This window comes from Adiantum capillus-veneris, chromosome 15, assembly GCF_014529385.1.
Source record: "Adiantum capillus-veneris isolate H3 chromosome 15, ASM1452938v2, whole genome shotgun sequence".
NCBI lineage: Eukaryota > Viridiplantae > Streptophyta > Polypodiopsida > Polypodiales > Pteridaceae > Adiantum > Adiantum capillus-veneris.
In genome coordinates, this window is record NC_140945.1 from 150215965 (window position 1) to 150360143 (window position 144179).

The 144179-nt window shown below is 43.6% G+C and overlaps 1 protein-coding gene across 2 annotated transcripts; it reads right to left on the bottom strand.

Moving 5' to 3' along the window:
* Positions 1-22960: 22960 nt before the first annotated feature.
* Positions 22961-89598, bottom strand: LOC147441667 (uncharacterized). Of its 2 annotated transcripts, none has more exons than XM_086483225.1 (8): positions 89511-89598; positions 89130-89198; positions 88200-88424; positions 87750-87891; positions 23793-23881; positions 23657-23711; positions 23476-23561; positions 22961-23297 (listed from the first exon to the last, which is right to left on the bottom strand). In XM_086483225.1, exons 2-8 carry the CDS (start codon positions 89169-89171, stop codon positions 23151-23153), a joined length of 786 nt encoding a protein of 261 aa, XP_086339351.1. In that variant the 5' UTR covers positions 89172-89198; positions 89511-89598; the 3' UTR covers positions 22961-23150. The 2 variants fall into 2 exon arrangements, with proteins under 2 accessions (XP_086339351.1, XP_086339352.1); XM_086483226.1 differs by lacking the exon at positions 89511-89598 and adding an exon at positions 89342-89417.
* Between the last annotated feature and the right edge of the window lie 54581 nt (positions 89599-144179).

Sequence of the window (144179 nt, forward strand, 5' to 3'; positions counted from 1 at the left end):
ATTTGGTGGGGGGGCACCTTGTGTGAACATCACCCTAACGGGCTTGCCAGAACCGTCAAGAAGTGCCACCACACCACCAACGACCGACAACAACTAGCGCGCCGCCACGACATCGCCAACGCATACCTACCAGCAGCACACACCTGCGAGGAGGGGGGAGGGGAGCCATTGGATCTCCTCTCTCTCTCTCTCTCTCTCTCTCTCTCTCTCTCTCTCTCACACACACACACACACACACACACACACACACAAATGGCTATGCTTCCTCCCAATATATATACACTTCATTCCCAAGCTTGCATTTCCCGAGCTAACATCCTGCCACATGGCGCTTCCTTGTTCAACTTCCCCTCAAGGCCTCCAAAAAGTTGATAAAAATCATCCCAAAGAATCTCTTTAAGTGCCACATTTGAACCCCTTACACCACCCTAACCGGCTTTCGAGATTCGTTATGAAGCACCACCACACCACCAACGATCGACAACAACTAGCAAGCCGCCACGGCATCACTGACGCATACTCGCCAGTAGCGTGCACCTGCAAGGAGGGGGGGAGGGGAGCCATTGGAGCTCTCTCTCTCTCTCTCTCTCTCTCTCTCTCTCTCTCTCTCTCTCTCTCACACACACACACACACACACACACACACATACAAATGGCTATGCTTCCTCCCAATATATATACACTTCATTCCCAAGCTTGCATTTCCCATGTGGGGCTAACGTCTTGCCACGTGGTGCTTCCTTGTTCAATTGCCCCTCAAGGCCTCCAAAAAGTTGATGAAAAATCATCCAATAAAAATCTCTTTAAGTGCCACATTTGAACCCCTTTTTCTTCGTGCTCACGAATCCAAACAGTGATTGGCAAAGCCAAGGTGGATCTCCATGTTGCTGACTCCAAAAATTCATAACCTTGTCGCACTTTGAATTCTTCTTGACCTCAAACAACGAGCCCAAAAATGGCAAAAAATCACTAGATTCACATCGCCTTTGCTAACCGCCAAATTCAATTGAGCATATATCCGCGCTCCCATCTCCAATTGACACTCCGTCAATTCTTGCTAGCTCCATGTGCTACATACTATCACTACAAACTTGGTGAGCTCAAGAAAACCTCTGATGGAACTCCTTCCAAGGCGACCAAAGTAGCCAAGAGTTGGCCCCCGACAAAAATTCAACTATCCACAACTTAGCCGTTCGAACTCTGATTGACAAACCGTAAAGACATACATGGAGAGCATGTCAAGCTCTACAATTTGGGCCTATTAAACCGCATTTTGACAGCATCACTACATCTTGGCTTGCATGCATCAAATCTCATTTAATGACCCCAGGACCCATATTTAGCCGCTACATTCAAGTCATTATAGAATCTTTCATAGGTCATAAGATCGTCTAAACTCAAAAATACATGTAGATCTTTGTCTTTCATCCCATGCGTGCAAAGCGGCACGACATCCACCCCCTCTAAATCTGCATGACATCCACTCCCTCTAAACCTGCACATCCTCCGGTATGTGCCAACCATTATTCCAAACTGCAAGCAAAAACATGTAAACGCATAATCACTACCCCACTGTAAGCATACCATCTACAATCTCCCAATTTGTGGCTTCATGCAAGTATGCCCTCCTCCAGGATCATAGGGGAAACACAAAAATTTCATATCAATAGAGCATAAGCATCCATTATTCCATAAACCATCATGAGCACCACCTAAATCATATGGCATATAAGTCAACCGCCCTAGACCATGCACATATCAATCTCCACCCGGATCAATTGGCATATATCATAAGCACCGCAGTATCCTCTCAGATCAAAACATAGTACCAATTCCCCTACAGTATCCAGTAGCATCAAATCCCATATATCATCAGGTAACATTAGATACTGCCATACCCCTTGTGCAACTTTCTCAATCGGTTGTTGATCATCTATCATTGGTAGGAACATTGGTAATGCAGCTTCACCCCCTATAGCATTGGAATTTTGGTCATGCATACTTAATTACATTAGTTCCCTGGAAAAACTCTTCTCATTTGTCTCCCAAGATGTATCAAAAAAAAATCCCTATTTTGCACATGCTCAAAATCTAGTAGAGAATCATCGAGCAATTGCACGAGGTCAACATCAACCGCATCTAGATAAAATTTATCATACAGGAATTTAGATTGCTCGGTACCCTGAGCATCCATATTCAAGAATCCTTCCAGATATTTTTCCAATAAGCACATAAGCTCTAGGTCTACCACTTCAAAACATTTTTCTATCATGCACAACTCAAGCTGCAAACTAGGCTTTCCACATATGACATGCATACTAGCCACATATGTCATAGACCACTCTTCAATTTTCTCTACCTCACCCAAATATCTCTGAACATTTATAGCACAAACTTCAGCATGCATATTGAAAATTGCACCTACTTCCCTGTCTATATCATCGACACAATGAACCCAATCATATGCAACACCAAGAGATTGCACATATCATGCACCCCCTCTGAATATGCATCATCAAGTTCAAGATCATTTTGCCACATTGCGAGCTTTGTATCACAAATTCTTGCTAAAGAAGGAGTCGGCATCCCTTCTAACTCATCACCTTGAAGATCTTCAATCACCTTCTCTTGCACATCCAAGCCGTATAAATCTGGTATACCCAAGCCCTATAAATACTCATGTACATCCACACGCTGTGAATCCTCATGCATATACAGACCCTAGTAATTTCCGTAATCGGCGTGTTGCATGAATTCTACTCCATTCAGTTGCAGCTCGTCTCCAGCCCACCGGGTTTCTCCCGTGGTAGAGAGCTTCTTCAGGATAAGTTGTACAGGGAGAGGAGGAAGGTCCTCCACTCGCTTCCCAAAACAGCGAGAGCAGTGACCGAACCACTCTTCTCCAGGACATGGGAATCTTCTTACCACTTCTTCTTCTGGATTGTCGAAGTGGATTGGTAGCACTCGCATGCGTCGTGCAAATCGATAGGCGACCTTCTGCCACTTAGCTTCGGATGACTTCTTCCTTGACAAAGTGGGTACAACCCGGCTTTCTGAGCTTGAAGCACTTGCTTGGCCAGATGCTTCTCCCTTCGGGGTCATGTGTTTCTAGACTGGCTTATCTTCTCCTTGCCTTTGGCTCGAGCAGCCCCTTTAGGCCACTTTGTAAGTCTTCAATTTCAGATGTTAGCAAGGAATCTACAATTCCAAGCTTTTCATAGACAACTCAACAACTTCTTCTTCATCTTTATCCTGTAATAGCCTATCATTCTCAAGCAAGCACTCATTGATAGCACTTTCAAGCTTAGCCCACATTTTCTTGTAAACCTCCGCATAGGTAGACACATTAACACAATCCTCATCATCTTTATACATACTCAGATCTCAACGTTCTCAAATAACTACAGCTTTAAACATGCTCCAGCTATGCATATTTTGTTGATTGTCAAACTCTAGAATCTTTTGTTATTTTGGTACTCCATGCAGCTCCAACTCCTCTTCGTAGCACTCCAAGTAACCTGTTGGTGGATCATAGCCATCAAAAATCCTTCACTTATCAAAATCTAAGCATTTGGCATTCTCAAGAGCCAATTGCTGCAACATCTCTCGCTTCCAACCTTCTCGCTCTTCAGATCTACTCTTTCCCATTGTTGACTCTGATACTTGAAAAAAAAATTTGTGTTTTTCAGCTCTTCAAATCCACCTAGTTCACCTTTTGTAGGCTGCTGCAATTCCCAATCCTCAATTTTCAAATCGGTATCCGAATTTTGTCTTATTACCTGCGCTTGATTTGTATATTGTTCCTACAAAATACCCGCATTTAGCCCCATAATCTATTGCACCTCTTTCTCTACCGTCATGGCTGACTCTATCCACCCCGGTCAAGTTCACATCGGGTTCACCAAATTTGTTGGAATGCACGTGTTAACCCTCACAGCTCACGGACACCCCATCACCTACGACGGACGTGTATTATGTATTTGGTAGAGTCAGGTACCGGGCTTGTCGGACCAATAGGAAAAGGGGTGGAGTGATCGCCGATGAGAGGCGCACTCTAACTGGGACATTCAAGGGATTAGTTGGCTAAGCATGGGCGCCCAAGTGTGAATGGGGTGAGCTCATATAAAAGCCAACTAAACCTAAAATTCACTTATTCTCTCATTTGTGCAATAGAAGAGTGCTCTTGCTCCATCTCCATCTCCATCTTCTTCTTCTTCACCTCCTCGTGTGTGTGTGTGTATGTGTGAGAGAGAGAGAGGGAGAGTGTGTGTGCGATCGAGCATTACGAAGGCACGACGGCGGCGAAGCGGTTGAGCGCGGCACGACTGCAGCTTCTTCTTCATCGCGACGAGGAATCCACCACGAAGGCGAGCGTAGAGCGGTGAGTGACACACCCTTTGCTCTCTTGAGCTTGCTAGATTAGTCTTGTTGTGTGCTTGGAGCCATTTGTGGCTTGCACACGGTGTATCGGCAAGTCCCTTGCTTCGACAGTGCGGCAAGGAGCGCACATTTTTGGCGCCGCTGCCGGGGAATCGCCCTGCACTAAGCCCAAGAGGCACTTTGTGCTTCTCCTATGAGTTGTTTGTAGTAGGAAAGAAGAGGAAGAGGAAGAGGAATGAGTTGTTTTTCTGTAAGTTGTTAATTTCTGTGTTGTCTGCAAGTTCTGTGATTTCTGCATAATGTTGTGTTTTCTGTTTGCACACAGTCTTTGCACAATTAGTAGTCGTTAGCTTGTTTGCAGTGAATGAATAAGCAGGAAGGCAGTTAGCAATTTCTGTTTGCACACAGTCTATACACAGTTTTCTGTCAAGGTTTGGTTGCACACAGTCTTTGCACAGCAAGGTAGTGAGTCAGGAAGTAGGTGGACAGTTAGCTCACTGTCAGTAAGCAGTTAATAGATTAGTCAGTGGTTAGCAACAATATTAGTAAGTAGATAAGGTAGTGAGCTGTCTGTGAGATGTTGACTGGGAGGTTAGGTAGGTGACAGTGTGTGTGGCCAAGAAAGGGTCACCTAAACCGTAAGCAGTCATCGCCAAAAAAAAAAAAAAAAAAAAAAAAGTAAAAAAACCGAAAATATTTAAGCGTGAGTGACTGGGGGGCTTTTTTTTAAAAAAAATTAAAAAAAACCAAAAATATTTAAGCGTGAGTGACTGGGGGGCTACACTAAAATTTTGATCGGGATCGGGATCATTTTCCCAAGCCCAAGCCCAAGCCCAGGCCCAAGCCTCAGTCCTCAGTCCTATGATCTATACTAGACTCACTCTTATATATATACCCTACCCCCTCAAGAGGGAATGAGAGCATGTGGGGCAAGTCCTCCACTCTCCTCCCTTCTCTTCCCACTTGCACCCTTAGACTTTCTAATTTGGGCCTAGTTCCCTACTAGAAATTGACGGTTTTAGGGATTCCGAGGGCATAAAGTGACCAAACGGAGGGCTGTAAAGCACGGCATGTCCCTCTAACCGAGACGCTCGTTTTGAGCTATCATACGTTCTATTCTATAGCTGGGTTAGAAAAAAAAGGACCAAAAAATCAAAAAATAAATAAATAAGAAAAGACTTGGGTTGCAAAACACCCAAAATTACTAGGTGAGCAACCTTCACGGGCCCTCACTGACACTTCTAGGGGATGCAAGTCATATGAACCTACGCTCTGGACGAGTGTTAGAGCACGAGCATATTGGTAGTGCCTCCATTTACGCGGGCACCCATTATTCCTCCACCCTAGGTTCTGGACCTTCGGTCGGGACTCAAGGTAGCGCGACCCAAGATCCTCATATTGCGTCTAGTGATTCTTCCTCTGACTACGAAGTCATGGAGGGGTATCCTACACCAAACCCTGATAGTTCAAGTCAAGACATGCATGCCATGGGCCCACGGCCCGGGTCCAGCGTGTTTAGCCGCTTAAAAGAGACCCTTAGTAGAGCTACTCGCTCCGAACATGTGGTTAATGAAATAAATGAAGGGAGTGGGGAAGTAAATTCGTCATTCATGCCTAAAATGGACCCTATGCTTCTTGAGAGTGTGCATGTGAATGTTCCATCCACTGCACCTCGTGATCCTTTAGGACTATCTCCCTCTGAGGTTTTACTACCCGATGGTAGGAGTCTTGCCGAAGTACAAGAGATCGAACGCTATATGCAAGCAACAAGGGAGAGGGAAATTGAGAACCTACGAAGGCTAGAACAAAGTCGAGCCCTGAAAGCAAAGGCTCCTATGACAACAATCATGCCAGCCGAGCAATCGAGTGCTCCCAAGGTAGCAGTCACGGAGGGGCAAGCTATGGGGAGCAATAATGCTTCCACTTCAAGGGAAACCTCCAGCACGCCAGGCCTAGATGGGATATTCCTAAACGAAAATTGGGAGTATGACCTACAAGCAGAAGCTTTAACTGATCGGTACACAGGACACACCTATCATGTGGGTTGGTTAGATGTTCTACAATCCACATCAGGTGCTACTAGCATAGATGAGCAACAACAGAAAGTCTGTGATGTCCTCCATAGGATTGTCGAGTTAGAAAGACAGAACACAGGGATCAACATGCCTTCAACAGGCCTAATGAGATTCTTTGATACGGGAAAGGCCAACCAACCAACCCTGTCACAAATGGAGACTCCCTCAGTGAGCCCCATTGATCCTCCATATGTTGTTTCGCCAAGAGCCTCAGTACAATCTGAGCCCACAAGTGGCAGACTTACCTTCCCAGATCTAGCTCATCTTTCTCTTAATGACACTACGGCTACCATGCATATCCCAATGGTGAGCATGACAAGAAGTACACCATGGAGTTCATTTGTTAATACTGCGCCGATGCCTAGTAGCACAGTGCCCCCAACTATACCTACATGTATGTATCAATCATGTGCACCTATCGTACCTCAGCCTCATGTAGCTCCTACACCTCCGATTATTCCAAGAGCTTACAATCCACAATGGAATTATCCAAGCTCTTATACAAGTGGAGCCATGCCATTTAATAATAACATGCCATATCAGGCACCCCCTATGCCTAGGGCCACGCCTGTAAACTTTGGACCACCGTCTGGTACACCACCATACAAACTTTGGGACCCAAGAGCCGCACGTATGCCAAGGCCAAGGCCAACTCCCATCTCACATGTGGTTCCAAGAGCACATACACCCATTATACCTGCTCAAATAGGAGATTTGGCAGCATTTTCTCAAAGTATCGGTCGCTCTATTGCGGAAAACATGCGTAGTGCACCTGATAGAGAGCCTAGGAGCAAGGCAGTTCAAGTAGCTAAGCTCACACAGAAATTCAGTGGAGACGGAGATGCTAGAAAGCATATGGAAGTCTTTGAACATGTGTGCGATTCCTTGGAAGAGCACAATGAGCTACATAAGTGTAAGGCTTTGAGTTTGACCCTAAGCGAAAAGGCTGGAGATTGGTATAGAACCTTAAGAGTAGAAGAGAAAACGATCTACTCTACTCTTAGGAGACTGTTCTTAAAAGAATACATACGAGAGGGAGTACTTTGGGGTGTAGCCTCTGAGCTCCAGAAATCCCAACGAGAAGAAGGTGAATCCGTGAGAGACTTCATTAGTCGCCTAAAGAATTTGAATTCTCGATGCAATCCAAATGAGCGATTCAACAACAACCAATTGCTCGATAGATTCATTAGGGGACTACGACATGAAAGTATCTATAATGGCCTAGTCATTAGAGGTATCACTACTTGGGAAGCAATCACCATGAATGCAATCCAATTGGAGGATAATTTAATGATTGCAGGAGAAAGAGTGTCTGCCGAGCCGAAGTCAAGTAGCTCGCAAGCATCAGGGCATGAGCCAATGAAGATAAAGCCAATCGTGAAAGAGCAAACGATATCTGAGATGACTTTGGCAGATCTCACCAAGGCCATCCAAGAAAGCCTTAGGGGTAATCGTGCTCCACAAAACACTCACATGTATCCAAGAAGGGAGCAACAATGGTGCTCAATTTTCTTGGGCCCACATACTACGAGTGAATGCCCTACTTTCATAGTAAAGTTTAACAGGACTTGTAACGCGTGTGGTAGGTATGGCCATCAAGCGAAGGATTGCCTAATGCTTAAACGCATCATGGAAAATAGACCGCCTATAGCTTGGGCAGACTCACCTCGAGTTCTTGCATTGATGCCTACCCCACCCATGGAGCAATAATTGCCATTACAGCACATGGTCCCTAGAACCCAAAATGTGGTCCAAACCACACCGTTGCCACCTCCAGTGCTAGGACCACAACCCCCTCATCCAAGAGTTACACCTATGAACCAAATAGGTTGCGAGTCATCTAGCACTTATGTAGATTGCGAAGGGGACATAGACCCTAGTATCACCTATGGAGTCGACATGCTTTAGGAGTGTCCCATGTACTATATGGAAGACCATTGGGGACAAATCAAACCGGTATATCAAGCTACTGCGCTAGCAGCAAGAGGCCAAAACATTAATAGTTTTGCCAGGAGACCACCTCTTCAGTGCTACGAATGTGGTGGACCACATCGAGTAGCTGAGTGCCCCATTAGAATGCAAAAGAATGCTGCACTAATGCAAACAAGTCAAGGGAGTGCATTGGCAATGCCAATACTCATTTTTAATCGTTGTGGCATAGATCATTTGATCGCACAGTGTCCTAACAATCCAAATGCACCGAAAATCACACCATTGAACTTAATAGAGATTGTTGATGGGACACCACCAACTATAAACATAGCACCAGTGAATGCACTCACACGGTCGATGCTCCAAAAGCAAAATTACATCCTCGAAGAGAGAGATGCTGCATCCATTGGCCGAGCGAGAAAGAAGAAAACACGAAGAAAGAAATCCCTTAATGCTTCTAGCTCAAAACCTAGTTCAAAGACTAACATAGGGACAGGAGAGGATCCCGTGTATATGAATGACCCTGAGAATGACTCAGATTCGATAGAGACCATGGAGACCAAAACTATTACTACAAAGGAAAAAGCCAATGAGGAGGATCACGAGAGGGAATTACGACGAACACCAAAAGAGTATTCAAAGTTAAACCACCCAGTTGCGAACCCACAAGATAAGCCACGAGAGACGAAAAATGAGGATTGCAAGAGAAAGATTGGAACCTATCCAAACCCAACAGTGGAAATTGAACGAGTCCAACAACTGAGGGGTTTGGTGGAAGAAACTCAACGAACATTACAACCTGAACCCAAACATATCCAGATGTCGGACACAGTGTTTCCCACACAAGTTCAACCTCACAAGAACTACAGGCCGTTAGCTATACCCAGTATCATTCGGGAAGAGAGTGAGGGTAGGACATCTGAAAGTGGACACACACCTTTCCTACTAGAGAGAATGTTTGGTGAGGGAATGCCCGACCCCCTTGAGGAAGTGGAGATTCCATCTTCACCATTCTCTTGTCAGGGTCCTACATCCCACAAGATGCCATTAAATGTTGCCAAATTGATGGATTTCATGTCTTCAGAAGTTAGAACCACCATCATGTCCAAACTATATAAAGACCCCGAGCTAGTCTCAGCTCTTCGAGCCTTCCTCAATGGAGAATTACAGGCCGGATTACCACAGTTTGCACATATGAACAAACTTGGCTCGGTAATGAATGATGAGGAACATTTAGCACCACCATCTGACCTAGCGGGACATGAATCTGTAATTGAAGTACCCGTTAACAAGTTGGGGCAATACTTTGAAGGTGATGAATCTAATGCTACTCTGCCAATCACTACTAAAGGATTAACTGTAAAGGGAGTCCTTGACGGTGGTGCGGGAGTCAGCATGGTGACAAAGAGTTGTTGGGAGTCTATGGGGCGACCTCACCTTGAAGCCACAAGCGTAGTGGTAAAAATGGCTAATGGATCTATTGTTACGCCTATTGGAATGCTTAAGGATCTCAGGATCAAGGTCTTGGGACACAAGGTAAGGCAGACTTTCATTGTTATGGATTTTTCCAAGCATCCTATGTCATTTGAGATGATCTTAGGGTGTCCATTCATGAGGGAAGCAAAAATGGTGCATGACTGGTCCAGAAACCACGTCTACTTACAGTTCCAAGACTCTGTCATTCGAGTTGATCTTTTAAGTGGTCGAACGCATCCTCTAGGAAATAAATTCATCATTGATAATCAATCGGACACAACAATTCACTCAGCTCCATTACAGTATTGTTACAAGTGTAACGAAGACACGGATATTGGGGAGAACTCTCCTTATATGGATATCCTACCCGGAATGGCTGAGTCAGACAATGTCGATTGGGTACACCTAGTGGCAACTATAGATACATGGGGAGCTAGAGGAACAACCTGGGTAACACCAGATGGGGAAGAGATACCACACATTGCACCAGTAAACATGTTAGGTGTAGCGCATGTAACATCCGATGATAAGAAAGAGGCACACCTACCTAAGAGTGAAACCGATGATTCCTCAAAGTCTTCAGGCCAATACACATTAGAAACGGAATCTCAGGGAGAAATGGATTCAGAACCTGAGGAAACATCGAGTGAGCCAAGTATAGAAACTGAACACTCAAGGTCTAGTACGACCATCTATGGTAATTTATATAAGAGTGAAGAAGATACAAGCGAAGACCTATCAAGCGAGTCGAGTTCAAACATTTACCAAAATCAAAACCTTAACAAGAAACAAAGGTCATATAAGAGACGACGATATCGAGCAAATGTGAGAGCTAGGATAAGCAAGGAAAGAACTGCAGAATGGCTTAGCTATCTAGGGTCATGTGATGCTCATCGAAAGCTAGTAGACAATTGGGGTGAACATCTCCAGAGTGTCATGTGGTGCAGCCCGCGACCCATTGACCTCGCTCAATTGGAGGTTACAAAGCCGAAATTGAGTCGAACTATAAGAAGACGTCAAAACCGAGAGTTAGCACAACAACAAAAGGAGGCAGAACTAAAAGAAAGGTCTCCGTCAGGACAAGAGTCTGTTGACTTACATACGGCTCCTGAACATTTTAAATCTTATACCACGGGGGAGCGAAAGGTTGTGTATGCCAAAGCCCAACGAATACCTACCAATGGAAGCAGTGGAGTCTATGATGGTCCAGCGGTAGTTAAAGAGATAGAATTAGCAGAACCACGTGAGGAGTCTAAACCAGTCTTTATTGCTCAAGACCTTACCGAAACTGAAGAGGCTGTACTTAAGGAGCTCCTCAAGGAATACAAGGATATCTTTGCTTGGACATATCATGACATGAAGGGCGTTCCACCTTCTGTGGTGCAACATACAATTCCCATGATCAACACTGCTAAACCCGTCCAGCAACGACCCTATCCAATGAATCCTAAGTACGCCAAAATTGTACAAGAGGAGATTGAAAAACTTATCCAATGTGGATTCATATACCCTATTGAGCACTCAGAATGGGTTTCTCCAATAGTCATTGTGCCAAAAAAGAATGGGAAACTAAGAGTGTGCGTGGACCTCAAGAAAGTTAATGCAGCCACTAGGAGAGATCATTATCCCTTGCCATATTCAGAACATGTGCTTGAAAGAGTTGCGGGCAAGGAGGCTTATAGCTTTTTCGGTACTCTGGTTACAATCAAATCACAATTGCATTAGAGGACCAAGCTAAAACTGCTTTTATCACAGAGTTTGGAGTGTTTGCATTTCGTGTTATGGCTTTTGGCTTAACGAATGCCCCTGCTACATTCCAACGATTAATAAACACTGCGTTTAAAGAATTTCTAAGGGAGTTTTGCGAAGCTTTCCTAGACGACCTTTGTGTTTATTCTTCTTGGGAGAAGCATTTGTTATATCTACGAAAAATATTTGAAAGGTGCAGATTTTATCGTATCTCATTGAACCCTTTCAAATGCCAATTTTGGGTTAAGCATGGAGTCATTCTAGGGCATATAGTGTCCAAGAACGGGATATCCACAGATGAGAGTAAGATTAAAGCCATTGCTGATTTGCCACCACCTACTAACTATAAAGGAGTTCAAAGATTTATGGGCCATGTTGGTTATTATCGAAGGTTTATTTTAAACTTTGCCGAGATAGCGCGTCCATTGTACAAGCTTCTTATCGAGTTTCATTGGACGAAAGAATGTCATCAATCTTATGAGTTATTAAAGAAGGCCCTAACAAGTGCTCCAATCCTGCGAACACCTGATTGGAATGTACCTTTTCATGTGCATATTGATGCATCAAATTTTGCTATTGGGTGTGTTCTAACTCAACCAGGAGAACATAAATTGGACTACCCTATTAGCTTTGCAAGTCGCCAATTAAATGATGCCGAGATGAACTACACTACTACAGAGCGCGAAGGTCTAGCTATGATTTACGCAGTAAAGAAATTTCGCTATTACCTTCTTGCTACCAAGTTTGTGTTTTATGTTGATCATCAAGCATTGCTATATTTGGTAAACAAGCCGTGTTCCACAGGTCGAATTACACAATGGTTGTTAATTCTTCTTGAGTTTGACTTCACCGTTGTTGTGAGGCCTGGGAGGAAACATGTCATGGCGGATCATTTATCTCATATCCCTAATGGCGAAGCTCCTACGGGGGTTGATGATGAATTGCCTGATACTCCTTTGTTCATTGCTGAGACAATGCCTGAATGGAGTGAAAAGATTGTTAACTTCTTAGTTAATGGTTTTCCACCCAAAGAACTGCGAAAAGATATAGCTCGAAAATTAATCAAGGAATGCGAACCCTATTGCTTACTGGCTGGAACTCTCTATAAGAGAGGAAAAGATGATGTTCTTAGACGCTATGCCCGCGAGGATGAGTATTTATATATTCTACAAGAGGCACACATGGGCGTAGCTTGTGGTCACTTTTCAGGAAAGTTGACTGCCCGAAAGATCTTACAATCAGGCTATTGGTGGCCCACTCTGTTTAAGGATGCATCACTTTTTGCAAAGGGATGTGATGAATGCCAACGCTTCAACAAGCCACAAAGAAGGGATAGGATGCCTCTACATCCCATCAAGGTAACCCAACCATTTGAAAAGTGGGGCTTAGACTTTGTAGGACCGATTAGTCCGGCTGCACGTAACACGCAATCACGATATATCATTGTCTCTACCGACTATGTAACCAAATGGGCTGAAGCAAAAGCAACACGAAAGGCGGATGCAAAAACAACAGCTAAGTTCCTCTTTGAGAACATTATCACACGTTTTGGATGCCCCTTTGAACTTGTGAGTGACAATGGAACTCATTTTATAAATGAAGTAATAAAAGAACTCACATCAAACTTCATGATATCTCACCACAAGTCTACACCCTATTATCCCCAAGCAAATGGCCAAGCTGAGAGTACCAACAAAACTCTCATCTCCATTTTGACAAAGACAGTCGATGCTCATCGCACTGATTGGGACCTAAAGCTTACATCAGCTTTATGGGCTTAGTATAAAGTTGCTATTAATTGCACACCGTTTAAGATGGTGTATGGCCAAGAAGCAGTTATGCCATGGGAGTTTGTCATTCCTAGTCTTCGAGTAGCTTCTCAAGAAGGTTGGAATGGTAACCCCTTAGTGGAGCGATTATATATCCTGGAAAGGCTAGATGAAGAAAGGCAATTAGCTGTGCGAAATGCTCTAGTGGAGAAGGATAGGAGAAAGAAGTGGTTTGATAGCCATTTAAAGGATAAAGACATCAAGGTTGGTGATAAAGTTCTTATGTACGGGGTACGTAATGAAAAGAAGAAATTGAAATACGTTGGTAAGGGACCATATCGAGTGTGTGAAATTACTCCGCAAGGTACCATTCGTGTGGAGACTCTAGATGGAGTTGAAACCATTGGATTCCTTAATGGGAGTAAATTCAAAAGATATTATGATCCTCTAAGCCAGGAAGAGTTGCAAGCCATCCATCAAAAGAAGGCTGCCAAGGAACAAGCAGAGCTTAAAAAAAATCGAAGCAAGAGTTGAGGCTCGAGAACGACAACAACATCTTAGACGCCAACGAGAGGCTAATCTGGGAATCATGCAAGCATTTTTCGACGACACAGATGACGACTCATTAGAATCTGAGCCACCCCTACGATACCCAGTTGAGCTAAATAGCCCCTATGGGAAAGTACTATACAATGCCTTATTAGATACGGGAGCTAAATACAATTTGTTATCCTATGGAGTTTGGTGTCAATTAGGGAAACCGACCCTATCCCCGAGTACGATGCAAGTCAAGGGCATTAATAAAAAGAAAACTGCTATTCTTGGAGTCCTTCAGACCCCTGTTGTCTATGACAATGGAAGCATAGTGCAGAGGTTTCTAGTCATGCCCGCAGGAGCTATGGAAGGCAACGTAAACCTGGGACGCACGTGGATGTTGGCAACCAAATGCACTATTAATTGGGATACTGGTAGTGTCATGACGCGACCACCAACTCTTACCCCTATCATTCAAGCAAAGTCACCTTGCAAACTCTAGCAAAGTTGAAGGATAGCCAATACTCGCAAGCCAAGGTGGTTAACTCGTCTTTGCCGGCTACCCATGAATCTAGCACTTCAACACTTGTAGTTGCAGCAAGCAGTAATATTGCAAGTACTCAACCTGCACGACCTAAGAGTACATATCAATGGGTCCCCAAGGCCTTACTTCCAACTACCTCAACCCTCCCATCCATTCCAAGAAAAAATTTCCCGGGAAAACCAAGAGCGCGCCCTAGGAGATTCAAGACCAAATCACGATGGATTCCAAAACAACTATTAGAAGCCCAAGGCTACTATGATGAAAATGAGCAAATTTGGGTACCTAAACGTAAAATGTGTCCTTCCCTATCGACAACAAACCCATATGAGTCAAACAGTGTAACGCTAAAGCTAATGGCAGACCGTGGGAAGGGAAAGATCACAGAATGCTACACACCTAGTTTAGAGCTAGTTTGGGCTCCAAGGCAAAATCAATTTATTCACCTAGCTCAGGAAGGGGGGAGTGCCATGAAGCTTCTAGCTCCTCATGTAATGCATCCATAGAGGTAAAAGCTTCTACACAGCCTCCATCTATAGTAGTGGACCTCCATGAAGCTACAAAAGAATCCACACCCCCCAGTGTTCAAGAATCACCTGATGCACCACTTCAAGTTCGATCCTGGGAGAGTACCTTACCACCCTTGCAACTTAACGAGGCACCTAGGGTAATAGAAAACTACTGGCAAAAATCCTCACCTATTACCAACTGGAACAATTGGTTTCAAAGGGTGACGACATCATTTCAAACGATATGATCTACCCAAGGAAGAGGGGAGTGTTTGTGGACATCCATCATTCACTTGCTTCCCTCTCAACCTTTCTCCCTGACCTCTTAATTTCCAATCTTAGGGAATGTATATATAAAGCCTTATACTCACAAAAACAAGATAAAAAAGTAAAAGAGCAAGAGCCATAACACAAATCATAAAAACAAATTATGCACAAGAATACGACCCTTGTAATATTTGCACTCTAACCATCATCTATTTGCGTGTACAGATATGGCTAGTACGCTAGAGTCATCCACTCCTGCCTTGGGTGAGACGTACCCTCATTACTTTTCACAAATATTTCACATGGTCTTTCCAGTGCTTGCATGTGAATGGGATTTGATAGGTACGCTAGCATGTGAGAGGAATTTTGAGGAGTTAGAATGGCTGATACGTCTCTTGACCACGTCTGATCCATACTTAGTAGAGAGCGTTTCTCCCATTGCACAAGCCTACCCTTTTGACCAAGATGACTATAGGCGTCTAGTGACCTTCTTAGTAAACATGGGCACCTATGATGAAGAAGAAAATTTACACGACTACATGGATGGCACATATGGTCTCATGGATGATGACTTTGTTTATCTCGACGACGAGGATAGGGGTTTAGCCTTAGAGTTTTCCCCCAACCTCTACAATATCCTATTCCCTTGACTCTTTAGGGGGAGTGCAAATAATTAGGTTAGGGTTCCTTATGTTTTTTGTTGTGTTCAATAAGTGTTAGTACCTTTTTCCACTAATGTGCCTCCTGGAGGTATTCCTTTTGTTTCCTAGTGTGTACAGGAGCGTGTTGCTATTGGTAGGATTTGGACCTTTATGGAATCTTTATCTCGACTCACTCTTCAAATCAAGCGCGACCATCGACACAAACAGGTGTTTCTTGTCCATTAGCATTGCCCCTTATCTTTTTTGCATCTATGATTGTCAGCTTTAATTGTGATTGGTAGCCTAATATTCACCGCATTTGCTTAGTATCAAACATTTAATTCAATGTAATTTTTTGTCATAATCACTTGTCTAGGTTTAAAAATCAAGCAGTCCGACTAAGCTAGTTTGACCAAGTTAGGTGTTAGAAATCTTCTCTTAATACCATGGGAAATGCCTTCCTAATAATCAATGGTTACTTAGGTTCTTAATTCGATTTAGGCAGCATTGTGTGAAATGTACTAGGGCTTTCTAGTGGGCTTGACCCTATTGACCTTTAGCTTAAGTATTATAAAGGGAGTTAACTAGTGTGATGAGCTTGGGGAGGTGTATCAGTGTTATATGACCCCCCAAAGTTACAAAATTCAAATGCTGAAAATGAACAAACAAAAAATCAAAGTGCCACACTGTAAAATCTTAAGCTGGAAGAGAAATCTCAGCTTGATTTGGTACTTCACTCACATGTATTGCCTATGGTACTAGAGCCCTAGAGGTTCCCAGTGTGGGCGCTTTTCCTTGAAAAGCAAAAAACCCAAGGCATACAAAATAAGCACACACATCAAATTGAATCAATGTGAAAAGACTTTGGGGGGTCAAAGAAAAAGTAATCAGTCGGGCGATGATTTCATGAGAAATTCTTTTTATGGTAGCTTAACTACAAGGTTTTCTAGATATAGCCTCTAGTCAGCCCTCGAACATGAATACTTGGCTCTCGCGATTAAACAACTTAATTGACCACAAAAAATTAAGAAGCTTACCCATGGTATTAATATTCGATCTCTAGTGCCTTTCGACCGTCAAATTAGCGACCCCAGACTTGTTTAATTTTTTACCTTTACATCTGTTTATACATTTGATTACATTGCAATTTAATGTTCATTGCTGATAAATTGTTTGAAATTCTTTTACCAATCAATTTGTCTACCTAAAACTGCATATGCTTTTTAATCACTTATGAGAATGCAATTACTGTGCCAATGTTGTTTGATTTTGCAGTGACTGAAGAAGGCTAAGGACATTCATCTCAAATGCTCTTCCACCTCGACAAACGAGCTTCAACTCAATAGCTTCCGAGGACGAAATCTACATCAGGAAGGGAGGCATGTTAACCCTCACGGCTCACGGACACCCCATCACCTACGACGGACGTGTATTATGTATTTGGTAGAGTCAGGTACCGGGCTTGTCGGACCAATAGGAAAAGGGTAAGAGTGATCGCCGATGAGAGGCGCACTCTAACTGGGACATTCAAGGGATTAGTTGGCTAAGCATGGGCGCCCAAGTGTGAATGGGGTGAGCTCATATAAAAGCCAACTAAACCTAAAATTCACTTATTCTCTCATTTGTGCAATAGAAGAGTGCTCTTGCTCCATCTCCATCTCCATCTTCTTCTTCTTCATCTCCTCGTGTATGTGTGTATGTGAGAGAGAGAGAGAGAGAGAGAGAGAGAGAGAGAGAGAGGGAGAGTGTGTGTGCGATCGAGCATTACGAAGGCACGACGGTGGCGAAGCGGTTGAGCGTGACACGACTACAGCTTCTTCTTCATCACGGCAAAGAATCCACCACGAAGGCGAGCGTAGAACGGTGAGTGACACACCCTTTGCTCTCTTGAGCTTGCTAGATTAATCTTGTTGTGTGCTTGGAGCCATTTGTGGCTCGCACACGGTGTATCGGCAAGTCCCTTGCTTCGACAGTGCGGCAAGGAGCGCACAGCGCGATTCTCCGGGGTCGATCGAGAAAGCACAAAGCTTTTGGCTATAGATGGAATCTAGAGTAGAATTGTGTTAAGTAAACCCTAGCTTCGTCCATGTATCCTCTCTTGTGTGTGCAACCCCTCTTACAACTTGACAACCATGTGTAAGCATAGCGTTAACCCTCATGGATGTAATGACACCTAGAACCCCATGTGTTAGCCTGTGTGTCAAGAAGCTACATCTCCCTCTTTGCCTATACAAGAGGCTCTTTGTACATGAATTTCTAGCTAGTAATATTAAGCATCCTTTTCATTGTGAATGTGTCACTTGTATATCCGCCATAGCCTTTCAAGTGGTATCAAAGCTTGAACTAGGTTAATATTTTCTAATCTAGCTTAGATTTTAGGCATCTTAGTTTCTTTATATGCTAGATCAAGTGAGTTCACTCTCCTTGCATTAGGCATATAGATTGCCCTTAGCTAGCATTAATGTACTATTAAACATCTTTAATGATTGGGCATGTGCATCCAAAGTGCCACTACCCTTCATGATGGAAAGGTTTATTTAAGTCTGATTTGTAAACTCAGTGTTTGTGACCGAGCATGTTGTGCAGTGGTGAACCCCTTGCTTATTTAGGGTCAGTGAACTAATTCCTAAAGTTCTAAGACAGTTTGCAGATCAGTGATCGAACAGAAGAAGAAGAGATTGCAGATTCGAGGAGATGAGCAAGCTCACTATGTCTCAGCATTGCTAGAATCCGCGCCTTGATCTCTGACCTGTGAAAAGCGCTAAATTGGTGAATTGGATGGCCTTCTATGATTCGTCATCTCCTTAGCAACACTATCACAGTGAGCTTCAACTCGATTCCTTCAGCAGTACATGCAATAGAGGGTAACAGTTTGCCAACACATTCCACAATCAGCCTCACCTCCTAGCACACGCGACGCACTGCCCGCTATTCAGCATCGCGCGCACACACGTGCTCTACTCGGGTTGCTCGGTTTGTACCAGCCCCCTCGGCGGTCACTCACTCTCCAAGCGGCTCCAGAACCTATAGGGTCCTATTTCCGTTACTCCCTACAGTTCCTCAAGCGTCATTCCTGGCAGCTTGGGCTCTTGCTAGACGAAGATTTTGAGAACTTATTGATGTCAATTGCCAAGGGCCAACTTAGCCGAGTAGGGACATCAAGTCTTCATTAAGACCACACAAGTTGGATCTTCAACGCCCTCGGGCTCCACGACAAGGAGAGGAGAAGAGGAGATGCTTGTATCTTTCAAATTTCAAGACTATGTCATCAACGAAACACCACCACCAAGATGTCATGAAAGGGCAACATCGATATGTCTGCACACATTTTTATATCATGGATCAAATTTTCTTGCACACAAAATCATAATGTCCAAATTATGACATGGATACTATGTTTCTTTGCACGTGTTTAAGCACTACTGCACGGTAAGACCTACCCTAAAACCTATGCATGGATGTATCCAAGTGTGAACCCAAGTGTGATGCATCTAATTAGAACCACGTCTTGATGAATCCAAATGTGACCTCATGCCTATTCCTAATGATATTGTTGTGAACCGTGTGCTAATGAATCCATAGAAAACTAGCCATGATGTATCCTGGCATACCTAGGATGAATCAAGGTTAAGGGGGGATTGTTAGGTAAAACCTAGCTTCACTCATGTATCCTCTCTTGTGTGTGCAACCCCTCTTACAGCTTGACAATCATGTGTAAGCAAAGCCTTAAGGCTCGTGCATGTAATGACACCTAGAAGTTCATGTATTAGCATGTGTGTCAAGAAGCTACCTCTCCCTCTATGCCTATATAAGAGGCTCTTTGTACATTAATTCTATCTAGTAATTTTAAGCATCCTTTAAATTATGAATGCATCACTTGTATATCCACCATAGCCTTTCAATTTGAATCAAGGGAAACGAGTGCATATAAGGTCAGATTTAGGGTCAATAGGAGCATATGGTGTTTCTTAGAGAGAAATTATAGGATAGATATGAATTAGAACACTTTTAAGATTAAGAGCAATCAGAAGTTGATGAACGACACAAAATTGGTGTTGAACTCCAACAAAATTTCAATAATGATCCTTGTTAACCCTCGTACAAACTGATTGCATATGTCGTCACCAGTATGTATGCCTTTCAATTTGCAACCCTTTATCCTCAAGGTCGAAGCAATTTGTGAATATCAACTCAAACCAAGAATCCTAGTTCAACTCGATGAATATCACAAACTTCTGCTCTTTACGCAATTCCCAGGGAAAAGAGAAAGCGATTCCCTTCTTCCTCCCTCTCCTCTATTGAATTCTTGACAGCAATGGTGAAAAACTTTTAAAACATTTCCCTTGTCTTGGCTTTCCTACAGATTACTAGGCCGCAAAAGCTCACCGTTGGTTCGCAAAAAAAAAACCTTTTCAAAATGAACAAAAAGCCTCTTATAGGGGTAGAGGAAGGGTATTTACATTTTTAACACCTTTACTCCCCTTTGGACACCTGTCCAACTGCATGCTTGCATTAGAACTCCAACTTCTAGCCGACATTTCCCACTTATCACCAATGTGGGAAGACTCTCCTTTTAGCGCAGTAGTGCTCGACATGATTGGGCCCAAGTCCAAGCACTTGGTTACCTTCAATAAAAAATGAGGGGGGACGTGGACACCCCGTGTGAACACCGCCCAAACAGGCTTGCCAGAGCCGCCAAGAAGCGCTACCACACGCCCAATGACCAACAACAACCAACGCTCTACCATTCCAATAGTGCCCACAACGTGCACCCGCGAGGAGGGGGAGGAGAGGAGCCATTGAAGCTCCTCTCTTTCTCTCCCTATCGGATACAAATGGCTATGCTTCCTCCTAATATATAAACACTCCGTTCTCGAGCTTGCATTCCCCATGTGGGGCTAACGCCCTACCACGTAGCACTTCCTCATTCAACTGCCCCTCGAGGCCTCCAAAAAGTTGATAAAAATCGCCAAAAAAATCATCTTCAAGTGCCACCTTTCTCTTCCTACGCACTATTCGAAACAGTGAACTTCAAAGCCAAAGGTGGATCTCTATGTTGCCAACTTCGAAACTTCATAATCTTGCCACTCTTCGACTTCTTCTCAACGTCAACAAACAACCAAAATGGTAAAAATCACCAGATTCCCCGCCACCTCTGCTAACCACCAACTTCAACTGAGCATATCTCCATGCTCACTGCTCTAATTGACACTCTGTCACTTCCTGCTAGCTCCGTACGTTGCATACTATCATTGCTAACCTTGGCAAGCTCAAGAAAACCCCTCTTGACACACCTACTAAGGCAACGAAACTGACCCATAAAATGGCCCCCAACAAAACTTCAACTTCCACAACTTGGCCGCTCAGACTCAAATTGATGAACCACAAAGACAAAGCATGCAAAGCATGTTGAGCACTACAATTATGGCCTATTTAACCACATTTTGTCAACATCATCACATCTTGGCTTGCAGGCATCAAATCTCATTGAATGGCCCCAAGACCCAAAAAGTTAGCATACATTCCAACCATTACAAAATATGGCATAGGTCATAAGATTGCCGATACACATCCATATCCTAGCCTTTCATCCCGTGCCCACAAAGTAACACATCTTCTTCGATGTTTCGTGCAACCACCCAAATGCGAGTCAAAGTGAGCAAGCATGAGGAACCATCCTTTCTTCATTTAATCGGTAATTTTAGACATTACTTAATGGGGTCTCTTATTTCTTTTCAAGATTTGTGAGCAGTAAAAAAGCTCTCGAATGCTGATGCCAGAAATGAAGATCACACAAATGGAACTTTACAACCTCACAATCAAGGAAGGAGAGAAGTTGAAAAGCCTAATCGGTTTGTCTGGTCAAAGGTCGATGGGACAGATGACACAGGCAATGCACAACTCGACGTTGTTGGACGAGCAAATCACTCTTTCACGATCCAAATGATGGTCTTGACCATCACATTGCAAGGCCCTAGAAATAAGTGAAGAGCAAGAGAGCACATCTCTATTTGACATAGGTTTGGGTGCCTTATGATTAGATCTCCCTCATCGTGAACGAGGCTACAAACCCTCACCAATTCCCTCTGACTGCTACATCATCCTTTTCACCGTCACATTCCGAAGACGTGTCTATCACACTAGTTACTAACTACTCAACTTACTGACTCTACTCGATTTTTTGCTCAAGCTACCACCAAATAAATGTATACGTTTCAAGCCAGATTGGTCCTCAAGAACAAACTTATAAAACTGTACACTTGCAAATGCAATTTATCTACTTTTGTACAAGTGATATCAAAGAACGCTATGCCTCAAGTTTATTCCTTGATCCTACTGTCTCCCTTTTTGCTGACTGTATCACTCAATTGACATTTACCAAAATCCATTAAGATTGTGTTAAATGAGCAATCACTCGTGGAAGCCTAGTTCACATTTGAAGCATTAAACAACGCTGACAGCCTAAAGGAGTTTCATATCAAAACAAAATAAAACCATAGCTCGCGATACATTAATTATAGAAAGCCAAAGCCCTGCACAGAACAAAAGATGTCCAGGCCACAGCTATGCAATCCACAATGGCAGAGTGGCGTGAACACGTGACAGAGAGTCGTCCTTCCAACATGGGGAAAATCCCAAGTGGTATCCCCCTTCAAATCATAATCTCTGCTCTTTCAAAATGATACAACACATAATGTTGTATTGACTTACGTGGTAAACGATGAGAAGTGTGTCAACAAAAGGTCTTATAATTTTTCTGGCCTTCAACAAACCGCCTGGCCCTGATTGCGAGCTAGGATAAACTCACAGAAAAGATACAAAGAAATGAAGAAGCTACCGTCTCAGAGTAGACCTGTACGACTAACCAAAGACCTCTTTAATTCAGTTCCACTCCGGGTATCGAGCCATAAGAGGCACAGAGAGTAGGACAGCATAAATTTGCTTTGATTATAATGTAGCCAACCACTAACTTATGGAGTTCCAAGAAACATTGTACATGGCAGCACACGTGTGTGTGTGTGTGTGTGTGTGTGTGTGTGTGTGTGTGTGTGTGTGAGAGAGAGAGAGAGAGAGAGAGAGAGAGAGAGAAGCACAATGCATTTCCTTAAGCTCCTGAGCTTTGTCAATAAGGACTACAAAATCATCTTATTCCTGGACAGAAAACCCCTGCAATAACTCAACGTGACCTATTGTTGAAGCCGTAAGGCTCTCCTGGCATCCCATGCCCAATGAGGATGCCATACTGAGCCCTAAAGTGTTAAGCAGCATAGAGACGTTTACTCAAGCACACCCGAATCAGAAATCACTACATTCTTTCTTGGTCGGTCTGAGCGGTCAGTCTCCTGTGACTCAATCTTCTTGACAATATCCATGCCTTCCAAAACTTGCCCGAACACCACATGCCGATTGTCTAACCAGCTTGTCTGCAACAGCAAACCACCTCATGAGCAAAACTAGATACATTTTTCTATACGGTGCACATATGTAAGGTAAGGGTGTTCCATTTAAAATTTCCCTGGATATCATTGAATGCGCTAAATCCTGCAAACACTACACCGCAAAATGCCTTGGAACTTCAAACATTAGAATTCATATGAGTACCTTCACAGTACAGATAAAAAACTGACTTCCATTGGTATTCGGGCCAGCATTAGCCATGCTGAGTATTCCAGGCCCTGTATGGACCACTGCAGAAGGCAAGAAAACATCAGATATTTGAGCTGACCCAGAGTAAAAATCAGTCGCAGCTTGAGACAAGTAGCAGAGTTTCCTGGAATCTCACACTTGAAATTTTCATCTTTGAACTTTGAGCCATACACACTGTATCCACCCCTTCCCTAAATGTAGAAAGAGACAGTTATGAGGCTCTTTTATGGCAGTAACTTAAAAAGAGCAGAAATCAAAGACAATATACATACATCACCACGTTCGAAATCACCTCCTTGAATCATAAATTCCTTGATAACTCGATGGAAGACAGACCCTTTATAACCAAAACCTTTTTCACCTGCATAAAGGAGTTGTGTGAGAAACACAAACCACGTATAGAAGGTAAATCCTGTTTAATCTACGAGTTACATGCAGTCCAAATTAAGTTTCAAAAGTTCAGGAAAATAAACGTTCAGTGTAACTTCGCTCTTAATTCCCAGACTTACACCTTCGTTTTAAGTTTCCAATTAACAATGAGAAAGTCACATGTTCAATGCCTGTTAAGGTGGAGAGGTTCGTAGGTTCAGTTCCGAAGGTACGTAGTACTGAATGGTTGGTAGTGTTCAGTTCCTAAGGTTCGTAGTGTTCAGTTCCTAAGGTACGTAGTACTGAATGGTTCAATTTATTAGGTACGTAAAATTTGCAGGTTTTACCCCCTAAAGCCAGCAATCTAGAATACTTTAGGAGATTTGTGGTAGATTCATGAGTATCACTTCACAAATGTTAAAACTCCAAACCTAGACTGCCATAAAATATAGCGTAAGACCACTTGAGACATCCAACACTAAACGATTAGAATTGAACAACAGATACATAGCTTCAATTGACCCTAAATATTACATAATACAACAACAAACTCCAAAAACTTTAGATTACACAATGGATGTTAGACGAGACTCAATACCATCATTTTCAAACTACGAAAAACAGTGATTACTAAAATAAATCATGAACAGTGAAAAGTACCTCATATGACATGAGAGATAAATCATAGTCTCATCAACATGACAAAATCCATTAAAACATGATGCATCCAATGATCACAAATAACATCATACAAGATAACAAACCACAAATTATATCTTGATGTGAAGTTCTTACTCAAGAGTCAATTGACAGTCTCCTATATATACAAGTCTACTAGGTCTAATCTATAAAACCTTCCCTGACGGTCGTTTTCAATGATCAAATACATGTATAATCTGGTTAAGTTATTTTTTAACGCACCCACATACGGTCACAAGGTAAGTGTAAGCTACAGGGAGCACAACCAAATCGACAAAACAAGCCATGACCAGTCTAGATCCCGAGTGTTAATGTCTAGTGCACATAACATGTCAGCTAGCATGCTGCATCCACGCCATAGGACAAGGTATCTACGCTAAAGACAAGACAAAGATGAGTGTTCAAATGTAAGGTGCACCAAAAGGGTTCAAGGATTTTCACTCCGATCTAGTACTTCGCACAAACACAAGGTTACTTTACTTCACTTGAGAGAGAGAGAGAGAGAGGGAGATGATACCGCATGTCAGGTCCCAACCACCCTAAAGGGCCCCCTTGCTCTGTTGCCACAGCAAGTACTCGCTTTAGATTACTTGCACAATGCTGATGCAAAATTGCTAAGGCTGATCTATTGCTCTAGGTGCTGAAAATATTGGTGTTGAATGCTGAAAACGCTGCGTTGAATACTCAGTATTGAAAGTTCTTAGGGACAAAAGTCTTCAAGACTGATGGTACCAGATGTTAACATGTTATGGCTAAGGTGCTATGGGCGTTGGATGCCCCTACGGGTATTGGGTTCTCACGATCCTAAAAACCGAAGGCCAAGTGACTCTTTTATACGTTTTCTAGCCATTGCCCTACCTACTTTTTATTAGTGTCATGTCAAAGTCATTTATTATTAAAGGACTTAAGTGACTATCCTTATGCCTATATGCTTAAGTGATTGTACGGTGCAAGTGAGGGTATGCAACTATGACATGCCTCATCATGCACGTCCTTCTAGAGACTCACAAAATTGCCTCGTTAGATTCTATGCTAACGGAGACTCATACTAACCTGAGGCAGTAGATTGTCCACATGGCTCAAGAGCAATGCACACGTGACATCCCCTTGTTAAAGGTGAGACACAATTGCCGAACTTCTTCCTGTGGATACTTTCTATACTGATGTCGAATGCTTCTATAAACTAATGAAAACTCCTCCAAGCATACGGATACTGCAGATGTATGTATTGTTGCAATGTAAACACCGACTACACAAGTAACTAGGTAGCCAGAATATTAGCTTTGATGTATACTCTACCTTGTAAGTACTACCACACGAATAGTCTTTTGTGAAAACATTGCGGGTGAAGATGGAAGGTGAGAATGCTCAGAGGTATTTCCAATGGTCCCATGTCAATGGAGTTGAATGCACACTACATGCGAATGTAGAAGAGGGTTAGGGATCCTTTCCTTAACTCCTTCCTTATCCGCATACATGTAATGTGCAACGGAAGTGTTTATGGATTTAGCTCGGATCAGGTACTCCGCATACAAACACAAGGGACACTTCACTTCACTTGAAAGAACTGAATTGAAAGAGAGAGAGAGAGACAGAGACGACGCGGTATGTCAGGTCCCAACCCTCAAGGGCCCCCTTCCTCTGTTTCAAGAGCAAGTACTTTCTTTATTCTTGCACAAATGCTCATACAATGACTGAATGTTGGAGATGCTGATGCTGATGGTTTTAATGTTGGGTACTACTGATTCTACGTCGAAGACAGTGATGCCGACATCGGTGGTGACGACGATGATGATGGTGTCGACGCTGACACGTGTCGACGTTGACGATAGTGTCGAGGCTGAAATCTGAAAAAGCTAGATACTTCTGCTAGAGGTCTGCAATTTGCGACGGAACTGCGGCAAGGATCTGCAACCGCCAATGCATGCGGAGGTGCAATGCAAAAACGCTAACTAATCTAGGCTGAATCTACAAAGCCCAGGCTGCTTTGGCTACTGATGGTCGATGCAACGAGAATCTGCAACCGGGAAGGGTGCGATACGACGAGGTTCAGGGCTGATCTGAAAACGCTGGTTTTATGGGCTGAAAACGCTGGTCTTCTAATGCTGAAAACGCTGGGCTGATCCTAGAGAAAACCCTAGAGCTCTTGAGGTGCTACCCGTCAGGTGCCTACCTCCTTGTGTCTCTGCATTCATCTGCCTCTATTGAGCGTCCCATGCTTCATTTTATAGTTCCTTTAGCCATTTGCCCTACCTACATTCCAACAAGGGTAAATGAAAAGTCAATTATTAATAAATGACCTATAAGAGGCGGTTCACTAGGTAAAAGCATGAATGATGAAACATTGTCTTGTGCAAGAGAGGGTATGCAAGTGTGACCGGCTTGAGCATGCACGTCCTACAAGAGGCTCACAAAGGTGCAAGGCTCAGTTCTAAGCTATTGGATCATGCTACACTGTGGCAGAACATGTCCACATAGCGTAGGTGAAGTGCACACGTGACAATACAAGGCAAGCAGATCTTGAGATCTTGGATAGCATCAAGATTTGGATCTTCATGTATCCGATGCCAATCTTCGTTCATGTTGATGAGATTATGTCTTCACGGTATCTAACACATAGCGATGAAGACGGGTGCACGCCCGATGCACAATGGACTAAGGGTGGGAGTGGCTAATAAGTCCAAATCAAGGCCAGAAACTTCTTTGAGGTTTTTTTTTCTTTTAAACTGAAAGAGATTCCTTGTGTTCTTTGTTCTTCTTGGATTCTCGATTCTTCCCTTGAGAGCGAGAAGCCGAAGCACGTCCAGAGCTCTAATACCAATGTTAGGTGCAACGGAAGGGTTCAAGGATTTTAACTCAGATCTAGTACTTTGCGCAAACACAAGGTTTACTTTGCTTGAGAGAAACTGAATTGAACACAATGAGAGAGAGAGAGAGAGAGACCACACCGCATGTCGGGTCCCAGCCACCCTCAAGGGTCCCCCTTGCTCTGTTGCTAGAGCAAGTACTTGCTTTAGATTACTTGCACAATGCTGATACAATGGCTCATTGCTGAATACTGAGTGATATGGTGATGCTAATGCAAAATCACTAGGGCTCATCAATCGTTGAAGGCTGAAAATGCTGGTGCTGAATATGAAAATGCTAGGCTGAATATTGAGTAGTGAAGGTTCCTCACGACAAAAGCCTTCAAAACTGATAGTACTAGGTGCTAGATGTTGAAACGCTAGGTGTTGAGTTGTTGTGGGCGTTGGATGTCCCGGTGGACTCTGGGTTCTGATGATCCTAAAAACTGAAGGCCAATTAACTCTTTTATAGATTATTTAGCCATTTGCCCTACCCCACCTACCTTTTATAAATGTCATGTCAAAGTGTCACAAACTGCTAATGTGTCAATTCAATAAAGAGCAAAGCCAACTTTCAGATCACTTCCGAGGGGCCTAAACCCTAAGAAAAACAAGTAAGAGAAGAAGAAGTCCTACCAACTTATGGGGACCCCGTCCGATGGGGCCCCAGTCACCAGTGACATAAAGGAATTAAAATAAAGCAAGACCCCCCCCCCCCCCAACACACAAACACACCAAGACTTACGTAAAAATTGATGACGTGGCAACTATACGGACGCTTCGCGTTTTGCGTTCCCTGTTGACGTGGCAATTGTACGGAATTCCGTGATTTACGCTGACAGCTTTTTGGCATTACTTTTGGACCATAAGCTTTTGAGTTTTGAAGGCTTTTCATGTAAACTGCTTTTGGGCCTAGGGCCTTTAAATCATGGGCTCATTCTCTGGCATGCTTCTTGGAAAAGGTGCAAAGTCTGGAGTACCGGCTTGTACTGTGTTGATGCAATATAAAGAAATACCGAAAGGGGCGCCAAGAAAATACTCCCTGGGGTGGAATTCCACCACTCCGTGTCGTGTGTCGTCTCTCTCTCTCTCTCTCTCTCAGTTCAATAGTTATTGAAGTACTAAAAGTCTGTTCAGTCTGTTCTTTTCTATTGGCACGTGGTGCCCGTCTTGTGACACAAAGTCAATTATTAATAAATGACTTAAGTAAATGTTCATATGTCTATATGCTTGAGTGACTAAACTCTGCAAGTAAGGGTATACGACTATAAGCTACCTAATCATGCACGTCCTTCTAGAGGCTCATAAAATTGCCAGGCTAGATCTTTGGCACAAATACTCTTAAGTTTGATGATGTTGTGGGTGTTCTCCTAAGCGAGGAAATGCGAAGGAGAAGCACAGGAGAATCATCAAGTGCTGCACTATCAGTGAAAACAAGAGGAAGGCCTAAGGAGAGGTTCAAAAACCAAAAGGGTCGTGATCGCTCAAGGCGGAGCAAGTCACGCACAAAGTCAGTTCTTGAATGTTGGAACTGCGGCAAGAAGAGCCACGTCAAGAAGGATTGCTGGTCCAAGAAGAAGAAGGTGACAGAGTCTCAAGACAACAAGCGAACATCGGAGGCCAATGTGGCAGGTAAAGTAGAGCAAGATGCTCTAATTCTCTCATTAGACAATGTGTCTAATTCCTGGATAGTAGATTCCGGGGCTTCATTCCATCCGACACCACACAAGCAACATTTCCAAGACTACACCAAAGGTAATTTTGGGTATGTATACTTGGGAGATGATGAAGCTTGTGAGATTGTCGGCAAAGGTACAGTTTCTGTCGAAACTGCTAACGGAAATGAATGGAAGCATAAAGATGTTAGACATGTTCCTTCTCTTCGCAAAAATTTGATCTCTACAAGACAATTGGACGATGAAGGTCACAACATTGTATTCAGAAACAAACGATGGAAGATCTCAAAGGGATCTTTGGTGGTTGCCAAGGGTGAAAAAGTCGGTACACTTTACTTGTGTACTGTTAGCACGCAACCTTCAGCTTGTGCAACAACTACAGAAGTTGACAGTGCGGTGTGGCACTACCGACTTGGGCATATGAGTGCCAAAGGAATGCAAATCATTCAAACAAAGAAGCTTCTACCAGGTTTGAAAGAAGTGGACTTAGAGTTCTGTGAAGATTGTGTTTATGGTAAACAAAAGAGGGTAAAATTTCAAAAATCAAGAAATGAAAGAAAAAATAAAAAACTTGAGTTGGTTCATTCTGATGTTTGGGGTCTTGCAAGTACACCATCACTTGGTGGCTCATTGTACTATGTAACATTCATAGACGATGCGACTAGAAAAACATGGGTTTATGTCATGAAGAATAAATCCGATGTATTTTCCATATTTCAGAGGTGGAAAGCCTTTGTGGAGAATGAAACAGGTACCAAGGTTAAATGCCTCAGATCCGACAATGGAGGTGAATATTGCAGCCAAGCTTTTGAAGGCTTTTGTGCTAGCAATGGCATTCGGAGGCAAAGGACAACCCCAAGGACACCTCAACAAAATGGGATTTCGGAAAGGATGAACAGGACAATCATGGAACGAGCACGAAGCATGCGGCTACATGCAGGCCTACCGCTTGAGCTTTGGGCGGAAGCTGTAAGTACGTCTGTGTACTTAATCAATCGGTCACCCTCAACGGCATTGGATGGGGGAGTTCCAGAAGAGGCATGGACAGGTAAACCAGTGAATTATGCATTTCTCAAAGTGTTCGGGTGTGAGGCTTTCATGCACATAGATAGAAGCCTAAGATCAAAGTTAGATGCAAAGTCCAAAAAGTGTTTCTTCATTGGCTATGGAGAAGGAGACTTTGGGTATCGCCTATGGAATCCTGAAGATGGTAAAATCTTAAGGAGTAGGGGTGTAATTTTTAATGAACAAAATATGTACAAAGATTACTTGGAAAGAAAACAAACAAAAGAAACAAGTGATGAGTACATAGAGCTTGAGGACGGTGAAGACTCAAGGACTGCAAACGGTGACAATGTGCAACAACGTCAACCAAATGAGGAGCCTCAACCTATTCCCCGAAGATCTACAAGAGCAAGTAGACCTCCAGAAAGGTTTGTTCTTTCCTTCAACCATCTCTTGATCTCAGATTCTGGAGAGCCGAAATCATATGAAGAAGCTATGCAACATGAATCCAAAGAAGAATGGACGAAGAGCATGCAAGTGGAGATGGACTCACTACATCGCAACGAAACATGGGAGTTGGTTGAGTTGCCTAAAGGTAAGCGGGCACTTCAAAACAAATGGGTGTACAAGCTAAAGGAAGAAGAAGGTGGGAAGAAAAGGTACAAGTTTAGGCTTGTGGTAAAAGGTTTTTCTCAAAAGAAAGGTATTGACTTCAATGAAATATTTTCTCCTGTTGTAAAAATGAACTCAATTAGGCTTGTCTTAAGCCTTGTGGCTGCTCATGATCTAAATCTCGAGCAAATGGATGTAAATACGGCATTCCCTCACGGTGACTTAGAGGAGGAAATCTACATGCTTCAACCAAAGGGGTATGAAGTAAAAGGTAAGGTTGGTTTGCAGATTAAAGAAGAGCTTGTATGGTTTAAAGCAAGCATCAAGATTTGATCGATGGATGTTGGATCATGGATTCACAAGATGCAACTCGGATCACTGCGTCTACACGGAGAATTTGGGAGATGGAAAATTCATCATCCTAATATTGTATGTTGATGACATGTTGATTGCAAGTGCTAACATGCAGGACATCAAAGACCTAAAAGAGGAGCTGTCCAAATCTTTTTCAATGAAAGATTTAGGTGCTGCAAAGAGGATACTTGGTATGAAAATATCAAGGGACGGGACGAAGAAGACAATAAAGCTATCTCAAGAAGATTACATCAAGAAGGTACTAGAAAGGTTTGCAATGCAAAATGCAAAACCAGTTTCTACACCTTTGGCTGGTCATTTTAAACTAACGAAGGATATGTGTCCCAAGACACAAGAGGAGATAGCCTATATGTCTAAAGTTCCATATGCTGCAGCGGTAGGTTCTCTAATGTATGCTATGGTCTGGACAAGGCCAGACATTGCACATGCAGTGGGAGTTGTGAGTAGCTTCATGGACAACCCAGGTAAAGAGCATTGGCAAGCTGTGAAGTGGATACTTAGGTATCTAAAAGGGACAACAACAAATGCTTTGTATTTTGGAGGAACTGATATTTTTCTAGCAGGGTATGCTGATGCAGATATGGCAGGTGACAAAGATACTCGAAGGAGCACTACTGGCTATGTGTTCACGGTTGGAGGCATAGCAGTAAGCTGGGCTTCAAAGCTGCAGAAAGTGGTTTCACTTTCTACCACGGAAGCAGAGTATGTAGCAATGACGGAGGCAAGCAAAGAAATTATGTGGCTTCACACATCCTTAGAAGAGCTTGGATTCAAACAAGACAATTGTGTCTTGTACAGTGATAGCCAAAGCGCTATCCCTCTTGCGAAGAACTCAGCCTTTCATTCAAGGACAAAGCACATTGAGGTGAGATAGCACTTTATACGCACTCTTTTGGAAGAGGGACAACTAAAGCTAGAAAAGGTGCATACAAGTGAAAATCCTGTAGACATGTTTACAAAGGTGGTCAACAAGGAGAAGTTGAGCTTTTGCTCATCTTCAATCGGCATTCAAAGATAAGAAGCCAGAATGGAAAGCAGTCACAGGTTTGGTTTGGAGATCAGTCTCCAAGTGGAAGATTGTTAAGTATGGAGCCTGATTTACCCTTGTAATTTTCTGTGGTAAAAGCGCACATTTGTAAGGCCCCCATTATGAGGAGAAGCCATCGTGCGTGAAGGAAAATCACTCTTTTTCGCCGGAATATTATGGCCGGATGGCGGCCAGAAAGTGGTCGGACCACAACCGGTCGGTTGGCCGGTGGCCAGTAGTCAATGGCCGATGGCCGGTGGTCGGAAGTCAATGGCCGGTGACCGGTGGTCGGAAGTCAATGGCCGGTGGCCGGTGGCCGAATTCATAAGCGGACTTGTCTTCTCAAGGACGGCCACACATGGGCGGATTGGAGTGTCCGATTTGGACTTATATCTCGTGTATATAAATCTGTCTCTCTCCATTAAGTAATCTACTCAATTATCTATTTAGCTACGTCTTATTTCCTAACAGCGCACACCGCCGTGCGCTCATCAACTGGTATCAGAGCCCGATTAGGGTTTGCCCACAAACCTGCAAACGCTGAATTTCAGCCAAGAAGGTCAACTTTCACACGAGATTTTGCAATTTCGTCGCCAAAGGACTCGTCCCCGACACTAGAGAGCTCCAAACAACCAAAATTGACCTAAAATAGACTAAAATTAGGTCAAAAACAAGAAATTACAAGTTATGACAGCAAAATATAGGTTTTGCAAATGATGTATTAAAGTTTGGGAATACTTTTGCTAAGTCCCCACTACCCGAAAACACTGAAATTGCCGAAAAACAAGCCCTAACAGGTGTTCAAGCAACCAAAATTGACCTAAAATAGACTAAAATTAGGTCAAAAACAAGAAATTACAAGTTATGACAGCAAAATATAGGTTTTGCAAATGATGTATTAAAGTTTGGGAATACTTTTGCTAAGTCCCCACTACCCGAAAACACTGAAATTGCCGAAAAACAAGCCCTAACAGGTGTTTTAAGCAAATTTCATATTTACGCAGATTTATGCAAGTGTTTTTATGGTGCGATTACATTGGGGAAAGTGCAAATTGATGCAATCTATGCACATTTGACAAATTTCGTCGATGTATGACCATTTGTGGCTCAATTTCATGCAATTTTGATACTACAAATTGTGGCATTTATGCTTACATGCTTCTAAAGCCTGTGTATTAGCCTTATGTATGTCTTCTGAGACTAAAAACAACTAAATTTGTTGTTTTCGAGCACAAATTCGCTCGCTGAAATTTCCTACGCATAAATTTCAAAAATTGAATTTTGTACCCAAATCGACCTATTTTGCCCCAAATTGCTCCTGTGACCATTTGGAGCTGTAGTGCACATCTCGTGAGGCTATACTCCGATTTTTGCGTATTTTGCCCAAAAATTCAGCGTATTATCCCTCTTATTTCGTGCAACTATGGCCTCATCTTCTTCGGATGTGAAGAATCTCTTCGAGATTTAGGAGGTTCGATGGTACAGGTTTTGATCTTTGAAAAGATAGGATTCAAGGATTCAAGGAATCCTATTTCTTAAAGATTACGAAGAGGCACTTGAACAGGTGAAGCCACAAAATATGACGGATGAGGCATGGGTTAGCATAAACAGGAAGGTCGTTACATACATTAAAATGGCCATGACCGATGAGACCGTCATTGATGTGAAAGGTCTCACGACTGCTTTTGATATGTGGGAGAAATTAGAGTGAATGTATAAAAATACAACGCCTGTCAACCAGGTACACTTGATGCGAAAACTTGTTGGCATGCAACTAGATGAGTCCAAGAGCGCGGCAGAGCACTTGTTATTGTTCGCAGGTACTTTGTCGCAGTTACAGGATTCTGGCTTGCCCCATTTTGATGATAAGCTGAAAGCTATCTTCTTGCTTATGACCTTACCTGAGTCATGGGAAACTTTGGTGGTTTCATTGTCCAATAACCCCAATTTGACCTTTGATGGTGTTAGGGGTTCTATCTTGAATGAAGAAATCAAGAGGAAAGCAAGTGGAGAGGGAGGCAGCTCTACCAACATGGTTAGAGGCATGACAGAAAAGAAGAATGCTTATGCACAAAGGAGTAAGAGTAAGAGTAAAGAAAGGGGAAATGCCAGCAAAGGCAAGGGTGATGTGACTTGCTATCAATGTGGCAAGAAAGGTCACAAGAAACCCGATTGCAGGTACTATAAAGCTAAGTTAGAACGAAAAAAGAATGGCGGAGACAAAAAGAAAGAGAAGAAGGAAGTCAAGACAAATGCACAGGATAGCTCAAAGGACAAAGAGAAGGCCAATGTGGCTTCTAGTGTCGTGATTGAGGAGCTATCAGATGTAGAGGACATCTTGTGTGCCACTTTGTCAGATGATGATGCTTATGACTTTGATGCCTCTTTAAATGTTCATTCACAGGACATGCAGATCACCAAGGGTGATCTTATTGATACTTTGTTGACTGTCAATGATGCATTATCCCGGACTTGGATTGTTGATTCCGGTGCTTCATTTTATGTGACTCCCATCAAGGAGTGTTTCTCTACTTTTGATGCAGGCAATCGTAGCCATGTATACCTTGGAAACAATCATGCATCTTCCATTGAGGGTATTGGCACTGTGCATCTCTCCATAGATCGCACAAATGAGCTTGTCTTGCATGATGTTAGATATGTGCCGAGAATCAAGAAGAGTCTACTTTCTGTTGGTCAGATGGATATGCATGGTTACACCATCTTGTTTGAGAGAGGGTCATGGAAAATGACTAAAGGCTCAAGGCTGATTGTAAAGGGCACAAAGAAAGGGACACTTTACTGCATGCATCGAAAGGCCGTGTTGGGCAAGTTTATTGCATTAGCTGAAATTAACTCTCACATGGAGTTGTGGCACAAGAGGCTTGGCCATATGAGCCAAAAGGGCCTTTCTAAGCTTTGTACTTTGAACAAGCTTGATGCTAAAGGCACAAAGCTTGACTTTCCTAATGAATGTCAATATGGCAAGCAAGTAAAGCGTTCTTATTACTCTGGTGTCTCTCGTAAATCTTGTGTGCTTGATCTTGTACATTCCGATGTATGTAGCATGCCTATTAAGTCTATGGGTGGTGCATGTTATTTTGTCTCCTTTGTTGATGATCATTCTAGGAAAATTTGGGTTTACTTGCTTAAGTCTAAGGATAAAGCCTTTGCTGCATTTAAGAGATTTCATGCATTTGTGACCACCCAAACAGGTAGAAAGCTAAAATGCTTGCGTACAGACAATGGGGGGGAGTACACAAGTGCTGAATTTAACAAGTTTTGTGAAAATTTGGGCATTAAGAGGGAGCTTATTGTGCCATACAGCCCCTCTTCTAATGGTGTGGCTGAAAGATTCAATAGGACACTTTGTGAGAGGGTGAGATGCATGATGTCCACAGCTAATCTCTCTCATGGATTTTGGGGAGAAGCTTTGAAAACTGCAGTGCATATATGCAATCGATCCCCTCACATGTCTTTGAAAGTTGACATCCTTGACGAGGTTTGGTCTGGCAAGCCTGCTTCATATGATCACTTACGCTTTTTTGGTTGTGAAGCTTTTGTGCATATTAGACCTGAGTTGAGGAGTAAACTAGATGCAAAGTCCATTAAAGGCCTCTTCATGGGATATGGTGAAGAAGGCGAAATGGGTTACAAGATTTGGTTACCTCAGCTCAAAAGGGTTGTACGCAGCCGGATGTTGTTTTTAATGAGGCAAGGCTGCTTCAAAACAATTGTGCCTCAAAGCATGACCATAAAAAGGTGAAATTTCAGCGTGAACAACCACCTGTTAGGCCTATTTTGGACCCTCAGGATGCATCACAAATGGCTGAAAATGTAGATGATCCAGTGGTGTTTGAGCCAGATGATGCTGGACAGCAAATTGAGGCTCTTGAAGGGCATTTGCAGCCAAGAAACAATGCTGAAAATGATGTACAGCAGCCCATTGTTGATGATTTTGTAGTGCCACCTGATGTAAACCCATTGCCGGATAATGTGGATCATTGGGTGAGGCGGTCTACTCGTCAAAGACGGCCTGTGAGTCGATATGACCCCTCTTTGCGTTACATTATGTTGACGGATGAGGGAGAGCCTCTTACGTATAGAGAGGCAAAGACATGTGAGCACAGCGACAAGTGGGAGCTTGCTATGCAAGAAGAGATTAAAGCTTTGCTTGCTAATCATACTTGGGATTTGGTTGAATTGCCCAAAAGGAAGGAAGGCTATTCCTAACAAATGGGTGTATAAAATCAAGATTGTTGATGCAAAACCCAAGTATAAGGCAAGGCTTGTTGCAAAGGGATATGTTCAAACCAAGGGCATAGACTTTCAGGAAGTGTTCTCTCCTGTTGTGAAGATGACCACTTTGCGTGTATTGTTTGCCATTGTGGCTGCTCTTGATTTGGAAATGGACCAAATGGATGTACATACCGCTTTCTTGCATGGTGATGTGGAAGAAGAGCTTTACATGAAGCAACCCGAGGGTTTTGTCATCCCTGGCAAGGAACATTTGGTATGTATGCTCAATAGAAGCTTGTATGGGCTGAAACAATCATGTAGACAGTGGTACAAGAAGTTTGATCGCCTCATGCTTAAACATGGTTACAAAAGAAGCCATGCAGACCATTGTTTGTATACCAAACGTGATGAGGATGGCAGCCCTATCATTCTTGTGCTCTATGTAGACGATATGTTGATAGCTGCAAAGAAAAGAAGCACTGTTGATGCTCTTAAAGGGCAGCTGAAATCTGCGTTTTCAATGAAAGACCTTGGGGCAGCTGAACATATACTTGGAGTTCGTGTTACACGGCAAAGAGACAAGCGCCTATTGTATTTGTCGCAAGAAAAGTACATTGAAAAGGTGCTGGACAGATTTAACATGGCTGAAGCAAAGCCTCTTGGTCTGCCATTACAGCCATATGTCAAAATCTCCAAGGCTGATTGTCCCAAGTCAAAGGAAGAAGCCAATGAGATGCAAAGTGTGCCTTATGCTTCAGCTTGTGGTGCACTTATGTATGCTATGGTTGCTACTAGGCCTGACATAGCCCATGCAGTGGGAGTTGTGAGCCGGTTTATGTCTAATCCATGCAGGTTGCATTGGGATGCAGTAAAGTCCATTATGAGGTACTTGAAAGGGACTAAAAACAAATGCCTCTGCTATGGTAAAGGACCAATGGAATTGAAAGGATTTTGTGACTCTGACATGGCTGGTGATGTGGATACACGGAAATCCACAAGTGGCTATGTATTTACTCTTGCGGGAGGTGCTGTTTCATGGTGTTCTAGATTGCAAAAGATTGTTGCATTGTCTACGACAAAGGCTGAATATATTTCAGCCACTGAGGCTTCCAAAGAAGCTATTTGGTTAGCACGCCTATGCAGTGAGTTTGGCTTGCCTGCCAAGGCAACTATGCTTGGTTGTGATAGCCAGAGTGCTATATGTCTGGCAAAGAACGCCATGTTTCATGCACGCACAAAGCATATTGATGTGCGGTATCACTTCATACGAGAAGTTCTTGAGGATGGCCTTATTACATTGGTTAAGGTCCATACATCACAAAATCCAGCCGATGCTCTCACTAAGTGCTTACCCAAAGCACAACATCATCTATGCATAGAGATGGTGGGAGTCACGTAGCTTAAAGGCACCATTTATGCCTTTAAGTGGGAGGTTCTTGGGTTAAAGGCCTAAATAACCCCTTTTTGTACATTTTTATACTTTGTCCATGTTGATATTGAACCTGGACACATTTTTTAAAGGTCACTTATAATAAAAGTGGGGAAACCCAAAACTCACTTATTGAGTTTTCCCCAAAAACGTGAGCCCTCTCTCTTCTGCTAGCGCTTCCTCTCCTGCTGGCCTTCGCCTCTCCTCTCTGCACACACACTGCACTTCCTGGCGTGCTGTTTCACCTGCATACACCGCCGCGCGCTCATCAGGCTCAAGTGCAATGCAAACTTCAAGATTTAAGCGAAATTCTCGAGAGTCCATCCTCACAACTAAATGTTCCACAAAACAGAGTTCTCTCGAGCAAAGACATTAGCCAATGTTGTTGGGTGCAATGGAAGTGGTTTATAGATTTAGCTCAGATCTAGTACTCCGCACAAACACAAGGGACACTTTATGAAACCGGCCCGTAGGGCGGTAGGCGTTGGCTTTCACCCGAAATTCTTTACTTTATACACACACACAGAGCACTTTGCAAAGGGAACCTGTAATGGGAATTAACACTTAATCACACACACAGCTCGGAAGCTAGAATGCTCCGAGCAGACGCCGACAACCTGTAGGCCCCAAAATTGGCGCCCCTTTCGGTATTTCTTTATTCTTTAGGAGGGTAAATTACAAGGTAAGGTCCTAGGAATCCTTCACGTGTATCCACCTAGATACCATTTGATTTGGCCAAATTTCGGCAACATAACAGCCCCAAAACTTGCGCAAAACCCATTCCCCTGCTGGAACTCGCTTGCACTGACGTATACCCTCTGATTCCTGTCCAAAAACAGTAAATTCAGCACGCTGTATTTACTGGTTTTTGCCCTGTTTTCAGCCCCAAACAGTCCCCTAACTGTCCTTTGCCAGTGGGGCACGATTCCCAATGATCCTGGCGTCCGTATGGCTGAAAAACAGTGAATTTACAACGCATACACAACGCTGATTTTGCACCTGTACGGTGAGGTTATGACCCTCACCAGTGCCTGCTTTGGAGCAGCAGTTAGCTACCCCTGTTCCTGCTCAAGGAGGCTCTTGCCTCAGCACAAAAGCATGAACCCACACAACTGTACATCAGTCAAATGAGTAGCCCTCTTGTGGGGCATCACATAACTGCACGTAGGGGAGAGAGAGAGAGCAGTGTGTAGTGTGCAGGGCATCACTCCTAGCACCACACTGTACATGAGAGGGAAAGAACGCACTCCATAGCTCTTAACCTGTGACAGGTTGCAAATGAGGCCTCTCCCAGCATAAAAATCAGCGCCCATTTTTTTGCAAGAGGAAAGTTCACCAAAATGTGACACTTGGCGCATTTTCAAGCATTTTCCCGTTTCGGGTTCGCCGCTTAAAAATATCCCAACCGACGCGTCAGTTGACTTCGCGGCAGAGTTATAAAGTGTTCCCCTAGTCATACCGAAGGTAATGACGCGAACACATTTCACGGCCCAAAATAGCAGTTCCCTAAATTTTAGGACATGCTTCCGTTGGGCTCCCACTGGTCTTCTGACCATCTATCCTCATTGGGACCGCATCCAAAAATGCAATGTGGCCCAACTGTCGGATACTTTTTGTTGGAAGTCCCACCTTGACTTTACGCCTTAATTGAGTTCACTTCCTAGTATCCACCAACTTGCTAAGTGCGACGGGGGGACCTATATGATCTTGCTCTGAGCCTAGACATCCTCTTACCATACGAATTCCAATGCCGACCACTTTCCGTCTGCGGGTGAATCTACCGTTCACATTGGCCATACAATGTCCGACCGTTTGCTACTTCAAGAAGAGGGTCTTAAACAAATAAAATAAACCCCATTGGAAAGAAACTAACAACCAAGGTTAGCAGTTGCCACATCTCTGTGACATGGTTAATAACTGCCACGTCCTCGTGACATACCCCCCTCTTGAAATCGCAAACGTCCTCGATTGCATACCATAAATACACGCCACTGATGATCTTGTGCTATTAACACTCTTTTATCATCGCATGTATCCACAAGAAAGGTCGTAACATACATAGATACAAATGACTTAATGAGGCCTTCATACTTTTGCCATTTCCATCTATGGCACTGAATTCATATGTACATTTGATGTACTAGCTCTATCATTACCCCTCCTTTGCACACGTTGGGCTGGGGCATAAGTAGGCTGTAACCCAAAGGCTTCAAGGTAAAGCTGCAATACATTTGGTGACTCTGACAGTTCATGCTCTTCCATCCACTTTGCATCCATAGGCGGATAGTTCTTGAACTTCACCAAATAGCGTCTTGCAACTTGTCCTTTAACTTTTCTGTCCTTATGTGCCAAAACTTGCTCAGGTACCAGGATCTCATCAAGTTCCTCAACTTCTGGCTGATCCTCAACTGGCATATCTTCTGGCACATCACCCACGAAGGGTCTTAGAAGACTCACATGAAACGCATTATGAATCTTCCATGCATCAGGCAATTTCAGCCTGTAAGCCACATCGTTGATCTTGTCAAGCACTTGAAAAGGCCCATAGTAACGCATGCTGAGCTTAGGAAACAGCCGTTCCTTGCCCTTCATCTTCTTTAACCTTGCCTTTTCGAACCTTAAAAGAACCCAATCACCAGGTGATAGTAGCAATTCACGACGGTGACGATCAGCAGCCTTTTTCTGTTTTGCCTGAGTCTTCTCCAAGGCAACTTTAATCTTCTTATACATCTCATCCATGTTCTCAACATATCGATCTGCCTCAAAGATCTTGTCCTTTGTGTGCAAAATGGGAGGAACCTTTTTGCCGCCTTCAACAATTTCAAAAGGTGCTTTGCCAGTAGACGAATGCACCGTATTATTATACGCATACTCAAGCATAGGCAAATACTGTTCCCACTTGCTCTTATTATCTGACACATAGCATTTCAGCAGATCTAAGACAGTAGAATTGGCCTCTTCTGACTGTCCATCAGTTTGTGGATGAAACGAAGACGAGAACTTGAGCGTAGTACCCATGTTCTCAAACAATCCTCTCCAGAACAAACTGGTCATGCGAGGATCACGATCACTGATAATCGATTGTGGCATACCATAGTACTTAAATACATTGTGCATGAACAAGCGTGCCATCTGATCAGATTTTATCTTCTTCCTGACAGGGATAAAATGGGCCTGCTTGCTGAACCTGCAGATAATGGTCCATATACCATCATTCCCTGTTGGCGTTCTTGGAAGATCAAAGATAAAGTCCATAGCAATGCTTTCTCATGGCTTATCCGGAATCGGCAGTGGTTGTAACAACCCTGGTGCCTTTTGCCTGTCAAACTTGACCTTTTGGCAAACTATGCATGCTCGCACAAAGACATCCACATCTCTCCTCAAGGTAGGCCAATAGAAGAACGTCTCTACCGCTTTAACTATTGCATCCATGCCACGATGCCCTGCATACGGTGGGACACGACTCTCTTCCATGACCTTACGTCGCAATGGCCTAGTGACACAAAGTCTGCCATGCATCATCATAAAACCATCTCTGAGGAGGTAGTGCTCGTGATGTTGCCCCTCTTGTAACTGTTCAAAGATCCTTGCAAAATCTTCATCAGCAATATACTATTCCTTCATGTCATCTAACTCATGATGATAAGGAATTGACACAGCTGAAATTTGTGGCTTTCTTGATAACGCATCAGCCACAACATTCTTCTTGCCTTCCACATGCATAATCTGGAAGTGGAACATGGAAAGAATGTTTGCCCATCGCATATGCTTTTCGGATAACTTTGACTGTGTCAAGAAGTATCGCAAGGTCTGATGATCTGTTTGGACAACAAAATCAGCACCTAAGAGGTAGTGCTTCCAGCTAGAAAGCGCATGAATCACGGCCAAGAGCCCTTTCTCAAAGACTTGCATAGTCCTCTCTGGCCCTTGCAAAATTTGGCTTTCATAGGCTACTACCCGTCCATCTTGCATTAGCACTGCTCCGATGCTACTGCCACACGCGTCACACTGGACCACAAATGACTTCCTGAGATCTGGCAAAACAATAACTGGATCTGAAGTCAACTTTTCCTTTAAGAGACTAAAAGCTGAAATCTCTTTTTGGGTCCATCTGAAAGTGACCTCTTTCTTTTGCAATGCGTGAAGAGGCGATGCTATCTCTGCAAAATTTCTGATAAACCTTCTATAGTAGGAACACAATCCCAAGAAGCTTCTGACATCGTGCACAGTCTTCAAGTCTGGCCATGTCTTGATAGCTTCGACCTTTGCGGGATCCATTCTAACACCATCCTTTGAGACTATGTGGCCCAGAAAGTGGATCTCTTCAAGGAAGAATTCACTTTTCTTAGGATTGACAAGTAACCTGTGACTGCGCAGCTCTTCGAACACAATGGTCAAGTGACGCCTATGCTCCTCTTCATTCTTCGAATACACAATCATGTCATCGAAGAATGTTCCAACAAACTGTTGATGCGAGCGGAAAATCCGGTCCATCATTCTGTTGAACGTGGCTGGAGCATTTGTTAGCCCAAACGGCATCACTAGAAACTCATAAAGACCAAATGTCGTTCTAAACGCAGTCTTGTGCACATCCTCTGGGCTTATACGAATCTGATGGTACCCACTCTTCAGGTCTATCCTGCTGAAAATTGCAGCACCCTCTAAACGATCGAGAATATCATCAATGCGAGGAATAGGAAACCTATTCTTGATGGTATTCTTATTCAACGCACGGTAATCAATACACATGCGCCATGAGCCATCCTTCTTCTGCACTAGGAGCATTGGGGAGCAAAAGGGTGAAGAACTAGGCTGAATCAGCCCCTTCTCTAATAACTCCTCAACCTGGCCCATAATCTCTTTCTGCTGCGCCGCACTAACCCTGTAGGGAGGTCTATTTGGTGGGCTACACCCTGGCACCAAATCTATCCGATGGTCCTCAGGTCTCTCTGGCGGCAATTGCGACGGTAATGAATCAGAAAAACAGTCACTAAACTTTTGCAAAAATGCTGACCTTTCTTTATCTAACACAGATAAATTTGACTGATCACTATCTGAGACATCACGTGCAAAAATCAAGTACACAGAAAGATGATTCTTTATTACAGAAGTGATAGCAGAAGCAGATACAATAGGGACTGACTCTCCTTTAAGCTTTACATCCAAGATGTGAGTTTTGCCCCTATGCTGTACAGTGATCTTTTTGTTGTAGGCATCCAAGACTCCATGCACTCGGAACATCCACGGGATCCCCAACAAGGCGTCACAACCTTCCAGCGGCATGATGTAAAACTCTTCAGTGTCCACATACGACTGAATATGCAGACGCAGTTTTCCAATGATGGGAGTAACACACTCTGAGTGGCCAGGACATGCCAACCCTGCCTCTGCTGTGTACCCCATCTCTTCAGCTTTGATGCCGAGCTTCATAGCTAACTCTGGTGAGATAAAGTTGGCTTTGGCACCTGGATCAAAGAAGATGAGTGCCGTCTGATCTCTAACTTTACCCCATGCCCTGCATAACTCACTGGCATCTGTGTTGGGCCTGTCACCCACCATGTCTGGCACTAAACCTGCCGTGGGTTTTGGCTTCTTGCCTTTCTGGTCTTCTTTATCCTCTGAGTCAGCTGGCCATTTCCTTTGTGGACAATTGATAGAAAAGTGACCAGGCTGCTCGCATATAAAGCATTTGTTCTCAGCCATTAGGACCTTCTTTTCCTCGAGCGACTTGCGCACAAAAGGCTTCCTTTTCTGTTTCTTTGCTTGCGCTCCAGAAGTCCCAGCTGAATCCTTGTCTTTGGTGGCCTGTTCAGACCCCTGTGACGCATTAGGAGCCGTCTTCACAAAGGGCTTCTTCGCTGAATTTTTCTTTTGCTGCCCTCCTTTATCACTGCTCGGAAATCCACTGTCCTCTCCTTTCAACAGGGCAAGACCAGTGTTCGCAACTTCCATAAGCTGAGTAAGGGTAGCCACTCTATTCTTTGTACAGTAATCGCGAAGCCCTTTAGGCAGCCCACAACAATACTTCTCTATCTGCTCTGTCAGTGGCACAAATCTGTAGGAGGTCACTGAGAGTAACGCTTTACAAAACCTCCTATTGTACTCCAGCAAGCTCTTGCACGAAGCTGCCGTAAGCTGGTGCCAATCTGTCAGGACATCGGCTTCAAATTCATTTGATAGCCTGAATTTGAAGCCAAGCAGATGCAAACATTTGCTTGAAGTAAACCCAAGTGGCGGGTGCCTGTCCTTGCATTAACAATGTCGTCCACCATGTAAGCGCATTGTCCTCTAAGAAAGTGGCAGCTTTCCTGACCTTCGAGGCCTCTGTAAAATTCCCTCCCGCATAAGCTGTATCAAACTGCTGGAGGAAAGTGAGTGCCTTTGTCTTGTCCTCGAAACCACTGAAGGTACTGAACTTTACTGCTGCACCACCTTCTTTGTAAGCCTTTGGCTTCTCTAGTGCCCCCAAGTTGTCATACGGAATGGTCTGCAACATGGGCACTGTACTAGGCATGATCGGCACGTGTTGGCCATTCACATTTTGCGTCAGAGGTGCGATATCTGGCTGCTGTCCAGAAAAACCAGCCATGCCAAAATGACCATGTGGCACCCCAAACTGGCCCTAGTTGCCGTGGAAACCTTGCTGCATGCCGATAGTACCATACATGGGGTTTGGCATGATGCCTTGCATACCCCCAAACACTGTTCCTGGCATGTACGGCTGACTTCCAGACGCATAACCAGCCATACTTTGGAACACTGATCCACCCCCGAAATACCCAGGATGTACCGTGGGTGGTGGAAAAACTGAGTGCATAGCCTGGTATCCAGCTCCCTGCCCATTCAAGACAGCATGCTGGCTCTGAAAGGTGGCGGGCTGAACTGGCATAACCTGTGGAATAGGCGTTCTAGCCACCTGTTCAAGCACGGGAGGAACCTGCTTTGGAGCCCCCGACTCCGCAACATGCGAGTGTTCCCTTTCCTCCTGCGCCTCATGAAGTACCTGGGCTTGAGCTTCAACAAGCTCCGTACGCGGCGTAGGTTGCCTATTTTGCTGTTGCACTGGTGGCGCTTGCAAGAATTCCATAAACCTCGGATTCTGCACCAGCTGCGAAAAGACATTCACCGCGGCAACTAACTGAGTCTTAAACGCATCATCCTCAAGTTGCCCTGTCATAAAGCCCTGTACTACTGGAGGGACATTCACGTTAACAGTAGGTACAGACTGACGTGGCCGTGAGCTCTCGCCAATCTCAAAAACCATAGGAATCTCCTGCCTGTCCTTTGGAGAGGAACCCTCTTCCATAATTCCCTTCCCCTTGTCGGCCATAGTGTAATCCCCGCGTTCTTGCACTGTGTGTCTTTACCCTAAACAATCCAGGCTCACTCTTTGAGGAAAAAGTGATTGATATCCCGGCAATGGAACCATGAAACCGGCCCGTAGGGCGGTAGGCGTTGGCTTTCACCCGAAATTCTTTACTTTATACACACACACAGAGCACTTTGCAAAGGGAACCTGTAATGGGAATTAACACTTAATCACACACACAGCTCGGAAGCTAGAATGCTCCGAGCAGACGCCGACAACCTGTAGGCCCCAAAATTGGCGCCCCTTTCGGTATTTCTTTATTCTTTAGGAGGGTAAATTACAAGGTAAGGTCCTGGGAATCCTTCACGTGTATCCACCTAGATACCATTTGATTTGGCCAAATTTCGGCAGCATAACAACCCCAAAACTTGCGCGAAACCCATTCCCCTGCTGGAACTCGCTTGCACTGACGTATACCCTCTGATTCCTGTCCAAAAACAGTAAATTCAGCACGCTGTATTTACTGGTTTTTGCCCTGTTTTCAGCCCCAAACAGTCCCCTAACTGTCCTTTGCCAGTGGGGCACGATTCCCAATGATCCTGGCGTCCGTATGGCTGAAAAACAGTGAATTTACAGCGCATACACAGCGCTGATTTTACACCTGTACGGTGAGGTTATGACCCTCACCAGTGCCTGCTTTGGAGCAGCAGTTAGCTACCCCTGTTCCTGCTCAAGGAGGCTCTTGCCTCAGCACAAAAGCATGAACCCACACAACTGTACATCAGTCAAATGAGTAGCCCTCTTGTGGGGCATCACATAACTGCACGTAGGGGAGAGAGAGAGAGAGCAGTGTGTAGTGTGCAGGGCATCACTCCTAGCACCACACTGTACATGAGAGGGAAAGAAAGCACTCCATAGCTCTTAACCTGTGACAGGTTGCAAATGAGGCCTCTCCCAGCATAAAAATCAGCGCCCATTTTTCTGCAAGAGGAAAGTTCACCAAAATGTGACACTTGGCGCATTTTCAAGCATTTTCCCGTTTCGGGTTCGCCGCTTAAAAATATCCCAACCGACGCGTCAGTTGACTTCGCGGCAGAGTTATAAAGTGTTCCCCTAGTCATACCGAAGGTAATGACGCGAACACATTTCACGGCCCAAAATAGCAGTTCCCTAAATTTTAGGAGATGCTTCCGTTGGGCTTCCACTTGTCTTCTGACCATCTATCCTCATTGGGACCGCATCCAAAAATGCAATGTGGCCCAACTGTCGGATACTTTTTGTTGGAAGTCCCACCTTGACTTTACGCCTTAATTGAGTTCACTTCCTAGTATCCACCAACTTGCTAAGTGCGACGGGGGGACCTATATGATCTTGCTATGAGCCTAGACATCCTCTTACCATACGAATTCCAATGCCGACCACTTTCTGTCTGCGGGTGAATCTACCGTTCACATTGGCCATACAATGTCCGACCGTTTGCTACTTCAAGAAGAGGGTCTTAAACAAATAAAATAAACCCCATTGGAAAGAAACCAACAACCAAGGTTAGCAGTTGCCACATCTCTGTGACATGGTTAATAACTGCCACGTCCTCGTGACACTTTACTTCACTTGAAAGAACTGAACTGAAAGAAAGAGAGACAAGAGAGAGAAAAGAGACGACACGGGCATGTCACTTGCTCTGTTGCCAGAGCAAGTACTTCCTTTATTCTTGCACAAATGCTCATACAATGACTGGATAATGAGATGGTGATGCTAATGGGTATTGATGCTATGGTACTTCATGACCACAATGTCGACGACGATGATGTCAACGACAACGGTGATGACAATAGTGTCAAGGCTGAAATCTGAAAACGCTAGGTACTTCTGCTGTGAATTTGCAATCTGCGACAATATTGCGGCGAGGATCTACAACCGCCAATGCATGCAAAGCTAAAATGCACAAACGCTAGCTGATCTAGGCTAAATCTACAAAGCGTTGGCTGCTTTGAGCTGAAACCAAAAACGCTAGGCTGATTTAAGTGTTGATGGTCTTCTGATGCTAAAAACGTTGGGCTGAATCTGAGAAGAACGCTAGAGCTCTTGAGGTGTTGCCGATCAAGTGCCTGCCTCCTTGTGTCTCTACATTCATCTACCTCTATTGAGAGCCCAATGGGTTTCTTTCATAGTTCCTTTAGCCATTTGCTCTACTTACATTCCAACAAGGTGGTCACGTGGTAAAATGTCTGCATGATGAAAAATGACCTATCAGAGGTGGTCACGTGGTAAAATGTTTGCATGATGAAATGTTGTCCTTTGCAAAAGAGGGTATGCAAGTGTGACCGGCCTAGACATGCACGTCCTGCTAGAGGCTCGCAAAGGTGCCAGGCTAGGTCCTGCGCTAAGACTCATGCTAGACTGTAGCAGAACATGTCCACGTAGCCCAAGTGAAGTGCGCACGTGACAAATGTGCTTCCCCACCTAAGACACAAAGCCTATTTTCATGAAGTCCTATACCCTAATCTAAACCTGGAGAGCGTTCAAACCTCAAGTTTCAAAAATTATGCCTCATACTAAGAGGCTTGTCACAAGTGTTAGATTTACACTACTCTGCTGCTTCACACAAGTCTAGGGCATACATGTACTACTAGTGTGCATCCGGGCTGGCCACCCTTTACATATGCATTTAGACTGCATTGTCCGGCCACCCACTTCGGGCTGGCCGTCCATCTTGTATCAGGCACCATCTATATCCTTTTTTTAATGTTGCGTCGTGGAGCACTTTCTCGCACTGCTCGACCCCCTCCTTGGGCCAGTGTAACAGGGAACGGGCGAAACACAACCCAAACGTTCCGAAATGGCATTCCCGATGAGTCACGTTGCCGAAACGGAGTCGGGAACGGAACATCGTTCTAGAACAGGGTGTAACCGGAACGATGTTCCGAAACGAGGGGGAACGGGGCAGAATGGACAAAAGTAGGCATGTGGGGGTAAAAAAGTAGGCATTTGGGGGCACATTTGGGGCTATTTGGGAGAGATATTTCGGGCAGATTTGGAGACAGTTTTGGAGTTGTTTAGGAGTTAATTTGGGACTAAGCTGAGTGGAGGTAATTCAAGCCTTACTTTAGTCGACCCCCCTCCTCTCCCCGTTCCCGTCCCGTTCCGGACTCTCTCTCTCTCTCTCTCTCTCTCTCTCTCTCTCTCTCTCTCTCTCTCTCTCTCTCTCTCTCTCTCTCATCAAGTACTCCTCCCAAGAAGAAAATCAGCCAACGATGCAGTAAACCAAGGCCAGCGCTAGTGTTTCGGTGAAGTTTCGTCGCGGTAAAAGTGCAGAAGAGCAAAGCGTTTCCTGCATTGCCTAGCTTTTCTAAAAAACCATCAATGTTTTTGCAGATTAGCGAAGCGTTTTTGGCATCAAGCTGGCGTTTTGCAGATGCAAGCATTGCTCTACATCTCTCACTACAAGCGCTCACTTCTCTACACCAAATCGCACCAAAAACGCACTAGAACTGCCTAGCATTTTCTGCACCAAATCTGCGTTTTTGGGACAGCTTGCGTTTTTACAACTTGCTGCGTTTTTTGTTTGCTGCTGCATTTCTACGGGTGTACGATCCTTGGGAGATCCATTCATTCCAGCCTTCATTCGACGGTTGCGCACCCCAGAGGGAGTGGTGACTCGAGGTTTGCTATGGACACACCTATGCACTCATTAGAAGAGTTCACACGAGATATGGCCATGCTCATGGCATATGGGATCACGACATTCCCAGATAAGACACCCACCATCTTGGGTGGACAGACACTTACCTTGACACGTCAGATCACTTGCTTACACAGGAGCATCTACATGGACTTAAAGAGACAATCTTGGATCTCTTCTTGGATAGATTCATTGCTTCGATTTCCAGACTGGAGTGGAACTCCAGTGCTTTGGACTCTCTTGGAGAGTTCACCCGCGACATGCGAGAGATCAGGCATCACGCAACTACATCCAGAGTCACTCGAAGCTTGGCTTGGATGGTAGTGCAGTTGCTCTTCTATACTCCTGATCATTTAGATTGCTACCTTCAGAATTGCTTACACTCACCCTCGGCAACCTTACAGCAAACTTATCCCCCGACCTGGGTAGCAAGCCACTCCTAACTCATTCACATTGGGAACCACACCGAGTTGCGGCTTGGTGGCGTTGTTGGCGCGGATTCTATTCTGGTTGTTACCGGAGGAATGGAGGTAGGAGATACAGGCAAGACGCCGCACACATTGGTCTAGCCTTTCCTCTTCTCAAAGGATCTTCACAGCGCAGACTTCCAAGTCCGGCTTCCCTACTTCTACCGGATGATTACAGTGCAGACAGCTTGGTCAGACCACACCTCTTCTCAGAGGCCCTTCACAGAGCAGATTGTTGAGTCTGGCTTTCCCCTCATCTTGGATTACCCAACCTACTAACAGGACACCATCCGATGGTCCGTGCGGTCTATCGATGGCAACTACAGCTTACTGTAGCTTCTACAATGCAGACTGTTTGTCACGTGACACATCCAACCCTATGTGTCCGTGGATAAGCTACAGCATGACCAAGGTTCAATTCAATCAAGTCAGTCTAGAATAAGAGGTGATCTGGCACTTTTGTGAGTCTGTTCGCAGACCGTGCGTGTCCGGACACTTAGATTAGATGCATATCCTCTGGTTGCACACAGCATGACCATCAGATTCCAGTCAGATCCCATCAGTAGCATTTTTACAGTGCATAGATCTATTTTCCCTATTTTTGATATTTTTCGCTTATTATTTTTAAGTGACTTTTGTTGGAAAGTAGGTAGGGCAATTTTGCTAAGTTTGTATAAATAAAAACCTAGCGTTAGCACTTTCTGCAAGAAGCAGCAGCAAGAGCACCTTGCTCAACAGGTAACTTCTCAGCAAGACCAACCCCACGACAACTCTGGCGTTTTCTCTCAACAGAAGGCCTAGCGTTTTTGCACCAGATCAGCCAGCGTTTTTGCACTTGCAGATTCCCAGCGACAGTAGACAACAGATCAGCCCTAGCGTTAGCAACTTCCCAAAACAACACATCAGATTTCCTAGCGTTAGCAAATTTCCCCGCAAGGTCAGTTTTCAGCCGTAGCGTTTTTGGTTTGCAGATCATCCTCAGCTTTTTTGCAGATCTTTGCAACAGATTCAGCCCTAGAACCAGCGTTTTCAGTTTTCAGCAGTCAGATATAGCAAAAGAAGTCCCGAACCTCGCAGATCTCACCTTACCGCAACAGATCCTCGTCACACGGTCAGATCCAGCGAAGTTTGCAGTTTCAGCCCGGAAAATGCAGATTTCAGCATCTGCATTTTCGGCGCGTCGTCGTCGTACCGTCGTCATCGCCATCGTCACCGACATAGAGTCAAAATTCAGCAGATAAAGATTTGCAGATTTCAGCCCTTAGCGTTTCCAGTTTTCAGCCCGTCTCGTCGTCGTCCTCATCGTCGGCAAGTCCAAAGCATTGTAGAGATTTGTGGAATCAACAATAGACCACTCTCGCCATCGAGAGTGGGGCCTCAGAGGAGGGTTTTACAACGTCTTTGGTGTCGTATTCTTTTCTCTATCTCTCAGTCTTATGCACGTCAATTCACAATGTCCATTCACTTTGTTTGTGTCCATTGCACTCTCTCGATAAAGGGACGGAAGGCTCTCCCTTCCATAAGTAAAAGGAACCTTGAGCACAGTTCGGAGCACTCATCTTGAGCGAAGTTCAACATTCACTTCCGTTGCATCTAACATTGGTATCAGAGCTTTCCAATGTTCTGTATCACTCAAGGAAAGAACCACAAGAACCACATAATTTTTTTTGCTTGTTGCGGTCGCACGTAACCCAAGACCCCTTGGACGTGTCGATTCTTAATTGTGTTTTGAAGAGTGACAGGAAACCCAAGAAAGAAGGCCTTGTCCAACCTCCCCTTGTGCCTCTTTTCACTCATTGAGAGCGGACCGTGCACTTAGCGGCAAGCCGATCGACGTGAGGTGGGAAAAAGCAACCTTGGTGTGAGCGCAAGGCCGCCAAGGGGTGCGCCTGTAGGAAAGAGAAGGAACTCGGGTGAAGAGAAGATTCTTCTCTAACACAGATTGCAAGCTAAAGAAGAACCTCAAGAACCCAAGAACCTCAAGACCCCCAAGAACCCAAGTTCCTCGTGAACTTAAGAACCCAAGACCACAAGAACCCACAACTTCAGTGGATGGTCATCACTCGAAGCGGAATGGATACTTCGCTTAGAGGTGATGAGCATGAGAGAGGCGAAGAAGAATTTTCCTCACCAGGAGGTTTTTCCGACCCTTCTCCATTTACGCCAAAGATTGCACCAGATCCTATGGAGCTTTTCGACAAGATGGTGATGGACATGAAGTTAGAATGCGAAGCACGAAAAGCCGAAAGACAGGCAGAACACAAAGAAAGAATGACAGCCATAAAGCGTGAGCACAAGCAAGCACGCTTGGAAGCCGAAGAAAGAAAAGCAGAATTTGATCGCGAGAACAAAGCAAGGAAAGAAATGAACGACCGACACATGAAAGAGATGTTGCTACTTTTTTCTCAAGTGCAGGCACAGATGCAAGAGATTCGAGAAAAGGAGACTCTCTCAGTCTCTTCTTCTCCAAAGCATGACACACAGGATTTGCATGATGATAAGCATGATGAATTGCATGATAATGATAAGAATGGTCATTTGCATGATCAAGATGTGATTTCTCACAAGCATGATGTTTTACACGATAAAGATGATGTGATTGTTCACAAGGATGATGTGTTAGTTGATACTTTCTCTAGTGAAGCTAACCTCGTTGCAGATTTGATCAATCACGAAGAACCGATCTTGGCTCTCGAGTCGCGGTCCACAGAACCCCCACAGGAAGATTCGATCAAACAAGAAGAATTGATCTTGACTCTCGAGCCTAGGTCCAAAGAACCCCCCTAGGAAGTATTATGTGTCAGCATGATTAGTCAGTACGCATTGATCGAGTGTTTCATTCGTGATCGTTTCCTGTATTTTACTTTTCCTAGGCATGACATATTGTACGTTGAGCACGTTTCACTCATCAATGAGCACGGATGTATGCGGATTCTTCATGAAAAGCTGAAAAGTATGCATTCAAGGAAGTCACATTCCATGTCTCTTCCTTGGCACGACACGATTGTAGAAAGAGCACAAGAAAGTATGAGCACCAAGCATGGGCATTTCCGTTGTGAATTGCCAAAGTTGATTGATTTAGATCAACAAGACAAGATTCAATCTCATTGTTTGAGTGTGTGTGGTTAACGGTTTGGCACTCCGTCTCTTTGTTCATCTACATTGCATGCACAATCTTTTAGGAAGACGAGATTTTTTCCAGTCACTTTACATGGAATAAGTATGTTCGTGTTTTTGTGTTGGAAGTGGTTTCAGGAATTTTCAATCTCGGAGATTCTTGAAGAAGGTAGACACATGACTATAGACAAAGTGGAAGCATTGAAGATAACTTTGTGTCGCTTTCGACCCGGCCCAAAGAAGAAGACTTTGCAGACCTTTATGAAGTTCAAGCACCAGACGACCCACACATCCGAGTGGGCCGACGAAGAGTCCTTTCCAAGATTCCGGATATTGTTGGCGATCTCCCTCGACGCCATACAGTTCGGTACCAGTACCTCACTTTGAAAAGGAGGGGATGTCACGTGACACATCCAACCTGTGTCCGTGGACAAGCTACAGCATGACCAGGGTTCAGTTCAGTCAAGTCAGTCTAGAATAGGGAGTGATCTGGCACTTTTGTGAGTCTGTTCGCAGACCGTGCGTGTCCAGACACTTAGATTAGATGCATATCCTCTGGTTGCACACAGCATGACCATCAGATTCCAGTCAGATCCCATCAATAGCATTTTTACAGTGCATAGACCTATTTTCCCTATTTTTGACATTTTTCACTTATTATTTTTAAATGACTTTTGTTGAAAATTAGGTAGGGCAATTTTGCTAAGTTTATATAAATAAAAACCTAGCGCTAGCACTTTCTGGCAGAAGAGGCAGCAGGAGCACCTTGCTCAACAGGCAACTTCTCAGCAAGACCAGTCCCCCGCAACAACTCTCGCGTTTTCTCTCAACAGAAGGCCTAGCGTTTTTGCACCAGATCAGCCAATGTTTTTGCACTTGCAATTCCTGGCGACAGTAGACAGCAGATCAGCCCTAGCGTTAGCAAATTCCCACAGCAACACAACAGATTTCCTAGCGTTAGCAGATTTCCCCGCAAGGTCAGTTTTCAGCACTGGCGTTTTGGTTTGCAGATCAACCTCAGCGTTTTTACAAATCTTCACAACAGATTCAGCCCTAGAACCAGCGTTTTCAGTTTTCAGCAGTCAGACAGCACAGAAGAAGTCCCGAACCTCGCAGATCTCACCTTCCCGCAGCAAATCCTCGCCGCACGGTCAAATCTAGCGAAGTTTGCAGTTTCAGCCCGGAAAACGCAGATTTCAGCATCTGCGTTTTCAGCGCGTCGTCGTTGTACCATCGTCATCGCCATCGTCACCGACATAGAGTCAGAATTCAGCAGAAAAAGATTTGCAGATTTCAGCCCTTAGCGTTCCCAGTTTTCAGCCCGTCTCATTGTCGTCGACATCATCGGCAAGTCCAAAGCATTGTAGAGATTTGTGCAATCAATAGTAGACCACTCTCGCCATCGAGAGTGGGGACTTCGGAGGAGGGTTTTACGTCGTCTCTGGTGTCGTATTCTCTTCTCTATCTCTCAATCTTATGCACGTCCATTCACGGTGTCCATTCATTTGTGTCCATTGCACTCTCTCAATAAAGGAACGGAAGGCTCTCCCTTCCATAAGTAAAAGGAACCTTGAGCACAGTTCGGAGCACTCATCTTGAGCATAGTTGAACATTCACTACCGCTCCACCTAACATTGTTTACTCTGGTTTTCCTTCATTCGGAGAACGTTTATGGCGCAGATTGCTGCATCTGGCCTTCCTGGAATTTTACACAGCTTAGCCACCTCACCACGTTGGGTTGCAGGCTCATGCGTTGGCAGGCTTCTGATCATACTGATGACGGTTCTTGGGCTTCCCTATTTTCTCCAGACGGTTTGACTACAGACACCACAGATCCTATTGGGCACCACACTTGCAAGTCTATTGGCACTTCTTTTACGACAAGGAGTTGTTTTCACACTCAGTTCGGGACCTTCACGCAATATCTTCACCCTGTATCAGCTAAGTACACCAGTTTGCTACACTGCTCGTGACGGCACTTTACCATGGAGATCTCTCGACGGTTGTGACACCTCAGACTGCTGCTACACTCGCGGATTTCGTCGGAGTATTGTCCTTCAATGGACATTGCAACAGAAATTTTCATCATTTGCCTCACATCTTCGACTTCACGCCGTTTGTTCAACATCAGGTGCTGAGAGGGGGTGTTAGATTTACACATCTCTGCTGCTTCACACACGTCTAGGGCATACATGTACGACTAGTGTGCCTCCGAGCTCGCCACGCTTTGCATATGCATTTAGACTGTGTTGTCCGACCCCCCATCGTATATCGAGCGCCCTCTATATCCTTTTTTTTATGCTAGGTCGTGGAGCACTTTCAAGCACTGCTCGACCCCCTCCTTGGACATCTATATATGGAGCCAAGGGGGGTACCCACATATTATCTGTACACAACCATTCATTGGCGTTTTTGTTCTTCCACACATAGCGTGTCTCTCTCTCTCTCTCTCTCTCTCTCTCTCTCTCTCTCTCTCTCTCTCTCTCTCTCTCTCTCTCTCTCTCTCTCACACACACACACACACACACACACAAGGACTTTCAAATGCTAACCTTAGTTGTTGATTTCTTTCCCATGATTTTTGTTTAATTTTTGGGACCGTCTTTTTGAAGTTGCAAATGGACGGATATTGTATGGCCAGTGTGAAACAGTCGACGACCGAGAGTTTCACCCGGATAGAAGGCCTTGTTGACACGAGCTGGTCGAGCCAATCGGCACTAAAATCCGAGCAGTAAAAGGGTGTCTAGGCTCAATTCAAAGTCATTTAGGTCCCCTCGCGACACTTAAAAGTTGGTGGGTACTAGGAAATTAACTCAAAAGAGGCAAACTAGACACGTGGTGGTCTGTAAGCTATTTGCCAAGTCCAACATGAAGAGGAGACGCCCATTTTGAAAGAGGAGGCTGAATTTTGCTCATTAAGTGACTACATATTGTGGGTGAGTAGTGGGCACAAGTTTCACAGCTTTAACAAAAATCTTGCCTTCTCCCTTGTCTTATGTAGCGTGATGATTCCGCTCTCGTGCACCTCTCTCCCCCTTTGAATATAGAAACGTGATGCCCCGCTTGAGGGCTTTTCATCTTTATGTAGGTTGTGCGGGTACATGCACGATTACTGAGGTGTTAATCCCCCGCAGGTAAAGGTGAATTCGGAGAGATTTCACGCAAGAAATCTCGTCCGATTCATTGGGCAAGTAGCACCATGGGTCGAGGACTTGCTACGGATGTGACCAATTTGCAAAACGGAGCCCAAAACAAGGAAATATAGCTTGTTGTGTATTTCTGCATGTTTAGGGTTTCAGCCCTAAACGGTTCCCTGATACCCTCAAGAGGTCCCTAAACGTTTAGGGTTTCAGCCCTAAAAGGTCCCTAATACCCTCAGGAGGTCCGGGGATGCGAGTCGACCATTGTGCAAGTGATGTGCCGCATTTTCAAGGCAGAAAACAGAGAACTCAACGTGCTGCTGATTCTCGCCAAGCTTTGTAAAGTGCCCGCATGCGTCGGGAAAGTCACTTATTGCATGGGTGTTTGAAGTGTTAATTCCAACAACGGGTTTTTATTTGCAAAGTTTCTTTGTGTCCTAAAGTCTAGAGTAAAGTTTCCGGTGAAAACCAAAGTCAACCACCCTACGGGCCAGATTCAAGATCACCTTATCTAAGACAATTTATATTTCGTTTCGTACATGAGGATTATGCCCTATCCAAGGTAAAAACGACTATCTAAAGAAATACAAATGAAGCAAAGAGGTAAAATTTGTAAAATGAAGAACAATCACTACAACATTGCTTTGCACCAACATGCAGCTCTAGCGTAAAATCGCAAGATCAACCCAACTCGTGCAAACTGCAACAGATTAGTCCAATGTTTTCTAATTTAAGCCGGTGTACAATCCATTTACGCAATCAAAAGCAAATAACACATCGGCAACAGCGTGTGGGCCCCTTAAGAGGGTTAGTTGGGACCCCATCCGCTCTCTCTCTCTCTCTCTCTCTCTCTCTCTCTCTCTCTCTCTCTCTCTCTCTCTCTCTCTCTTCAGAGAAAAGTAAAAGGAACCATCATTTAAGCTAAAAGCAATCACTAACGCAAGGAAAAGAAGTAAAATATTTGTGGAAGTGTAAAACCTAGATCTTCACCATTTCAATTCCGCTACACCTGACAACATGAGATTGCATCCACGGACGCTTGGGTTATGAGAGTGTAAGCATTACTTTCTTATAAGATTTTTTTGAGTATTTTAGCACGTTCATACCATTTTTTTTGAAGTGGTCAGCCGCCCATTGGCAACCACCAGTTAAAAAAGGCACAAAAACCCAACGCCCCATCCTCTCTCTCTCTCTCTCTCTCTCTCTCTCTCTCTCTCTCTCTCTGTGTGTGTGTGTGTGTGTGTGTGTGTGTGTGTGTCCTATTCTTGCTGTCACGAGGACGTGGCAACTGTTAACTATGTCACGAGGATGTTGGGTTCAAGGCCCTAAATGACCTCTATTGTAAATTTTTATACTTTGTCCAAGCTCACATTGAACCTATTTTGTAAAGTCGCTTATAATAAAAGTTGGAAAGCCCAAAAACTCACTTGATTGAGTTTTCCCCAAATCGTACGAGCGCTCTCTCTCCCCTTGCTTCGATCTCTAGCGCTAGCTCTCTGTGCACTTTTGCCTGCTGCTTCTTGCCCCAATCCTGCACTACATCGCGACGCGCACCTACCGGTACCCTCTGCTTCGCGCGTCCAATTGGTATCAGAGCACTAGGGTTTCAAAACAGCCCTGCACAATCTGTTGGACAACAAGTTAAACTTGCTCTTCCACGATCAATTTCGCTTCCATCGCGAAGCTCCTTGTTTCCGAGGTCAAAAAGGTCAACAAAACTGCCAAAACAATCCAAAGCAAACAGTTTTTAGGTCACAATACACAGCTGCACCAAAGTTGTGGGATCACATGTATTGATGTTTGTCTCGACAAATTGAGTAAAAAGCTGAGTACAAGTGCTTGAAATTGCACATTTCAACTAAGTTTCAGATTTGGATTGTTTCATGTAAAGAAACTGTGGCTCTTTGTATGAAAAGTCTTGTGGATGCTACTATTTGCTGAAATTTTCAGCCTATTGCATCTCTCTTGTATACACACTTGTGGTTGAATTAAGATGGCTTCTCCCTCTTTCGCATCTGACACTAAAAGTTTGATGGAAATCAAACGGTTCGATGGTCAAGGCTTAGATCTTTGGCAAGAACACGTGCAAGGTATCCTTTTCTTCAAGGATTGTGAAGATGCATTGGAACAGAATAAGCCACCAGGTTTGTCTGACGAAGAGTAGGCCAGGTTAAGTAAGAAGACTATAGCCTACATCAAAATGGCTATCAATGATGACATTTTGACGGACATCAAGCGTTTGGAATCTGCTTATGCAATATGGCAAAAGCTAAAGTCCAATTATGAGAACACCACGCCTGTGAACCCGGTGCATTTGATGCGGAAGTTGGTGAATATGCAGCTTGATGATTCGAAGTCATCTTTTGAGCATTTGAGTGCTTTTACAAGTGTGTTGAGTCAGTTGCAGAACAGTGGGCTTCAGCAATTCGATGATAAGCTGAAAGTTATTTTCTTGCTTATGACATTGCCAGATACTTGGAAAACCTTGGATGTCTCCTTGAGCAACAGTCCCACCCTCACGTATGACGGTGTGAGAGGGTCTATTCTCAATGAAGAGATTAGACGCAAGTCTAGTGGGAAAGGTGACAGTTCTGCCTACAATGCAAGAGATAGAAATCAAAAGTGTGATGCGGGCAACATGACTCAAAATACAAGTAAGAGCAAGACAAAGGATAAGGATGTCACTTGTTATCAATGTGGCAGAAAGGATCACGAAAAACCCGATTGCAGATATTTCAAGAAAGTGCAAGAAAGGAAGAAGGAAATGCAAGATAAGAAGAAGAAAGATGAGAAGAAAGGGAAAAAATCAGTATGTAATTTCTCCAGGGATGTTGAGAATGCAAATGTATCCTCTAGTATGGTCATTGAGGAGTTGTCAGACGTTGAGGAAATTTTGGTTGCGGCTTCATGCCCCTGGGATTGCAAAAGACATGCTTATCTCGAAGAAAGATGTCATTGCTGCATTGCTTAGTGCTAATGATGGTCTATCCCAGTCATGGATAGTGGATTCTGGTGCTTCATTCCATGTGACTCCATCTTTGGAGTGTTTTGCTACATATGCTGCAGGCAATTATGGAAAGGTGTACCTTGGTGATAATTTTGCTTGCAATATTGAGCGAATGGGTACTAGGCGTTTGGCTCTTAACAATGGTCAAGAGCTTGTGTTGAATGATGTCAGGTTTGTACCAAGCATTAAGAAAATTTTGCTATCTGTTGGCCAATTAAATGCACATGGTTATACTACCATCTTTGCTAGGGGTTCATGGAAGTTGCTTAAGGGCCTTATGCTTGTTGCAAAAGGGTCTAAAAGAGCTACTTTGTACTATCTTCAATGCAAAGCTATGCCTGGCAAGTTTCTTGTTGTTGCTGAAGTTGCTTCACACGCGGAATTGTGGCATAAGAGACTTGGCCATATGAGCCAAAAGGGTATTGATGTGCTTTCCTCTCTGAAAAGGTTTCATGTAAAAGGTAAAAACTTGGATTTTTGTAACGATTGTCTTTATGGAAACCAAAAGAAATCTTCTTATTACTCTGGTGTCTCTCGTAAAGCTAATCCTCTTGATCTTATTCACGCCGATGTATGCACTATGCATGTTAAGTCTTTTGGTGGTGCATTGTATTTTGTTATATTCATTGATGACTGTACTAGGAAAGGATGGGTGCATTTGTTGAAAAGTAAGAGTGAGACTATTAATGCTTTTAAGAAGTTTCATGCTTTTGTCACTACACAAAAGAATACTAAGCTTAAATATCTCAGATCTAATAATGGAGGAGAGTATGTATCTGCTGAATTTCAAAGTTTTTGTGATGAAAATGGAATTAAACAGAGTTGACAGCCCCTTATAATCCATCTTCTAATGTTGTGGCTGAAAGGTATAATCGTACTTTATGCGAGAGAGTGCATTGCATGTTTTCCACCGCTAATCTTTCCCAAGAGTTTTGGGGGGAGGCATTGAAAATTGCAGTTCATATTTGCAATCGCTCTCCTAATAGTACGCCGAAAAGTGACATCCCAGAGGTGGTTTGGTCGGGCAAACAAGCCTCTTATGATAATTTGAGAGTATTTGGCTACGAAGCTTTCATTCATGTATACAATGACTTGAGAACAAAGCTTGATATGAAGTCCATTAAGAGAGTCTTCCTAGGTTATGGGGAAAAAGGTAAAATAGGCTATAGAGTGTGGTTATTACAGTTTAGAAAGGCAATACACAACCAAGATGTAGTGTTCAATGAGGCAAAATTGCTTAAGAATGCTACAAAATCTGATGCTAACAAAAAAACAGTCAGATTTCAACCTTCCGTGCCACCCATTGATGTTGAAAAAGAGCCTCATGATGTATTACCGCAAGCTGAAATTGATAATCAACCGGTTAACCTTGAGCCAGAAGAGGTAAGACATGATATTGATGCTCCTAATGAGGATAAGCAGCCACCTGAGTTGGCTGAAATTGATTTTCAGCAGCATGATAAAGCTGAAAATGAGTTGCCTTATGATGTAGAATCGTTGTCTGAGAATGTAGATCATTGGGTACGCAAATCAACTCATTTGAGAAGGCAACCGTAGAGATTTAACCCCTCTTTGGATCATGTAATGTTAACAAATGAGGGTGAACCTCTTACATATAAAGAGGCAAAATCATGTAAGTCAAGCAGTAAGTGGAACCTTGTAATGCAAGAGGAAATGAAATCCTTGTATGCAAATGATACTTGGGATCTTGTGCCATTGCCTAAAGGGAGAAAGGCTCTTCCTAACAAATGGTACAAGATTAAGGTTCTGGATGAAAAACCCAAGTACAAGGCAAAATTGGTTGCAAAAGGATATGCACAGAAAGAAGGAATTGATTTTCAAGAAATCTTTTCCCTTGTTGTAAAGCTTACAACTTTACGTGTCCTTTTTGCTCTCGTTGCGGTGCCTGATTTGGAATTGAATCAAATGGATGTAAAGACAGCGTTTTTGCATGGTGACATTGAAGAGGACATATACATGGAACAACTTGAAGGTTTTGTAGTTCCTACACGCGAGGAACTTGTATGCAAACTGAAAAGGGCTTTGTATGGTTTGAGACAATCATCACGGTAGTGGTATAAGAAGTTTAACACTCTTATGCTATCTCAAGGCTTTAAACACAGCCATGCAAATCATTGTGTGTATACGAAAAGGGATGAAGATGGTAGTCCCATCATACTTGTTCTCTATGTTGATAACATACTGCTTGCCGGGAAACATAAGACTAGTCTTGATACTCTGAAACGTAGGCTAAATTCAGTATTTGCTATGAAGGATTTGGGTGATGCAGAGCATATTTTGGGCATGCGTATTAAAAGAAATAGAAAGTTGAAATTGTTGTTTTTATCTCAAGAAAGGTACATTGCAAAAGTACTTAACAGATTTAATATGGCTGATGCTAAGCCTCTTGGAGTACCTTTACCTCCATACACTAAGCTTAGCAAAGCAGATTGCCCAAAGGATGAGGTGGCATTGAAAGCAATGAAGGGAATCCCTTATGCATCAGCTTGTGGTTCTCTTAGACCGCTTTGGTTGCCACTCGTCCCGACATTGCTTATGCAGTGGGAGTTGTTAGTCGATACATATCGAATCCTGGCAAAGCGCATTGGGAGCTGTCAAATGCATTCTGAGATATTTGAAAGGTACACAATCAGAGTGTATTTGTTATGGTTCTCAGTTTGTGGTTCTCTAATGTACGCTTTGGTTGCCACTCGTCCCGACATTGCTTGTGCAATGGGAGTTGTTAGTCGATACATGTCGAATCCTGGCAAAGCACATTGGAAAGCTGTCAAATGCATTCTAAGATATTTGAAAGATACACAATCGAAGTGTATTTGTTATGGCAAAATTGACTTAAAGTTGCAGGGAGATTGTGATGCAGACATGGCAGGTGACATGGATACTAGGAAACCTACCAGAGAATATGTATTTGCCATTGCTGGTGGTGCAGTCTCTTGGTGTTCTAGGTTGCAGAAAATTGTGGCATTGAGTACTATTGAGGCTAAATATACTTCAGCCACAGAGGCTTCAAAGGAGGCCATTTGGTTGGGCAGACTTGCAAAAGAACTTTGCATGCCTGCTCATACACCCGTGTTGGGTTGTGATAGCCAGTGTGTTGTCTACTTAGCCAAAAATGCCATGTTTCATGCGCGTACCAAACACATAGATGTGCAGTACCACTTCATACGTCAGGTATTGGAGGATGGTCTAGTCACCTTGACTAAGATCCATACACAAGATAACCCTGCAGATGTTCTCACCAAGAGTCTTGCTAAGGCTCAACATCAACATTGCATACAGCTGGTGGGAGTTGGTTAACTTAAAGGCATCATTTATGCCTTTAAGTTGTTGGGTTAAAGGCCCTAATGACCTCTATTGTATATTTTTATACTTTGTCTAGGCTCACATTGAACCTCGACACATTTTTTCAAGTCACTTATAATAAGAGTTGGAAAGCCCAAAAACTCACTTAATTTGAGTTTTCCCCAAATCGTACGAGCTCTCTCGCTCTCTCCCTGCTTCGATCTCTAGTGCTAGCTCTCTGTGCACTCTTGCCTCCTGCTTCTTGCCCCAATCCTGCACTACATCGCGACACGCGCCTACCGGTACCCTCTGCTTCGCACTTTCAGAGGACGTGGCAACTACTTACTGATATTTGTTTTATTTTTGAGACCCTCTTTTGAAGTTGCAAATGGTCGGACATTGTCTGGCCGATGTGAACGGTAGTTTCACCCGCAGACGAGAAGTGGGTCCGCATTGGAATACGTATAGTAAGAGGATGTCTAGACTCAGTTCAAGATTATGTAGGTCCCCCCGTCGCACTTAGCAAGTTGGTGAATACTAGGAAGTGAACTCAAGGTGGGATCACCGAAAGAAAATGTCCGGGTTAGTCAAAGGCTGTTGAAAAAGGCTATCGTGCCTCGCTACTGCTGCTGCCTCCCCCCCCGCTGCGCCATCGCTGACCCCGCCCCCGCTGCCCCTGCACTACCTCCTCTCTCGCCTACCCCAACGCGCTGCCCCCCCATTCCCGCCACTCTTGTGCGTTGCCCCACAGCCACCCGCTGCCCCCCTCTTGGTATCGCGCTGCCCCGCGGGCCGCCTGCTGCCTGCCTGCGCGTTGACATACTCCCCCCCCCCCCCCCCCCATCCCGCTTGCACTCCCACACAGTATCCAGCTACTCCACCCTCCCCCCCTCTTTTTTTCCTGCATATTGGCTCGTGTAGCATTTGTCCTTTTGAGCAAGTGTTGGGCGCTCGTCTGCAGACCTTCTCCATTGCTCGTTCGTTTCGCCACAGCAGTAGACACAGATGGAGGCTCCAGCTCCGCCCCATACGGACTCGCCTGAAGCCCCCTCGCCCGACCCCGTTGAGCCCACCATTCCACTTGCTCTTTCGCCGACAAAGCAAGCGAGCCTTGCCACAGATGTAGAGCGATTGCAGGTGACTTCTGTCATCTGCAAGATTCTCGGCACCCGGCCAAAGCCAACTTCATTTCCCCAGAATTGGCTTCAAAGTTGGGAATCAGACCTGAAGAGATGGGGTATACAGCAAAGGCAGGTTTGGCATGTCCTGGCCATACAGAGGCTGTCACACCCATCATTGGAAAATTGCGTCTACATATCCAGTCCTATGTAGATGCTGAAGAATTTTACATCATGCCACTGGACGGATGTGATGTGTTGTTAGGTATTCCTTGGTTGTTTCGTGTACAGGGAATCATGGATGCCTACAACAAAAAGATCACTGTACAGAGCAGGGGAAAGACTCACATTCTGGATGTAAAGCTTAAAGGGGAGTCTATTCCTACTGTATCAGCTTCTGCTATTACTTCTGTAATGAAAAAGCATCTTTCTGCGTACTTGGTTTTTGCACGTGAAGTGTCAGATTGTGATGAATCAAATTTATCTGTGCTAGATAAAGAAAGGTCAATGTTTTTACAACAGTATAGTGACTGTTTTTTCGATTCATTACCGTCTCAATTACCGCCAGAGAGACCCGAGGACCATGCAATAGATTTGGTGCCAGGCAATAGCCCACCAAATAAGCCTCCGTACAGGGTTAGTGCGGAAAGTTGAAGCGATCAAGTCATGGCCAAATTTGAAGACGGTGCATGATGTCCGAAGCTTTTTGGGACTATGCTCCTATTACAGAAGGTTTATCCGAAATTTCGTTGAGATTGCTTCACCTTTACATGCTCTTCAAAAGAAGGCAGTCACCTTTAGATGGACACAAAAAAAGATTTCAGCTTTTAATCTCTTAAAGGAAAAGATGACTTCGGATCCAGTCATTGTGTTGCCAGATCTTAGGAAGTCATTTGTGGTCCAGTGTGACACCTGTGGTAGTAGCATTGGTGCAGTGCTAATGCAAGATGGCAGGGTAGTAGCCTATGAGAGCAGAATTTTGCAAGGGCCAGAGATGACCATGCAGGTCTATGAGAAAGAGTTACTGGCTGTGATTCATGCGCTCTTAAGTTGGAAACACTACCTGCTAGGTGCAGATTTCGTTGTCCAAACGGATCATCAAACCTTGCGATACTTCTTGACACAAACAAAGTTATCTGAGAAGCATATGCGATGGGCAAATATCTTGTCCATGTTTCATTTTTAGATTGTGCATGTGGAAGGCAAGAAGAACGTTGTGGCTGATGCCTTGTCAAGGAAGCCACAAATTTCAGCTGTGTCGATTCCTTATCCTCATGAACTTGATGATATGAGAGAACAGTATGCAAATGATGAAGATTTTGCAATGGGTCTTCGAGCAACTAATGGATGGACAACGTCATGAACACTATCTTCTTAAAGACGGGTTCATGATGATGCATGGCAGATTGTGTGTCACAAAGCCATTGCGACGCAAAGTTATGGAAGAGAGTCATGTCCCACCGTATGCAGGGCATCGTGGTATCGATGCTACAGTTAAAGCGGTTGAGACATTCTTCTACTGGCCTACATTGAGAAGAGATGTGGATGCCTTTGTGCGAGAATGCCTAATATGCCAAAAGGTCAAGTTTGACAGGCAAAAGGCACCAGGGTTATTGCAACCACTACCTATTCCAGATAAACCATGGGAAAGTATTGCTATGGATTTTATCTTTGATCTTCCGAGAACGCAGACAGGAAACGATGGTATTTGGACCATTATTTGCAGATTCAGCAAACAGACTCATTTTATTCCTGTCAGGAAGAAGATAAAGCCAGATCAGATGGCACGCTTGTTTATGAGCAATATTTTCAAGTATCATGGCATGCCACAGTCGATTGTTAGCGACCGTGATCCACGCATGACAAGTTTGTTCTGGAGAGGCTTGTTTGAGAATATGGGCACCACGCTCAAATTCTCTTCGTCATTTCATCCTCAAACAGATGGGCAGTCAGAAGAGGCAAATTCTACTGTCCTAGATCTGCTATGTGTCAGAGCATAAAGAAAAGTGCTATGTGTCAGAGCATAAAGAAAAGTGGGAGCAGTATTTGCCATTGGTGGAGTATGCATACAATAATACAGTGCATTCATCAATTGGCAAGGCACCCTTTGAGATAGTTGAAGGTGGCAAGAAAGTTCCTCCAAGGACAAGATATTTGAAGCAGATAAGTATGTTCAGGACATGGATGAAATATACAAGAAGGTCAAAGTGGCCTTAGAAAGGACTCAGGCAAAGCAAAAGAAAGCAGCTGATCGTCACCGTCGTGAAGTGGTATATTCACTTGGTGATTGGGTGCTTTTACGCTTTGAAAAGGCAAGGTTAAAGAAGATGAAGGGCGAGGAAAGACTGTTTCCAAAGCTCAGCATGCGTTACTATGGGCCTTTTCAAGTGTGCGACATAATCAGTGATGTTGCATATAGGCTGAAATTGCTTGACAGTTGGAAGATTCACAAAGCGTTTCATGTGAGTCTTCTCAGACCCTATGTGGGTGATGTGCCAGAAGATATGCCAGCTGAAGATCAGCCGGAAGTCGAGGAACTTGACGAGATCTTGGTCCCTGAACAGATTTTGAAGGGGATCGGGGAGCACCACAGACAGAGAGTGAGAGAGAGAGAGAGAGAAGGAGACACACAACACAGATATGGGTGGGGAGACTCAGAAGAGTGAGCAGCCCCCTATACACTTATGCTATGTATAAGGTATACAAGTCAGTGGGCGCCCAGACTCTGGGCGGCCGGGCAAGGCACAGACGCCTATACCCCAACAACCTCCCACTTAAAGGCGACTGTGCCTTTAAGCAAGGGAACCTAGTCTAAAGACTACAAAAGGTGAGAGAAAACCGCTCTCAACCAATGCCCACTGGCTGGCTGTGATCGTGTGCATCCGGCTCTACTGATAGACAAACATCCCGCTGCGGAAGCCACACAGAGCTAGCTCCAAGCTCTGCAAATGGTCTATAAGAGCTCATGCACTATTGCAAGTATCGATCCAATACCTGCAAACCTCCCCTATGCTCTATGCCGAGATCAGTCATCGAACGACTGATCAACCCTGCTGCAAATGCTCCCACTGCAGCTGCTATGTCGGGCCTCGAGATCAACATCTCGTACATAAGGACACCGAACGTTGATGCAACCCTGGCAACCTCTGCCACCTCCAACTCAGAACTCAACTCATGGCAATCCTGTCCCCTATCATAGAGACCATGGCACTCTGACTCCGAGCTCTGGAGTGACTCCTCGTGCCCACCACATATCACATGTGTACCAAGTGTATCCATATGTCCTGAATCTGCATCAAGCTCTGGCATAAGCATATCAAGAAATGACTCCACAATAGTCGACATCTCAACATCCATGTGAGTCATCTCTGTCATCACCTCTGATGACTCATCCTGCTGTGACTCACTAGAGCTGTCCCGCTCTACCTGTGCATCCGTAGACGCAACCTGCACAACAAGGTCACTGCTCTGCACTCCATGCAAAGCATCCTGCAACCCACAAGCAAAAGAGACTCGCCTGCTCTCTCGCTCTCTACCTGGCTGCATGATCACAGAGACAACACCGTCTCTCGCGTGATCCACATGCAATGGGTAACCTGTACCACTCCTGGCACCTCTCGCAATCACTAGCGAACCCAAATGCAACGCAAAAGATTGCTCAAGCAGCGATACCCGACATCCACTATCCCGTAACTGTCTGACTGAGATCAAATCCCATCTCAAATCTGGCACATAACGCACATGACGCAGGGTAAATCTCATACCAATGGGCAAGGACAAACATACGTCTCCTGCACCCTCAATGTCATACACAACACCATCAGCCATGTGCACACAACCAAGTCTCCCACTAGAAAACGTGCTAAACCACTCACGATGCGACGTGACATGGAATGTAGCATCTGAATCTAGTAACCAATGTGAAGACAATGTGCAATCCAATATGCAATCCGTGTCGGCGTGCTCGTGAATGTACATGTCTCACACGAGTCCGTGATGACTCAGATCTATCATACATATCATGTAATATGCGCCAAAGTGCTCTCGAAGTAGTCTCATACATAACAAGAGCATATACAGATTCCGCAAGGTGCAAAGAGAGCGTAGATAGTGCCATCTCCTCTAGCTCTTGCCACTGATCGTCAGACATGTTTGAAGGTCTACCTGCATCACCACTCAATGGTCGATGCAACCCTCGCTGTGTCAATGCATCAAGCATACACTCTCTCCATGCCGCAAAGTCTGACCCATCAAACATGCGCATCTGTGAGAGGTCACAATCTGATCGATCACCTGTCTCTGTCATGAGCACGACGTAGCAAACTAGAAAGCAAAACCACCTACAGAGAACACCGCACACAAATGTTGAGTGCAACCCGCAATCTCTACCTAGATCACAAAAATGATGCGCATAAAACTCCTGGGAAAATTTCGCCAGAGTTTTGTCAGTAAAACGGCCACAAAACTAGTAACCAAACTGACTGCACGCTCAAAACCATGAGTAACCAAAGCGCGTCAAATCACACTCCAAATGCATGCACCAATCTCCACACTTTGCATACATCATTGCAAACACCTGCAAATCTAGTACACAAATATCTGCTCTACCCGTGACTGCCAAAAAACATGCTCGAGGCATACATTGCCGAGCTCAAAATGCAATCACATTAGTCTCCCTGAGCATCACAGACAGAGAGTGAGAGAGAGAGAGAGAAGGAGACACACAACACAGATATGGGTGGGGAGACTCAGAAGAGTGGATCGGGGAGCACCACAGACAGAGAGTGAGAGAGAGAGAGAGAAGGAGACACACAACACAGATATGGGTGGGGAGACTCAGAAGAGTGAGCAGCCCTCTATACACTTATGCTATGTATAAGGTATACAAGTCAGTGGGCGCCCAGACTCTGGGCGGCCGGGCAAGGCACAGACGCCTATACCCCAACAGATTTTGGCACACAAAGAAAGGAAAGTGAAAGGCAAGGTTGCTAGGCGTTACTTGGTAAAGTTCAGAAACTATCCACCCATGGATGCTAAGTGGATGGAAGAAGGTGAACTTGCAGAGTCACCAACTGTGTTATCACTTTACCTGGAAGCCTTCGATTTGCAACCTACCTTGACCCCTTGTGTTTCAAAGCTAAATGGATTGTCAGTGTGACAATGGCTTCTAAAACAAATGATGTACATGGTATTTAAAGTGAGCTCAAATCAAATACCTGTTACATGAATGTTAGAGCTGTACAGATTGTCAGTTTGGCAATTGCTCTTATGGAATGTCCAAAAGTTTGGTTAGTGCTATAGAAGTGAGTATTTCTTGTCAGTTTGTCAAGGATACAGTGATTACTTCTATTAAAGAGTACATGTGTAACTGCATTCTTAAACTGTCGGTTTGGGTATGCTCGAAAGTGTTACGGGATCCAACGTGTACTATAAGACAGTGGCAAAATGTGCAGCCACCATTTTGCCATTGGAAAGTTAGTGACTCAAAGCAATGGCAGAGTGCGAAGCTACCACTATGTCATTGGGACAGGGTTCACACGCAGGCAGTACATGAGTCAACGAGGTGTTGAATACACCAGGGTTGACAATGAGCATGTATGTGTCGTATATGTGTCGACAGGTGTTGAATACATCAGTGTTGACAGTAAGCATGTACGACATAGATGCAAACGAGGACGTTTGAGATTTCAAGAGGGGGGTATGTCACCAGCGTGTGACTACTATCTATCCTTTTTGTTGATTTCTTTCTTATTATCTATTTACTTTCACTTTTTGGAAACACCCCTCGGGAAATCTAACTGCCCTGCATTGCATAGCTAGTGTGGAATTGTCCAGAGGGAGCCCAGGCTTGAGGGCAAGAGAGCACTAAGGTTGGACAAAGACTATGGTTAGCCAAAGTGGGGTCATTGACTAGCCAAAGTGGAATCCTTTGCTACAGAGGCTACATTTCAATTCTGGGTGTGGCCACAGTGTACAAAGAGGGTCGGATGACCTAGAAAGATACAATGGCAGCATCTCCTAAAATTTAGGGAACTGCTATTTTGGGACCTGAAAATGTGTTGACGTCATTACCTCCGGAATGACAAAGGGAACATTTTCTTACTCTGTCGTGAAGTCAACTGGGCAACCGGTTGGGATATTTTTAGACGGCAACCCCGAAATGGGAAAATGCTTATAAATGTGCCAAGTGGCACATTCTGGTGCAGTTTCTAATGCAAGAGAGAGTTGGCGCTGAATTTTAAGCTGGGAGAGGCTCATTTGCAGCTTTTGTCAGAGGTTAAGAGCTATGGAGTGCTTGCTTTCCCTCTTATGCACAGTGCGGTGCCAAGAGTGATGCCCTGCACGCTACGCACTGCCCTCTCTCTCCCCTTTGGCAGTATGTTATGCCCCACTAGTGGGCTCTTCATTTGACCAATGTAGAGCTGTGTGGGTTCATGCGCGATTGCCGAGGCAAGAGCCTCTTGCACAGGTACTGGATTAGCTAGCGGCTAATCCCCCCGCAGGTACAGGTGAATTCGGAGAGGTTTCACGCCAAAAATTTCATCCGATTCAAAGGGCAAGTAGCCCTACAGGTGCGGGAGCTCGAGGACTTGCTACGGATGCGACCGGCACACAAAACGGAGCCCGAAACAGTGAATTACAGCCTGCTGTGTATTTTTGCAGGTTTAGGGTTTTGGCCCTAAACGGACCCTAATACCCCCAGGAGGTTCGGGGACGCAAGGGGACCGCTATACATGTGATCTGGCGCATTTTCAGGGCTGAAAACAGAGAATTCAGCGTGCTGCAGATTCTCGCCAGGTTTTGCAAAGTGCCCGTATGCGTCGGGAAAGTCATTTAATGCGTGGGAATACTGACCGTGAAGGGTTCTAGTACAGTTATGCTGCCGAAATCGGGCTAGAACAGAAGAAATTCAGCCGAGTTTGTGCGGGGCAGCTTTTAGGGAACCACAGCGTTTATTCCCTCTTTTGAACAATAAAGAAATACCGAAAGGGGCGCCTAAGTTAGGGGCCAATCTGGTGTCTGTCTACTCATACAGGTGCAATCTAGCAACCTGTATCCCTCTCCCCTTTGTTGTGTATTGAAAGTACAGGTAAAATAGACGACTAATAATGGGTGAAAGCTAAATCAAGGTTTGAAGTAAAGTCTACCGCCCTTTTTGGATTGAACAGGCCGGTTTCATAGGGCCCTCCCCCGTGGTAGCTGTCGACGTGAGGATGGGTTGACTCCCAGCTTTTTCTTGGAAGTATTGGGTCCTGCTTGGCCCAGATCTCTGTAGTGCTTTTCACTACATTTTGCACACAGAGGTGATGCCTGACAGCATGAGTGAGGGCCTGATCTACCTCATTCCCAAGGAGGGTGGCTCCTTGGATGAGATTCGACAATGGCGCCCTATCACCATCCTCAACTCAGCCTACAAAATTCTTGCCAAGGCTCTGAGTTTGAGGATTCAACCACTTTTAGAGAGCCTTATACATGGGACTCAAATCGGTTTTGTCAAGGAACGCAGTATCCTTGACAACATCTTTACTTTTTGGGAGCCTTCTGCCCTCGCACGGCTCCGTGGTGAGGACCTCGTGATTGTTCTTCTCGATTTTGAGAAGGCATACGACAGAGTTGACTGGGACTTTCTAGAGGGCACTCTACGCAGGATGGGCTTCTCAAATGCTTGGATCAGAGGGGTGTCAGCCTTGAACAGACAGGCTCACAGTCAGGCACTTTTTGCAGGGGGTAGAGGTGAGCGCTTCATGCTTACACGCTCGGTCAAACAGGGCTGTCCTCTTGCCCCCTTCCTCTTTCTATTCTATGCGGAGGCGATTATCAGGTTTTTGGTGTCACAACAGGTTGGTCTACGGGGCTTGGCACTCCCTATTCGGAGAGATGAGCTACTGGACGCTGAGTTTGCCGACGACTCAACATTGTACTTAGATGGCCAGGAGGCCAACCTTCACAGATGTGAGCAGGCTTTGGAGACCTTCTGTTGTGCATCGGACGCACTGATCAATTAGAGAAAGACAGTGGCTTTCTCGGTTGGTAGTGCTCCTGTGCCAGATTGGATGCCAGGAGAGGGTTTCAGTTGGATTCCCCCAGGGACTGCAGTTCGATACTTGGGTTGTCAGGTTGGTTTGGACTTGACTCCCGAGCAGCAGATTGCTCCCCTTCTCCTGTCTATGAGGAGAAAGTTGTTACATTGGAGCTCAACACGACTTTCTCTGGCTGGCAGAGTAGCAGTTGCCAACCAGGTGTTGTTGGCGACTATGTGGTACATCACTTCTTGCTGGATCTTCTCGAGTTCTTGTATCAGCCAGGTAGAGAGGCTAATCGGGAACTTCCTTTGGTCAGGACGTGACACTCAGATAGCCCGAGCCAAGGTGGCTTGGCAGGTCATCACGCTTCCTTGTTCTCAGGGAGGGCTGGGATCATTGATCCAGCACAGCAAAGCAGAGCCCTTCTTGGGAAGTTCATCGTCAAAGGACTTCTTCCAAGTGAGGAGCCCTGGAAGGAGTTCTTGCTACAGCGGCTTCGTGCCAGGGTGCCTCAATCAGGAGGCCCTTGGCAACCTTCGACCAGATGGATCTTTGCAGAGATGCGCAGAGTTGGTTTGAGCAGGAGACTAGAGGACCGCTTCGCTGTGAGTTTGCTCCGATCTTGGGAGCTCTTACGGCATGGCCTAGAGCAAAGACAGCCGACGTGCACGGAGGAGCGCCTACGGCAGCCCCTCGTCTGGAACCCCATGGTTAGCACTCAGAGAGGCCACTTGGTTGGTAGTCGGCCTCATGTTTCCTGGGGTCCCATGGCAGCAGGTCCAGCGCGCTCTCTAGGTGAATGGCTAGAGTTCACAAGTTTGTCAGAGGAGGTGGAGGAGCTCCAACTACAAGGCATGAGAGGGGTGCAGAGCATGTGTCAGGACATCTCAGAGTCAGTTCCTGTTGAGTGGCTCACGCCTCTCGAGCCAGTAGCACCCCGGTGGATGGGAGCCTTCACACGACTGGAGGTTCTCATCTTAATCAGGGCCTGCTCAAAGACTATCCCAGCCCTGTTCTTCGAGCTTCAGGGTGGGGGACGACTACAACGTGTTGCAGTAGAGGCCCCGCAGGTAGCAAAGTGCTGTTTTCAGAGGATCCGAGTAGTGGACATCTGTGGGAGGACTTGCGTCATAGACCCTGACCCAGCGGCTCTTGAGACTGGACACTGGAAGCTGTGGGCTTGGGAGTGTTGTTCACTGGCACGAGTACAGTGGGATCCTGGTGAGTGGCTATGGAGGGACCCCTTCCCTTCTGCAGACCACCCAAGAGTCCTGTTCTTTCAGTACACTGTTCGACTGGGACGTCATATACTAGCAGCACAGTGAGAGGCCCGCCCCGCTGCAGTACGTCATTGGCAAGAGGAGGGTCTCACAGTCGAGTTCTTGGCAGCCTTTTGGGAGAGGTTGTGGAACTCCAGACAGCCGAGGCGAGTCACCTTGTTTCAGTGGTTGGTCGCACACAAAGCTACAACAGTAGGGAGCTGGCTAGTGCATAGTGGTTTCTCGGCCGCATGTGCACCTTGTGACCATTTGGTGGAGAGTCAACGTCATTGTCTTCGGGACTGTCCCTCAGCCCAGCAGGTATGGCTACAAGTTCTTTGGCTGATGCCTGCTCTCCCCACGGCTCGACAGTACACTTGGGGGGCAGCGGCTTGGTCTACCCTCACGGGCCCGACACTTCAGTTTGAGCTATCTTCCACTAGCAGGATGATAGTAATGCAGGAGGGGAGACCTAAACTCCAGCCTGCTACAGAGCTTACTCCACAGAAGTGGTGCAGTGAGAGAGGAGTGTTGGGAGCTCATCAGTGGCCTGACACTTTGGTTCATCTAGCAGGCCCGCTGTTTTCGAATCTTTGAGGCTCGCCCTGTGCCACCAGCAGAGATTGTTTGTGACTTTTGGCTAGAGCTGATCCATACTCTAGGAAGAGAGCTTGAGGGACTGAAACCGGCCTGTTCAATCCAAAAAGGGCGGTAGACTTTACTTTAAACCTTGATTTAGCTTTCACCCATTATTAGTCGTCTATTTTACCTGTACTTTCAAGACACAACAAAGGGGAGAGGGATACAGGCTGCTAGATTGCACCTGTATGAGTGGACAGACACCAGATTGGCCCCTAACTTAGGCGCCCCTTTCGGTATTTCTTTATTGTTCAAAAGAGGGAATAAACGCTGTGGTTCCTACAAGCTGCCCCGCACAAACTCGGCTGAATTTCCACTGTTCCAGCCCGATTTCGGCAGCATAACTGTACTAGAACCCTTCACGGTCAGTATTCCCACGCATTGACTAACTTTCCCGACGCATACGGGCACTTTCCAAAACCTGGCGAGAATCTGCAGCACGCTGAATTCTCTGTTTTCAGCCCTGAAAATGCTCCAGATCGCCTGTACAGCGGTCCCCTTGCGTCCCCGAACCTCCTGGGGGTATTAGGGTCCGTTTAGGGCCAAAACCCTAAACCTGCAAAAATACACAGCAGGCTGTAATTCACTGTTTCGGGCTCCGTTTCGCGTGCCGGTCGCATCCCTAGCAAGTCCTCGAGCTCCCGCACCTGTAGGGCTACTTGCCCTTTGAATCGGACGAGATTTCTGGCGTGAAACCTCTCCGAATTCACCTGTACCTGCGGGGGGATTAGCCGCTAGCTAATCCAGTACCTGTGCAAGAGGCTCTTGCCTCGGCAATCGCGCATGAACCCACACAACTGTACATTGGTCAAATGAAGAGCCCACTAGAGGGGCATAACATACTGCCAAAGGGGAGAGAGAGGGCAGTGCGTAGCGTGCAGGGCATCACTCCTGGCACCGCACTGTGCATAAGAGGGAAAGCAAGCACTCCATAGCTCTTAACCTGTGACAGAGACTTGCAAAATGAGCCTCCCAGCTATAAATCACGTTTTTGCCTTCTCTATAAGTAGTAAACTGGCCTCAGAGTGCCAAGTGTCACTCATTTGTGCATTTTCCCGCTTTAGACCCTCGGGTCTAAAAATATCTCACCTGCAGCCTCTGTTGACTTGGCCACAGAGTAACAAAATGAGCCCCATGTCAAACTGCACGTAATGACGCGAAGACATTTTCAGGTCCCAAAATAGCAGTTCCCTAAATTTTAGGAGATGCTGCCATTATATCTTTCTAGGTCATCCGACCCTCTTTGTACACTGTGGCCACATCCAAAACTGAAATGTAGCCTCTGTAGCAAAGGATTCCACTTTGGCTAGTCAATGACCCCACTTGGCTAACCATAGTCCTTGTCCAACCTTAGTGCTCTCTTGCCCTCAGGCCTGGACTCCCTCTGGACAGTTCCACACTAGCTATGCAATGCAGGGCAGTTAGATTTCCCGAGGGGTGTTTTCAAAAAGTGAAAGTAAATAGATAATAAGAAAGAAATCAACAAAAAGGATAGATAGTAGTCACACGCTGGTGACATACCCCCCTCTTGAAATCTCAAACGTCCTCGTTTGCATCTATGTCGTACATGCTTACTGTCAACACTGATGTATTCAACACCTGTCGACACATATACGACACATACATGCTCATTGTCAACCCTGGTGTATTCAACACCTCGTCGACTCATGTATTGCCTGCGTGTGAACCCTGTCCCAATGACATAGTGGTAGCTTCGCACTCTGCCATTGCTTTGAGTCACTAACTTTCCAATGACAAAATGGTAGCTGCACATTTTGCCACTGTCTTATAGTACACGTTGGATCCCGTAACACTTTCGAGCATATCCAAACCGACAGTTTAAGAATGCAGTTACACATGTACTCTTCAATAGAAGCAATCACTGTATCCTTGACAGACTGACAAGAAATACTCACTTCTATAGCACTAACCAAACTTTTGGACATTCCATAAGAGCAATTGCCAAACTGACAATCTGTACAGCTCTAACATTCATGTAACAGGTATTTCATTTGAGCTCACTTTAAATACCATGTACATCATTTGTTTCAGAAGCCATTGTCACACTGACAATCCATGTAGCTTTGAAACTCAAGGGGTCAAGGTAGGTTGCAAATCGAAGGCTTCCAGGTAAAGTGATAACACAGTTGGTGACTCTGCAAGTTCACCTTCTTCCATCCACTTAGCATCCATTGGTGGATAGTTTCTGAACTTTACCAAGTAACGCCTAGCAACCTTGCCTTTCACTTTCCTTTCTTTGTGTGCCAAAATCTGTTCAGGGACCAAGATCTCGTCAAGTTCCTCGACTTCCGGCTGATCTTCAGCTGGCATATCTTCTGGCACATCACCCACATAGGGTCTGAGAAGACTCACATGAAACGCATTGTGAATCTTCCAACTGTCAGGCAATTTCAGCCTATATGCAACATCACTGATTATGTCGCACACTTGAAAAGGCCCATAGTAACGCATGCTGAGCTTTGGAAAGAGTCTTTCCTTGCCCTTCATCTTCTTTAACCTTGCCTTTTCAAACCGTAGAAGCACCCAATCACCAAGTGAATATACCACTTCACGACGGTGACGATCAGCTGCTTTCTTTTGCTTTGCCTGAGTCCTTTCTAAGGCCACTTTGACCTTCTTGTACATTTCATCCATGTCTTGAACATACTTATCTGCTTCAAATATCTTATCCTTTGTATGCAGTATGGGAGGAACTTTCTTGCCACCTTCAACTATCTCAAAAGGTGCCTTGCCAGTTGATGAATGCACTGTATTATTGTATGCATACTCCACCAATGGCAAATACTGCTCCCACTTTCCTTTATGCTCTGACACATAGCACTTGAGCAGATCTAGGACAGTAGAATTTGCCTCTTCCGACTGCCCATCTGTTTGAGGATGAAATGACGAAGAGAATTTGAGCGTGGTACCCATATTCTCAAACAAGCCTCTCCAGAACAAACTAGTCATGCGTGGATCACGGTCGCTAATAATCGACTGTGGCATGCCATGATACTTGAAAATATTGCTCATAAACAAGCGTGCCATCTGATCTGGCTTTATCTTCTTCCTGACAGGAATAAAATGAGCCTGTTTGCTGAATCTGCAAATAATGGTCCAAATACCATCATTTCCTGTCTGCGTTCTTGGAAGATCAAAGATAAAATCCATAGCAATACTTTCCCATGGTTTATCTGGAATAGGTAGTGGTTGCAATAACCCTGGTGCCTTTTGCCTGTCAAACTTGACCTTTTGGCATATTAGGCATTCTCGCACAAAGGCATCCACATCCCTTCTCAATGTAGGCCAATAGAAGAATGTCTCAACCGCTTTAACTGTAGCATCGATACCACGATGCCCTGCATACGGTGGGACATGACTCTCTTCCATAACTTTGCGTCGCAATGGCTTTGTGACACACAATCTGCCATGCATCATCATGAACCCGTCTTTAAGAAGATAGTGTTCATGACGTTGTCTATCCATAAGCTGCTCGAAGACCCTTGCAAAATCTTCATCATTTGCATACTGTTCTCTCATATCATCAAGTTCATGATGATAAGGAATCGACACAGCTGAAATTTGTGGCTTCCTTGACAAGGCATCAGCCACAACGTTCTTCTTGCCTTCCACATGCACAATCTGAAAATGGAACATGGACAAGATATTTGCCCATCGCATATGCTTTTCAGATAACTTTGTCTGTGTCAAGAAGTATCGCAAGGTCTGATGGTCCGTTTGGACAACGAAATCTGCACCTATCAGGTAGTGTTTCCAACTTAAGAGCGCATGAATCACAGCCAGTAACTCTTTCTCATAGACCTGCATGGTCATCTCTGGCCCTTGCAAAATTCTGCTCTCATAGGCTACTACCCTGCCATCTTGCATTAGCACAGCACCAATGCTACTACCGCAGGCATCACACTGGACCACAAATGACTTCCTAAGATCTGGCAACACAATGACTGGATCCGAAGTCATCTTTTCCTTTAAGAGATTAAAAGCTGAAATCTCTTTTTGTGTCCATCTAAAGGTGACTGCCTTCTTTTGAAGAGCATGTAAAGGTGAAGCAATCTCAGCGAAATTTCGGATAAACCTTCTGTAATAGGAGCATAGTCCCAAGAAGCTTCGGACATCATGCACCGTCTTCAAATTTGGCCATGACTTGATCGCTTCAACTTTTGCAGGATCCATTCTGACACCATCCTTTGAGACAATGTGTCCCAGAAAGTGAATCTCTTCCAGAAAAAACTCACTTTTCTTTGCATTGATGAGCAACCTATGACTGCGTAGCTCTTTGAACACAATGGCCAAGTGATGCTTGTGCTCCTCTTCATTCTTTGAGTAGACTATCATGTCATCAAAGAATATACCAACAAACTGCTGGTGTGGACGGAAAATTCTGTCCATCATCCTATTGAACGTAGCAGGAGCATTTGTGAGACCAAAGGGCATCACTAAAAATTCGTAAAGGCCAAACGTTGTTCTAAAAGCAGTCTTGTGCACATCCTCTGATCTAATGCGGATCTGATGATACCCACTCTTTAGATCTATCCTGCTAAACATAGCTGCTCCTTCTAATTTGTCCATAATATCATCAATTCTAGGTATAGGGAACCTATTCTTGATGGTATTCTTGTTCAGTGCACGGTAGTCGATGCACATACGCCATGAGCCATCCTTTTTCTGCACCAACAACACTGGAGAACAGAATGGAGATGAACTGGGCTGAATCAGCCCCTTTTCTAACAACTCCTGTACTTGGCCCATTATCTCTTTCTGCTGAGCCGCACTAACCCTGTACGGAGGCTTAGTTGGTGGGCTACAGCCTAGCACCAAATCTATCGCATGGTCCTCGGGTCTCTCTGGCGGTAATTGAGACGGTAATGAATCGGAAAAACAGTCACTATACTGTTGTAAAAACATTGACCTTTCTTTATCTAGCACAGATAAATTTGATTCATCACAATCTGACACTTCACGTGCAAAAACCAAGTACGCAGAAAGATGCTTTTTCGTTACAGAAGTAATAGCAGAAGCTGATACAGTAGGAATAGACTCCCCTTTAAGCTTTACATCCAGAATATGAGTCTTTCCCCTGCTCTGTACAGTGATCTTTTTGTTGTAGGCATCCAGGATTCCCTGTACACGAAACAACCAAGGAATACCTAACAACACATCACATCCGTCCAGTGGCATGATGTAAAATTCTTCAGCATCTACATAGGACTGGATATGTAGACGCAACTTTCCAATGATGGGTGTCACAGCCTCTGTATGGCCAGGACATGCCAAACCTGCCTCTGCTGTATACCCCATCTCTTCAGGTCTGATTCCCAACTTTGAAGCCAATTCTGGGGAAATGAAGTTGGCTTTGGCACCTGGATCAAAGAAGATAAGCACTGTTTGATCCCTAACCTTTCCCCATGCTCTGCAAAGCTCACTTGCATCTGAATTTGGCTTGTCGCCCACCATATCTGGCACTAGACCAGCCATGGGCTTCTTTCCCTTCCTGTCCTCCTTGTCTTCAGAATCAGCTGGCCTTTTCTTTGTAGGACAGTTGTAAGCAATGTGGCCAGGCTGCTCACATATAAAGCATTTGTTCTCTGTCCTCAGGACCTTCTTTTGCTCTTCTGACTTGCGAGGAAAACGTCTTTTCCATTTCTTTGCTGGTCCTTTTTCTGATTCAGCCGTAGCTTTGTCTTTCCCTGCGTTGGCTGACTCCTGAGTCCCTTTAGGAGCCTCATTGGGAACGTGCTTCTTGGGAACGTGCTTCTTGGCTGAATTTTTCTTGCCTGATCTTGCCTTGACGCCACTGTTAAATTCACAATCTTCTCCCTTGAGCAAACCATTGCCAGTGTTTGCTACCTCGATGAGCTGCGTCAAAGTAGTGACTTTTGTCTTCGTACAGTACTTTCTCAATCCTTTGGGTAGGCCACAACAGTATTTTTCAATCTGTTCTGTCAATGGCACAAACCTATAGGAAGTTACTGGAAGTAGAGCTTTCCAAAACTTCCGATTGTAATCATCCAGATTTCTGCAAGTGGCAGCATTTAGCTGGTGCCATTCTGTCATGACATCTGCTTCGAAATCATCAGATAACCATGCTGCTGCAAAAATCTGCTTGAAGTAAATCCATGTGGACGGAGCTTGCCCTTGAAGCAATAAAGTTGTCCACCATTGTCCCGCATTCCCTGTCAAGAAAGTGGCTGCCTTGCGGACCTTTGAAGCCTCTGTAAAGTTTCCCCCTGCATAGGCCTTATCAAACTGCTGGAGGAATGAAAGAGCCTTCTTCCTGTCATCAAACCCTGTAAAGGTCGTGAATGACACTCCTTTGCCACCTTCTTTGTACGGAGTTGGCCTCTCCAGCGGCGTTAAATTGTCATATGGAAGTGACTGAAACATGGGAACACTATTAAGGTTCATCTGTGTTCCTTGGCCGCTATTAACTTGACCTGGAAATGCCATATTTGGCTGCTGATTTGTAATTCCAGCCATACCAAAATTTGCTTGTGGCATCCCAAATTGTCCCTGAGTGCTTTGAAACCCTGGTTGCATACCTGTGACACCATACATGGGGTTAGGCATCATCGTTTGAGCACCCCCAAACACTGTTCCTGGCGTATAAAACTGATTTCCAGGTGCATGACCAGCCATGCTCTGAAATACCGATCCACCTCCAAAATAGCCAGGGTGTACTGAAGGTGGTGGGAAGACCTGTTGCATAGCCTGTAAGTTGCTTCCCTGCCCATTAGAACCAGCTATAGGCTGCTGAAAGGTGGCGGACTGAATTGGTACAGCTTGAAAAACTGGCATCTCAGCCACCTGTTCTTGCACCTTAGGTATACGTTGTGGAGACTGCATGTTCTCCGTCAAGTGTACAGGTGTTTCCATTGACTGTGCGGTATGAATCACCTGTGTTCGAGCCTTAACAGGCTTTTGAATATGATCCAGTGACCCAACTTGCTGAGACGGAACAGGAGGTTGCAGAAAGGCTAAAAACCTCGGATTCTGCATTACTTGTGTGAACATAGCCACAGCAGTAACCAACTGGGTCCTGAATATATCATCATCAGTCTGTGGTGGTCTTGAGGACTCACCCACTTCATGTGTCTGTTGACCCTGTGAAGAGGAAACCTCTTCAATCACATCATCTGGTCTGTCAGCCATAATTGCAATTCCCTGTGTCTGGTCTATGATCCCTGTGTCTTCAAGCCCAAAACTGACCAAGGCTCACTTCTATGGGAAAAAGTGATTTAATCCCGTCGATGGAACCATGTAACCGGCCTGTTCAATCCAAAAAGGGCGGTAGACTTTACTTTAAACCTTGATTTAGCTTTCACCCATTATTAGTCGTCTATTTTACCTGTACTTTCAAGACACAACAAAGGGGAGAGGGATACAGGCTGCTAGATTGCACCTGTATGAGTGGACAGACACCAGATTGGCCCCTAACTTAGGCGCCCCTTTCGGTATTTCTTTATTGTTCAAAAGAGGGAATAAACGCTGTGGTTCCTACAAGCTGCCCCGCACAAACTCGGCTGAATTTCCACTGTTCCAGCCCGATTTCGGCAGCATAACTGTACTAGAACCCTTCACGGTCAGTATTCCCACGCATTGACTAACTTTCCCGACGCATACGGGCACTTTCCAAAACCTGGCGAGAATCTGCAGCACGCTGAATTCTCTGTTTTCAGCCCTGAAAATGCTCCAGATCGCCTGTACAGCGGTCCCCTTGCGTCCCCGAACCTCCTGGGGGTATTAGGGTCCGTTTAGGGCCAAAACCCTAAACCTGCAAAAATACACAGCAGGCTGTAATTCACTGTTTCGGGCTCCGTTTCGCGTGCCGGTCGCATCCCTAGCAAGTCCTCGAGCTCCCGCACCTGTAGGGCTACTTGCCCTTTGAATCGGACGAGATTTCTGGCGTGAAACCTCTCCGAATTCACCTGTACCTGCGGGGGGATTAGCCGCTAGCTAATCCAGTACCTGTGCAAGAGGCTCTTGCCTCGGCAATCGCGCATGAACCCACACAACTGTACATTGGTCAAATGAAGAGCCCACTAGAGGGGCATAACATACTGCCAAAGGGGAGAGAGAGGGCAGTGCGTAGCGTGCAGGGCATCACTCCTGGCACCGCACTGTGCATAAGAGGGAAAGCAAGCACTCCATAGCTCTTAACCTGTGACAGAGACTTGCAAAATGAGCCTCCCAGCTATAAATCACGTTTTTGCCTTCTCTATAAGTAGTAAACTGGCCTCAGAGTGCCAAGTGTCACTCATTTGTGCATTTTCCCGCTTTAGACCCTCGGGTCTAAAAATATCTCACCTGCAGCCTCTGTTGACTTGGCCACAGAGTAACAAAATGAGCCCCATGTCAAACTGCACGTAATGACGCGAAGACATTTTCAGGTCCCAAAATAGCAGTTCCCTAAATTTTAGGAGATGCTGCCATTATATCTTTCTAGGTCATCCGACCCTCTTTGTACACTGTGGCCACATCCAAAACTGAAATGTAGCCTCTGTAGCAAAGGATTCCACTTTGGCTAGTCAATGACCCCACTTGGCTAACCATAGTCCTTGTCCAACCTTAGTGCTCTCTTGCCCTCAGGCCTGGACTCCCTCTGGACAGTTCCACACTAGCTATGCAATGCAGGGCAGTTAGATTTCCCGAGGGGTGTTTTCAAAAAGTGAAAGTAAATAGATAATAAGAAAGAAATCAACAAAAAGGATAGATAGTAGTCACACGCTGGTGACAGGGACTACAGGGCAGCTCCGACCGCATGCGGGAGCGCCGCGAGGCTTTCCTTCGACTCGGGCGCCCTGGGCCTTTCTACACCATGGTCCAAGATGTGCTCAGATGGCACCACCGTCCAACTATGTGGCTCTTCCCTTCTCCCATCTCTTGATTTAGCCTCATTGTATATATGCTGTTTTTTCATTGGGAGAGTCTCCCCATCATGTTTGTTGTAGCCCTCTCTTGTAGAGGTGGTTGTAGCCCTATGGGCAGTTTTCATTAACTAATAGAAGGATCTTTTTCTCGGAAATAAAACAAAAGAAAATGTCCGACAGTTGGGCCACATTGCATTTTTGGATGCGGTCCCAATGGGGATAGATGGTCAAAAGACCGGTGGGAGCCCAATGGAAGCATCTCCTAAAAATTAGGGGACTGCTATTTTGGGCCATCAAATGTGTTTGCATCATTACGTTCGGAATGACAAGGGGAACATTTTAGAACTCTGCCGCAAAGTCAATTAGGCAACCACTCCGGAGAATTTTAGGCGACAACCCCGAATCTGGAAATGGCCTGTAAACGCGCCAAGTGGCACAAAATGGACTTTCCTCATGCAAGAAGAAGTGGCGCTGATTTTTGTAGCTGAGAGGCCTCATTTTGCATATTGTCATAGGTTAAGAGCTATGGAGCGCATGCTTTCCACTCTATGTACAATATGGTGCTAGGAGTGATGACCTGCACACTACACATTGCTCTCTCTCCCCTACGTGCAGCTATGTGATGCCCCACAAGAGGGATCTTCACTTCACTGATGTACAGCTGTGTGATTTCATGCTTTTGTGGTGAGACAAAAGCCTCCTTGAGCAAGAACAAGAGTAGCTAACTACTACTCCAAAAGCAGGCACCGGTGAGGGTGATAACCTCACCGTACAGGTGCGATTTCAGCACTGATTATGCGTTGTAATTTGATTGTTTTTCAGCCATACGGACGCCAGAACCCTTGGGAATAGTAGAGGGCAGTTCGGGGACTGTTTAGGGCTAAAAACAAGGCAAAAACCAGTAAATATAGCGAGCTGAATTTACTGTTTTTGGGCACGAATCAGAGGGTTTATGCCAATGGAAGTAAGTTCCAGTAGGGGAATTGGTTTTGGACAAGTTTTGGGGTTGTTATGTTGTCGAAATTTTGCCAAAACAGGCTATATCTAATTGGATAGAGGTAAAGAAATCCCACAACTACTTTGTAATCTACCCTCTTAAAGAATAAAGAAATACCGAAAGGGGCACCAATTTTGGGGCCTACAGGTTGTCGATGTCTGCTCGGAGCATTCTAGCTTCCGATCCATGTGTGTACTTAAGTGTTAATTCCCGTCGCAGGTTCCTTTTGCAAAGTACTCTCTCTGTGTGTCTAATACCGCCCGACGGGCCTGTTTCACTTGCCGGCAAGACCACCCCTATTCCCGCCACCTACCAGGAGCTGTAGCAGCAAATCCTCTCTCTCAGGCACAAGAAAAAGCCAACGATAGATGCACAAAGATGAAACCACCAATGATGTCTATGGCTGCCGCAAGTGTACCATATGTGACCAAGACCAAGTAGCCGAGTTCCATCACAAAGAAGTGCCTACGAAGAGAGTGTTCCCATCGCGACAAGTTGCTGTTTTTTCTGTGTTTTCAGCCCATACACATCGTAGTCATGGCTGATTTACGAGAAGAAACCAGAAAACTATCACAAAATTATGACGTGGCATGTCCACCCCGAACAAGACTCAGTGGAAGCCGACAAAATTATAAGTTTTATGTTGTTCCAACTTATGGGGTCTCGTGCGATGGGACCCTGGGGGTCAAAAGGGCTTTTAACACTAGAATGGTAACAGGACACTTTTATGTCCTTGATTGACACTTTTGTGTCCATTTAAGTGACCATTTTACTTGAATTATTTGAAGAGTATGAAAATGAATTTCTAGGTGCTATATATCCACAAAGTTGCCTTATAAGCTGAAAAAAACTTAGCTTTTTTTTTTGAGTATCGATCTCACCATTAACCTTACTCTTGCACAATATTTTTGAACCTAAACTGTGTGAAAAAATGGGTCCTGTTTTTGGCTTTTTTTTCAATTTTTGGCAACTATACCACTCTAAACTTCATGTTTGTGAGGTTTAGATGGCTAGAGGTTAGGCCTTCATAGTTCTCAACATGTTTTGATGCTTGTAGGGAGAGCTAAGTGTTAAAATTGAAAGTTATGACCAATTTACAAGAATTGCATAATCCTGTTTTTTGGCCAAAATTAGCACTTTTATGATTTTTTTGGTGGCTTTCTTGATATCCAAATTCAATTTTGATTGTGTAAGTGTAATGTATAACATAAAGCTAATCTTCCTTGAGTTTTGGGGGACCTAATATGCTATATAGCATAGTATATGATATGCTATATAGCATAGTATATGATGATGGTTGAGTTTTTTGATTGCTGAAGAATACGATACATTATATAGTAGCAAGTATAACTTTCTCAATATTGCTAGTTTCTTAGGCCAATTGTGTATATTTTGTAGGTAGTAACCATATCTAATCATAGACTACAAACTTGGCTAGATATTGAGTAGTTTCTATGGGTTTCTAGAGGTCATAATGCTAAACCCAGTTTTTTCATGTTTGCTGTATTTAGCACTTTATCATTGCTCCCAAGGTTCCAATTGTAAGAGATCCATTATCCTTTTGACATGCTCCATGGATCCTTTTGAATCCAGAGGCCCAAAGGGAACTAAGAAAACATGTATATAGTATCTGTATTGCGCGTGACTATAGAAACTTTGATGATAGGTCCGCAAAATGGCAAAAATGCAACTTTTTTTACCTATATTTTTGCCCAAAAAAAATTAGTGAGGTAAAAGCAACCATATTTTTTGGTCACCAACCCATTGAAGTTAATGGGGCATTTTATCTCATGTCCTACAAAAATCTCCACTCTTATTTATATGCAATCAACGGTAAGAGATTGCTATTTTGGGCGGAGGCTTGTAGTGACCAAGGGATGAGAAAAATTACAAGTTTCTCATTTTTTCCATATGTAGTAGTTATTGAACTATAAGCTCATGAAAGAATTTTTCAAAATGAGTGGATCTACTATGGTTTTGGAATTTTTTCCCAAAACCCTGAAAGGACACTTTAATGTCCTGTTAGGTTACCATTCTAGCGTTAAATGAATGCGTAAAGGGCTGCCGACGTGGCAGACGCCAGTGAAATACACTAACGTGGAAGGCAATACAGACATCCGCGTGTTACGGTGCAGATTGCGTTGGTTTGCGTACACCTTTTGGAGGCCACTGCTTTTGGAACTTGTAGCTTTTCATGTACTGCTTTTAGGCCCAAAGCCTACTTACGAATTACCAAGGCCTCTCTCCTCAGATTAGCTTGGGAGCTCTGAGCAAAGAGAGGACCCTCAACCATTGTACTATGCTCAAAATTAATATAAAAATAAATACCGAAAGGGGCGCCAAAACTTGGGGCCAATACCTCTACGCACAAAAATATGCAGGGTTGTGTCATCTCTCTTTAATTGTGATAAGTTTTCCCTCGTGTGTTGAGCCAGATTTCCGACTTGGGGTGTACAAGTCTGTTACAAGAATACACCTTATTTGTCAATAGGATTGGGAGAGAAGGTTTCTAAGAAGAGATCGAACTACATTTCGAGTGTCGAAACTTCAAAAGTAACGTTTTTCATGTTTTGATTTTTGAGTGTTTGCTTGCATGAGTACTTCCGTCGCGAGAAAGTTGGAGCAAAGTAAGGCAAAAGCCTCTTCGGGGGAAAAATGCTCAAAGGAACTCAGCCCACGAGTTTCGTACCCTGAGTATAGGAGTAGATCTACGAATCTGAGAGTGGTAAGACTCTTGAGTTGGGTCGAGGAGTTGAGATTCCCAAGGAAGTACTTCAAGAGAGAAGATATTGTTTAAAAGAAACCTTTTATTTAGTCCTTAATGTAAAGTTGTAAAATTTAGTTTAATTCTTAAATAATGTTTGAAACAAACTGAGGATTAGTGCATTTTTTATTGATTAAATTTGCAAATCCTAGCTAGATTATATGAGATGGCCTTGACAAACACCTGTAAATATTTATAAGTTTTAATGTAAAAAACGACAAATTTAATATTTTGACCTCATAGCCGGCAAACTTCTAAGTGTGCCCTTAATTTCTTTGGTTATGAAAAATGCTTTTGGGAAGCCCTTTTCTTAAGTTTAAAATGATTTGTGGTTTAAAAAAATCAAAAGTTTGTAAAAAATTATTATGTTCAAACTTCAAATCATTTGTTGCATCCTTTCCAAAATAAAGGAAATGTAGCATTGGGAAAGATCATGTGAAAGGCTGTCGCTTTCTCTTCAATGCTTTCAAGACTTTTTGAGAGACACTTGTCAAACACCAAAAATTGAACGACCTTCATCTGTATGGATACTAAGGCCTATAGAGGCCAAAAATAGGAGAAATAGGAGAAGAGACATAGAGACTTGAGATAACATTGATATCCACTTCAAGTAGAATAAGTTAAATTGACAAATGGTTAAGACTAATGAGATGATGGCTACAAACCATCACAAAATGATGCTAATCAATTCAAATTTTGAGTTTTAAAGAAAAAAAACAAAGTCCCATGTTCACAATAAACAACGTAATCTAAGTAGCCCTTTGCCTTTCACAATTTCCAAGACAAAACAAAACAAAAATAGATCACAAAGTAGCTCACACAAGTATTGACATCAATACTCATGTTGTCAATGCCTAATACACAAAGATCTATGAAACTCATTTTCAAACAAAACTTACTTCATTGAGCACAAAAATCATTTTCTTGACAAATGAGAGAACACACACCAGCCATAAAGTGCTCTACAAACAAACAAGAGTTAATAACCACCCTTCACAATGAGCTTGCAAGTTCATCACAGAATTGCACAAACGATATCAAACAACTCCAAAGATACGTTAAGAGGTCCTACAATCCCCATCTACACACGTAATCAAGTATGGTCATGGGCAATACAAACATCCAAAAAGCACATTGGAGAATGATAAGCTCTAAAAGAACAAAAACTCATAACAAATCTCAACATTACTTTACATGAGAATGGGAACCCATGTCTAATGCCTTTATTGACTTCATATAGTTGGGTAAAAATCCTCAAAAGTCACTAAAAAACATCTTGAAGTTATTTATAGATCTAATATTAATGAAATACAGATCAACAAGAGGCTACTAAAACATTCCCCTAACTTCAGAGAAGTAAGTTGTGGGTTAACACAAGCGACGAAGGCCTACAATAGAAGAATCTAACAAATATACAACATAATTAGAAAGCAATCTTTCCAAGTTTTACAACCCCAAACTAGTCCATGTTTCACTCATTTAGATTAATATAGCAAAAGAGAAAAGAAAAATGAAAGAATAAAAGAAGAGGCATATTTAGTGGTCTAATACGATCATTGCAACCACTTTTCGATAATCCCAAGAAAGATATAAAAAGGCAAGGCAAGATGAAGAGTCGGATGAAGATTAGCAACGAAATTCAATTATTTCCATCCACAAAGAGCACAAGGCTTCCAATCGAAGCTGATAAAACAGTGTGCAACTGTGAATCTGAACTAGTACAGCAAAAATACTCATCTAAATTAGTGGCATGAAGTCAAGTAGTTGATGTGGAAAGGAGGTAAAAGACCTACAGACAGCATGTATTTGATGAATGCAACACTTTCAACCTCTTACTATGGTTGTCCAACTATCCTGACTTGCCTCAGAAGCAACAGCACTATTTGAACGCTCTTTCAATGGGCAGAGTTCATATAACAACGTATTGATCAGATCTTATAAACATCACAGGAGAAATCAATATTTATCAAATGGATAAACTTGGCAATTAGCTACAGAGGTTCAAAACTAAGATAACTAGCGTTAGGCTTTCGCCTGATATCTCATGAGAAAACAAGCACCCATAATGTTAATACAATCACAGAAAGACTTTCCAAAAGTTTACAAGAAAACAAGTGTCAAGCATCAGCAAGAAGACATTTCTTCTCAAAAAAAAAGTTGGAAATTACTAGCTAATCAAACAGCTGAAATTTGTATAACCATCCTTAAATTGCTATGAGAGGAGAGTCAATTTTGACATACCTGTACACAAAGCTCGGAAATTCTCGGCAGTTTTTGGCACATCCTCTCCAAACAAACCAACAACTACTCTTCCAGCAGGACTCCCTCCGATTTCAATGTCGAAAAAACATTTTGTTGTTACCTTGGCCTGTGTTGCAACCTCCTATGGAAGAAATAGACTTGTCAGCATACCACACTTGACACACCAGAAAATCAAAAAACCATATGCACTTCATGGAACATGGAAAGGTGATATTTGATATGCTTGTATCAAAAAAACAGAGCCTACGTACTGAAATACAACTAAGCCCTCCCTTTCCCACCCCCAATCACTAATCAAAAAGAGACAACCACATACAAACCCCATGAATAATGCTATAATTTTCATGATGAAACTACATCTTAACTCATACCATTCTCGACCAACCCCATCGACATGCACACACAAAAAGATGTTCAAAACCGCCACACCTGTGCCATAGACCTTATAGAAGTCCATTGTCCTTTTCGAGGCACAAGTTCCAAGGAGAGCATTTTGAGACGAAGAAAACCAGTCGAAAACCAGCGAGAAGAAGGGGATAAGACTTCTCTAATCCCGGTTGATGACCTTGGATGTGAACTTGCATATGTTGGTAACTTTGATAGAGAGCAATAAGCCATCCCTGAGGATCCAGATATTTTTGAAGCCAACATGCCCTAGTAATAACAAGTTCACAACAAGTTCAAGTGAGCTTGGCACCTCAAGAGAGAATATCCAATAAATCTCTCTCTCTCTCTCTCTCTCTCTCTCTCTCTCTCTCTCTCTCTCTCTCTCTCTCTCTCTCTCTCTCTCTGTGTGTGTGTGTGTGTGTGTGTGTCTGCACATACATGCGCACTCCAATACCCAACAAAACATACAAGAAGCATACGCATACGCATGCACATATGCATATAGGTATAAAATTATGTTTCTAAAGGGCTGCTTGAAACATAAATGAATCTAAATTCTAGCCAATGTAATAGGTACATATGCTAATAAAAAAAACCATTAGAAGTTCGAACAATGATGAAACTTACAAGTTACAACTTAATATTGAGCATTCAATACTAGCTTCAACTGCTCATTAAGCTCCACGGCTCAAAAAAAATTAAGTTCTAGGGTTTTTAACCTCTTTAAAGACAGAAATGTTGGGCTGAAACATCCTCCAAACATACCGAACAATGCAACCTCAAACATATGGGTATGTTTCTAACAATGTCCCCAAGACATTGACAAGGGACCCAGCATTGAGGACGCAATATGAGCCACATGTTTAGTAGACATAACAAAGTTTGCTTGGCAATATCCATACCAACACGAGGTGCATTTGGAAGTTCAGAACTCCTAGCTAGCACATTATAAAGAGGAGGAAAGAGACTTACCACACTGGCAGTGTAGGAAGAACTGCACGTGGCCATCACCATGCTTCAGTCCTTGCCTCAAAAGAGGCGCTGTTTTTCAAAAAGTAAATGTCATGGCAAAAGACCAGAGTCCACATCTCCAATCAAAACGTAAACACTATGCAAAACTTGACGCTTCATGAAGGAAATGTTCTCTCTCTCTCTCTCTCTCTCTCTCTCTCTCTCTCTCCTGCCTGCCTTTCTCCCTGCTGCAAAAGGACCAGGGTTGCAAGGTGCCGCATGGATTCAGCTGAACCAAAAGGAGCTTGTAACTTTAGATACAACATTGGTTCAGCTGCTGAATCGGTGCAACAACCCTATGCGCGAGCGGCTGCAGTTGAGAGAGAGAGAGAGAGGATGGACCTGTGCCGTAAGCAACCTCTTGGGTATTTCTTCGCGAGAGACTCGTATGCAAATGAGGGCGAATTCACTATCGTCACTAAGTGACACGGGAGATTGGGGGAGGGATCGAGGGCACACCGTTTGTCCACAAATAATTAGGTTCTACTAGTAAAACGGCGCCGCCCCGAAGGCGGCATGGTCCCTCTTGCCCTCGATCCTCATATAGAACAGCCCGTACTGTTGCACGACATCTACCGTGCGAACCCTTGTGGGCGCAATGTACGTGTAGAGAAGGCAAGCACATGCATAGGTAGCACCACATCAGCGTGACATAGAGAACATCAGCAGACACACCCGTCTTTAATGTGTGCTACCAGGAGCACCTACAGCTCTCTCTCTCAGCCATGGTGTTGAGAACCTTCGCCTCGTCAAGTTCTGCACTGTCCATCATCCATGCAGTAGAGCCGCCTCTGTGTGTGTGTGTGCGCGCGCGTGCATATCGAGGGAATGAAGTCTTCCTTGCCATGAGAACCAAGGGAAGAGACACTTCATTCCCTCGGTACACAGAGAGAGAGAGAGAGAGAGAGAGGTGGCCCTGTTGCATGGATGACGAGCCTCTTATGACGGCAATCAGATCTCATGCCTTTCTTATATGCACCTCGCCTTGGGACCCTTGCACCCCAGCATGAGGCCTGATTGTCGTCATAAGAGGCCCGTCATCCATGCAACAGGGCCACCTCTCTCTCTCTCTCTCTCTCTCTCTCTCTCTCTCTCTCTCTCTCTCTCTCTCTCTCTCTCTCTCTCTCCCCTTGTGGGTGCAGGCTCATAGAATACACGCATTCACACACATACACAGGCGCAGGCAACATGGAGCGACAGCATGAGAACGTCTTGGGAGCTGACGATGTGCCCGCTATTTTGGGGAGTCGCACGCTTTTTGAGGAAAGGGAGATTAAAAGAACTATAGGGTGATGCGTTTGAAGATCATCACAAAATTGATCTCCTGTTGCGAGTGCGAGTGTGAGTGCGATTGAGACACTGCATGCAAGTGACACACCGATTGAAGCTCTGGGGTGGTCCGGTAGTTTGAGCTCCGCACATCGGAGTGTGCCCATTTTCTATTGCTCCACAGTTGTATCAGAACTCTGTAAAAATTCATCAATACAAAAATCTATTTCTCTGTCTTATTGCTGTCTATCTCTATTATTCTGTTACCACGGTTCCTATGATAACTTGTCCCAATGCTACAAGGCCACCCCTCTCTCTCTCTCTCTCTCTCTCTCTCTCTCTCTCTCTCTCTCTCTCTCTCTCTCTCTCTCTCTCTCTCTCTCTCTCTCTCTCTCTCTCTCTCTCTCTCTCCGCACAAACCCTGTTTCTCTCTCATTGAGCGCACTCAAATGCAGGCGACACTACTGTAGCTGGGCCGGATTATGGAGCTTGCGACATGTGTTTGTGGGGGGGGGGGGGGGGGTGGATTCCTCCCCCTTTATTATAGTATAGAAACGAGTGTGGTACGATTTTGAAACCTTTTTTTCCCAATGGAATCTAGGCAGATCCTCTTATGCCTTGGAGGAGAAAAAGAGAGGTGAAGGCACGTGGAGGAGGCACGTGGAGGAGAGTGAAGGAGGAGAGAGAGAGAGAGAGAGAGATAGAGAGAGAGAGAGATGCCATGTGCGAGCTTGTCTATTGGGGCATGCAAAGGGAGATTTTTTTATCCTTGTCGACATGCGATTGCAAGCTAGAAGTAGTGAATGGCGGTTGCTTGTGCGCACGCCAGTTTGTCAAGCACGTAGGGATAGTGGAGCAAAGGTATGGAGGACACGGGCAGAGATGGCATGGAAGGATCCTACAAGGAAAGCGTTCCCGAGTGGGGGCAGGAGATGCCAACAGCCAAGCTCTCTCTCTCTCTCTCTCTCTCTCTCTCTCTCTCTCTCTCTCTCTCTCTCTCTCTCTCTCTCTCTCTCTCTCTCTCTCTCTCTCTCTCTCTCTCTCTCTCTACATTGTCCTCAGCTGCATGCACAACTCTCTGCACTTGTTTGCCCTGTTGTCCAAGCGATCCCTCTCTTGCCACCTAGTGCACTGCATTTGGCCCCTGATGTAGCAACTCCATTCTTGGCCCAAGCTTGCACTCGAAACTTGAAAGGAGGCCCCGCTCGATAGAAAAGGAGACAATTGGCTGCACAACTCTATGCACTTGGTTGCCCTGCTATCCCAGCAATCCCTCTCTCACCATCTAGTGCACTGCATTTGGCCCCTGATGTAGCAACTCCATTCTTGGTCCAAGATTGCACTCGAAACTTGAAAGGAGGCCCTGCTCGATAGAAAAGGAGACAGTTGTTGGCACTCCACAGGAGAAGGGGGAGAGAGAGAGAGAGAGAGAGAGAGAGAGAGAGAGAGAGAGAGAAGATGGGTCATGTTTCATGCCATTGATTCTCCCTTTGATGTTCGCCTGGTTGCATACTTTTAGCAATGGATTCAAATTCAATTATAAAGGATACTCACGTGAGGCTGGAAATTCTTACCATTCTATCTAAGGGCTCTTGCTTCTAAGCTGGTTGAGGAGTAATGTTGGTCCTCAACTACGGGGATCTATGTCAGACAGTCCCCTTCTATGATTATTCTGCTAGTATTATTAAGTATTTTTTATTGGGACAACTAAGTTTGGATTGTTTGTCCACACGATTCGAATGTTGGTTGGATGCTACCCTAGCTCATGCTTTCACATACAAATTTTGGTCTTTCGTCTCAATTTGTGGATCAGCCATCATATACTCTACTTCTTGTGGTCGATGGTTCGTGATGGTTTGGTCGTGGGAACATGGGCTAGCAATGTTGGCTATGATTGGTTTGTTTTACAATGCACCTCATGTTGGAGTCAAGGTTGTAGGAATGCACACAGCTTGGAGATAGAGAAGAAGCTCAAGGCACAAGAAACAAGAGTGTATTGCTAACTTTATGAATACAATATAAGATAGCCCTAGAGTGATGGGTGTCTTTACAAAGCACGTGGTACAAAGCACGTGGGGAAAATCCCTTCTAGTGAGAGAAATAAGTGTCGTGACATGCCTGAGTGTGTTCACACACATCACTACCATATACATGGCAACAAATCCCCCTTGGAAGTGATGTAGTGAACAAGAGCTGGCACATAGAGCATAGAAAAGTGTCATGCCCTATGTTATGATCGGTACACAAAAGGAAGCAAGCCCAAAGCATTGCGAAAAGCTTTGAACTTCTCATGAGACAATGCCTTTGTGAACAGATTTGCAAGGTTGTCGTATGGCTCACGTATCATGTGTTAACACATGAGCCAATTATTTGATCTCTCTAGTTGAGAGTCTCTCCTTGACATAGTGATAATGCACCTCAATGTTTTTAAGGAAGAGTTTTCATCCACGAAAATAAAAGTGCAAAACCTTTTTCTTTATGAGACTGATGTTTTTCCAAGTGGCACCTTCAATGTAGTCAACAAGGATTGTTAGGTAAAAGCGGTGTGCCTCACCGTGCTTTGCCCATGTCTGCCGGCCAGTGTCTGACCGCCCACATTTATCTCCTTATTCTTTATACATACAAAGAATGTGTATAAAGAATAAGGAGCTCTCACTCATTCTCACACTATGCTCATACGGTAAGATTTGGGAGCTCCACCCCATATCCTGTTCTCTCTCTCTCTCTCTCTCTCTCTCTCTCTCTCTCTCTCTCTCTCTCTCTCTCTCTCTCTCTACACGCACCGCATTCATGCACTCACAATTGGTATCAGAGCGCATGGTGATCGCGGAGAGCACGACGGCTTTGAGAGCTTCGAGGTGATAGCTCGCTCACTCTTGGCGTTGGAGAGATCAAGAAAGCTTGAAAGCTTTGTGAGAATGCAATGGGGGCTTGTGAGCTCAGTAGAGAGTGATGTATGCTCTTGTGGAAACTCGGAAAGTAGTGTGAAAGATTGTGTGTAGATGAAGGTGCTGCCATCAAAACTGTGTGCACAGCAGCACTATTTTTAGTTTCATTTTTCTCCTTATAGAATGCAGATTTGAGAATTCTGCCCACATAGCCCATCCGTTTCGACGTGGTCTACAAATTTGCAAAAAAAACTTTTTGCAAATTCCTCACCGTTTTGCTGAGCTTCAGCTCAGACTAACTGTATACAAAAATTGCAGGTTTTTTATTTTCTCATAGTGTGCGAGTTTGATGCACTTTTGGAAGCACGACAGGTGCTCAAAGTTAGATGCATAAATTTCTGAGTTGAAGATGCAATTTCAGCTTGTGTAGAGCTTGTGGTTTGAGGATGTTTGGTAGATTTGGGCAACAAAGTATGGAGGTGTTTACACACCATCGAACTGGTCTCTTGAGAGACACGGTTTTAGGAGCATACAGGTGGAGCTAAAGGATACTTTGGCAGTGATTTTGTGCTTGGATTCATGGTCTTTTCATATGGTGATGGCACATGGTTGATGCCCATTGTACGTGCATTTTGGCAAGCACTTTCAAGTGCCGGTGAGCTCTCTTGAGAATATTGTTTTTGCATTGATCAAGTTTCCGAATTGCAACTGTTTTGGTGCTTGCTTATGCATGGTCACTCCATTGATGTACGTTGAGTGCGGATTGCCATTGTCTGTGAAAGTGTGGAGCCATTTTGGCATTTCTACTCATTGGCATTGAGAAGTGTTATGGTTTATGGGTAGAGACTGTACTTGAGTTTTTGCTCAGTTTTCTGGAGAATCTCTACTGGATTTTTCCTAGATTCTCGCCATGGTTCATGCGTATTCACAGTTTGCTCTCTGATGGTATAGTGGTCGATATATTCCCACTGTGACAGTGATCAAGTGTTTATTCTCACTTTGACAGGTTTTGTCAGTTTGGACACAATTTGGTGTTCTTCTACCGACTCTCGCACGAGTGAGGTGTTGTGTATGCTACGGTTTTCTAGCACATTGTTCATTCATTGATACATTTTGGCAGCATATGTATGTCATTTGTGGCATCGTTGAGTGATACTGCAACGAAAGCGGTTTGGCTTTATTTATGACTTTGTGAGGTGATTTCGGACGAGCACATTCCGGGATTGGGCATTTGTTGTTGTCTCCATTGCGATTTATTGTTGAGTTTTTTGCTCCAATTACAGAGGAGACTTTGCCGAATTTTTGCCAAATATGTATGCCTACTGCAGAGGCTAGTGAGCTTGACCCCCGCTTAACCATGTGCTCACCTTCTTTGCTTGAGACATTGGTTTGCTCTCGGGTGGGAGAGTCTTGTGATCTCGAGCATTCTTTGCCATAGTTTTGACATGGATACGGAGACGCTTCAAGTTAGAGGCGATTCTCGCTCACGATCGCAATTGACATGTTGGTATTGCACCCACGATGGGCATATTGGGCGCAGTTGCTTCATGCGTATGAGGCAGATGCATGGTGCTACTATGAGGACATATGTTAGAGAGTATGCATGTGACGGGCATGTCACTTTTTGTTACCATATACATGTGGTATTGATGTGTGTGAACATGCTAGGATCGTCGAGGCATTTTTTCCCTCTTTAGGAGGTTTTCCCCCCCGAGCATTGTATATACGCCCATCACTCTAGGGCTATCTATATTTCCATTGCACACTAAGTAACACACTCTCTATTGTGTGCCTTGAGCTTCCTTCGTCTTCCCCAAGCTGTGTGTGTTTCTCTGCAACCCTAATTCCAACAATTGGTATCAGAGCAGGTTACATCCTCCCGAGCTTAGTCGCCAGCTGCTCCAGCACACGCTGCTCACTTTCTTCGATTATAGTGAGGTTTGGTGAGCGTTCGCGGGTCGAGAAATATTTTGGGAGAGGTTGTAGAGCTCAATCTGCTCACATTTCTAATTCGGGCTCATTTCGGTCTCTGTTTCCACTACAAGCAGGTCTGCACATGCAATTTTGTCATTTTGTGCAGAATTTTTGTCAGTGCCGTTTTCTGCATAACACGTGCCTTACAGTCTTCTACGGTTTGTGCTATATAGCATGTGTTGTTCCCACTCCGTTTCTCCTATTTTTTGGCAGTTTTCACATCAGGTGCAACATTTACCATGGCTGACAACAACACAGATGTCTTCAAGATGTTTGTTGTTGAGGACAAATTGGATGGGGACAATTACCCTATGTGGTCTTATATGATGCAACACGTTCTTGTGTCAAAGGGCATCTGGAATATTGTGCAGGGCATTGATGTACGTCCTGGTTCTGAGGATGTAGGCGATGTTGAGGATGTTGCAGGTCTTGCTGCAAGGATTGCTGCTATTAGAGTTGTTTTGCCTACGGCAGAACAAGCTCGTTGGGATGTAAAGGATGCGCAAGCTCATGCATTGATTGCATTGTCTGTGAAGCGCACTATTGTTCCTCACATCCGTTCAACAAAATCTGCAAAACAGGCTTGGGATATTCTAGCAAGTCTTTATGCAAGCCGCGATGAAGCTAAAATTGCTTTGCTGCGTAAAGAGCTGGAGTCGAAGATTATGCATGAGGAAGATGATATGGACACTTTCCTTGCTAGTGTCAAGGATATCAATGAGAAACTTATTTCTGCAGGTGAAGTCATTTCAGACAGTTCCCTTGTGCAGACTGTTCTTGATGCCTTACCAGATTCTTACCAGACTTTTGCTAGTACTTGGAGACTTATGACCCAAGGAAATCCAGAAGTTGTCAAGTTTGATGCATTATGCACATTGCTGTTGCAAGAGTTACTTTCCAGAAAAAACAGGACTAGACAACGTGTAGTTGAACATACTTTTATTGCTTCTCAAAGAAAGGGTGGTAACAGCAATGCAACCACTTCTTATGGTTCTGCTGCGAGTGGCAAAACTTCTGTTCCTAATGCTTCTGCTGGCAACACTTTGTCTGGCAATTCTGGTGATAAGGGCAAAGAGAAGATGCGTTGCCATTATTGTAAAGCTAATGATCACTTGATCAAGTCGTGTCCTAAGTTGAAGGCCAAAGAGGCTAAGAAGAAAGAGGGTGGTTCCACTGCAAATGCTGGTTCCACTACAAATGCAGCCATTGTTGAGTCTTCTGTGAAAGGAGATTGTGTTGCTGATGTTGATGCAAAATGGGCTTTTAACGCAGAGCGAACTACAATCCTGCTGTCCATGATGCATGCTTGTTAGTTGCTGCAGATTCACATGTGTGGTATTTCCACAGTGGTGCTACAAAGCACATTACCTCACATCGTGAATTGTTCACCTCTCTCGAGTTTGTCCCTCATGGGAATTCAGTCACTTGTGCCAACAATGCCTCTTATCCGGTTCAGGGAGTTGGAAAGATTGTGCTTACTGCTGCAAATGGCAGTTCCTTCACAGTTGTTGATGCCCTTTATGTACGTGGGATCAAGAAGAATCTCTTGTCTGTATCCGCACTTGCTAGACTTAGACTTGTAGTCAAATTTGTGGACAGTTCATGATCTCAGTTTTGGTGATGAAATTGTTGCATCTGGCCTTTTGTGCCGTGGGCTGTATAAGCTCACTTTGTATGACAAGTGTGGACAAAATTTTGCAAATGCTGTTGCAAATTCAAGGGCTATTTCAAATGCAAAACTTTGGCATGCACATTTTGGTCATCTGAATTTTGCCAATTTGCTGCGTTTGCAGAAATCTGATATGGTTGCTTCTTTGCCGCCTCTTGAAGCACCTGTCAAACATGTTTGTGAAGACTGTATTTTGGGTAAGATGCAGCGTTCTAAGTTTCCAAAGGATGGTTCAGTTAGGGCCACATGCAGGTTGTAGCTTGTGCATAGTGATGTTTGTGGGCCCATGCAAACTCTGTCCTTGGGCAATTACCTGTACTTCATGACTTTCATTGATGATTACTCCAGGCATGCATTTCCACTTAAAGCGAAGTCCGAAGTTTTTATTTGCTTCTAACAATTTATGGCTATGGCTGAAAATGTCTCGAAATGTACTATGGGCACCCTCCGTTCCGATCGAGGGGGGGAGTATATGTCTCATGAAACACCAATGGGATAAAACACCAATGTACAGTGCCTTATCCATCTCATCAAAATGGTGTTGCTGAGAGGAAAAACAGGTCACTTACGAAAATGGCACGATGTATGGTCAAAAGTCAAGCTTTGTCGCATTCTTTTTGTCTTGAGGCCATCATGTGTGCCACTTATGTACTAAACATGTGTCCTATGAAAGCTTTGCAGTCTATTACTCCATATGAATCATGGCATGATAGAAAGCCTTCTATTGAGCACATGCGTGTTTTTGGCTGTTTGGCATATACTTTGGTGCCACAAACACAGCGCAAAAAATTGGATGGTAAGGCTATCAAATGTATTTTTGTTGGTTATAGTACTGAAAGCAAAGGTTACAGGTTGTATTTCACGAGATGTAGTGTTTGTGGAAGATTCTGTTCAGCCCTTGTTGTCATGTACTAGAGACAGTAATGTAATCTCAAGGGACATTTATGACACTTTGTTGCCTCTTTTCAGTGGTGGAAATACGAATGTAAGTTCCAATGAGGCAAATGTACAGTCTATGGGGGTTTCTGAAAATGTTACAGATCGGCCTATTACTGATGCAGATATACATGATGTACTTGATGAGGAAAGGGCTGAAAATGAACAGGCTAGAGGTATGCCAAAATGGATGGTGCACACTTTGCATGACAGTAAATTGGATGCACATTTGTCTAGTCGTACTCGTTCAGGCTCTCACCGTGCATCTTATGCATCAGATTGTTATGCTTTGGCTGTGTCTAGCTTACATGATGTTGAGGAGCCTCTGTCTTTTGATGAAGCACAGAATTCAGAAAATTGGATGGCTACCATGCAATCAGAATATGATGCACTTATAGAAAATGACACATGGACTTTATGTGATTTGCCTCCTGGCAAAAAGGCCATTGGTACGAAATGGGTTTACAAGTTGAAACGCAAGCCGGATGGTGAGATCGATCGCCATAAGGCTCGACTTGTTGCAAAGGGTCATGCACAGAAAAAAGGCATAGACTATGAAGAGAATTTTTCTCCCACTTGTCGTATGACTACTGTGCGTTTTCTATGTGCATTGGTAGCTCATTTTGGTTGGGATGTACACCAATCAGACATTGTTACTGCTTTCTTGAATGGTGACATATTTGAGGAAGTTTATGTAACGCAGCCTCGCGGTTTTGTCATAAAAGGACAAGAGGACAAAGTGTGTAGATATAAGAAGGCTTTGTATGGGTTGAAGCAATCTCCTAGTGCTTGGTATGAGAAAGCTGGCACTCATTTGGTTAAACGAGGCTTTCGTAAACAGTCCAACAGAAAGCACATTGTATGTAAAGAGTGAGGGTGATGTACTTCTCGTTGTGGTTCTTTATGTCGATGATTTGCTGATCACTGGACCAAATGAGAGACATATTGATGAATTTAAGGCTGATTTGAATGCTACTTTCAATATGAAAGATTTGGGGCTATTGCATCATTACTTGGGTATACAATTTAAGCAGTGTGATGGTGGTATTGCCTTGTGTCGGAAAAGTTACATAGAGACAATGCTATGTAAGGTTGGACTTGAGGATTGCAAACCTATTGCCACTCCCATGGAAACAGGTTTGAAGTTGAGTCTACATGATGCTAGCGATCCTACTCATGTCACTCTTTACCAAATTGTTGTTGGCTTCCTCACCTATGTATGCAACACGAGGCCAGATATTCAGTTTGTAGTCTCACACGTCAACAGATTTATGCATAGCAAAGGGTCTAAGCATTGGCAGGCTGTAAGGAGGATTTTCCGCTACCTTAGTGGCACTTTACATCTTGGCTTGTTTTATCCCAAGGGGGGATCATTGCCGCCAGACTTACATGCTTTTATTGGGCTGATTGTTTTGACACGCGAGTGTCCACGAGTGGTTTCTATTGCATGCTTGGCAATTCATGTATATCATGGTTGAGCAAGAAGCAACCTACTGTGGCCACTTCGAGTTGTGAGGCTGAGTACAGGGCAGTCTTCAGAGCTACGGTTGATTGTGTATGGCTCAGACGCCTTATGGCTGATTTGGGTGTTGGACAGGACACTGCCAACACTATCTACACTGACAGTCAGAGTGCATTGGCAGTTGCGAGGAACCCAGTTTTTCATGCTCGCACAAAGCACATTGAGGTGCATTACCACTATGTCAGGGAGAGGCTCTCAGCAAGAGAGATCAGCTTGGCTTATGTGCCAACACAGGACAACCTTGCAGATCTTTTCACAAAGGCATTGTCTCGTGAGAAGCTTGAAGATTTCTGCAAAGCTTTGGGCTTACGCCCCTTTGTGGACTGATCATGTCCTCAGGGCATGACACTTCCATTTACTCATGTGCCAGCTCTCGTTCACCGCATCACTCCAGGGGGGATTTGTTACCATATACATGTAGTAGTGATGTGTGTGAACACACTAGGACCGCCGGGGCATTTTTTCCCTCTTTAGGAGGTTTTTTCCCCCGAGCATTGTATATACGTCCATCACTCTAGGGCTATCTATCTTTCCATTGCACACTAAGTAACACACTCTCTATTGTGCCTTAAGCTTCCTTCGTCTTCTCCAAGCTGTGTGCATTTCTTTGCTATCCTAATTCCAACACTTTGAATCTAGGTTGCCTTTATATTACTTTGTGTCTTGGGATAGCAAATTGTCTACGCGTTTTCTACTAGACGAGCATGTAGTTTTTCACGTGATGCCATGTCGTGATTTGTTTTTCTCTTTCTCTAGTGGGAGACTTGGTTGTGTGCAGTTTGCTGATGGTTCAGCATATGACATAGAGGGTGTTGGGGATGTATGCATTTTACCTAGCGGTGCATTGCTTACGCTACAAGATGTATGTTATGTATAGGGACTCAACCAGAGTCTCATTTCAATGCGTTAGTTGCAAAGTAGTGGACATTGTGTACTGCTTGGAGAGCGGTCATTTTAGATGCATAGGGGATCACTGGTGATAGCCAGAGGTGCTAGGAGTGGTCTGGTATACCCTTTGTATATTTCTGACACACGAGATGGTGTAGTCTCTGTGTATTTGCAGCCATGTTTGGAGCAAGAGACGAGGCGTGTCTCTTTTGCGGATGTTTTGCATGGAGAGCAGGTTGTGCATTTGTCTTATGGTGAGGTTCATGCGATGCACAGCTTGGTCAGTCATCAGTTGAGGTGACATTAGTTGAGCCAGTGACCGATGCATTGTTCTATGATGCATTTGATACGTTTGAGGGCAACACTGTCCTTCAGACAGCTGTGTGTGATTCCAGTGGTGCTGATCTTTCGGTTTTGCATTCATTCTCAGCAGATCTGCCTTTCAGATCTGCCTTTGTCAGACGAGACTGACATGGTGATGCATAGCAAGGTGGTTCCTGAATGAGGATGCATATGGAAGTTAGGTTCCTAATAGGGATAGGTTGGCACACATACTACATGTTTCATTGGATTTTGGGTCTCTCATGTCTGACCTTTTGGTCTCGAGACCTGATCTTGCTTATACAGCTCTTGCATTTGCCGTAGGAGTTGTCAGTTGTGCGATGACTCACACATGCATTGTGCATTGTGGAGCCATGCAGGTCGTCACTCGATACTTGCATCAAGAGTGTCATCGTGGCTCTAGCCCTAGTGGTATGCATGTGCATCTACACTAGAGCGCTTACAAATGCACTCACGTGTTTGGAGTGAGCCAGTGGGCATAGGTTGAGAGCTGTCTTTTCTCACCTCTTGTCTATACTAGTTGTAGGCTAGTCTTCTTGCCACTTATCAGCACACAGTCTTTAGTGGGATAATGTTAGGTAAAGGTGGTGTGCCTCATCGTGCTTTGCCCATGTCCGCGAGTCAACGTCCGGCCACCCACATCTATCTCCTTATTCTTTATACAAACAAAGAATAAGGAGCTCTCACACTGTGCTCATACAGTGAGTCTTGGGAGCTCCACCCCACGTCTTGTTCTCTCTCTCTCTCTCTCTCTCCGTCTCCGCACACGCACCGCATTCACGCATTCACAGGGACTCCTTGATCAACTACATTATAATACGCATTGACATAAACAACTCTCATGGAAAACTGGATGAATGCGAGTATTAGCTGGGAGCTCTAACTTGTATGCCATAGAACCGACTCTCTTGAGGATCTTAAAAGCTCCACAAAATCAAGGAGACAATTTTGGTGTAGGCATTGTATCAAGACTTTTTGAGTTATCTGATATTTGTAAATGAAGTAATCAATACAATTTGGGTTCCAGGTTCCTAGTGGCCGAAGTTCTTGTGGTGGTTGTGCTATTGGGGTGCGCAAGGTGGGGGCCCCATGGGTAGTGAGGGAAGTAGTGGCCTATAGTACAACTAGTGGTCTACTCGGGGGTGGACCAGACGGCGCGTGGTAAAGGCAATGGAGCTGGCTCTGACTGTGCTGAATGTGATACCTCGCCCACATGAAGAGTTGATCCTAGACCACCAGGAAGCGGTTACTGTGGTTGAACACGCTATCGTACAGCTCCGCTTCCATGACAAGAAAATGAGCAAAGGGATGCCAATTAGGTTTATTTGAATCCTACATGATTATTCAGCAGTAATAAGGGCTTGCTAACAAGACAATTATAAGCTAAAATTATGCTAGATGCGGCTCTAAGGGCCAAAAGATGTCTTGGTAATGCTAATAGTGAGTATACTTGAAGTGGTCATAGCTAGGATTTTATTCATTAGAGTTGTAGTACTTGAAGTGCTCTATAGGCCTGTCTTTACAACTCGTCAATCCGAGCTACAGGTAGAAAGTTATGTCAGTTTGAAGTTTGAGTCAATAGAGCAGATCCGTACCGGATTGGGCAGCTGTTGCTGATAAAGGGTCAAAGATGGTATGAATGCATGGGCCTAAAGTGCTCACTTTGAGGAGCGTGTCGGTCTTTCCAGTTTGTCAATCAAGGTTTCGGTTGTCAAGATATGGCTAGTTTAACTTTCACCGGGGGCCAGTTTCGTACCACTCTGGTCGCCTCGATCAGTTGTTCATCTGGTAATTTTTGAGCTTCAGCTAGGTTCTGGGCGGAATGGTCAGATTGGAATATGTGCCATCGAAGATTTTTGGGTGCTTATCAATGTTCTTATGAGATGTGTGCAAAGATTGGAGTCAACAGGAGTTGACAACATGTCAATTGGGATCCGGAGTGCGGAGATATGGCTTATTGAAGTTGGCCGAGATGTATGTCAAAACTTGGCAATGCTTTGATCGGTATTTATGCCAAATGTGGTGATTTTATGGAAGCCACTACCAAGAAATGCTTTAGTGGATATGCATGCCAAATGTGGGCTGTTACGAAAGCACTCTTTTTTATATAATGCCATGACCGACATGTGAACCGAATGGTGTGTAATTGAAATGCACACTAAGAGCTTGACCTACTTTGCTGAATGCAAAGGGAAGGTTTTCTCTAAATGCATTCACCTAAGCACGACTACACGCTAAGTCAAAAGGGCCACCCTAAGTAGTGCGGCTGCCCACTAGCCAGAAGGAGGTGTTTTTTTTAAAACCTAATGTGAAGAGGCAAGGGTGCAATGGCGGGCGGCAGCGAGCAGGGCTGGAGACGGAGGAGAAAGGTTCGCGCTAGGCAGTAGCGGGAGCATATGAAGTTGCCGAAGAAATGAAAGATGTCTGGCTTGCCATGGCGCTCCTGTTTGGTGCCGCTCCAGACTGTTTTCGCTCTGGACGAAGTTTCACCTTGCCACTTCATCGAGGCTGTGCCCATTAGCGATATCGCTAATGGGATAGCCAAGAATAGAAAAGACAATTCTCCATGCAAACTCCCAAGCCGCTTGTATAAAAAAAAAAGAGGGATGAGGCTCTTTTTTTTTGCTTTCTTCTTCTCACGGGTACAAGCCAAAGCCCTCAGCTAATCCGAATCCTAAGCTGTTAAGCCACTTAAACCAAAACTTCCATAGCCGCTCTTAAGCTAAGCTCTCATCAAACCGCTCCTAAGAAAGAACTCCATAGCCTAAACTAAGCATCCTAAGCCCATTTGAATTCGAAATCAAGCGTTCCTTCACCTATCTTAATCCTAAGCTAAGCTTCTTAAGCCGATGCAAAACCAAACCATGCTAAGACAATTCTAATGATCCTCCTAAGCTGTTCTAATCCTATCCTAAGCCACCATAAGCCATGGGAATCCGAAGCCTGCTAAGCCAACTCAAAGCCGATCCTAAACTCCATAACCAACTCTCATGCAACAAGCTCCCATAGCCATAGCCGAAGAGAAGATCAGGCTCTTTCTCTCGACTTTGAAGCAGCAGAGGACGAAAAAAGGAGAGAAAAATTATCAAGACAACCTTGGTAGGCCAATTAAGGCAGGTGAAGCCGATGTAAGGAGCTTAAAACTCCACAATTAGCATTTAATTCAAACAGTGGTATTGTTCATTGCCTGTTTTGGGTATTCAAGTTTTGGTGGTCCAAGCTGTCTATTTTAAGATTTGTCTACATTGATTGTGTCTGCTGCAACTCTCTTCCTCGCACCTCTCACAGCCAGAGGCCCCGTGCCTTGCCGGCCCACCTTTCGAACACGAATCCCCTGACATTCTTGGTGAACCCCACGTGAAACGAGTCGGTGTGAGAAGTATTTGTGGAGGAAGATGTCGACACAGCAAGAGGCAGCCATGCAGAAAATGATGCATGAGTTTGCTACATATATGCAACAACAACAGGCTGCCCAACAGCAGTATAATTTGCAAGAGCGGATTCGTAAAGCTCAACACACAATTACAGAGAAATTACAACGATTTGAAGGCCGAGATATTAGCAAATTTTGCAATATCTATGGGCAGGCAATGGAAGATAATGGAATTGATGATTAGAATGCAGTGGAAGGATTTCATTTAATTGCGGTGCCGGAACTTAGGGGCCGAATAAAAGAGATTCATGTGGTTCAAGGCCCGAATTGGCAGGAATTCAAGAAGGCGCTGCAGGAGGAATACTTTCTTGAAGATTCACAAAGGGTAACCAGACAAAGCTTTATGAAGTGGGTGCAGAAGAAAAACAAAAATTTATATGCCACGAGAATTATTACGGGAGTTTGAAAAGAAATTCGAGCAATTGTCCTCGACAAAGCAACATTCAATGAAGGATCAGAAGGTTGAACTATTCATTCAGACTGTTGATCTACGACTCCAGAAGAGTCTAGTGCAGTTTCTGGAGGATTCAACATGTGAATTGGGCTTAACATCTGACTGGAAGATAGTCACTGAAGCAGTAAATATGATCGTGAAACGACAGATGAGAGTTGATAAGCTAATCGTGGCTGATATCATGGATGTTGTAGAAGAGCAACCTAAGGAGAAAACAACCTCGACAATACTCAGAGTGGAGGAGCCAGTTCTCGACGAATTAGTGAAAGGTATTCAAGAGTTAAATTTGAATTTAAAATCTGTAAAATTTGAAGGGTTAGCTGCAAAGGGGTCTACTTTTGAGCCTAGACAACAACCTCCACGCAAAGGCTGGGATCGATGCATGTGGTGTGATAGTGAAGACCACAAGTATATTAAGGAATGTGATGAGTTTGATGAAGCTAACAAAAGGAACATGGTTTTCTAGAAGGGCAAGAAGATTCACCTTAGGGCAATAGGTGAGATGCTCCACTTGAACTTTGGTAGAGGCGGCATGAAAAAGCTAGTTGAAGAAATACAGTATAATGTTGCTCTTGCGGAAGCAGCTACATATGGGATGCAGGTTTGCGGGAAGGGTGATGATTATGGTGTAAGTACAAAGGGTCAATTGTGGCCTTATGCTTTGAAGACAGCAGAAGCAGGGAAGGTAACTTATGGGAAGCTACGACATGTAGGGAATTCAATTCGAGAAACCACAAGGTGGACTGATCCAGTGGATTCCCTCTCAGTGTACGCATTCATTGCTAAGTCTCAAGCTAATGAGGCTATGATGGAAGAAAAGGGAAAAGAGATGAAGAAGTTCCAGGGACATCAAAAAGGACAATGAGATTTAGTAGCAGAAAAGAAGAAGGTCCTACTCCTAAGCCTGCTCCTGAAGTGGTTATGGAGGAGGCGCCCAAGGATAAAAAGCAAGGTAAGCCCAGGGGACCCTCGTATAAGCTTAAATCTGACATTGAATTAGCTACAGATCTAAAGAAAGTTTTTGAAGAGCGCATTCTGAATAGCAAAGTGGAGCTCACATTGGGTGATATTCTGGGAATTGCCAAACGCGAATTCCACGAGGAGATTATTGATATTATCAAGAGGAAGCGGCAGATACCAAGTGAGCAGGAGCCAGAATCAGTTAAGAGCCAGATGGTTCGGCACATTGAAGCAATTTTGGATGATTATTAAGAATATTTGGCAGACCTTGAAGAAGAAGAGTCGAGGTCTGTGGTGGTGTCAAACCCGATCGTACCTGAGGTAAGGCATGTTCATTTTAATGATGATGAAGACAATGAAAGTATACCCAGGAGTCACTTTTCAAGGACTCATTAAACAAGGGCAACAACCGAAATTGTTGTGAAGCTTGGCGACATTGAAGAACCAGTCTTAGCACTAATAGATCATGGATCGAAGATAAATTTGATGCAAAAAGCTTACATAAAAAGGGGAAATGGCCTATTGATGTAGACCACGGTTGGCGGATTCGAGCTGCCAACATGCTTCCAGGCAACCTCTGTGGTGTATGTGCAAATGTTAAGGTAACTGTAGGGGATGTGTGTGATAAGCAAAATTTCTTTATAGAGGAGAATTCCTCTTATCCATTGATTTTGGGGCAACCCTACATTACGTCTGTGCGGATGGAAACCAAGGTGTTGGATGATGGCTCAACCTATGCCAGGGTTCGGAGCCGAGATGGTAAGAAAGAAGTTCAATTCTTGACTGTATGTGTTGACCATGCCAGGAACAAGGATAGTTTACGTGGTCATCCATTGCCAAAGATACGCAAGGAGTTTAAAGAACACAAGTTTGCACAGGATTTTCTCTGAGTGCCGCTATAAAATGCGACTATGGTGGTACAAGTGAGGAAAAGTTCTTGCAAAGAGAAGCTTTCTCTTTAGGGTTTTTGGGGTTAACATCTGAAGGTGCAGTATCTTACAGAAAATTTAATGATATGCCAAAGTGGGAAAAACAATATGTTTCAGGTATCCAAAGTGAATTGTAGGGATGTGATGTGCTTGAATCAGATGATGTGATTTCAGGGATCTTTGAAGAGGTATCTTATGTAGATACTATGTCAGAGCTTGAGGAGATCAGGCAACACAGGTTACAAAGCGGAACTGAAGTGGTTAAGGTCCACTCAATGGACATGTATGATGAGTTAGGTATATATGAAACACTTATGCATATTGAGGATGATTCAGGTGAAGCAATTGAAGCACAGGTAGAGACAAAATACAAGACTGTTGCAAAGAAAGTGAGACCAGTGGCTACACCGCTACCAGAAGGAAGTGATGGGGTGATCAAAGAAGCTTCTCAACAACCTACACTCATGAATCCAAAGAACATAGGGTGTAAATTTACTAAGGAGACATTGCAGCAAAGCTGAAGGTTGGAGAAGATGGTTTTCTCAACAATGAATAGGAAATCAAGTGTTTTCAAGGTATGCTTGAAAAACATGATAAAGCTTTTGCTTTTGAGCCGAGTGAGATTGGGTGTGTGGATCCAAGTGTTGTTTCACCTATGGTTATATTCATTGTTCCTCACATGCCATGGAGCTTACGTCCTATTTCAGTTCCTAAAGCTCACTTGCCAAAGCTTATCAATTTGCTTAATGAAAAGATTCAAATGGGAATTTTGGAGCCATCATGTGCACCATATTCTAATCGATGGTTTACTGTTCCGAAGAAAAACGGTCGTTAAGCTTCATTGAGGACATGCAACCGGTTAATAAGGTAACAATCCGCAATGTGGGTACTGGCCCAATTGTGGATGAGTTTGTTGAGGCCTTTGCAAGTAGATCTATTTACTCCATGGGTGATCTTCATTCCGGATATGATCAATTCCAGTTAGCTTTGGAGAGCAGGGATCTTACTACAATGCGTACTCCTCTTGGTTTGGTAAGGATGTGCACTCTGCCACAGGGTGCTACTAATTCTGTAGCTCATATGATGAACGGCATGAATAAATTATTAAGGAACTTTATCCCACATGTTACTATGCCTTTCATTGATGGTCTACCAATTAAAGGTTGTGAAGAAGGATCCAAAGACGAGGTAAAAGATCAGAGGGGTGCCGGCGGTTTGTTGCTCAACATATTGTTGACTGTGATGCTATTTTATCGAGACTTGAAGAAGTTAACTTAACAGTTTTAGGTCAAAAATCAACTTTTGGTGCTAAGGAGGTCTTAATTGTGGGCCATATGTGCAGTCCTGAGGGTAGAAGGCTTAGTCCAACAAAAGTTGAAGCTACCCAAAAGATGAAGGAAACATGCTCTTCGGTTACTGAAGTTCGTCGATTTTTGGGTGCAGTGTTCTATCTTATTTGGCTGCCACACTTTGCTCATGTTGCAGAGGTGCTATATCAATTGCTACGGATAGGAAAAAGGTTTGTTTGGGAAGAAATTCACACACAGGCTATCAGGAAATTAAAGAATATGGTTCTCGAGGCTCCAACCTTGAGGAAAGTCGACTACAAATGCGGAAGGCCAGTTATTTTAACAGTTGACACTAGCCCGAAAGGTATTGGATGGGCTATAGGTCAAGATGATGCAAATGGACATAGGTATGCAGTTAGATTTGGAGCCAAGGTGCTTAATGCTCGTCAACGAGGTTATCCACAGGTTAAGAGGAAGCTTTGGGGCATTGCTACTGCTCTAAGGTCTGATAAATAATACTTTATTGGAGCTTCAATCGTAGTAGAGACAGATTGATTGTCGCTAATAGGGATGATTGCAAACTGCTCTACTCCGGACATTGCCATGCTATGGTGGATATCCTATATTAAGTCTCTTAATTCAGGGTTAAGTCTCTTAACCCTGAATTTTATCATATTGCAGGTACAGATAATCCTGTTGTTGCAGATATGTTATCAAGAGCTAGGTTTGAAGATGAAGAAGAGATGCTGACCACAAGTGATGATGTTGGCTTGAAGTTCTACACGTCTTCTTATCTACATGCCAATTGTGGTAGTCTGCTCACGGTTTTTTCAAGTATTTTCTGAGGAGTTCTATGATGGAGAATGGCTTATGATTGGCCGCTACCTTAGCACTCTCACTAGACAAGAAGGATGGAGTGACCGAGATTACAAGAGGATCAAGAAAAAGGCCTACGGCTATTTTCTGAAGGATGGATATTTATTGAAGCAACCAAAGCGCACAAGAGGTGTACTGCAAAGAGCGATTTCTGACAAAACAACTCAACAGTAGGTTATCAAAGAATTTCATGAAAGTTTATGGGCTGGACACATAGGAGTCTGGGCAACTTTTGTCAAGATTAAAGACCGGTATTGGTGGAAAGGTATCTATAAGGAAGTGGTTCAATTTGTGGAAACATGCTTAATGCCAACAATATTCTAATGTGTGACATAGAGATGGATTGCATCCCACCTATCCACTGGCTATGCACTACAGTGGGTGGTGGACCTTATTACAATGCCAATAGAAGTGTGGCAGATGAGGTATATTGTTCTTGCCAGAGAAGATCTTACTAATCAAGTTGAAGGTAGAGCTTTGCGTACCAAAGCTACCAGTTCAGTATGCAAGTTCTTGCTTGCAGATGTTATCTCCAGGTATGGATGTGTTGGCAGAATTACTACGGATAGAGGAGAGCTGGATGCAAATGAAGCTCGAGAGTTTTTGCTCGTATGGGCGTTAAACTCGCTCTCACTACAACATACAATCCAGAAGGTAACGAGAAAAGTGAAAGAGGGCATCCGCCTATTGTTAAAGCTTCAACGAAGGCATGTGAAGGGCATATTGGTGATTGTCCTAAACTCTTGCCATTTGTTTTATGAGCTGATTGCACTACACACAATTCTGTTACAGGTTTTATGCCGTTTGAGTTGATGCACGTGCAAAAACCCATTATGCCTATAGAGGGCAGTTATGACTTGGACCATAATGCCATGGGAAGAAAGTATGTCTACAGAAGATTTGCTTGCGCTACGTATTCGCCAGCTTGAGAGGCATCAAGAAGATATTGAACAGGCTAAAGAGAAGCTTAAGGAGGCAAGGTTGAAGAATAAAGCATCATTTGATGGAAAGCACAGACTACGACCGCATGCTATCAAAGACGGTGACTGGGTACTTGTTTATGACAGTAGCTTGGAGAATCAATATACTGCTATGCAAAAGATGGTTAAACAGTGGGTTGGACCATATATGGTGCTACATGTTTTTGATAATGCAACATATCAATTATGCCAACTTGATGGCACTGTGCTCAAGGTGCTTATTGCAGGAAAACGGATAAGCTAATGAAGAAGCGATAAGGCAAAATTGTTATTGCAGACTTCAATTCAGATCAACCTCCAGAAGATAATGTTATGTATGCATCAAATGATATGTCTGATGATGTTTTTGATGAAGCTGATTAAGTGCAATTGGCACAGACCGGAAGGCTTTGCAGGTTCAGAGGGGGTGGATGTCATGCAGCTCCGCTTCCATGACAAGAAAATGAGCAAAGGGATGCCAATTAATTTTATTTGAATCCTACATGATTATAAGCAGTAATAAGGGCTTGCTAACAAGCCAATTTTAAGCTAAAAGTATGCCAAATGCGGCTCTAAGGGCCAAAAGATGTCTTGGTAATGCTAACAGTGAGTATAATTGAAGTCGTCATAGCTGGGATTTTATTCATCAGAGTTGAAGTACTTGAAGTGCTCTATAGGCCTATCTTTACGGCTTGTCAATCGGAGCTATAGATAGGAAGTTATGTCAGTTTGAAGTTTGAGTCAGTAGCAGATCCGTATCGGATTGGGCAGTTGTTGATAAAGGGTCAAAGATGCTATGAATGCATGGCGCTGAAGTGCTCACTTTGAGAAGTGTGTCGGTCTTTCTAGTTTGTCAATCGAGGTTTCGATTGTCAAGATATGGCCAATTTAACTTTCACCGGGGGCCAGTTTTGTACCACTCTGGTCGCCTCGATCAGTTGTTCATGTGGTAATTTTTGAGCTTCAGCTAGGTTTTGGACGGAATGTTCAGATTGGAAGATGTGCCATCGGAGATTTTTGGGTGCTTATCAATGTTGTTATGAGAGGTGTGTGAAGATTGGAGTCAATAGGAGTTGACAGCGTGTCAATTAGGATCCGGAGTGCGGAGATATGGCTTATTGAAGTTGGCCGAGATGTATGTCAAAACTCGGCAATGCTTTGATCGGTATTTATGCCAAATGTGGTGATTTTATAGAAGCCACTGCCAGGAAATGCTTTAGTGGATATGTATGCCAAATGTGGGCCATTACGGAAGCACTCTTTTTTATATAATGCCATGACCGACATGTAAACCGAATGGTGTGTAATTGAAATGCACACTAAGAGCTTGACATGCTTTGTTGAATGCGAAGGGAAGGTTTTCTCTAAATGAATTCACCTAAGCATGACTACCCGCTAAGTCAAAAGGGCCGCCCTAAGTAGTGTGGCCACCCACTAGCCAGAAAATAGGTTTATTTTTTTAACCTAATGTGAAGAGGCAACAAGGGTGCAATGGCGGGTGACAACGAGCAGGGCAGGAGACGAGGAGAAAGGGTTCGTGCTGGGCAGTAGCGGGCGCAGATGAAGTTGCCGAAGAAATAAAAGATGTCCGGCTTGCCATGGCACTCCTGTTTGGTGCCGCTCTTGATTGTTTTTGCGCTGAACGAAGTTTCACCTTGCCACATCATCGAGGCTGTGCCCATTAGCGATATAGCGATATGGCTAATGGGTTAGCCGAGAATAGAAAAAACGGTTCCCATGCAAACTCCCAAGCCGCTTGTATAGAAAAAAGGAGGGATGAGGCTCTTTTTTTTGCTTTCTTCTTCTCATGGGTACAAGCCAAACCCCTTAGCTAATCCGAATCCTAAGCTGTTAAGCCACTTAAACCAAAACTTCCATAGCCCCTCTTAAGCTAAGATCTCATCAAACCGCTCCTAAGAAACAACTCCATAACACTCTAGTGACTCTAAGACAAAGCTCATACCTTACAATCCTCCCCTTGAGGTTTGGACTAGGACAATACATTGAAGATTCTTTATCCACTAAGGATGACAATGGCATCCACACAAGATGTCAATACATATCCACAAAGGATGGCAAAAGAACGGTATTCACACAGGATGACAATTAAAGAGGAATCCTCTCCTTGAAGTAGAAATCATTGTCTTTGAAACATGCGTGTCCTCCCCCCCTTTTCTTCATTCCATTCTTGGACTTTTCTAGTCACACCTTGTTGGTGCCAATGTAGATGTCACCATAGCTTTGGCTTGAGATTTATTGAAAACAAGTGCAAATTCTAATACACAAAATAGTGAAAACATGCTTAAATTGCCTCCCCTTGAAGTGGATGTTCCCAATTCACAATGCCTTGGAGTGCTTTTGTAATGGAAATGGCCTATGAACTTTGAGAGTAGCGAGAATTATCGAGGAAAGAGATAACATGCAATAAAACCTTCTGGATCATATCCTTGAAAATAATGATACTGCTCCCATACAACATCAATTGCTATCTCTACTCATCAATCTGCTTTTTTATCTACATGGCTTTCGCTTCCTGCAAACATCCTTGAACTAATTCCATCAATTTTGGCTAATTTGCAACAACTGCTAGATTTTTATCAAATCCATTGGAATTGAAATCATTAATAAACTACTTAAATTGTTATGGCATATCCATCTTTACCTCCCACCCTGGCTCGTTTTGCGTCGGCTTCACCAAGTATGTCAGGGGATACGGGTTCGAAATGTGAGTGGGTAGGCACGGGGCCTCTAGCCGTGAGAGGTGTGTGTGAGAGAGAATAGCAGACACTCAAAGCTCTGCCAATCATCATAATCATCAATTAATTGAATAATGCTTTGAGTTCAGTTTAGTTAATGACCAAGGGGGGCTATTAGCAGCACCGTCACTCGTCATTTCCCTATTTGATATTTCCGATCATGAATGTACTGCAAGAGATGGCATGGCTAAAGAGTGTCAGAGTTTTATTCTTGCTAGCCAGGCACTGCCAATCATGACTACTGCCGGCCAAGCATTGCATGAGAGGATATCCCGGACATGACATTCCTTAAGCACTTACTGCTCCCGCATTCCAAAACCTGGATGAAGCTCAAAATTCCCAGATGGCACACCGATTGAGGCGATTGACCTGGCACGGAACCGACCTCCGGTGAAATATAATCTGGTGATGTATCTTGGTAATCGTAACTCCGATCGCTGATTTGAAAAGCCGATGCGCTCCACAAAGTGAGCACTTCAGGCCCATGCCTTCATTTCATTTCTGTCCCTCATCTGCAGTTGCCGAGTCCGCTACGCATGTGCAATTGACTCAAAACTTTAAATTGCCATAACTTTTTCACTGTAGCTTCAATCGACGAGCTGTAAAGACAGGCTGGTAGCATTGCAGGTCAGACCATAATCTCCCATCTGTAATCACTTCAATCATACTCTTTTTTTAGCATCATTAAGGCATCTGTTGGCCCTATAAGCCGCATAAGACATACATTAATCATTAAACTTGGCCTGTTAACAAGCCCTGATCACCGCTCAATAAATGTGTAGGCCTCAAAGAAGCTTAGCTTGCATTTCTTTGCTCTTTTTCCCATCATGGAAGCGGAGCGGCACGACAACAGCTTTTTGCCTTTGTTGAGAGATGGATATAGCCTCCTTAATCTTTTGAGAAGATTCTTGTAGGTCACGGCTATACTCATCGAAAACGAAGATCTTCCCATGTACCTTAAGTAGCAAGGGAGTTTTAGGTCTTCCCTCAATTGTTTCAAAAGGTGCTTTTCCCGTAGAAGTATGTACAATATTATTGTACGCATACTCTACAAGAGGTAAGTACTTTTCCCATTGTGAGCGTTGATCTACTTCAATAACATAAATCTTTAGTAGATCGAGTATTGTAAGATTGGCTATTTCACTATGGCCATCCATTTGTGGGTGATAGGCCAAAAGAGATCCCCTATTCCCTTTGTGTAAAGGGAGCCTGCTAGAGTGTGTATGTGTTTCTCTTTCCTCCCCTACAATTTGGGCTCGCCCCCTCCTATCTAGAGATATGTGAAGACTTTAGGTCTTCACATAAGCATCCAATTTGCCCTAGGTTTTGACCATTGGACCTAACCTTTGAATTTTGGAAGTCTTAATGAGCTGAACCTTAGGGTCTTTGAAGCCCATTGTTTCACATTTCTCTTTTGCAGATGCCCCCCCCCCCCCTTTGGATCCCTATTTTCCCTCCTTTGGATCCCTACTGTGACCAGTCCGCCAGCTTAACCAATATTCTAGCTTTTTCTCCCCTGGTACTTCTCCATATTAAATGATCAGTTTAACATGAGAAAATCATTTAGGAGAATTATATATTAGTTATTATGACATTACCTCTCTCTTGAAATCGTAGTCGTCCTCGACTATGGGGTAGAGAAGATAAAGCTTATTCATTAGTACTTTTTCTAGCAGGTAGAGGATCCCTATTTTACCCTACGACATCGTTCCAGAATGGATGACTAATCCATTTGGCGCTTGAGAGCCTAAGCTGCCCAAGCATGTCTACGCATTAGTCCTATCAATCTTCCATAGTAGAGTGACAAGCTCTATTTGGTGTTTGGAAGACGTCGTCTCCACAAACTTGATCCTAAGCATGCATACTTCTTAACATTTATGCACAATAAAGAAAAAAAGAGTCTTATAAGACAAAAACTTTGTTCATTTTAAACATTTTTATATTTGCTTACTCTAGGGAAGCATTGTTAGCATTGACAAGGTTGAGGTTATCCGTTTAATTGTATGCCTTGCATCCATTTAGCATCTTCAAAAGGATAGTTCTTAAACTTAACAAGATAACGTTGGATAATCTTACCGCCTCTTAATACCTTGTCTTCATGTCAAAGAATGGACTCGGGTTGCAACACCTCTTCTTGGTCCTCGATCTCCGGTGGGTCTCCTTTGTAAGGCTTTAGTAAGCTCACATGAAAAGCATTGTGTATGAGCAAATGACTGGGCAACTTGAGTTGATAGGCCATCTTTTTTATTGGTCTAGGAATCTGGAAGGGACCATAGTACCTTTTTGCTAACTTAGCATAGTACTTTTGGTGTCCTGTAGGATTCTTGCCCGTCGTGTGCCTTAATCGAGCCTTAGGAAATATAAGCAAGACCCAATCATTTTCTTTAAATGCTTTGGGCTCTTCTGTGCTTATCAGCAGCAGCCTTTGTTGTGAGATAGAGATAGCATCCTTAATCTTTTGGAAAGATTCTTGTAGGTCTCGGCTATACTCATCTGCAGCAAAGATCTTCCCGTGTACCTTAAGTAGGAGGGGACTTTTGGATCTTCCCTCGATTACCTGGAAAGGTTCTTTTCTCATGGAGGTATGTACAATGTTATTGTAGGCATACTCCACTAAGGGTAAGTACTTCTCCCATTGAGACCTTTGATCTACTTCCGTTACGTAGGCTTTTTGTAGATCAAGAATTGTTAGGTTAGCTATTTCACTTTGGCCATTTGTTTGCGGGTGATAGGCCAAAGAGAAGTTTAGCCTTGTCCCTAAATTTTCAAAGAAACCTTTCAAAAAATTACTGGTCATTCTAAGATCTCTATTCGACACTATAGACATCGGCAAGCCATGGTACTTGAAGATTTGTGATATGAAGAGGGTTGCCATTTGATGGGCTTTGATAGACTTTTTGACATGTATAAAATGAACTTGTTTGCTGAACCTGTCTACTATCGTCCATATTCATGTATTTCCATGGATAGACTTAGGCAATCCAAAGATAAAATCCATGGATATTCTCTCCCATGGTGAATAGGGATTGGAAAAGATTGAAGCAATTCAGGCTGCTTCCCTCTATTAAACTTCGTTTTTTGGCATACCACACATTTAAAAACATACTCTTGTATGCTCGCTTTCATGGTAGGCCAATAGAAATATGTTTCAATTCCCTTTAGGGTGAATTCCTCTATGCCCCGCATAAGGAGGAGCATGAGATTCATACATTACCTTCTCACGTAGTGAGTTAGAAATGCATAGTCTATTGTCGTAGAGAAGATAACCATCTTGTAAGGTAAATGGTTCCTCTTTCTTCCCTAGTGCAAGGGCTGAAATCACATCTCTAAAATTGGGATCAATAGCGTACTCATCTATCATAAAAGATAGATCATTGTGAGTTGCTATGAAAATTGCATTCACTCTTTGGCCATCTTGAGAGTGCATCGGTACTTGATTATGCTTGCCAACAATGTGAGAAATATGAAAATGAAATTGCAAAAGAAAATTTTCCCACCTCATTTGTTTGTCGGAGAGCTTGGTCTGCGTCATGAAGTACTTAAGGCTTTGGGGATCCATCCACAGAATGAAAGGAGTCCCCAATAAATAGTGCTTCCACGAGTCTAAGGCAACATGGTCGAGCCTTTGACTTTCGTAGGCTATGGCGTGCCCTTCTTGGAGCAAAACATCTCCAAGGCAATCACCACAAGCGTCACATTGGACCTCAAATGGCTTTGAGAGATCCAACAATGTAAGCACAGGTTGAGAGATAAGCTTTTCTTTAATCTTTTGAAAGCATTGTTCTCCTTGGCAGACCATGTATACCTAACATTTCTTTTTATTAGGTCATGTTATGGTCCCACGATTTTTGAGAAATTTTCTATGAAGCGTCTATAGTATGCACACATACCTATAAAGCTTCTTGGTTCATGTAGATTCCTTGGATTAGGCCATCCTTTTATTACCTCTAGCTTTGATGGATCCATTTGGATGCCATCTTGAGAGATAATGTGACCTAAATATTGAATCTCTTGTCAGAAAAACTCACTTTTCTTTCGATTAATATAAAGTTTATTCTCTCATAAGACAAGAAATATTACCTGGAGGTGTTGTTTGTGCTCGTCTAGTGAATTAGATTAGATGATGATATCATCAAAGAACACTCCACTAAAGGTTCGGTGAGGCCTGAATAGCTTCTCCATCAAGGGGTTAAATGTGGCTGGTGCATTGGTCAAGCCAAAAGGCATGACATTCGTAAAACGTAGTGCAAAATGCGGTCTTTACAATGTCTTGATCAACTATCCTTATTTGATGGTAGCCACTTTTTAGGTCAATCCTACTAAAGTAGGTCGACCCTTGTAGCTTATCATATAGGTCTTCTACCCGTGGAACGGGAAACCTATTCTTGATAGTGATCCTTTTAGTGCTCTATAATTGACACACATACAATATGTGCCGTCTGTCTTTTGCACTAGTAACACGGTTGAACAAAATGGAGATGAGCTAGGCCTAACCATGCCCTTCTCAACCAACTCATGCACTTGCCGCATAATCTCCTCTTGTTGAGCTTGAGAAACTCTATAAGGAGGTTTATTAGGCGGTGAACTTCCTGGAAGAAGTTCAATTGTATGGTCATCATTGCCTCGTTTAGGAGGTAATTCACAAGGGATGTCGTCAATAAAAATATCTTGAAGTCCCTTGAGAAAATTGGATAACTCTAATTTCTTGTGATTGTTCATATTTTCTTTTGCTAAAGCATTAGGTTCATTTTGAGAATCTTTAACAAAAATCATGTACACGAAAATAGAGCTCTTTATTGACTTATTGAAAGCTTGCATATCTACAATGGGTATGGTGTTACCCAACTCCTTGGCATCTATGTACATATCTTTTTCCCTGAACCTAAAGTAGATTTGCCTTTCAAGGAATTTAACATTGGCAGCCATGCGATCAAACCATCGTGCCCCTAGGATTACATCCTCATGCTTGAGAGGAGAGATAAATAAGTCCTCTTTGTCCACATAGCTTTGGACATGGAGCCTCAATTTCCCAATTAAGGGAGTGACTGAAGCTTCTTGCTCCTTGAAAGCACCATCGGCGGGTAGGACATCTCCCATCTCATAGGCTTGGATGCCTAGCTTGGTGGCCAACTCTGTGGATATGAAATTGTGAGTAGAACCAGGGTCAAAGAGAATAAAAGCGTCATATTCTCTTACCTTTCCCAAGCATGGCATAGAGGAGATCCTTTGTGGTGAGCTTCCTCTTCTTGAATTTTGACCAAGGCAGCTCTAGGAGGATCATTTCGTGTATTCTTGTGGGGGCAAGCACGAAAGCATGCCCTTGCTCCCCGCACTTGAAACAGTGGTTATCTTTACAATAACGCTCAAGCTCTTTAGGAGAGAGTTTATTTTTGCCTTTGTAAACTCTCTTCACCTTAGCTTTGTTGTTGTTGGCGTTGCCTTTAGGAGACTTTCGGACAACGTCCTTTCCCTTAGGCTCATTGTTATGGTCCTTGTTCTCCGTGGGCTTAAGATTTCTCTTAGCCCCTTGTTGGAATTGATTCATGAAGCCACCATGGTATGGCGTATGATCGTAGATATGGTGCGTGGCCTTTGGGAGTTGACATACTTCACCATATCTTCAGCTAGACCCGCACAAAATTGTTGTTTTTGCTTTCCAAAATCCATCTTTTTGAAGACAGTGGCTTTGAGATGTAAGTCCCAAAACTTGTGTACATATTTGTGGATAGATTCGTAGGGAGAGAGCTTCAAGCTTCGCCATTCGGTGAGTACTTTGTCTTTGGCATCGGTAGCCAAAAACTGCTTCATGATGGAAGCTCTTAAAGCTTTCCATGTTTGTGGAGATTCACCGTTTGCCCGTAGGCTAGACCACCGTTGCGTGGCGGACTTTTGAAAATGCATAGCTACATGGCGTAGCTTAGAGGACTCCGTGAAGCCCTCATCTCCAAATGCCACATCGAATGGTTGAATGAAAGCCAAAACTTTGTCAGTATCACCAAAGGTGCCATCGTAGGTAAGGAAAGAGATGTTCTTTCCTCCCTCTTTGAATTTCTTGAGTAGGATTCACGCCTAGTATTTCCTATGGCCTCTTCTTTTTGGTGGTTCGAAAGTTGCACCATCACTTTCTTCAGAGGAGGAAGAATTTGAGGAGGATGGAGAAGAGGGTGACCTCTTTCTCGTCTTTTTCTTCCCTTGTTCCTCCTTCTCTGCACCATCACTTTCTTTATAAGAGGAAGAGGATAAAGAAGATGGAGAAGAGGGTGACCTCTTTCTCACCTTTTTTTTTCTCTTTTTTTCTACCATCCCTCTTTGAATTATGGTGTGGAGAAGTGTGCGATGGTCTTCACCGTTTAGGGGGTGTTGGAGAGTGTTTTGGCCGCCGTCTTCGTGGAGCCATCTCCGTCGAGGTGGTAGGAGACTCATTTCTTTCTCGTTCCTTCGGTGAAGGCTCTACCATTGAAACTTGAGTTCTCCTTTGGGAAGGAGATGCATCGTCAAGTAGTAGATTTTTGAGCCCTTCGTACGGACCCTCTTCTTCTTCCCTTATCGGAGAGAGGTCTCTTTTGAAAGTCTCACAAGGAGGCTTCCTAGGTACTCTCTCTTCTTGGTGGGGAGTTTGGAGAATCCCATGAGCACGTAGCTGCCGTTGCACTTCACTTTGGAGGGATGGATTGCCCATGGCTTATTGAAGCCTAGAAACAAGGTAGTTAACAAGCATAGGGGCATCATTAGTAGCCTGCTCATTAGCAAAATCAAAACTATCAATATTAATTTCACTCTCTTTACTATTGTTAGCCATTCTAACAAATTTTACATGTAAATTGTTAAGCGTACTTTGGCACTTCAAGCCCTAGTTGCTACTCCTCTTAACCCCTTTAGAAAAGCACTCAAGCTCTTGTACTCGTGGCTCGAATATCATTAAGTGCAAGGAATAGAAGAGAGGGTCTTTCAACACCAAAACAGTACCAGCTCTTGTCAAGCTTCTAATAGCTCAATAGTGGTTAAGTCGTAGGCAAGCCCCGTAGGACTCCACTATTAAGACCATAGCTCTTGACGATGATGCCCCGTTATCTGCACGAAGCAAGCACACTGCAAGGCTGAAAAATCCCTATTCTACTTACTCAATTGCAATTAATAATACCAACCATTTATAGTTAGCTTTAGGACCTCCCTTCTTGAGCAAGAAAAGAGAAACCTTGTGCTCTGATACCAATGTAACATCTAATGGCCTAGTAACTTTTGTGTAGCGGTAAATAGCATAAACATAGTGAGCATTTCATTATAATAGATTCCTAATGAGCATAGCAAGAGTGCTTGGATGGAGAGAGCAACAAAAATCATAAAACCTAGTTAGATAGGCATGAACAATACTTCAAAAGAGAGAGAAATTAAGCTAATGACAACAATTGAGGACCCGATTTACATGGAGCCGGTCCCCCCTCCAAAAGGCTTTGTATTATAGGTTTCCCCCATCAAGGGAGACACTTTACAATACAATACTTTGTGTTCCTTCAATAACTTGCTGGTGCAATGAAGATGGAAGCTTCAAGCACCTAGCTCACACTCATAAAACACAACATCAATTCCCTCACGGTCTCAGACCCGAGACCTCACACACCTTCAAAGATGGTGAGAGCTAGCGGGGTATGAGAGTAGATTGAGAGGAAGAAGGAGCATTCTTACGTGAAAGAAATATATCTCCTCACATAATCACTCATAATAGCTTAGCATAGCTTATTAATTAGCATGGTAGAGTAGATGAGCATGCATTTAAGCTTCGCTCTTGGTTGGATTTGCATCACAAAGCCAAGAGTTGTTGCTTGGAGTAGATGATAAGCTTTCCATTAAAGCTTGAGAAGGAGAGAGAGTCTTCTTTGCTTCACACATGAGATTGTGTGAGTGTGTGTGTGATAATGCCTTGCAAGAATCAGCCCCCTCTCTCTCTTGGTCGACCCCTCATGATTTTTAATCATGCCTGCATCCCATTGGACCCTACAAAGCTTGGCCAATGATAATTAAGAAGCATAAGTGATAGCCTTGTGACATGTGTCCCCCTTTCCCCTTTTATGAGAGCTTTAGGTATTTAATTAATGCAATTAATCTCTCATTGGACCCCTTAGTCTTCTGGCCAATAGGAATCATGCAAGCCATTGGGCTGCTGAATGCTCATTGGACCCCTTGGGAGACTATCCAATAGTATTCTAGAGAGCTTAATTTATATTGGTTCTTTTATCAAGTGGTTTTAAATGAATTAAACTAAATGTATTCTAGCCTAATTCTCATTGGTCCACCTCTATGGCCATCCAATAGGATTTGAATGTGTAGACATGTAGTAGTGTTAGTGTGTATACGCGCTTCACCAGGGGCACTTTTCTCCCACTAGGTTTTTCCCCCTGGACATCCGGTGTGAAAGGACACCTTATCTCTTAGGGTTTCATATAAGCTTTGTAGCTCTGAGTTTATATACAATTATTATTCCAATACAGAGAGAGAGACTACTGAGATCTTGTACACAAGCTCTGTGTCTTCTCCTTCTCCATCTTCTTCCTACTCTGAGTTGCTGTCTTCCTTCTGTTTCCTGTTTCATCATCTTCAACAATTGGTATCAGAGCAAGGTGATTTCCAGAGCCTCTACTTGCGTTTTCGCGTCCGCGCGCGCAATCGCAGTTTTCAGGCAGTTTTCGGAAAATTTGTTCGTGGGAGCATCCTCGACGTTCCGGGAGTATTCTGAGTAGGTGACCTGGGGTTTTACCCCCCTTTCGAAGCCGTTCGAGCCCTCAGAATTTTGTTCTGAGCAGCGTAGCAGAAGTTACTTTTCGGAGGCGTTTAGATCAAGAGGGTGTGCTTTTTGACAGATTTTCTTCAGGTAAACAGTTCTTTTGGGAAGCAGCTTGTCTTAGCTTTGTGCTGAGATTTTGTGTAGAGTTTTGCTTGGATTGGAGAGGAGATTTGTGAATCTCTTGGAGGTTCTTTTGCTCTCTTGTGTGCATCTACAGTATGGCTCAATCTACGGAGAAAGAGATTTTGGTGCGTTTACATCCGAAGACAAATTGGATGGTACCAACTATTCTCTTTGGTCTTTTATGGCCAAAAATGTTTTGGTTGGTAAAGGATTGTGGGATTATGTATCTGGAGATGAAGTTCGTCCAGGTAGCATTGCACCTGCCACGCCTGGTCGTGGTGCAGCTGTTGGTGCAGGACCCTCACAAGTCACTCCAGAGCAAAAGAGATGGGATACTAAAGATGCACAGGCTATGGCTGTGATTGCCTTAACCATAAAGAGGACAATCACACCACATATCAGATCTTGCAGAACTTCTGAGGATGCTTGGAACACTCTGCAAGCTATGTTTGGAGGAAGAAACGCTGCCAGAATAGAGTTTTTGAAGAAACAACTTGACAAAATACAGATGGACGAAAGTGACGATATTGTCGAGCATCTTACAAAAATCAGGGATCTTAAAGAGCAATTGCTTAGCATTGATGAAGTGATTCCAGAGAAGGACTTGGTTTCCAAACACTCAATTCACTACCACCATCTTATTTGACTTTTCAGACTTCTTTGACTCTGTCTTTGCGAGCTAATCCTGACCCTCTTCATTTTGAAGAGTTAGTGGTTGCTATTGCAGGAGGATCAATCACGTAAGAACAAGTCTTTATAGGTGGATGGTATGGATCATGCTCTTGTTGTACAGAACAAAAATAGGGGTAAAGAGAGTGCTCATCACTCCAGTCTGGTGCAGGACAGTCTTCAGAGAAGTCTAAAGGTGATTCCGACAAGTCCAAGAAGAAAGGTAAATGTCACTACTGCAAGAAACCTGGTCACTACATTAGTGAGTGTAAAAAGTGAATTGCTAAAGAAAAAGAAGAAAGAGTCAAGTTTGGTTGTTTCAGCTTCTGGTGATTCTTCTACAGCTAAAGAAGAGTCTGCAAACTTTGTGCAGGATTCTTTATGCTTTTGTAGTATGTTCAAATTTTTCTGCTTACAGTGTTGACAAGACACAAATGATTTGGTACTTTGATAGTGGTGCATCCAGGCATATTACTTCAAGGAAGGATTTGTTTTGTTCATTGGATGCAGCTCCAGCAGGAAAGAAGGTGACATGTGCAAATAATGCTTCTTATCCAATCAAAGGTGTTGGTAAGATTTTGATTACCATTTCAGATGGTTCAGATTTATGCTTGCCAGATGTCTTATATGTTCCAGGGATCAAGAAGAATTTGTTGTCTGTATCCTCTCTTGCAAAAAATGGTCTTCGGGTCATTTTTGAGGATGACAGATGTGTTGTACGAGATCGAGAGAATGGTTATTCTCTTATCACTACAGGTACGCTGGACAATGGACTATTTGTGCTAGATCGTTATGAAAAGCAGATTCAGGTATGTATTGCAGAAACAAAGACTCAGGCCATGCAGGATGCTGAGTTGTGGCATGCTAGATTTGGGCATGTTGGTTATGGCAGTTTGATGACTTTACAACGTCATAATATGGTGCATGATTTGTCTTTATTGGAGATGCCACCAAGACATGTATGTGAAGGTTGCGTTCTTGGAAAGATGCACAGATTTGCATTTTCGCAGGATGGTTCAGTTAGAGCGACACGAAAGTTGCAGCTTGTACACAGTGATGTATGTGGTCCTATGAGGACGCCATCTATAGGAAACAGCCTTTATTTTGTGACCTTCATTGATGACTTTTCCAGGTTTTGTTGGGTGTATCCACTCAAAGCAAAGTCAGACGTGTTTGCAGTTTTTCAACATTATGTCGCCATGGTTGAAAATGAAACAGGTTGCAAAGTACAGACTCTTCGTACCGATCGAGGAGGTGAATACATGTCAGGTGCATTTAAGGATTTTTTGGGAAAGAAAGGCATTAAACACCAATGCACTATGCCATACACACCACAACAGAATGGTGTTGCAGAAAGGAAGAACATGTCTTTAATGGAGACAGCTAGATGTATGCTCAAGGCTAAGAGTTTGCCTCATAAGCTATGGATGGAGGCAGTTGCTTGTGCAGCACATGTTTTGAACAGGTGTCCTACTCGTGCCTTGAAGACCATTACTGCATATGAAGCTTGGTATGACAAAAAACCTTCAGTCAGTTATCTTCGTGTTTTTGGTTGTCTTGCTTATGCTCACATCCCTCAGCAGTTACGTGGAAAGCTTGATGATAAGGCAATCAAATGTATATTTGTGGGGTACAGTAGTGGAAGTAAAGGTTATAGACTTTACAATCCTGCTACAAACAAGATTTTTGAAAGTCGTGATGTAATTTTTGCAGAAACTACTGCTCAACCTATGGTTGCTTTTGATGTACCTCATATGCAGACACATGATGTATTTGAAGGTTTGCTTCCTTCTTTTGTGGAGAATCAAGAATCACAACAGGTTGATAATCTTGATCAATCTTTTGATCAGCATGTGACACCTCATGATGTAGAGGAAATTGTGCGTGAAGAGCAAGAAGTTCTCAGGGAAGAAAGAACCTTGCCTAAATGGGTTCAGAAAACTTTGCAGGATAGCAAGTTAGATGCACCGTTGCCACGAAAAACACGTGCTGGTACTACTTTTGGCAGAGAGCAAGTAGATTTGGCTTGCTTTAGCACTCTTTGTGATGCAGATGAGCCTGATTCATTTGAACAAGCTTTAGAGTGTGTTCAGTGGAAAGATGCTATGCAGCAAGAAATTGATTCTATTCATAAGAATCATACATGGGATCTAGTGGACTTGCCTACAGGTAAAAAGCCTATTGGTACAAAGTGGGTTTTTAAGGTAAAAAGGAAACAAGATGGTACTGTTGACAGGTACAAAGCAAGGCTTGTGGCAAAAGGCTATGCGCAACAGAAAGGCATAGATTATGATGAAACCTTTGCTCCTACTTCTCGTGCGTCCACAGTTAGATCACTAGTTGCAATTGCTGCTCATCATGGTTGGAAAGTGCATCAGTTGGATATCAAAACTGCTTTTTTGAATGGTGATTTGCAGGAAGAAGTTTATGTAAGTCAACCAAGTGGTTTTGTTGTAAAAGGTCAAGAGCAAAAGGTATGTAGATTGCGTAAATCTTTGTATGGTCTCAAACAGGCTCCAAGAGCATGGTATGAGAAGATACATACTTATTTGATTGGCCAGGGATTTCAGAATAGTCCAACAGAAAGTACTTTGTATGTCAAAAAGAGAGATGGAGTTCTCATTATGCTAACACTTTATGTGGATGATATGCTTCTTACAGGCAATAATGCAAATGAAATTGAAGCGTTTAAAGATGCTTTGAGAAAAACCTTTGAGATGTCTGATCTTGGTTTGCTACATTATTACTTGGGTATTCAGTTTGTGCAATCAGAGGATGGCATATACATGCTGCAGGCAAAATATTTGCATAAAATTTTGGACAAGTTTGGTATGCAAAATTGTAAACCAATCTCTACACCCGTAGAAACTGGATCAAAGTTGAGCATGCACGATGCTGGAGAACCTTTTGATGTACTTACTTATGCAGCAGCGGTTGGTTGCTTGATATATTTGGCAGGCCACACTCGTCCAGACATTCAATTTGGGGTTTCACAAGCAAGCAGATTTATGCACAGCCCAGGTATGCATCATTGGCAGGCTGTGAAGCGCATACTTCGTTACCTTTCAGGTACCCCTAATCTTGCCATGTTCTTTCCAAGGGGGGATATGTATGGAAAGCACAGTTCTATGCAGCTTCTTGGTTACAGCGATTCAGATTGGGCTGGTGATTTTGACACACGACATTCCACAAGTGGCAATTGTTTTTTCTTGGGAAATGCATGTATATCTTGGCTAAGCAAGAAGCAACCCACAGTGGCTACATCAACTTGTGAAGCTGAGTACAGGGCAGCTTTCACGGCAACAGTTGATTGTGTATGGATACACAGGTTATTGGCAGATCTTTGTGAGTGTCAGCAGGCACCCACTACCATTTTCACTGACAGTCAGAGTGCTATGGCAGTTGCAAGGAATCCAGTATTTCATGCAAGAACAAAGCACATAGAGGTTCACTACCACTATGTCAGGGAAAGGCTACATGCAGGGGAGATCACACTAACTTACTGTCCTACACAGGATAACATTGCAGATCTATTTACGAAGGCGTTATCACGAGAAAAGTTTGAAGCTTTCCGAAAAGCTTTGGGCTTACTCTCATACACATGATGATCTGCTACCTTGTACGGATTCACACTATCACTACAGGGGGGATTTGTAGACATGTAGTAGTGTTAGCGTGTATACGCGCTTCACCAGGGGCACTTTTCTCCCACTGGGTTTTTCCCCCTGGACATCCGGTGTGAAAGGACACCTTATCTCTTAGGGTTTCATATAAGCTTTGTAGCTCTGAGTTTATATACAATTATTATTCCAATACAGAGAGAGAGACTACTGAGATCTCGTACACAAGCTCTGTGTCTTCTCCTTCTCCATCTTCTTCCTACTCTGAGTTGCTGTCTTCCTTCTGTTTCCTGTTTCATCATCTTCAACAGAATGTACCTTGGGGGCAACTGGGCTAGGGAGCTGAACATGTGTCCCCTATTCTCTGTGTAAAGGGAGCCTGCTAGAGTGTGTATGTGTTTCTCTCTCCTCCCCTACAATTTGGGCTTGCCTCCTCCTATATAGGGACATGTGAAGACTTTAGGGTCTTCACATAAGCATCCAATTTGCCCTAGGTTTTGACCATTGGACCTAACCTTTGAATTTTGGAACCTTAGCATTTTGGAAGTCTTGATGGGCTGAACCTGATGGTCTTTGAAGCCCATTGTTGCACATTGGTCTTTTGCAAATGGCCCCCCCTATTTTCCCTCCTTTGGATCCCTACCGTGATTGGTGTGCCAACTTAACCAATATTCTAGCTTTTTCTCCCCTGGTACTTTCCCATATAAAATGATCAGTTTAACATGAGAAAATCATTTAGGAGAATTAGATATTAGTTACTATGACATTTCCTCTCCTCCTTTTAGGAGTAGTTGTGCTCGAACATGTTCTTTTTCTGACATAGAATCATCAGATGCAGCTGAATGTTCTTCAAACTCATCAATAACATCATAATAGAGGTGTGAGAAGACTTGTTGAGCTTTTGGTAAGTCCTTGGGTTCCTGAAATTCATCTTCAATGTGAATGGTAGAGATCATTTGTATGGGAATTATGTCATAACCATCTTTATTGCAAAATTGAGGCATAGATGTATTCACACACACATCCATTGTTTTGCCAAGATTTGAGTCCATTCAAATGGCTGAAACAAATGCTCCGAAAAGGGTTCAATATATATGCTTCATCTGTGCAATCCCTTTCTAAAATACATTCTTCTCATTTTAAACTCCCGTTTTCTCAGGCTCCACACATCCAAATAGGTGTGTCTTTGTTTAACCAAGACGAAAGCTTTGATTCAGGTGAATAGACTGAGTCAAATTCTTGAATGGGTGTTTTCATTACATCTCTATAAGTGTGATCTTTCAAGTTAACCCTTGTGATTGATCCCACTTTCTTCAAATACAGGTAATTGTTTCCCCAATCATGAATGAGATGTACTTGCCGCATGAATGGTCTTCCCAAGATGATTTCATAATTAAGGTTCTTTCCAAAGTCCGCTATCGCAAAAGTATGTTGATAATCAATTCCACAGGAACTAACTATCACTTTTTCAAGCAGTCCCAGGGGTTTTCCTATGTGTTGTGTTGGGTATGCAAGCCCAACTATGGTCCAATATGTAGTGTCGAGCCTATGGGAAATGCCTCTTAAAGGCATGCACATTACTTGTAGTTTGCATGGCAAGGAAAATCTATATATTGTAAAGGATTTAATCAAATAAAGCATAGCGTGTAGTTTCTCCTGTCGTGTCGACTCTCTGCTCTGTCTCTCTCTGTCGTTCCTCAACCTTCTGTGCTTGCCACCCTTATGCCATGGTGACCCTCACCGGCTACACCCCCCATAGCCTGACACAGTTCCATCAACTGGTATCAGAGCCCAGGCGGGCCCCCAAAGCAAGGAGGAGAAGAACTCTTGGTGCTGGCAAGGCATGGTGATCCTCGCATCTCAAAACGTGGGGATAGGGGAGCAAGTTTGCGCTAAGGTCTTGGTTTACAGAGCCAATGGGTGCATGAGACAAGGAATAAGCCTGCAGTTGCTCAACCACAACCACAACCAGTGCACAGGGCTTGAGAGCTGGCGTTGATTTACTCGTGGTGCTTCACAGAGTCGTTCGTTTCCAGGAGTCAACTGTCTGGAGACTACAAACTTGTTATATTTTAAAAAGGTTTTGATTACAAATATCCTATTGAAGCTAGGGTTCACATAGTGTGATTATCCGTGATGGGATACAAAGACACTCTTCTCAAGTTTTTTGCTCAGCAACATGTCCGGTATAACCACGAGGTCATCCCAAGCAAAGGTGTATGACATGCATCATGTGCCAATGAGTGTAAAATCAAGGCAGGTTCGTAGGGCTATGCTAGATGAAGACCTATTTGGTACTGAAGATCAAGAAGGTGATAACTTGGGGTTGCAATACATGCGTAGCATAGGCATGTTCAAAGTGCCAAGCACGGTTTACAACATGCTCAAACACATTGACAACCAAAAGAATGAAGAAGATCAAAAGGGTGACTGCAATGTGAAAGCTCATCGGATAAGAAAGCAAGTGATGATATTTTTTCTGATAATTTGCTTCGAGCACTCGATCCATCAACATATGCTCACAGTTTCACAAACTCGTTTTGCCGGTTTAATGTCACAGGTTTGTCAGCTTTTGTCTATGTCAAAACCATCATAAACTTTCCAGTCAAAACCTCTTTTTACATTATCTGTTGTCAGTTATTGCCATGCAGTCAAAATTTTGTACAGGGTTATAGACACTGCTACAAACAAAAGTGGTAAGACCACCCTTTTTTGTTTGGTCGAGTTCTGGTTTGTCACACACTGATGGTTATTTGAGAGAAGTGTACATACACACCTTTGTTATTGTCAAGGGGGGCTTCTACTCACGGTTTTATGGTGATTGAACTCTACCATGGTCTGTCTCAAGTCCATTATAAGTGGTTTGGGCTTGAGGGGGGTTGTTGGGTATGCAAGACCAATTGTGGTCCAATATGTAGTGTCGAGCCTGTGGGAAACGCCTCTTAAAGACATGCACATTACTTGTAGTTTGCATGGCAAGGAAAATCTATATATTGTAAAGGTTTTAATCAAATAAAGCATAACCGTTGTAGTTTCTCCTGTTGTGTCGACTCTCTGCTCTCTCTCTCTCTCTCTCTCTCTCTCTCTCTCTCTCTCTCTCTCTCTCTCTCTCTCTCTCGTTCCTCAACTTTCTGTGCTCGCCACCCTTATGCCATGGTGAATGTTCACCGGCTACACCCCCCATAGCCTGACACAGTTCCATCATGTCCATCAGCCAATTGTAATTTCATTCAAATTTGTCCAATGGCCGGTTTTCCCCATGATTCCCATACTGCTTTTGTGGCTATGGCTATGCCAGCCCCACTATGCCAGTATTTCCATGGTTTCTACATCATTGTATCTCATCGGAAGGGTTGTGTTTCCTTCTTCCCCTTCGCAGTATTCTCCAACTTTGTTCATAAGGACGTATCTAATCTCTTTGTTATTCATTTCGTGTTTCAATTTCCCCCAATTTTTGCAATTAGCCCTGTTATCCCCACCTTCTCTAGAGTTTTCTGTAAATCATTCCATAAATATGGCCTGATTTTTAACAGTTCTCCCAAGGTAAGAGTACATTAAATGGGCGTTGACATGATTGAATGGATGTTCTCCACCTCAAGGGTTTGTTCTGCTCTTTTTACATGAGTGGTTTTGCACACTATGGATTCATCTTCGTTGTCTCCTAAGTAATAGGGTAGTGTTAGAGTCAATGATTTAGACATTCCTGATGCTTCAGAGCCGCAATCCACATACAAGGATTTTTAATAGTTCTCCCAAGGTAAGAGTACATTAAATGGGCGTTGACATGATCGAATGGATGTTCTCCACCTCAAGGGTTTGTTCCGCTCTTTTTACATGAGTGGTTTTGAACACTATGGATTCATCTTCGTTGTCTACTAAGTAATAGGGTAGTGTTAGAGTCAATGATTTAGACATTCCTGATGCTTCAGAGCCGCAATCCACATACAAGGATTTTATATCAATATCCATATAAGGAGGTAAATTGTCTAACCAAACTTCCTTTATAGGAGTTGAATTCAAAGTTATGCTCCCATCATTAATCTCTCTCACTTTTTTCCATATATGTCTTGGCCAGTCTTCCTCCACAAACGCAATTCCATCTAAAGCATCTTCACTATCAGGCACTATGAGTTTTGGCTCTTTAAATTTCAAGGTGAGGTTCTACCACCACTTTGGATTTCTCTTTATTGGTTTCTACCACAAGCTCCTCAGGTTTTGCTATACTCTCAATCTTGGGTTTTTGTTTTTCCAGCATCTCTCGAGTAATTCTTACCAAATTTTGATAAGCTTCAAGCTTAGTTGCTTCCATATCTAGAGAAGGATAGTTTCTCCATTTGTTTTCCACGTTTTGTCCTGCTTTAAGTCTCGCTTGGTAAGCTTCCAAGGCTGCATTGATTGGCTAAAAAAATTTGTCTACCAAAATTGATCCTCTAGATTTTATTGCGGTTTCCTTGATATCACTCCCAGTTTCTTTTATTTTTTCTCGAAATAGTTTCTTGGCTTTTTGGTCAATTTTGTCCTTTTGTTTTTGTTTTTTCATTTCATACCTTTGGCTTCTTCTTTTCTTGGTCTTTTGAGAGGGATTTTTAGTATTCTTTGATTCATCAGAGGAGTTATGTTTCTTTTTCTTAGCCTTGGCTCTAGTGATCACCTTGTTTGGAACAATAGGTTCACTTTCAAAAGAGCTACTAGGTACCACTTGGACTACATTCACTACTGCTTTTCCCTTGTTTAACGGATTTTTTGGACAGTCTTCACGGACGTGCTCACATTTTTTGCAACATTGTGTACAAAAATCTTCAACTGGCTTAAAGTTCTTGTCAGGTTCTGGGCATTCATTTTTCCAATCATCATTTGCACCACAATTATGATAGTTTCCAGTCCTTGGCTTAATCATGGGTCTTACCATTGGAGGTCTAACACCTTGATTAGCTACATAGTACATCAATGTAAGCGCTGGTGTAGCATAAGTCACAGGTTCTTCCATTGAAGGTGGATGTGAATTATACCACTCTGTAGCATGGATAGTGTGTCATGCTCTCTACACTGGGTACTCCTCAGTGAATGTACGTGACATCTCACTCAAAACAGAATGAAAACAAAGGAAACAATAGATAACAATTGATCAACATAGAGACACATCAACATATTAGAACATATGGACTCGACTATCTCAAAGAACCAATACAGACTCTGGCGTGGCATCACACTCAACTCCAACGCAGAACTCACGGGTACAATGGGCTATTGAGGCTCAGATGTGCAGAGATGGTGCATACGTGTTGTGTGTATAGACTCGCTACCTTAGACGATGACGATGGACCATATATAAAGAAGATGATAATCTTGATGACCCAACAACTACTACTCATATGTACAACCGTAAAGAGCCACCAACGGCCCATAAATGCCAGCCAACTAAGTCTATCTCCAAACTGAGTGGTGGTGGTGACCTGGCCACAATGTCCACTAGGCCACCGTCCGTATCCCTGCCACATGTCACTGCCTAGCCCAAAGAGTCCGTCCAACGTGAACCAAACCAAACCAGCAGTACTACTGTGTCCTGTGAAAGTGACACTATAGCCCTGCTATAGGTTTCCCGCCACAAAACCACTCAGTATCTTGGCGAGAGAAAAACTGAAACTACTAAAAGACTGAACTGTAATAATAAATGACTATTGTACTGCCATGGTGAAAAAAATATCAATCTGTCATCCTAGAGAAAGAGTAGTCGCCACAGCCGCACCCGAAAGATCAGTCTCTGGAGGTGGAGCCATCAATTTAATGGTGGAACTTTGCTGCTGGACTAGAGGCTCTTGGGCTCTATTGTCCATAACCTGGCCACTTGTGAAAGGAGACAACAGCTCCTACAGGGCAGAGGGTAACACCTGTCTGGTAGTGTACTGAGGACAGCAAGTGACACAGCCATGGCAGTGTGCACCAGCAACACCGTCGTAGCAAGGAACGCTATGCATGTGGGACAATAGCGATGACTGAAACCCTTGAGGATACTACTGAATGTAGTACTAAACTGGAGGCTGTGTGTAGAGTCCCATAAAGTGCTGAGAAGGACCTGCAATATGCAATGGTGGCACAAATCCAGTCCATCCAAACCCCACGCCAACCTGAGCCTGAGCCTGAGCCTGAGCTTGAGCCTAAGCCTGAGGAGACCTATCTCCATGTAGAAGCATTTCCTGAAATCCTTGTACCTGTGCTTTAAGGTCTTCAATGATGTCTGACTTTATTTTCAAAGCTTGTTGCAGTGCAAAAATTGTAGCATCCCGATCCGAGATGGCACTCTTGGCGACCTTCAGAGATCCCTCCATAGCTGCATATATGGCAAAATGGCGATAGTGCGTGGCAGCTAACTGTTCCACTCCAAGCTCTATGGTGGCGATAACATTCATGGAGTCTTGTAATACTTTCTTCGAAAGGTGTAGCAGAGAAGTAGAGTCGGCCACCCCTAAAGATGATACTGGAGGACTCCCAAGTGGCACAGGGGGCTTGCTAGGAGTAGGTACTACTATTGTAGTAGGAGTTGAGATGGTGGTTGCAGGTGGAGTCAGTGATATATTGGCATCAATATGGGTGAATATTGGGGAAGAAGGTAGAGGAATCTCCGAGGGAGAAGCCGTTGACATGTTGTGAAGTTTGGAAATAGACATTGGCCCAATAGAGAGAGGGTGGGAAGACAGAGAGCACCGCAGAAGATGTGTCACCTTAGTCTGTTGGCTCTCAGATCCTGGCAAAGAGAGTAGAGACTCTACTGTATCTTTCACCACCTTTGCTTTGATCTTCTTTTTCTTCGTGATTTTAGGATCAGCATGAATGTTTAAGGATTTCCTTTTCCCTTGCACACTTTGTGTATCCTCATCTACTTCGTCTAGTGTAACATGTATAGTTATGACCCACGTCAAGAGAGGTGTTGCGAACCATTTGAAGCTGAAATGCACAGACCTAACTTGGGCTCAAAACCTTTTGGCTCTAGACTGTGACGATGAAAAAAGAATCTGGAAATCCATAGGGTTGGGCATGGAGCAAACAATAAAGGCTATCCCAATGGGATAACGTAGTGGGCAGTTCACATTTTCCTTTATCTTCTTTGGCATCTCTAGCCAGAAAGTAGTATCTAAAGATTGCAAGGAGCTGTTTTTTTCTTTTGTAAAATCCAGGTGATCCGTATTGAGCATCTCTTGACATGCATGAATGGTGGCAAGAGTTACAATATTCCCAATTTATCAAAAGAATAAGTATTTTTACAAAAGGATCCCGAAAAGTGTTACATGGGTTAGCTTGCTGCTAACAACACTAATAGATGCAGTGCAAAGTCTAGCCAATGAGGTACAGCAAGTCAGGGCATGATTGAAGCTGGAACAACTGAATTAAAGGAGGGCCAATTAGAGGGTTCTTCTCAAGTTCATCCAATGGCCAGCCAAGAAGAAGAATGGAATTGTGAAGGTTTTGAGGACAAATCTTCCAGTTCAGACATCAATTTTGGTAATGAGCAAGATGTGATTTACATCAAAGTCTGTGAAAGTTAAAAGTCGAGCTAGACAATATCAGGCAAACATTACCAGTAGTTGCAGAGTTTGTCAAACAGAAGATAAAAGTTGAAGTTGAAGCCAGGGTAGTGGATTTGGCAACCATTTGGGATGACGAGGCTCTAGTAATTCAAATAGACTGCAAACTCACTAGGAAGCAATGGAAACCATTGTCTGGAGTAATCTTAGATGGGAGAGCTGGAGTAAACATCCTCAAGGAGTATCTGAGGTGAAAGCTGGGGATAACTAAGATGAAACTAGTTCCATTTAGAGTGAGAATGGCTAACTACAGAGTAGTCCAAGCCGCAGGACTCATTTAGAATATGCAAATCATGGTAAGATAGAAGAAGCTCAAAACTAGTTTTTTGGTATTGGATGTGCAAGGAGCCTATGGAATGTTGCTAGGAAGACCCTCGTGGGTTTCACTCTAGAATATGTAGAATAGTATGTGAGTTCAATATAAGGGGTTAATATTTCTTATGAAGTTACCAAAAATATACATACAGAAGGGTGTTTTAAATTGAAAAAGTGAAAATTTTGGTACATAAAGGTTCTTTTTATTGTACATAAGGGGTTTCTATGTACCTCAAAGAATGTAGAATAATGGGTTTTATAAATACCTCTTGAACACATGTGCTATACAAGATCTCTATACAAAGGACCCCCCTAGAAACTTCTGGGACATATAGTGTGGAGAAATGGGATTGAAATGGCAAATGATAATATTAAGTGCATTCAATAAGCTAGAGTGCCAACCACGGTGTCTGAGTTAAGTTCATTTCTAGGATACGTAAACTCTCGAGAAGTTTCCCCTTCCAAACCATGAATACTGACTTGAAGGGGTTCAAATAGATCCTCTTCTCTTTGCACCATTTGAAAACCATTTCCAAAATAATAAGTGCATCTCTTTAGTGGAGAAGACCATAAAGTCATCTACAAAGATGGCCAAAAACTTATGCAAAAATTCACTGAAAATTTCCATCCTACATTGCTAAAAAGTTGTTGGAGCATTGCATAGCCCAAATGGCATCACCAAACACATAAATACTCCCCATTCCTTGATAAATGTAAGCTTGGCCCTATCCTCAAGTGCTATCTTTAGTTGATTGTAGCCACTATAGCCATCCATAAAGCTATACATCTCATGGCATGCAATCTCATCGAGCATCATATCTGTAAATGGTAATGGAAAAGGATCATGAAAGGTTTGAGCATTTAGCTTCCTATAGTCTACACGCACTCTCAATTTTCCATTCTTCTTAGGTACTACCACTATAGGAAACAACCGGTCACTACTTACTACCTCTGTGATGAACCCTGCTTTGAGAATATTAGCAATCTCCTCCTTCAATTTCTTAGCATAGTTAGGGTTCATTTAGTATCTTTGCAACCTAACTATTTTGGCATCCTGCTTCAGCGGTATCCAATGTTGGCACACTTCTGGATCTATGCCTTTCAGGTTAGTATGTTCCCATGCGAATACATCCTCGTATTTTTGGAAAAATGCCTTTGTGTTTTCTTTAATCTCTGACTTCAGGTGCTTGTTGATCTTGATCATTCTAGGATTGTCTTTTGAGTCAAGTTTCCACTCCTCTACCTCTTGATCATTTGAGAGTAATCAATTTGGGCCTCCTCCCTTTTGTTTGGCCATTGACTCTACTTCCTTATCAATTCAAATGTCAACAACATAAGCATTAAAAGGATTACTTATTTCCAAAAAGTTCATTCTAAATTTCTAGTGTCAGTGTTGTTGGATCTTCTTCATGATCATTTTTTGAACTGGTCTCCCTCTTTGGCGGGAGATCAAACTTATATGATGCTCGCTCTTCTAGCAGACACCCATCTAGCTGAACGAGCCGTTCTCCACAATTTAGCTCAATGAACTTCTTGGGATACTATTGATTTTGTCCTTTAGCTTACTCTTTATCCATAAGCAAAGCACTCATATCAATTTCTATCAAGGGAAAGCTATTCATAGAGGCAAGCATTCTTTCAAAAAAAATTGTCCCATACTTCTTGCATATTTCTTCAGGCCTCAGATCCTCTTTCTAGCTTGTGGTATTATCCATAGTGATCTAAATTCTTATGCTAGAGCCTTGAATGGTCAAAGTCTGGTTTGCATAATCATGGATGGCTCCAAGAGGTCCAAGCCAAGGTCTTCTCTCGGGGGCTCACCTCTTAGACATGTGAGTTACCATGTGAGTTCAAATGAATGAGGGGTCATTTTATTACCTTGAGCATGTAAGTAAGGGGGTTTTTAATACCCTTTGAATGCACACTATATCAATAGTTTCTTAACTTGGTGCACCTCCCGAGCATAAATTTCTACAGGAGGTTTGTTCATACGTTCACTGACAAGGCATTACCTTCATATGAATTGACCAAGAAAGGGAACCAATTTATCTGGATTAAAGAATCTGAACAAAGTTTGCAGTGCTTAAAAGATGCGATCAGCAAGAAGCAAACTATGCCAACCTAACTAGGATGTAAGTTTCCATGTACATGTGGATGCTTTTGGCATGGCTATTGGAGCCATACTGGCCCAACCTGTTGGAAAGACGGAATACCTGGTCTACTTTGCCAGCCGGCAGGCTCAACACAGCTCAACAAGGGTACTCGACTACTGAAAGAGAAGCAGTGGGGATGGTATTCAACGGTACCAAGTTCAAACATTATCTACTGGGCATGTTGTTTCACTTCTATGTAGATCATCAAGCTTATCAACAAGGCTACTATACAAGGAAGGCTAATCAGATAGATGATGTTTTTGATGGAGTTCAAATTCAAGATTTTCATAAGCAAAAAAAAAAACACCATGTGGAGCAGACTTTATTTTCAGAAGCATAGAAGGTTGTTAAGAATTATTCTAGACTATAGCTAAAGAGGAGCCAAAACCTGAAGGGTAGGACGTTTATAATTTTCTTTAGCTAGGGAAGTTTCGAGATGACTGGTCCCAAAATAAGAGGAAAACAATGATTATAAAAAGTCTCAAATTTATTATCATTGTTGGAGCAAATTACAAGGCTAGGCATTGACAGTGTGCTTCACAGATGTGTGCCAAAGACATGACGAATGCAAGTTATCATTAAAGCTCATAGTGGAGATTCTGGAGGACACTTCTCAACTAATATCACAAATAAGAATATCCTTTAGGCAGGATTATGGTGTCAAACTATGATGGCTAATGTCAGAGCTTTTTGCAAAACCTGTGATGTTTTCCTAAGAATGTGGAGGCCAATGGTAGCTGATACATGAAACCACTGACTCCAGTGTATTGACTGGGAATTTTCATGAAATGGGGTCTAAATTTTATAAGGCCATTCAAAAAACTAACTCTAAGAAAGAATAAGTATATTGTTATGGCCACCTATTATGTCAGAAATTGGGTTGAAGCAAAGGCCTTGCCTAATAACATTGCTAAATCAATAGCTACATTTTTGTATGGAAACATCTATGGATGTCCAATAGAAATAGTCTTCGATCAGAGAACACACTTTATCAATGAAACTATTCAAATATTGAATGAGATATTTTTAGTAAAGCACCAAAAACCCACACCGTATTATCCCAGGTGCAATGGCTGAGCAGAAAGCAGCAATAAAAATATTAAGACTATCCTCACCAAGATAGTTCAAAAGGAGCCACATAAGTGGGACACCAAGCTTCAAAAAACATTATGGGTATATCAAAGTGCCTACAAGGTCACTACTGGAATGACACCTTTCAGAATGGTGTCTGGCACAGAGTTAGTAGCACCAATGGAATTTTCTATTCCCAGTCTGAGAATGGTAGTTAAGTATGGAATGGATTTTAATCAAAATCTAAGCAGATATTGGACAAGCTTTTACAATTGGATGAAATCACATAGAGGGCCATGCTAGAACACAAAGTAGTCTAGCAGAGGAGAAAGCATTGGAACGATATTAAGATTAAAGTTAGAGAGTTTAAAAAAGGTGATTTGGTACTACTTACTAGTCCAAGTTGGGACCCAAGAAACCAAATCTGAAGATAGTGTGGGACGCATGTTTAACCTCACCATCCTATCTTATTGTAGTATTAGAGAGAACCACAATTAATTTGTCAAACCATGGGACGAAGCTGACTCAACTAGTGCATAGAGGCTACAAGAGGTTTTCAATCTCTTGGAAAACAACTAACAACTCGCATCTAACTCAACCTACACTCAAGTGACTGAAATCACCAAAAGCCAATCGCTCATCGGCAAGCAAATCACATCCGTTACAGCATCAAATGACATCCAAACGTAACGAAACTTATAGGAAAAGTTTATAAGACCTAAGCACACATGCCTATGGTCTCAAACCCCACTTTAGGTCAATTCCAAAATCGCGATTATTAACAACAATGGATTTTTGACCTAGTCGTTTTCGACCTAGAATGCATCTAAATGCTTAGCAATGATGCCCCAATACCCCGCCTATGCTTGGTTTTTGATTTAAAAGTGTAAAATCTTACTTATGATGAAATTAGGCCACGGGTCAGCGACGTCAAAAGCTACGAAATACTGTGAATGGCTTACGTCAATGCGTAGATCTCTTACCGGTGGTTGCAATGCAACAAATGCAATTGCAATGTGACAACCGGAGAGGAAGTAGGAAGCGCGAGAAGGAGAGAAGTGAGCACTGTTAGCTCACGCTGTGTGTTTCCTATCCAAAAACTTCTAAAAAACTTACAAAAATTCGCTTTTATACCTTAGCCAAGGTTTTTGGGTGGTCAAAACTAATAAAATGGAGTTCAACCAAAGCTGGGAAATGACTGGCTGATGCAATCTGGAAGCTTGAAGCCCTGGCTCATTAATTATTGTTACCATATACATGTGGTAGTGATGTGTGTGAACACACTAGGACCGCCGGGGCATTTTTTCCCTCTTTAGGAGGTTTTTTCCCTCGTGCATTGTATATACACCCATCACTCTAGGGCTATCTATCTTTCCATTGCACACTAAGTAACACACTCTCTATTGTGTGCCTTGAGCTTCCTTCGTCTTCTCCAAGCTGTGTGTGTTTCTCTGCATTCCTAATTCCAACAATTGGTATCAGAGCAGGTCACGTCCTCCCGGGCTTAGTCGCCAGCTGCTCCAGCACACGCCTACTCACTTTCTCCGATTTCAGTGAGCTTTGGCGAGCGTTCGCAGGTCGACAAAAATTTCGATTTGGACTCATTTCGGCCTTCGTTTCCACTACAGGCAGTATTGCACAGACTATTTCGTCATTTTGTGCAGAATTTCTTTCAGTGCCGTTTTCTGCATAACAGGTGCCTTATAGTCTTCTACGGTTTGTGCTATATAGCACAGGTTGTTCCCACTCCATTTCTCCTATTTTCGGGCAGTTTTCACATCAGGTGCAACATTTACCATGGCTGACAACAACAACACAGATGTGTTCAAGATGTTTGTTGCTGAGGACAGGTTGGATGGGGACAACTACCCTATGTGGGCTTATATGATGCAACATGTTCTTGTGTCAAAAGGTGTTTGGAACATTGTGCAGGGCATTGATGTACGTCCTGGTTCTGAGGATGTAGGCGATGTTGAGGATGTTGCAGGTCTTGCCGCAAGGATTGCAGCTGTTAGAGTTGTTTTGCCTACGGCAGAACAAGCTCGTTGGGATGTTAAGGATGTGCAGGCTCATGCATTGATTGCGTTGTCTGTGAAGGGCACCATTGTTCCTCACATCCGTTCAGCAAAATCTGCAAAACAGGCTTGGGATATTTTAGCAGGTCTTTATGCAAGCCGCAATGAGGCTAAAATTGCTTTGCTGCGTAAAGAGCTGGAGTCGAAGATTATGCATGAGGAAGATGATATGGACACTTTCCTTGCTAGTGTCAAGGATATCAATGAGCAGATTATTTCTGTAGGTGAAGTCATTTCAGACAGTTCCCTTGTGCAGACTGTTCTTGATGCCTTACCAGATTCCTACTAGACTTTTGCTAGTACTTGGAGACTGATGACCCAAGGAAATTCTAAAGTTGTCAAGTTTGATGCATTATGCACATTGATGTTGCAAGAGTCACTTTCTAGAAAAAATAGGAGTAGGCAGCGTGAAATTGAACATGCTTTTATTGCTTCTCAAAGAAAGGGTGGTAACAGTAATGCAGCCACTTCTTATGGTTCTGCTGCGAGTGGCAAAAATTTTGTTCCTAATGCTTCTGCTGGCAGCACTTCGTCTGGCAATTCTGGTGATAAGGGCAAAAAGAAGATGCGTTGCCATTATTGTAAAGCCAATGATCACTTGATCAACTCGTGTCCTAAGTTGAAGGCCAAAGAGGCTAAGAAGAAAGAGGGTGGTTCCACTGCAAATGCTGGTTCCACTACAAATGCAGCCATTGTTGAGTCTTCTGTGAAAGGAGACTGTGTTGCTGATGTTGATGTAGAATGGTCTTTTAGCGCAGAGGGCACTTACAATCCTGCTGTCCATGATGCATGCTTGTTAGTTGCTGCAGATTCACATGTGTGGTATTTCCACAGTAGTGCTACAAAGCACATTACCTCACATTGTGAATTGTTTACCTCTCTTGAGTCTGTCCCTCATGGGAATTCAGTCACTTGTACCAACAACGCCTCCTATCCAGTTCAAGGAGTTGGAAAGATTGTGCTCACTGCTGCTAATGGCAGTTCCTTCACACTTGTTGATGCACTTTATGTACCTGGGATCAAGAAGAATCTCTTGTCTGTATCCGCACTTGCTAGACTTGGACTTGTAGTCAAATTTGTGGATGACAGATGTACAGTTCATGATCGCAGTTTCGGTGATGAAATTGTTGCATCTGGGCTTTTGTGTCGTGGGCTGTATAAGCTCACTTTGTATGACAAGTGTGGACAAAATTTTGCAAATGCTGTTGCAGATTCAAGGGCTATTTCAGATGCAAAACTTTGGCATGCACGTTTTGGTCATCTGAATTTTGCCAGTTTGTTGCGTTTGCAGAAATCTGATATGGTTGCTTCTTTGCTGCCTCTTGAAGCACTTGTCAAACATGTTTGTGAAGGTTGTATTTTGGGTAAGATGAAGCGTTCTAAATTTCCAAAGGATGGTTCAGTTCGGGCCACATGCAGGTTGCAGCTTGTGCATAGTGATGTTTGTGGGCCCATGCAAACTCCGTCCTTGGGCAATTACTTGTACTTCATGACTTTCATTGATGATTACTCCAGGCATGCATGGGTATTTCCGCTTAAAGCGAAGTCCGAAGTTTTTATGTGCTTCAAACAATTTCTGGCTATGGCTGAAAATGTCTCGAAATGTACTATGGGCACCCTCCGTTCCGATCGAGGGGGGGAGTATATGTCTCATGCATTTAATGCATTTTTGGCTAGTCGTGGGATAAAACACCAATGTACATTGCCTTATACACCTCAGCAAAATGGTGTTGCTGAGAGGAAAAACAGGTCACTGACGGAAATGGCACGATGTATGGTCAAAGTCAAGCTTTGCCGCATTCTTTTTGGCTTGAGGCCATTATGTGTGCCACTTATGTACTTAACAGGTGTCCTACGAAAGCTTTGCAGTCTATTACTCCATATGAATCATGGCATGATAGAAAGCCTTCTATTGAGCACATCCGTGTTTTTGGCTGTTTGGCGTATGCTTTGGTGCCACAAGTGCAGCGCAGAAAATTGGATGATAAGGCTGTAAAATGTATTTTTGTTGGTTATAGTGCTGAAAGCAAAGGTTACAGGTTGTATCATCCGCAAACAAAACGTATTCTGGTTTCACGGGATGTAGTGTTTGTGGAAGATTCTGTTCAGCCCTTGCTGTCATGTACCAGAGACAGTAATGTAAGCTCACAGGACATTTATGACACTTTGTTGCCTCTTTTCAGTGGTGGAAATACGAATGTAAGTTCCAATGAGGCAAATGTACAGTCTATGGGGGTTTCTGAAAATGTTTTAGATCAGCCTATTACTGATGCAGATGTACATGATGTACTTGATGAGGAAAGGGTTGAAAATGAGCAGGCTAGAGGTATGCCAAAATGGCTGGTTCACACTTTGTGTGACATTAAATTGGATGCACCTTTGTTTAGTCGTACTCGTTCAGGCTCTCGCCATGCATCTTATGCATTAGATTGTTATGCTTTGGCTGTGTCTAGCTTACATGATGTGGAGGAGCCTCTGACTTTTGATGAAGGAAAGAATTCAGAAAATTGGATGGCTGCCATGCAATTAGAATATGATGCACTTATAGAAAATGACACATGGACTTTATGTGATTTGCCTCCTGGCAAAAAGGCCATTGGTACGAAGTGGGTTTACAAGTTGAAACGCAAGCCGGATGGTGAGATCGATCGCCATAAGGCTCGACTTGTTGCAAAGGGTTATGCACAGCAAAAAGGCATAGATTATGAAAAGATTTTTGCTCCCACTTGTCGTATGACTACTGTACGTTTTCTATGTGCATTGGCAACTCATTTTGGGTCGGATGTACATCAATCAGACATTGTTACTGCTTTCTTGAATGGGGACATATTTGAGGAAGTTTATGTAACGCAGCCTCGCGGTTTTGTCATAAACGGACAAGAGGACAAAGTGTGCAAATGTAACAAGGCTTTGTATGGGTTGAAGCAATCTCCTCGTGCTTGGTATGAGAAAGCTGACACTCATTTGGTCAAACAAGGCTTTCGTAATAGTCCAATAGAAAGCACATTGTATGTAAAGCGTGAGGGTGATGTACTTCTCATTGTGGTTCTTTATGTTGATGATTTGCTGATCACTGGACCAAATGAGAGACATATTGCTGAATTTAAGGCTGATTTGAATGCTACTTTCAAGATGAAAGATTTGGGGCTGTTGCATCATTATTTGGGTAAATAGTTTAAGCAGTGTGATGGTGGTATTGCCTTGTGTCAGAAAAGTTACATAGAGACATTGCTATGTAAGTTTGGACTTGAGGATTGCAAACCTATTGCCACTCCCATGAAAACAGGTTTGAAGTTGAGTTTACATGATGCTGGTGATCCTGTTGATGTCACTCTTTACCAAATTGCTGTTGGCTGCCTCATTTATGTATGCAACACGAGGCCGGATATTCAGTTTGCAGTCTCATAGGTCAACAGATTTATGCATAGCCCAGGGTCTAAGCATTGGCAGGCTGTCAAGAGGATTTTCCACTACCTTAGTGGCACTTTACATCTTGGCTTGTTTTATCCCAAGGGGGGATCATTGCCGCCAGACTTACATGCTTTTTCGGACTCAGATTGGGCTGGTTGTTTTGACACGCGAGTGTCCACAAGTGGTTTATGTTTCATAATTGGCAGTTCATGTATATCATGGTTGAGCAAGAAGCAACCTACTGTGGCCACTTCGAGTTGTGAGGCTGAGTACAGGGAAGTCTTCACAGCTACGGTTGAGTGTGTATGTCTCAGACGCATGGTTGATTTGGGTGTTGGATAGGACATTGCCAACACTATCTACACTGACAGTCAGAGCGCATTGGCAGTTGCGAGGAACCCAGTTTTTCATGCTCGCACAAAGCACATTGAGGTGCATTACCGCTATGTCAGGGAGAAGCTCTCAGCAGGAGAGATCAGCTTGGCTTATGTGCCAACACAGGACAACCTTGCAGATCTTTTCACAAAGGCATTGTCTCGTGAGAAGCTTGAAGCTTTCCGCAAAGCTTTGGGCTTACTCCCCTTTGTGGACTGATCCTGTCCTCAGGGCATGGCACTTCCCTTTACTCATGTGCCATCTCTCGTTCACCGCATCACTCCAGGGGGGATTTGTTACCATATACAGGTGGTAGTGATGTGTGTGAACACACTAGGACCGCCGGAGCATTTTTTCCCTCTTTAGGAGGTTTTTTCTCCCGTGCATTGTATATACGCCCATCACTCTAGGGCTATCTATCTTTCCATTGCACACTAAGTAACACACTCTCTATTGTGTGCCTTGAGCTTCCTTCGTCTTCTCCAAGCTGTGTGTGTTTCTCTGCAACCCTAATTCCAACAATTACAAGGTTTATCCGAGAAAATAGTTGTTACAATATTCCCTATTCATCAAAATAATAAATGTTTTACAAGGAGAACTTCAAAAAATGGTGTCTGCGTTAGCTTGTTGCTAAATTCCCCCCCTCCTCGCCTGTGTCGTCCCTTGACACAGCTTTATGGGCTGAAGTAGTCTTCGGGTTGACTGCTGGCGAGGCGGTCTTTAAGCGCGTCCAGTGCCTTTTGGTATGTGATTCTTCGTTCTTTGTCGGGCACTTGTAGAAATTGCATTGTGACTTGATTCTTCAGCTCCACCACTGAGTAGCCTACAAACCTGGATGTTAGGTTGCTCATCACCGGCGCAAATATCTTCGTTCGCCAGGTGAAGAATCCAGTGCAGAAAGCTTCTTCAAAGGCTAGCATATTATTCGATGGCAGAAACATGCATCTGACATAGAATCCGTAAAGGACCTCTTCTGAAGGTTGCCCACTCAGATCATAGCATAAGCCTTTGTTTCCTTCCAAGAATGATAGCCATGGGGCTCCTGTTTGCTCAGGCTCATTAAAAACTTGTATACATGTTAGCAACATTCTGCAGATTTTATACAACATGACACAGAAGAGATCTGGTAGACTCTTGAAGAAAGACATGGTGCTCGTTAGGGTTTTCACCATGTATTCCTTTGTCGCTTGGCCTCTCTCTAGAGCTGGCAGCCTAGGGAAGTTGAGCCAAGTTGGCCTCTTCTTTTGCAGTGCTTCATGCGCTTGCCATGTCCTTACTCTGGATACATGACTAAATGTTGGATCTCTTTGTAGGGTTGCAGGTGCTCTTGTCAACAAAATCAGGTATCTTGGATTCTTGTTTAGCCATATTAATCTCCACTTTGGGTAGTGTTTATCTACGCCATCTTCTTGCATATCCTTGTACAACCTTTCTTTCATCTGTAATAGTTCTACTTTGATGAGAGGGTACGACAGGGATTGTTGGTGCCATTGAGCGTTGATCTGATTGGGAATGAGTTGAGTGACGTTGACAGAGTGTAAAACTCTCAACTTCCAATCCATAGCGGCCTTCCACTGCTCATCCACCTCTAAGGTGACTTTCTCCTTCAATGCGTCTTCTTCAGCTTTTGACAACTGAACCATTGGCACTGTGTCTGCATCTGTGTGGACCATTGGCACTATGTCTGCATCTGTGA

Excerpts from the sequence above, each read along its gene's own strand:
- LOC147441667 (XM_086483225.1), bottom strand. The coding sequence starts at position 89,171 with ATGGTGATGGCCACGTGCAGTTCTTCCTACACTGCCAGTGTG. Across the intron at positions 87,892-88,199 it reads CTATAAGGTCTATGGCACAG|GAGGTTGCAACACAGGCCAA; the intron begins GTGTGGCGGTTT and ends TTTCTTCCATAG. Across the intron at positions 23,712-23,792 it reads GTGATTTCGAACGTGGTGAT|GGAAGGGGTGGATACAGTGT; the intron begins GTATGTATATTG and ends TTCTACATTTAG.